The sequence below is a fragment of the Zonotrichia leucophrys genome, chromosome Z, assembly GCF_028769735.1.
Source record: "Zonotrichia leucophrys gambelii isolate GWCS_2022_RI chromosome Z, RI_Zleu_2.0, whole genome shotgun sequence".
NCBI lineage: Eukaryota > Metazoa > Chordata > Aves > Passeriformes > Passerellidae > Zonotrichia > Zonotrichia leucophrys.
This window is the reverse complement of record NC_088200.1, coordinates 4,512,431-4,656,609: the sequence shown is the minus strand read 5'-3', so window position 1 is coordinate 4,656,609 and position 144,179 is coordinate 4,512,431. Positions and strand designations below refer to the sequence as shown.

The 144,179-nt window shown below is 39.7% G+C and overlaps 1 protein-coding gene across 3 annotated transcripts; it reads left to right on the top strand.

Moving 5' to 3' along the window:
• Positions 1–43,765: 43,765 nt before the first annotated feature.
• Positions 43,766–110,225, top strand: PIK3C3 (phosphatidylinositol 3-kinase catalytic subunit type 3). Of its 3 annotated transcripts, XM_064735544.1 has the most exons (25): positions 43,766–43,905; positions 45,957–46,145; positions 46,654–46,797; positions 49,098–49,227; positions 53,072–53,158; positions 55,127–55,222; positions 61,030–61,101; positions 62,198–62,302; positions 62,767–62,859; positions 63,044–63,229; positions 64,512–64,666; positions 65,871–65,958; positions 67,169–67,236; positions 70,261–70,366; positions 71,265–71,381; positions 72,916–73,047; positions 74,961–75,089; positions 75,406–75,475; positions 76,073–76,137; positions 78,316–78,400; positions 79,471–79,545; positions 87,290–87,458; positions 92,954–93,044; positions 105,529–105,654; positions 109,501–110,225. In XM_064735544.1, the coding sequence occupies exons 1-25, from the start codon at positions 43,838–43,840 to the stop codon at positions 109,513–109,515; spliced, it is 2,661 nt and encodes an 886-aa protein (XP_064591614.1). In that variant the 5' UTR covers positions 43,766–43,837; the 3' UTR covers positions 109,516–110,225. The 3 variants fall into 3 exon arrangements, with proteins under 3 accessions (XP_064591614.1, XP_064591615.1, XP_064591616.1); XM_064735545.1 differs by lacking the exons at positions 87,290–87,458; positions 92,954–93,044; positions 105,529–105,654; positions 109,501–110,225 and adding an exon at positions 79,956–80,104; XM_064735546.1 differs by lacking the exons at positions 79,471–79,545; positions 87,290–87,458; positions 92,954–93,044; positions 105,529–105,654; positions 109,501–110,225 and having other exon boundaries at positions 78,262–78,398.
• The last annotated feature ends 33,954 nt before the right edge of the window (positions 110,226–144,179 follow it).

Sequence of the window (144,179 nt, the reverse complement as noted above, 5' to 3'; positions counted from 1 at the left end):
TAAATTGAAACGGATCTTATTGCTCCCAAACACTCTCCTGGAAACAATGGCATCTTGACATTTTATCAGTCACTCATGCGGTCATTCTCAGCGGTATCAGCCAGAGCTTGAAGGATAGAGCCGTAAAGAAAGGATTGTCAGCCATAAACATTCCTCAAAACCATGAAAGCCACAAATGAAAGCTTAAGTAATGGAGGACGGAATACCCTTGATATTTCAACAATTACCTGCAACAACAGGCTTTGTTCAGAGCCCAGGCCATTTTTTTAAAAGCCTTTAGTTGTCATGGCCAGAATAGGATAAGGAGGGGGGGAAAGGAAAAAAAGGAAAAAAAAAAAAAGGAAAAAAAAGAAAAATGGAAAAAAGAAAAAGAAATAATAAGAAGGAGAGAAAGAGAAGGATTAAAAGCTCTGCTGTGAGAAGATAAACTTGAGTGGCTGCAAATATGAAGAAGTTTATGGAAATTTTTCATTTTTTAAAAAATCAAGATTTATTGCTAGATATTAGAATTATTAGGTCAGTAGCTAGATACTTCTTTTTTTATTTTTTTTTCTCTGAGAGATCATTAGAAAAATATTCATGCTGCTGAGCTGTTACCTCTCTGGTCATTTCTGATGTCAAATTACAGAAGAAAAAAAATTACACTTGCAAGCACATGGCAATTTGAAGGAGCTTCAGTAACAACCAGAAGCAAGCAAGTGGAAAAACAAAAGTGAATTCAACTTCATTACACTTCAAGAAAAATACCATATTTATGTGCAGGATTAAAACAAAAAAAAAAAAAAAAAAAAGAAGAAAACCCAGTTTTAAATAGTCTTTGTGCCAACATTTTAGCAATTTAGGGCTCATAGAAACAAAGCAAAATGTAGTGTTTGGTATCTAAGTCAACCCAAACTCTGGAGGCAGTAAACATGAAAGGTTAAATGCTCTAGAAATTGCATTTGTAGAGTTTCTCAACTTAGGAGATTAATAGTTACTCAAAGCAATGGATAAATATTAGTAAAGGACCATTAGCAGGGAAAAACACATCAGTGAATCAGAGCTCCCCAGCCTATCAGATCAATTTTAAACAGGTTTATCTTGGACTTTTCCAGCACCTTAATGAGGAACAAATTGGTTTTTTACCTCTTTTTGTTTCCTGAGATTTTGTTGATTTTTTGTTGTTTGGTATATCCAACCATTAATACAACTGGGTCAGTGGCATAAGAGTGTTAATTCTCTCTCCTTGCAGGTTCCTGAACGTCATAATTTACAAAAGTTCCCTTTTATTACTCTGCTTATGGTCACCAAAAATTTAAGAACAAATTATTTACTATTGTTTAATATTTCCTACAAAGGAAGAAGAGATAAAGTAACAAATGTAAACAAACCCAGAAACAGGAAACTTGTTATTTTTTCCCTTTATGCATACACATATATATCCATAGACAACAATAGGAACAGCTAAGCTGAAACTTGTAAACTAGCATGACTAAGCCTGTGTCCAGAAAAAAAAAAAAAAGAATCATACCCTGTATTTACAAGCAAATATTGAACCAGGCAATTGAATAGGAAAGCTCTGTTTTACCTTTTAGATCTCTGTGAGGTTTCAAAAAGCAAACAAACAAAAGAGAAATAAACCAAGCCAGCCTAACAAAAACCACAAAAACAAATTTAAAAAAAAAGGAGAGTGATGAAGAGTGATATTTAAAATACAGTCCTTGCTAAAGCAACAGAATGCACTCATTATACTTTATTAATGGCAGAGCAGAGAGCACAGCAGACAGTCTCTGTTTACCTGCTCACTTGCTCATGTAGAAACCTGAGTTCATTCAAAATGCTCCAGGACATGCCTGTGGCCCCTCACTGTCATTCAAAAAAAAAACCCAAAATGCAGGTCCCCATAAATCCTAGACCATTTCTGACATGGTGATGTGGATCTCTTAAACATCCAAGATTGTCTCAGATGATTCAAAACACCCAGAGGAAAGAAAGTAGAATTAACTTAGAGAGCTAAACCATCTAAGACACAGAGACATCTGCCTCTGGGCCAAGCATCTCGTTGACTATTGACTTCTGTGGGCTTCAAATGACATTTGGCACCTAAGTGCTTCTGCAGAGCTGACTACAGGATCTTTTTCCCTGGGGTACCTCTGTCTGGAGTTCATAACATTGCTCTGCAACCTGAGGGCTGGGTTTTGCTCCTGACCAGTTGAGTAAATCTTGATGATCCAATACCCACCTCTGCTTTCATTTGGCATTGTATGAGTTTGGGGTATTTAAATTGCTGCCTTCAAGGCTGAATTTCTCTGCGCCTCTGTAAATGGAGCCCAGACTCCTTTGGACACTGTCAAAGGCTAACAGATTGGTTTCCACAGCCTTTGAACAGAGTGTGTCATTTTGGAAGGGTGCTGGAAATCTCTTTATGCCCTGAAGTGTCTGTGAGATGGAAAGTAGTTACCTTGTGGACCTGTAAAATCCCATGGAGAAACTGGCCCTCACTTCCACCTGGGACATTTGTATGTCTCCTGGAGGAGGAACATCATGCAATCCACTTCTGCCCATGGACTTCACAGACCAGGAACAGCTGCTCATTCTCCTCCTTGGCCATAGAAATCGGTCAGGATCCTGCAAAAGTCTTAGTTTACATAAAGCATAACTTTTCACCAAAAAATCCTAACAGGTTTTTGCATCAGTAGTTTCTTTTATACATAATTTTGACGTAGAATGTCTAACAGGATAATTCAGAAATATGTTTATACCAATTGCAGCTGACAAACAGATGTCCTTATACATTTTTTTTTTATAATCTGCATTGTCTAAGTTCTGCAAAGAACGATGTTAGGAAGTTTAGAAGTTTTCTAAACAGAATTTCTTTCAGATTCATATATTCATCCCATTTTCATGACAAAAACTGCTTTTTTGTGTGTGAATACTTCATGTTTTTATAGGGGAAAAAGCAGAGTTATCATGAGGTTAAATGTTGCAGTAGAGGTCTGAGCAAGTTGAAATACAAAGCAACACTTCTACTTCCTCCAATGAAATATGCATTTCATCTTCCATGAAGACTTGTTTCTTGCTAGTCTCTGTCAGCAGGAGCCATCAACATAACAGTGTTTTGCTGACCTGTGAAAGAGCTTCTGGTAACCACTACTCAAGAGCTCCATTAGGATGGAATCATTTAAGCTGATTCTGTAACAATGCGAAACTTTTGTAAAATGAGGTTAGGAGGTTGATGCATTTTATATAACCAAATGCAACCATTTTGGGCCTGAACTTGTGAGCTGCTGAACAGTCTCAGCTTCCATTAACGCTCACAGACATGCTCAGCATTTTATGAGATCAATATCAATGAAATCTAAAATCTTAAGATAATGTTTTAGTTACAGTAATAGCAGTGAAAGTGCATAGGAATTTGAAGGCATTTCCAAACTAAAAGAAACAAAACCCATAGCATGTTTACTTGTTACTGATGACAGTTTCTAGTTAAATCTTTGTTTTGTTTTGCATCTCCCTGCTTTACCTTCCTTCCTCTTTAATGTGGACTATCTCCTAGAATACATAGTAAAGCTAACCTAATTCATGACTTAATATATTTTTGCCAGAGTTCCTCAACCAATCACCAAGTACATTAATTTATTAATAATTACTTGGGCAGTTCTAGTTTTTAATGAGTACAACATAACACAATCAGCCCATTAAATGTAAATGAAAGGGCCAATAACCAGTGTAGATGAATCAGATTATAAGTCTAACCTGAAAAGAATCAAGTCCAGTTCTCTGGGGTTTTTCTCAGGAAAGTTTATAATTTAGTCACACATATAAATGTACTAAACATTGTTGCAAATCTCGTTTGAGTTCAGTTGCCTCTAACTGGAGGCAAGTTCTGCAGCCATATTCCTCTAATAGATACAAATTTTATCACATTTTTCAGGTAAATATATTAAGTTCTAGTTTATCCCTATAAAAAAAAAGATCATGGTGATACCGTTAATGCTTATCGCATCTGAACCCATAAAGGTTTTAAGTTTTTTCTGGAAGACGTTTAAGATTGCTCATTCCTATTGACTGCAGTGGGCCTGAACAGAGTTCACCAGGAAGATCAGAGCTAGGATACTTCCAAAAATTTCATCAGTGCAAGTGGAAACAGCACGGCTAAGAAGCAAGTAAAATTATAGTTTGTGGGAAGTTATAAACCATTTCCCAAAAATATCCTTTCATCTTGAAACTTCTAGTACTTGAACACAGAGATCCCTCCTTTTTCTCAAGCTATTTATCATTTTTAGAGGCTATAAATTATACACACGGAGCACCAATTTTATACACCAACAACCATAACAATGCAGTTGCAAAACAGAACACTCTGAAGGGTATGTTCCCCTTTCAGAAAGGATAAGGAAAAATAATAATGCAATGCCTAGGTCTGCAGTTATGTTTTCTGTTCAAGGATCTCAAACTGTTATAAGGGAGCCATTAACCTCATTAAACACCTGTGAGACAGGAATCTAGTCATTATCTTCACTCCTTTCCATGAAGAGGAAGAGTGGGGAGGGTATCCTAACATTTGTGCACCTTAAGGGTAAGTTTTGCAAATGTTTCTACTTTTGCTGTGACTGGTTCAACTCCATCAGTTTTAAGCAAATTCAGGAGCAATATATTGATTGTTCTGAGCCAAGACAGATTACATGATATATAACATGCTGACAACAATGCTGGATAGATCAGGCTCCTAACACCAACTGACTGGCTGTTGTTAGTATTGACATTAAGTTAATTCATTGGGAGGAAAAGTTGTACTACAGAAATCAAAAGTGCACATCACCACCTTCTCTCAAGCCAGGGATTAACTGATGGAGTTTGGGCTCTCCCATCACCTGGAAAAGAGCATGTTTGTCTCTTAGGAGAGCTTGCCACAGATGGGAAGTGGGGAGTTGCCTCACCTCCCTGCCAAGAGGGACATCCTGAGAGAGGAGGGCTGAGTGGCAAAGCCAGGGCTGGCAGGATGCTGTGCACCTCTTTTCCTCCTGGGTAGCTCTTAGCAATCACCATTCAGCTGAGTTCTGGATCACAGAGCTAACCTCCCTCTAGTCACTGAAGAGTGACTGTGAAAGATCAGGCTTTCACTCTTGTCTATCTGGAGAAGCCTAGAGCTGAGCTTGGCAGCCTGAGCTTTTATTATATTCAGCAGCAATTCAGCAGCATATGGAGCACTATTCGACCCACCCAGAAATGGGTACTGCAGCCTGAATGTAGAGCTGAATCCCACCCTGTTTTACATTGCTGCTGTCAGGCATCCTATTTCTCAGATACTGAGATGCCAGAGCTGGCTGTCTCAGTCTTTTCCCTGTGTGTTTATGGTCTGTGTGACATTTTGACTCCTGCTTTTGCTTTATTAACAGTATTTTTTACAAAGTTTCCAGGAAAAACAGGCCCAGAGAGGCTCAGCTGCTTACCTGGGGTCATCAGCACAGAAACAGAATCCATATAATCTGTATCTTCTGCCCCCAGATCACCAGGCATCAACTCCACACATGGAAGAGCAGTTTTCCACCAACAGTTAGCTTATTTTCCAGATAAAGTCCTGTCTGAAATGTCCCCATGGCTGTCACCAGAGTCACATTGTCTCAATTTGAAAATCACTCAGCTCCATTCTGACACAGCCACTGGCACAGGGAGGTCCTGCTATATTGCTGTATTGCTTATCTTCCAACTTTCCTGCCTTTTCTCTTCTTAATATTACATCTAGATTCTTAGGACATTACAGATGTTATATATTCACACAGAATTTCTTAGATACCTGAACAATTAAGAAATTTCAGACAGTACTCAGCAGGAAATTTCCAATTTTTGCTTTGCTTCTTAACCATTATGAGTGTCAAGCTTTGTTCACCCTTGTTACCAAGTATATTTCATGAAAAATGCCCACATTGCAGCTTACACAAAATGTCTTTTACTTTATTTTTTCACCAGCTTTTAGTGAGGACCTTTAGGGAGTCTGAGGTTGACATCAGTTCCCCAAACTCCAGCACAGCCATTGTGGTGAGAGCTGAACATGCCATGAGTCAGAGCATCCCTGAAGCGTGGAACAGCCAAGTGAGACAGAAGATGAGTAAGGAAATGTCCACAGAGGTGCCTGGCCAAAGTTATAGGAGAGGTCAAGGGGAGAATGAAACATGGATCACAAAACTCTTGTCTTCTACCAAGTGCTCTTCCCACAAGGTGAAAAGGACTTGTTAATTTAGCCTTTCTATTTCAGTACCTGTCACCACACAAGACTGTCCTACCTGTTTTCCAGACTAATTAAATAGTTTTTTAATTCTTGAGGTTTCATCTGGACTCTCAGAAGTCAGATGTAATACAAAATGAGTCATGAGAAGAAAAACACAATTGCTATACCCTTTCTGCAATGATGTTCCCAGGAAACACATCATCTGATTATTTTCTGGTGAAGGCTAAATCATAGTTTTGCACCATGCTTTTAGACAAAAATCCTTCTCTCCTTCCCACCCTCCAAGTGCATATACAACTCAGAAGTGTGTAGTCTTTGCTCTTTGTAAATATGCCTACCTGGAATATGAATTCAAGTTTGAGCATGTGCTTTGCTTGATCTGGAACTCACTTTGCCAAGAGGATGCAAACAAGAACATATAAGTGCTGACAGTTCTCCAATGCCATTTCCACAAATCCTCCCCCAGGGACAGATAAATAATGAAAAGACTGAATGGGAAAAAACACTAAAGCATCTCAGCCTACAGAACCACAGGATATGCACCAGACACACATGGATGAATGCTGAAATGCTGAGAACATTTAGTAACACAGATAGGACTTTGGGAATCCTCATGCTTGTCTAGGCTAACTGAAGCATAAATCTGGAGTAAATGGAGCAACAGTGATGTAAACTGTCATAACAGATTGAGAAACAGACTCAGAGTTCCTACCACCTACCTATAAGATAGGAAAAATCTTCATCATCTCAATATCAAGGCAAATTTCTTGAAATTCCTCTTTTGAATGGCTACTCTGCTGTTATAGCAGTGTTAAAACACAAAATATTCATCTTACATTTTCCACAGCTGACTCCCATTCTGTTAATTCAGTTACGCAAGGCTTGACCCAAATGATCCCTCTCTTGTTTGTTTGTGTTTTTTTATTACTTTTCTGATATTGGTAGGCAGTCTTTATGTCCAAGGCTGTCGGTGAACTGAGTTTGATCAGGCAAATCTTTACTCCCAAGACCGTGCTGCTGAACTAGAACGGTGGAGTGTACTCTCCATTAAGTGCATTAAGCAAAACAGCATAACAGCATGCAGCATTTTAGACTTGCAGCCTACAATTTCCCCTCCTGCCCATATCAGGGAGATCTATTATCCTGCAAGCACAGGATTTTTCCATTCAGTGATCACTTCCTTTCCTATTCATTGCTAACATGCTATTAACCATTTCAGCCACTGCTAAGAATTGAGCAGATGTTTGCAGAGGAATATCTAAAATGATTTGAAGACTGTCTTCCTGATACTGTGTCATGGTTTAGTCAAACCACCACATACTGTTAAACATTTCCTAAATTTCTTTATGGAGTAGGATGTTTTTTCCCTTATTTAGCAGGTAGATTTAGATTCCTCTAACTGTAAGGAGATCATATACCACCAGAAATCCATATATGAACTCTGGGCCTTCTCAGATACATCAGGGTCTCCAATTCTGAGAAATTAATGCTTGTTATTGAAAAGATTTACTTCAGCTTTCTCTAAGCAAAATCAGCTGAAGGACCTGCAGTCTTGTGCTGCAGTCATTAAGCTGTGTCATCCTCCTCTCCCCACTTAAAAGCTGCTTGGTGTCTCTTCTAAGCCAAGAAAATTACACCAGTGGCCCAGTTTTCTACTGTGGGCTTTAGACACAACACATCTCTTTTAGTAAGCCAAAACCTTCTTTTTGCTATCAAGCAATCCAAAAGTTTCTTTCTAATATGATACGTGTTGTTCCATGAGAATTTTTCTGATTTTTATAAGAGACTGCCCACTTGGACCCGCCTTTAACAACAAGAGGCAGGAAAGGGTCTTAAGCCCCTTAAAACCAGCTTAATTTTCAAACAGCAGCTCTTCAGTTTTCAAATGATTCTTGTTCATTGTGCTTTGATTCTATTGACACTGAATGCTCTCTTGCTATACCTCAGTGTGATATAATGGAAGGAACACCATGTGGTAGTCTGCAGAAAAGTCGATTAAACCAGCAGACATAAAACTGCAAACAGCTTTTACGCGTCACTAATGGACTGGGACCGCTTGGCTTTCATGATAGCTCAGAAAACCTTACACACCTGAGGTGCTGTAAAAATGAGTAACAGTTAAAAACAGGAAGAAATGCAAAGGACAAGGTGCAAAGATAGACGGCTTTTGGCATGAGCTGCTCAACAGTGTCAGACCATGGTCTGTTTACAGGTACAAACAAAATAAGCTCTTCTTCTCACAGGAGAGCTGCCTTTATCCCAAATGTATTCTGGAAACTTGGTGATCAAAATTTTGACTATTAGCAGAGTCCCTTTCCATCTGTTAAAAAGAGGCAATGGCTTTGGTCAACAGGGACATTTAAATTGCAGGTTCAATATTTGGCTAACTAAGGATGAGACTTGGGACTTCTCTCAGACTTCACAGAACAATGGTCATTAAGTATGTCCCCACATCATGTGTAGCTCTGGCCAGTGCTGCCTGTCTTTCACTTTCAGACCCTCAAGGTTTTTTGCCTTGTCACTCTCTTGCCTGCCACATGTAATGGTATTGTTTCTCCTTTTACATCTCAGGACTCAGAAGGACAAAAGTTTTGCATATCCTATTCTCCTTTCCTCATTTGGTAGACACATGGGCTAATTCTTCAAGACAAACTTAACAAAGCAGTATCAGAGAAATGACAAATTTCTATAAATAATGCTGAATTCTGCAAATGATATGCCTGAAAAATCACTTGATCATTAAACAAGAGAAGATGCCTTCTGTAAAATAAATAAACCATGAAAAGAGAAGGCAAACTTGCAATTTAATATTCATAAGGTCTGAACTGCTCAGGAAGATCTTGGCCAAATGTGAAGACACTCTGTGTGTCATGCACTTTTGACAGATGCTGTCCCCAAAGAAAAGCTGAAGCCAAGTCTGACACCTGACTCATACCAACAGGGAAGACAGAGAAATCTCCAATGCTGGCTCAACTAGGCAGGAGACAGCAGGGTTTTTTATGGCAAAATCCTTTGACTGTCATAAATTTTCATGCTCTGTACCTCGATAACATGATGAAAGGCGATGGATTAGATCCATTTGTCATTATTAAGAATCTTGCTCATAGTTGGAGGAAAAAAGTTAACTTGCAGACAGTATAGCTCAATTAAGTGGAAACCACACATCCTAAAGAAAACCAACCCTAATTGCAGAGCTTTGACCTAAAATGAATCAGGTTTGGTCTTAACTGACTGAGCACCAAAATGTATATTCTATTATTTTTTATCTTGCCATAGTAATTAATGTAAGAAATGTTTCATGCCAAGTTAACTTCGCATGTAATGTCCTCAGATTAAAGAAATTGGAAATAGCATCTCTTTCAGAGTGGTTGCACAGCGTTCTCATCCCCTGAAGGAAACCCAAGCTCTGCTGATTAAGAAGACTTCAGCTTTTGATCATGAGTTATTGGATATCGACCCATCATTCAGTCAGGGCTGCAGACTGACTGTCCTGAACTGAAAGGCTTGGAATCAGATCACATCCAGGGGGAACAGCTCTCCAAGCAAAACTTCCTTCTCATCTAAATCAAGTCTACAAATAGCAACTCACGTTTGTCAGACATTCATCAAATGTGACATGCTTCATGCAGCCAGGCCACAAAAACACAGGAACCTGTCATAATAACCTCATGCAAGACAGTAGATGGGCCTGATGCTGGATGACATGCCAGGGAGCAGATATCGTGCTTCCCGACCAGGTGAATGTAAAACTCAATCCTGTAGAAAGAGAAATTGTCACTCATAAATGGGGGGTGTGGGGTGGGGAGGGGAGGGGAGGGAGGGAAGGAGGCTATGTGATCCAATTAAAGTGTACATTGATTGCTGTCAGGTTGCAGAAATGCCGACACATAAGGATTGATCCTGCTTGAGGATGGTGCATGAAGCAGCAAGCCCCAAAACTGGGGGCTATTGGACTTTCCAAACCCACAAAAAGTAGCCATGAAACCCAGGCACAAAAGTTCTCCAGAGTTAGATATCTCAGCCTATCTCTTACAGCCACTTCTGGTTTGGGCAACAATTATCACTGGTTTTGTTACTGTTCAGTACAGAATGCTGCAATTTACTGCTCATCCTGCAGCAAAAAGCTGCATGCAAGTTTCCAGGCTGTGCAAGGACCAGGTCCACAAAAACACAGCAAAAAAGATATGATGAGAAAGACCAGTCAGCATCTATCCAAGTCCAGCTGACTTCAACAGGGCAGCAGGACTGCATCAGGAGGTAGCACAGAGGGTATGTTTTGAAAAACAGCTGAAATCAACAGTGAAAGAAAGTAAAGTAAAACAAAAATCTTAAAAAAAAAAAAAAAGAGAACCTTTTTAGCAAAACTGCATCCTTTTCAAAATGAGGGAGTGAGAGAAAGCAGGTTTAGATTGAATGAAGTTCCTGGCTGTGAGGGTGGTGAGGCCCTGGCACAGGTTGCCCAGAGAAGCTGTGGCTGCTCCATCCCTGGAAGCATCCAAGGCCAGGTTGGACAGGACTTGGAGCAGCCTGGGATAGTGGAACCCCCATGGCAGGGAGCTGGAACAAGATGAGCTTTAACATTCATCCAACCCAAGGCATTTTGTGAAAAATTCCATTCTATGAAACTCTTTTAACCTCTAATGATTTGTTCCTTATGAAATTTTTCCCTTTTTTAAGAGGACATTTCCTCCCTTTACCATTCTTCCTTTATATCCCTTCCTTTCTATTTTCAACCTCCTACTATCACATTTTTCTATAATGAAATCAGAGATAAAATTAGGAAAATAAAATTAGAGATTAGAGATTGCAACAAATTTTTTTCACAACAAAAATCCCAAATAAGCAAATATTAATCTGTTTTGGAAAGACAAATTAAAACAAAACAAAACAAAACAAAACTTAAATAGATTTACTGGAAAAAAATCCTTTAACCAGTAATAAATTCATGTATTTTCTTGTCCTAAAAGAAAAGAAAGGTGGATGGGTTTGGTTCACCCAGTGAGTGGTTCAAGGGCCCGTTGTGTCCAGTTGTGTCACATCCAGACACATCTACAACACTCACATGTGGAAATTTCTGTGCCGTAGACAGTATATTATGATATCTACATTTATACTACTAAAAGTGTATCCTCTTAGGTTAAATTACATCAATTTTGCTTGCGTCAGTTCATACACCTTCAAAAAGGAAACTAATATGTCTTGTGAATGCTTCAAAAATTCTATTTAATCCATTGATGGAATTATAGACAGAAAATATTAAAATATGTGGACTTATCTATCTAATGTATTGATACATTTTCGATCAGTAGATGAAGTGATGCTATCACCAGAGAAATATTTCTATTGAGTGGTCAGAAGGAATGTAAAATTCAGCTTTCTCATGGAAGAAACCATAACTGCTCAACTTTGAATTATGTCCTTTAGCAAAATAGGTAATTGCTGAAGTAGATAATAGCTTATTGCTGACTTTTTCATGTAAAACAATAGATGTCTGTAGTTTGCGATAGAAAGTTTGTAGATAGAAATTCTTTCCCTTTTGATGGTCAAGTTTTAAATGAACATGACAGACATTTCATTTACAGCCTCTGATGGTCAGAGCTGGGTAACAGTGCCCATCCTGTTCATGTACTGGATGTTGCTGTCTGTGAGTTTGAGCTAACAAAAACCTCCAAAAGCACAAGACAGCTTGGAAAAATCTGCACATAGAACTTCATATAGGCACATGTCTCTTCCTAACACAAGACATAAGAGATCTTTTATACCATGACAAAAAAGTGATAATAACGCCCCCTTGGATGGTTGAGAATTTGCAGCTGGAATGAGGTGCTTCATGATTAATGCCCTGTGAGGATGATGCTGTAAACAAAACATTATTTCGTATTGCAAATAAATGGGTCTGCTAAGTGCTGTCTAAATTCCCTCAGGTACCAGTGGCCCACAGCTCTGAGAAAAATGCATTTGCAAAGCACTAAGTGTCAAGAAAGCCCATCTCTTGCTGCCAAAGGGTTAAGAGTCTCTCCAAATCAGAGGATAACTCATTAAAAGGGGTGATTACTGGAGAAAGAAGAAGCCCCAAGACTCCTTCCCCATTTCTGTGCCAGGTTAGCAGGAGGAGCCAAGGGGCATAATACAGGTTTGAGTGCACAAAAAACAATAGTAAGCTCCATAAGGAGTGAGGATTCCAAAGTATATAGAATAGTGAAAGTCAGCAGAGGCAAAAGTTAACTTAATATAAAATACTTGACTCTCAGGTAAGGCATTAAGAGGCTGTTTTGGCAGCCAGAACTAATAGCAGGCTTGCTGAAAGGGTATTGGCTTCAGAAAGAAGACAAATACAATCCTAATCCCTTTTTCCTGCCACACACTGGAGATGAGTGAAACCCAAGGGGGAAATTCTTATTACAGCAAATAGGTGCAAGTCCACAGGAAAAGTTAAGTCAACTTGACAATTTACAAATTTCCTTTCAAGCATGAAAGGTGGATGAAAGGTTATTTTTAAAACCAAACAACAGTAGGTTATTTTTAAAACCAAACAACAGTATTTTGTATCTGTTAATATCATTGCTGAAGAATAAGGGACATAGGAAAAGAGTCTATAATAAACCCAAGCTCCATTTCACTGGCACAAAGCCAGGGCAAAATAACTTTTGTTAGACAAGCAGTATTAGAAAATCTAATACCAGGAAGAAATATTTTTCCTTCTTCCCGTCAGGGGCAGTGAGACCTGGCAGTTTATCCACCGCTTTCTGGGTGAAGATGCAAACCAAGGTAAAATCTGCTTATCCCTGACTTTGCTGGCTAAGGAATATACAGCACAATGCTCCTCAGTTTAAAAAAAAAAAAAAAAAAAAATTCCTTTACTGTGTGCTTCACGTTCCTTCTGATTTATTCCCCTGCAGACAAAAGAGGATTAGGGATAATCAAAGTTTGCCATCAGCATACCTGTACCATTCCACAAATGAAAGACCTTGAGCTTTGTGGAAAATACCCACACTGTTAGGTGGGCATCTGCTTAACTCTTATGGACCTTTAACACGTGTTTTGAAATGCTCACGCATGCCAGGACCTAGCAGTATTAAATCTTGCTTTTGTAGGTGGAAAAAATTGCAATCCATGCTCTGTTACAGTGAATTGACCGTACAGATCAAATTATATCCTACCCACTACATGGAGACAGATACACTGCAGAATCTTGGGCTCAAATGCTCCCAACTCCCTTCCGACATCCAGCAAGCTGCACTTCCACTGTTCATTTTGGGGATGGAAAATAAATACCTCCCTCTCCAAATGCATTGTGGTTTGGGTGTACAGCAACACAAGCATGAGAGAGCCAGTGAAGATTGCACCTGGGGCAAAAATAGCTAGTTTGGGGGTGAAATGCTAAAATCACATCTTTCTTTGATGTTCCAAAAAGTGGTGGCTTGGGTTTTTTTCCCTCCTCTGTAGATCCAGATGTCTCTTCCTGTTGAGTGAGGAAATAAAAGCAGACCACTCTGTCCAAGTTGCTGTATGAGCTCTAAACACATGTGGCTGCTATGAAAGCATGCTGGGCAAGGAGAAAGGATCTGATGCTGAGGAGCAGACAGATGCTGGGGGAAAAAAAAGCTGCATCTCAGATAGTGGAAGAAAGAATTTTACAGTCATAGACCATCTTACAGTTATAGAGAAATCAAAGGGATGTGGTAGATGAGATGAGAGAATAGCTTTGGAATTTTGCTCTGCTGCTTCTCACAGAGGTCACATGGGTGGAGAAACATGTCCAGTCCTAGGGGCAGTCTGTGAACTTAAGGCAGAAGCTGTGCAGAGATAATTCCCTGGAGGGAAGAACATAATTAAAACTCTGAAATGGAAAACATCAGAGAAGTTCATAAAGAGACAACATTTAAATGTCTCTGTCAGCAGATACTCTGTATTATCATGAGCTACCTCAGACAGCAAAAAAATTTCCAGCCAATAAACACAACAAAAATGCTCAATCACAACAAAATGCTACAGGAAATTTCCACAACAAGAGAAGAGTCTAAAAGTATTATTTTATTATTTTGCTCTTATGACTTTTAATATAATATATATGTACCTTAGCTAGCATGACTGGGTCTAGTGTGATATAGAATAAGTTAATTACATAATTGCTACCATGAATTGCACTGTAATGCTATTAATATACAAAAAGTGTTTGCAGGATTGGGATCTAAGCTGCTACCCTATGAAACTTACCCCAAATCTCTAGTTAATTCTTTTTGTAATACTGACCTTCTGTGACAACACCTAATTAGAGGATTGTTTGGTGAGAGATCTATATGATTATGTGTACGCATATATAAATATTCAGATAAACACATGAGTATCTATAGATGAATATATAAATATTTTTAGATGGAGGCATTTGAGCAACATAAAAATATATCATTTTCCAGCAATGTCAACAAAGAAGATGGGGACTTCTGAAAATTTCAGTTGGTTTGGGTTTCAAGATTCTTAAGAGTCTTCAGATTCTCCCTCACTGATTTTATCTATTGAAATATTAGGTAATTTAGGTCTTGGTCACCCTTGTGTTTCTCTATAGTTGAAAGAGAGAAGGAGATTAAGATGTTCTTTGAGAAGGTGACCCTGCTCTTTTTTGGGTTGAATCACCCTCTGAAGGTGCCCATTTCATCCCTGCCTAAGCAGCCAATATAGGATTACTTCTTACTTAGCATGCTGAGTAAAAAATCGAAGTTGAATTTGGTGCCTAGTTCCAAATTCCTTGATCAGCCAATTAAAACAATGTTTCCCCTTATTAGGGGCAGATCAGTAGAAAGGTGTTTGAAGGCAGTGAATTAATCCTGGTTGGTTCAGTGGTTGACCTCATCTTGGAACAGGCATCTGGAACCAATGGCATCAATTCTAGAGGTGTCAGCCCAACATGACTGACCTCACACGGTTATGTTACAACTTTTTGACAGCTGAAGTCATATGAGGTGCTCGTCTCGCTCCTCTTTTTATAAATATAAGCATGATTCCTCTCATCAGGTTGAATCTCAGATCTCTTAAAATTCAAGGACAGCAAGGATGAAACATTGTGGTTTGGGTTTTTTTTTTTCTTTTTCAATCTCTTACAAGACTGTACCTATCATTTAGGACAGAAAATTATTAAAGTCTGAGCTACATACCAGGCTCCATCACAGATAATAGAAAGAGGCAAACATGTTCAGAGGACAATTAATGCCAGGGCCGGTCTTGATTTTGGTAAAGTGAAAGTCATTTTGGGGTGAGTATGAAATGTAGGAATGTCCTTCAACAGTGATAAATAGGATAGGTGTTATGAGACAAGAATGAAGGCAACAGTACAGCTGCTAAATGTCTGAGCTAGAGGTGTACATACTGGAATCCATCTCATCCAACTTCATCCACTTAAAAGATCATTGTCAGGTTCAAAGTTAATCTAGGCTCTTTTCTAGCTGATGGAGAGAGCATGACCAGAGGGCCACCTGGTATCTCCACTCCTGGTAGCCAAAACACTCATGGCATGTGCCAGCACTTGTCAACAACTTCAGCAAAACCTTGATAACTAGTTGCTGGGTGGCTTGCTTTTAGTCAACTTAAATGAGGTGAGATGGATTCCCTACCAGGTATTTCCTGTGGAAGAAACCTCTTTATTTAAATGTTGACTTGAGAACAGGACGCAGTCCTCCAAAAATTCTTCAGTGCTAATGACTCAGGAAGTGTAAAGCCTGGAAAAAGAATATCAGCTCACCTAGATATCACTTGGATATCATCAGCTATTTACTGCCACACAACCATAACTGCACTAAACCCAGTCAATTCTTTTGCTTAAATTTAATCTGTACTTGGCTACATTTACATTTCAGTGTTGGACTGAAGTCCATCAAAAGCAAGAGAATTTCCCTCATCTCTGTAGTTTGTTCTGAGAGTTAATTCCCTTCTCCACTATAAATGTGCACCTTTTTTCCCCATTTGAATTTGCCTGGCTTCCAGCCACTGACTCTTGTTAAGACTTTATCTTGAAGATTCAAGATCCTTTTACAACCCAGCATATTTCCCTTAGGAGGCAACTTACACATGGTCACAGAGGAAATATATAACAGAGCAAGGAACCAAACCTTACACTCTGAAATCTCAGGATAATGCCGAGGTCATCATCTCATCCATGCTGCTGACAGCACTTTGGAGAATGGGGATGGATAATGGTTATTAAAGCAGCATGCAGAAAGGGTTTTTACAGGTGAGACTGTGAGAAAGAAGAGTGTTACCTCTGTCTTGTCCAGTGATACACACTGCATGTGGCAGCTGGGACATCACAGAAGAGACCTGGTTATGCAGGACACAAAGGTCTCAGGAAGTCAGCAATGTATGGCTCCGGCCTCTCATGAGACAGACTGTTTCCCACATTTCTGCTTCAACCTGTTTCTAACCTAATAAAAAATGTCTGCCTTGACTGTTCTCTGACTTTCACGAACCAGGCAATGCTCTCTGCAACACCGGAAGTAGCAGGTGCCCCTGAGCCTGACATCCCTCATCCTCTTCCTCCAGCTTCCCCTCCTGGCAACCTGAGGTTATTGTGGCCAAGACACATGAAAGGGCACACAAGTTTTATGGGAATTGGCAAAATTCATATATGAGAAAGCACCTTCTCCCTCCCTGGAGCTTCACCTTGACGTTGTGAACTGAAGCTTTGCTGTCTGTCTGCTGCAGCCCCATATAAAAAGAAAATTGTTTCTCATAAATTACTTCAGAAATGCACATTGCATGTTAATTGTAAAATAAACAGTTTAAATTCATTTCATTGAGCACAACATCAGAAAGAAAATGAGCCAACTGCAGTAGATTATTTTTGTTGGATAGGTTTCAATCATTTTTACTGATGCCCTTCATTCTTCTCCTGATTACCATCACTAAAAACCCCCATAGCAAATTTCATCTGAGTATCTAAAAATAGAGATATTTATAACTTAGCTGTTTTTGTGTCACAGTTCTCCTCCCCCTTTCCTCCTTGCATTTCTGATCAGACTTATTTCAGAAATATGTAAAACATCCAGGCAACAACTATGTGCGGAGAGGAATCTGGGAACATCAGCACCTTCTTATTTATCCGTACCATAGCTGGCCAAAGGAGTAGGTTCTGTTTATTCCCATTTGTTCTGCCTGGTGTTGTCCCTTGAGACTTTTTTCTTTCAGCTGCTTATATGAACAGTGCCTACTGGCAGTTAGATCCAGCCAGGTTAGCAAAGAGTTCCTAATTAGACTGTTAAACAAACCCATACACATGCACACACACCCCCCCCCCCCCCCCAAAAAAAAAAAAAAAGGTGAAACAGAAACAGACAACACAAACAGTCCACTCCTCAGGCCAGCAGGAGCAAAGAGAATAGATGGGGCAAGACAGAAAGCAATATCTTCCTCAGTGAGTTGCAGTACATCCAGTAGATGAGTGATCAAGGCAATAGTGCAAATTCTCATTCGGAATGAGAGAGCCATAGCTCTACTTAGATCACACCAAGGAGAAGTCAGCTGATAAGCTGGATGCAAAACCAGCAAGTTCCACAAGTCTCAGAGATGGGTGTATGCCACCCCTCTGTGTTTGATCTTTTGTTTGACATCTCAAAAATTAAGAAATTCATATTGAAGTCAGAAGTCTACATGCTGAGCCTACATGATCACTCTGTAGGTTGCAAGTCATACCTTAAGGCACAAGATAACTTGAAACTTAGCCCAGGCTTGTTTAAAATTCATCTCAGGTTCACAGAACTACAAACCTCAGTTAACCCTGTGAACTTGGCTCAGTTTTAGGGTTTGAACAGTCTAGGTCTAAACACATTTAAAATAGTTTTTCTTTTTTTCAAAAGCAGCCTGGGCAACAACTGAAAGCCTTGGGAAAAGTTCCTGTGCATAGGAAAATAGCTAATGCATCAAGTTATGGTTTCTTAATGGCATTCAATTAACACATCACCGTTGTTAGTTGATTAAAAATTAACTGTGAATACACATTTAACATTTAGTACTTACAAATGTTCCTTGATTTATTAAAATTGTCAGGAGTTAAGGAGTCTTGGGATAAGCAGAGAATATTTTCTTTGCCTATTTTGGTAACTCTGTAATGAAGCAAGCAGCTTTTAATAGAGAATTCAGACTTGTTGAAAACTTTTCTGTAAAGCACCTTATAAATCATTCTTCAGATATTAAACACTCACTTTGCTCAATTCATGCTGTTTGTGAAAGTGTGTATTGACTAGCTGCCATTGCACTGGAAGAAACCCCCTACTTCAGAACTGCAAAAGAAGGGACTGGTTTTGGGAAAAGCGCAGATGAGTTTCCTCTCATCTTGTGTTTGCCAATAAAAAATCTCCATGCTCACTTTTTGGGGTGCAACATGGGAACAAATGCCCCCATGGGCTTTTGGCACAAGGCATCCCAGTGCCACTGCAACATCAACAGGGCAAGAGGTGACATTCCCAGTCAAGAATGGTGGTTAGGAGCAAGCAGATGGAAAGCCATGCTCAGGACATGATCTCCATCCTCCACACAGAGGGTTTCCAGCGACTGCCAATCCCACCCCACCTCTGATGTGACCTACAGGACCACTTCTGGCAGACCCATCGATGCAGCCAGCCTGTGTTGCCTGCCATCTCACACCGGTGTAGCTCCTCCCATGTGGGATCTCCCTAAATTTGGACATGTCAGCCACTCAAAAATTTCCCTGCTCACTTTTTGGGGTGCAGCATGGGAACAAATGCCCCCATGGGCCTTTTGGCACAAGGCACCCCAGTGCCACTGCAACATCAACAGGGCAAGAGGTGACATTCCCAGTCAAGAATGGTGGTTAGGAGCAAGCAGATGGAAAGCCATGCTCAGGACATGATCTCCATCCTCCACACAGAGGGTTTCCAGCGACTGCCAATCCCACCCCACCTCTGATGTGACCTACAGGACCACTTCTGGCAGACCCATCGATGCAGCCAGCCTGTGTTCCCTGCCATCTCACACCGGTGTAGCTCCTCCCATGTGGGATCTCCCTAAATTTGGACATGTCAATACTGACAATGTGTACTGGGCTGGCTCTGACTGCACGTGCAGTTGCTGCAATCACATGTTCAAACAGACATTTAAGCCTCTGAAGAAATATTTGTACTCTCAGATGTGGCTAATGTGTTTATTGAACCAGGTCCAGGCAATGACAGGCATGAGGACACTGCGGAAATAGAAACAGTCCAACCAAGAAGCAGCAACAGTAGTGCAAAGAGCTCAACATTTCAGCTAAAAAATTCAGGGAAAAGAGGGCTTTCCTCTCACCTGAGCACTGACATTTCAGGTCTGCCTGCTTTAGTCCATGATCATGCCTCTCTGATAAAGTGACATATGGATGCAGATCACAAAAACAAGACCCCTACAATGTGAGCATTTGGTCACCCTGTTCATGAGATGCTGACAAAAATCTCTGAAACACAGAAGCTTACTACAAACCCTAATTTTCTGTTTTCGCTCTTCCACATCGATCTACTCCCAGTATAAAACAAATGAGGACAAAAAAAAAAAGAAAAGAAAGAAATTTAAAAAAATTTAAAAAGCAAGCTTGGGAGCACTTTTTATCACATTCCCCTCTGACTTGCTCCCGGGGAACACAGCAGTGCTTTTCCCTAGTTCTGAACCTAATGAAACTCTTGTCATGATGCAGGGATTAATCTGATTATTTATTATTTGCATTAGGATGATACCATCTGCCCTTCCTTCCCCTCTCTTCTCTTCCTCCCAGAATGATTAGGGATCTGTGGCGTTGAGCACGATGGGCTTCACTGTGTGAAGAAAAGGCAGTTAAGCCTGTTTCGAGGAAGGTAAGTGCGGTGGGGAGAATTTAGTGATTTAACTGGGGTTTGCTGAAGCACAATCAAAAGCATCCTATCCATTTCTGTGAGCTGTGTATCAGGCCCTAAGCACAAGCCTGCTCTGCACAGAACATCACTGTGAAACAGAGATTTAAATTGGCTCCAAAATAGTCGAATGTCTGCACTGCAGCATCACCACCTGAGGAGAGGCTGGTTCTGGCTGCTCAAGCAGACTGGTCATCCCAGCTTGGTGCTGGTAAACTGAGGTCCTGTAGCCTCCTCACTCAGAGCTGGCTCAATGTACAGCACTCCAGGCTGTATCAAACACAACACTAGCACAGGAACCAGTAAAGTGAGAAAATAATGTTTACAGTCATAATAAGTACTTTACCACCATCCTGTATCAAAGTGTATCTGCCATGCTGACAAAACAGGGTTCAGGATGAATGATAAATAAGAACATTGTTTTCATATTTTTCTGCTCTCAAGTATTTTGCTATTTTAGTCTTTTACCAGGTCTGATATTCTAGTTTATGAGAGACACCTGAGACGGGACCTCATCAATGTCATTCAGCGAATGGAGGGAGGTGTCAGAGGATGGACCAGGCTTTGCTCAGTGATGTTCAGCAACAGGACAAGGAACAATGGGCACAAACTGATGCACAGGAAATTTCACTTGAACAAAAGGAGATCTTTAATATAAGCATACTTGAAAATCTGCGTTTTGTGTCCACTTAAAAATGAAGGGTCTGTGCGTATCTGACACCCTTAACTGTTGAAGTTACTTCTCAGGGTATTACTTATAGACAGTGATGCCCCAAGAAAAATCTAGCACTAATAACAACCCTTTTTGCCAAGTGGGGATGCTTTCACATGGTTAGAAATCCATGAGCTGAGACTAGTCTCCACTGAGACTAGTCTCCACATCCTCCTCTACTTAGTAGACTGGTCTTGTTATGCACTTGCTCACATGAACCACATGCTGCTGTTACCAGCATTTACTGCTTAAGTCTGAGCCTGACATTCTTCAAGGAAATGAAGGGAAAGGGCTTACTCACCCCAATGCTCTTCGTGTAACAAGTATGACAGAGCTTATATGCCTCAGAGACAAAGAAGGATCTACCCAGGCAACAAGAAAATTCTGTCAGAAAGCAGGTATTTGTCAGCCTGTGAAATAAAAGGCTAATCTCCACACACACAGAGAAGCCTAGAGCATAATAATGGTGAAGGAGAGGCACCCAAATAACTTCAGGGAGGAAATGAGCCCCTGTCATGTCTATAGGGGACATGCAAGAATAGGGGACATAGCAAGAAATTCAGCTATCACCCCACCCTGGTGAATCACAGGAGCTGCTCTCTGGAGCACCTCGGGGACAGAGAAGGGTTGGTACCCAAGGGCACATTATGAGGTGCACCAAAAGAGGGTTTTGGAATAGGATGAAACTATTGAAAATCTGGGAGAAGTAAGAAAACTAAAACCATGGGAAATGGAGGATCGAAGTGGTTTGGGACGGCCAAATATGGGGAAACTGAAGGAAAAGGGAATAAACCAGTCAGCTACGTGTAAATAGTTACGTAGCATAACTATGGCCAGTACTCTTGTCTGGATCCTCTGGGGATGGGGGGGGGGGTGTTTGTGATGGTTTTTGCAAGCCCCCTGTACCACCCTGGGCTGCAGCCTCCTATGTCCAGGTGCCAGTAACATGAGGGAGACTGGGATTAACAGGTAGCTACTGGTCAGACTGAGTGCCTGAGCCCAGCTGCTGCTAGACCCACATTTTATCCATGTGGGTATATTTTGCACAGACTTTCACCCTGACCAGCCAGAGGAGGGACATGACAGGGTTTGGGTGCTGACTGTGTGTGTGCAGAGGCTCTTTGAGGCGTGTGGATCTGGATGCATCTCTATATAAATACATGCCTTGCATGCCTGTGTGCCTGCAGGGAATACACACTCCATCTCTGTACTCATGGGATCTATGGTGTGGATCTGTAGCAGTCTCAGCTCTCCCAGGCTGCTCAGTTTGGTGTTTCCCTAGCAATATTTTCAAGCCACAAGAAATGTAGGTGTGCCCTATGGAAGAAATTCAACTATCTCAGTATTCAGAGTCAGATTTTGGAGGCTTGGAGAGGCTACTATATCGTAATGCTCTGTGTGATAAGCTTTGCCAGCCAGATCTGAGGAAAGGAAGGAGAAAAGGAGGTACCTTTGGACAGTCCTGCCAGGCAGATGGACAGGGGAGCTGTTCTTTTCAGTTGAATGATCCCAAGCACAATTGCAGGGAACAGTTTATGGTGCAAAAGGAAAGATAACAAGAATATAATGTGGAGGAATTTTCAGATTAACAACTGGCTTCTCACTCTCTCCACAGGCTGATATTGCTTGGTGCTTTCATTTTCTGTTACGCTTTACATCCAAGCCGACTGTGATCTCTCTTGATGAAGGCACTGAGACAAAGAGCAGTTGGGTGCCTAAATATCTCTGAATATCTCTATGGACATAGCTCTGAAGACCCTGAGCATTCAAAATTCAAAATGGGGTTAGATTCCTCCAGCTGCAGAACAATAACTTTTATAGTCCTTTTCCCCAGACAGTCTCAAAGCCTAGAGTTTGAGACTATAATGAGAAGTTTAGAGCAATTGAAGTCTCTTATTTCATATTCATCTGAATGAGGACAGCCTGGAACCTGGGATATCTCACTTTTTCGTTTAAATAGGTAGACCTTTTTTATCTATGAAAGGGGCCTTGAGTAAAGTAAGGCCTTGTGCTGAACTTGAAGACATCAGGGATGGCTCAAGTTGTACCTATCAGATTCAGAGCCTTAACTTTGCCTAATTCCTGGATCTCACTGGGATTTTGGCAGGAGTCAGCCAACCCACTGTTCAAATTTAGGGGTGCCTAGGGTATGTTTCCAGGGTAAAAGCACAGAGACCAATAGATTTATTATTCCTGTGGATTAAACAGCTGAAAGGTGGTATGGTTTAGATTACAATTTGAGAGCATCTTTGACACCAAATTCCTCGTTTAAGAGTATTCCTGAAATGAATTTATGAACAATGGAGCAATGGGCTTTGCAGGCAATGTTTGCAATTGGAAAATGTTTCATCTCACCTAGTTTTTCCCATTCCATCAGGTAGTACTGAACCTGGGATCTTTCCAGTGGCAGAGGTAAGCAGAAGGGACTCCTTCTTCTGCAAGCTATGCAACATGAATTACCTTATTCTCTGTCTGTCTCTCCCTTTCTCCTATAATAAGGAAATTGGATATTCATCTTAAAATAAGAACAGGAAAGAAAAGATAGACCTTTCCTGGCACAACACTCTTTCTTCTCAAAGCTCTGTCCCAACTGTCACTGAGTTTAAACTATAGGAAACTCTGGGAAATGACCACTCATTCCAAAATCTTATTCAATAATTGGAAGATGTTCACTAGCATGATGCAGCTTGTTAATTATGAAGCATTAAACATACCAGGCCAGATTTTGACATCTTGACAATGATGGCAATCTTGTATACAAATAGTCCTGCTGTAATAAATTGGACCATTTGTGTAATGGGACCTACCCAAGGCTACAAGTGACTCTATGAATCCAAACCTGACACCTAATATTTATAACAGGGGCTTGGATGACTCAGGGCTTCGCAACAAAACACAGAGTTTTTTCAGCCTCCGGCTACCTGCTTTAATCTCACCGCTGTCAACCGTGACAAAAAGTCAGCACCACATGACAGCTGTTCAGAGACATCCTAATGAGCGGGTGATGTTGGAGGTCCCGGCGGGCATCACCCTGGGAAGCAGAGCAGCCCAGGAGCGCCGGCCGCTGGGTCGGGGTCGGAGCATGTCGGGGGGCACAAAGGAACCATCCTGCGGCATCTGCTCCAGGAGAAAGGCATGTCCCGGAACTCCAGGCATGGCACCCCATCAGCATGCACGACCAAAAATAATCCCTCCTCCCCCCGACAGCTTTGGCTCACCAGTGAGGCCTAAACCGTGTATTCTTCAGGGAGTGCAGCAAACCCGGAGACCATAATTAAAATATGTTAATCTACACTGGGCACTTACCCATGGATAAACACTTCCATTTGGCACAGTTTCCTGCAATCTTCTGAGATTTGTGACTGATCTCAGAGCCCCACTCCTTTCCTTTTTGGCATTTTTGGTCTTACTTTTGAGCCAAAATTAAAGAAATAAATAAAAATAAATAAAATTTGAAGTGAAAGAGAGAGAGGGGGGAAAATGACACTTTTTTCCTCATAAGCTTTGTAATTCCAGCTCGTTTTTACTGGGGGTGGGGGAATGCTGTCGCTAAGCTATGTGTTCATTACAGCCAGGGGGAAAAAATGAGGTTGGCTCCCAGTTTTGCTTATGTTGTTAAAAAGAGCCTCTGAAGCTGCAGTTCTGGAACAGGTCTCCTCTTTCTTTGAAAGCATGCTGTTTGATAGACTGTCATTTGTCCCCTCCTTTCAGAAGAGCCAGCTGGCAGCTAAGTGCTAAAGCCAGTGACTTGCATGTGTTTTTCTGACATTTAACAAATGGGAACAGCTTGCAAATCTGCATTAACTCACTCTGTCTCACAAATAATCATCGGCTACGCGGTGTAGACATTCGAACATTAGCGCAAACACAAAAGGGAGCAGGAGTCTGTGGGAAAAACAAGTTGGCAAATAAAAGATGTTGCACTAAGGGACAGATAAAGCTTTTTGGTTCAGATGGAGGGTTTGAGTATAGTTCCTGAAGATGGGGAGTGGGTGGAGGTATGAGAAGAGCGTGGTGAAGGGAAGTAATCCTCTCCCTAGATCCACAGGGTAAGTTATCGGATTTGTACCTGGAATTATAGTGTCTTTCCCCACCATTCATAAGTGTTTATCACTGGAGCATTTTCATTCTGCAGCCTCCACCTGGTACAGTCTGAGGAAAATACAGAAAGCGTACCCAATGCCAAGCTGTTTCCTCATCAGTGTTTCTGTGTGGGAGCTTATGGATGCCCCCAGTTGTTTCTCTTTGTAAATTAACATAAGAGTGCTACTAGCATAAGAAATGCTATTGGATTGTTCATGTAGCACAGGAACAGGATTGTTCATGTAACACAGGATAAATTCAAAACATGATCAGTTCTGAGGCTAAAACATAACAAGCAAAACATTTACTTTCTAGGCTTATGTCAGAGATTTGGACTTTTCACTTGAAAAAGAAGTACCTATGGGTAATTCCTTTAGCCTCTCTGAAAACTATAGCCTCAGCTTTCAGGGAGTGAAAGACAAATCCAACTGTTACTTCATCTTAACCTCTCTCCTTATTTCCCCCTCCTGGAGGCTCAATAGGCTTCATGCCCAAGTGACAACGGGGACATTTTCCTCTGGTGTAAGAATACCCTTTTTTCTTTGTTGGTAAACACTCTTACAGAGCAATGGGGACAAATGAAGCTCATGTGCAATTATGGGAGAACCTCACATACAGACCACATACAACCATATGAGTTTGTGGTGATCATCTTCCTTAGAAATAACACTCCTGCCAGGACTCCAGCATTTATAGCAAAATCCCTCTCTTGCTTAAACCTAAGTCCTGTTCCTGGGAGTCATCACAGACTCGTGGCACCTGCAGGTGCATCTCTTAAGGCTGGGAGTAGCTGCTCTGCAGAACTGATCCCCTTCTTTGGTAAAAGAAAACCCCCGCAGCAATGGCTCAGTTACAATTCCCAGAAAGCACCTGTTATTTTTGAGCAAAATTTTAAATTGTTTTCCCAGGGAGTCAAAATAATTTACATTACTGGTAGCTGGAAAGGAAACGTGCTTTGGCTGCTTCATCTAGCACACCAACATTTCAGAAAATGTTGGTGCTCAGAAAAAGGGTGACTGCACCTGTATTTATGATATAATTTAACCAAGATGGTATAAACTATATACTGTACTACTTTGTCCCTGAATTCTCCTACCTCACATTGGTTGCAATTTACAATATAGTTTATATACAAATCTTTTACTAACCTTACTTAAGCCAAGAAAAAGAAGCCCAGGATCAAATCTTGTGCCAGCTTTTCCAATAGGCAATAGTCAGGCCTGTAAGACCCTGTGAGGACACAGCCCTTCTGGAACCTGCCTTGTCTACAGGTAAAGCCTTAGTGTATTCAGGACATTGTGGACAACTGAACCCTTCTCCCACTGGGAGCAAAAGCAGCTCCATACTTTCCTAGGTGTGCAAAGCCTCTCCCAGAAAGAGCAGCAGAGTCAAAGGTTCTAGATGGCTGTATCTCCCTCACCTGAGCATCTGCAGGCAAGTTTTCTTGTGAGGTAAAGATTCAGGTTTCATTAAATCAGCAACCAGATCTAGTGGGTAGCATCCTTGCTTATGGCAGGGAATTGAGACTAGATACTCTCTGAGGTCCTTTCCAACCCAAACCATTCAATGAGTCTAGGGAAATAAAGAATTATTATTTGTGCTTAACTATGTTCCTCCTTTTCCCCCATCATCCCCAAATATATGATCTACTAGTAAAAAATCATCTGGTCATTCCAATCAGCTACAGGAAGTCAAGACTGTGACTGATATATTATGAACACCATCTCTAATTATTCTGTCATCTGTTTTCTCTCAAGTACTGGGCAATTTCAATGAATTTGCCTTAAGTAGGGAAATAAGTCATACTTCCTTGTCACAGATGCACTGTGTATTTTGTTTGCCTCTCTGAAATATAACCACTGCTATTTTTCCTGTAGCATCCATATTTCTTTTCACTACTTCCCTCTGCATCCTTCTCTCTCTCGTTCATTCTCTCTCTCACAACACTTGGAAAGTTTATTCCTGAAAAAATGTCCATCTGTAAAAAATAAGCAGAACAATAACACCTTGTAGGCATGATGTAAGTGTTGCTTGGGTTTTATTTTTGTACTGATACTTACATATTTAATTAAAGACAGTCCTGGCAGCTTTGTAATTGCTTAAGAGTGTTCTAACAAAAGCTTAACTGCTGAAGTGAGCAGAATTGCATATTCCTTCATTTTTCTTGCTCTCCTTTAGTGCCTTCTGTGCAGTGCAGCAGTGAGTGTATGATTTACTATTGTCCTAGAACAATCTCTGCAAAACCTTCCTTCTGATTCCCCTCCCAGCCTCTGCCTGTTCATACACACATCTACACATTTTCTCTCTGGAGTGGTCCCAAGGGAAGATCTGATTCACCTTGTACAACTACATGAAGTCAGTGAAGTTTCACCATCACGGATGAGGTTGGCCCCTTCAAGCAAAGCTCTGTAGTGGTTGCAAAATATATATGAAATAACCCAAAAGGTATTCTCTTCCAGATTATGAAGCAGCAGATCAGGCAGACAGATGGAGCAGCAAGCAGACAGGAACAGATAGTATTTTCTGTCAGAAAAAGAAACAGCAAATACTTCCATAGCTGAGCTCAGCGCAGTGTAGCTTTGGAACAAATATTTGAAAGGAATTTCAGGGGCTTGGAGGCAAGTTGCAACTACCAAAACAGATGTTGCCAACTGCAAGAAAGAGGAAAGTGTTCTTAGGTATTCTTGCGCCAGGTTCAGCTCCTTGACCCTTTTGATGCTATGGGGCACAACTAGCCATGAGATACAACCACTGTGTGACTTCTAAAGATGCTGGGGTGAATTTATGAAAAACACCATGGAACAAAATAAAAACTAACCAGACATTTACCTCTGAGCAACCTTCATCCTAGAAAATAATAGGATGGACAAAATCAGGAACTGTAGATTAAAGCTCACGTTCAAAAGTTTTACACATGGTCTCATTACCAAAGTCAAACCTTTCGGTACAAAGCTATTATGAAGGAGCAAATCTCAGTGACGAGACCAATTCTAGAGTTACTTCTGAAACTTTGTTTTTGTGAAAAATGTTCCTGCTCACAGCAGCTGCCATGAAACTAATGAATGGACTTCGTCCTCCAGGAGAACTTGTACGTGCTCAAGGAGTTTTAGATCAGGCCCAAAGCTGCTGGTTTTCTGTGATGAAGCCTGCCATGGAAAAGCAAAGAAATATGAAGCAGCAGAGACTGACCTTTCCTAAGGAAAATTTAGACCTAGGTAACAAAGTAATTTCCTACTAACTCTCTGGATCATTTAACACTTTATAACATTTTTAGATGCACATTTCCAACCTTAATGTCATTTGCAGTTGTTTGCAAAAAGATATCACAGATGTGTTTGGGTTTGCTTTTGTTGTTGTTGGGATGGGGTTTTTTTTTTGTTTGTTTGGTATGGTTTTTGTTTTTGTTGTTGGATAATCAGAGACACCAAACAAATATTTGGAGGATTTAGAGCTCAAAGACACAGGATACCTTAGAAACAAATCAAGTTCCTTTCTTTTAGAAGAAACCTAGTGGCTTTTTTTTTTTTTTTTTTTAGAGAATAAGAATCAGCCTAACCTTTTCATGTACATTGAGCAACAGTATTGATCCACAAACCTCCAGGGACAGCTTATAGGCAGAAGAGGTCAGGAAGAAACGCTCCCCATTGCACAGCAGGGTGTTCATCGGGAGGAACCACCGAGAGACATTTGTTATTCACGATTTCCTGGAAAATCTCACTGACCTCTCCTGTGCTACTCTTTGCTGTAAAAAATTTATGTGGGGAATGAAGCCAAACCAAAGCACCAGATTAAACTACTGAGCCTGGTTCCAAATGGGAGAGGCTACCCAGAACAAATAGAACAACGGGTTTGAGTTCATGCTAAAAAGTCAGACTGAAAGTTGAAAATCTGCAGCCAAGTACACCCTTGAATATCCAGTAGCCCCTGCAATATCATTCTTATAACTGGAAATTCCTCTACTAGTTACTTTTGGAAATAGACTGTTGTTTCTGGGAACTAGAATGGGGAAAAAGAAGCTGCTGCAATTGAGCTATCGCTTCTTTAGCCCTGCTCCCTACCTCTTCCAGCCTTTCCTCCAGAAAACATAAAATTGCAAAAAAAAAAAAAAAAAAAAAAAAAAAAAAAAAAAAAAAAATCAAAAAGTAACATGCAGACATTTATGGCGGTGCAGGCATATGTTTGCATGTATGTGAAAGAGGTGAAAAAGACAGATGGGAAGAGGATTCCTGACCCAGAAGTGTGATTAAATCCAAAGCAGGTTGATAAAGGATCTACTGTAGTAGGGTGTATTAAAAAAGAGAGTTATTGTATTTTCTGAACTGATCAAGGTGATAAAGTAACTGATCACAGAGAAGAACTGCTGGAACTGCACCCAATTCTACTCTATGAGTAAACAGAGTCCTGTGGCTCATTCAAGAGGCTATAAATTTAAGCTTAGTATTTCAGGTCTATATCTAAAGAGTGACAGAACCTCATATCTCCTGATTCATCCAGAAAGAATGCATCATCTTTTTGTACCAATCTAATCAGAAACACTTTTGCCATGTCCATTTTTCTTTTTTAAGTCAAAAAAAGGCACAGAAGAGATTTAGTTTTGGGTTTTCTTCCCCCCCCCCTTCCTCCTGGATATGGAAAAAATAAAACCAACCTCGACTTTGCTGAGCCTCTGATACAGATACTCTCACTACACATCTCGCAACAGAGCAACTCATTCCAATCCTGTGCTTTAAGTACCATCTAGTGGTTATAAAGATATTTGCATTTCTGTTGTTGGAGGGTCTTTGGATTCAGATTTCCGCATCTTTTAAGGGATTAACTAGCCTTATCATTTTCTGAAATAAAATAAAAAGAAACACTCTTCTATTTATTATTTCCCTTTTTTGACAGAAAATCTTCATGTCTTTTTACTTACATCATCTCAGTTCCATTGCAAGATTTAGCAACTTTGAAGAAAAGAGGGCTCAAGAAAAATGTAAATATAGGGGTTTTTTCCTTTTATAGAGAGAAAATAAATGTCAACACATGATCCTACATTATCTTTTATTTTTTTAACAATTTTTCCATTAAGAGTTCAGCACATATGTCTCTGAATATGCATTTGAGAACTGGCCTTCAATTTGAGCCATTTATTATTTTTGAAAGTATTGCTCCATCTATCTGCCTATCTTATATTAATATCTCTCTTTGTGTGCTCTCCTTTCCATATTGCCTGCCATCTGTTACATGATCACTGAGAGATAAGCCTGGTTCGCTTGTTTGATTAGTTATCTTGCTTTCTGTGTCAGTGGACATTGGTTAAATGCACCCATTGTGTTGCTCTCCTGATATCAGCAAAGTTACACTGTAAACAGGGAGAGGTGACCTCCTCTTTTTCACCAAATCTATGTGATTCTCTTCCAGCACAAGGCTCCAAATGCCAGTGAAGTAATCACATTCAGTCCCCTAAAAAATGGTTTGGAAGAAATTAGATTTTGTCTCATTCCAAAATAGACATTTATGACAGATTAAATAAAAATGTTTAAGACGCCTGTCTTGCTCCTGATTACAAAGGCTGCTTGTCGATACAGATCAGGTTCCTTCCTGTTGACCTCTAGTGATAGTCAAGCTCCTCAAAACAGATCCTTTAGGAGATTCCTCTGCCAACTGGCAGTCCAGGGCAGGAGGGTGCCACAGCAGCTCAAAGGGCCTGAAACCAGGAAGGATGAGCTGAGTCCACACAAGCTTCATCTCTGCTGATGTGCTGTGAGAGCCATCAGTCAGTGCAGCTTGTGGAGTGAGGGGATGATGCTGTTCCATGCTCCAGAACTGCCCCAATAGCTTCCCAGGAGCCACAGGCAGCACGGTAAGGACAGCCTAAATACCAACATAAACATCTATAGGTGTCTAAATTCAGGTGTTTTATTTACAGACAATATCCCACTCAATACTTCAGTCAGCTAAAATTTGGCGAGACAAACTCCACCACAGAATGTTACTAATTTCACCTTGTAAGTCTAACTGGCAAGTGATGTGAGAAAAATAAAGACGATAAAACATTTATCATTCTCACACTGCCTCAGCACGGGTTATTACCCTCTCTGAGTTTGTCCCCACAAACATTCAATTTGGTGTTTGTCACAAGTGATGGAGCAGGATCCCATAAAGAAGGTCCTGCTGCTGATGGAAAATGTTTCTGTCCCTGGTTCTCTGTCCCAGCTGCTTATGCCCTCTCCCCCACAATGTAGATTTCCAGCCATATTTGCATATAGCCACAGTCTAACTGGAGCTACCAAGAATATGTGCACAGGGGGAATTCTTATGTGATAGTTTAAAAAGTCAGTTAAGTTCCTAACTGAGAAAAGCACCATTTAACTACTTTCCATTTGACAAAATTTAGAGATTCCCCCCTTTTCCTGATAGAATACTGCTCATGCTGCTTGTATCATACATCATAAATTGCTGCCTAATGTTGAGCTGTGAATTTTCATCCTAGAAGTTCTGCTGGAGACATTTTGACATGAGCACAAGATTTATTCCTGGGCAGCCAGTAGATCTGACATCTGTGATGACAGATATTCTTTTTTCAAATGAGTATAATGACACCAGAAAGAACAGGATCAAACTTAATGTCCCTGAAGTATTTTTCTGTGAGTTGCAGACGTACCTGCATGCAGATTTCTGAGGAATCCCCATCAGAAAGAGGCATCACGTAGGGCTATGGGAGCAAAATAATGAGCACGTTTGTTTTATCAGACAAATGCATTTTGCCTGCAGGGGTGGGGAGAGCAGGAGGGTGGAATGTGGAGACCTGGACTGCAGCTAGTGGAGAAATCCTGCTTTTACAGGGGAAGATATGGCACATCTGTGGGCTACAGCACATTTCTGTTGCGTTATCCAGAGCGAATAGTTTATTACGTATCATTACCTCCGAACAACAGATAATCAATTTGGATGTGTCCTTATTTACCTGGACAAACACTGAAAGGCTTTGCAATTTAATGGCCTAACTGTTTGTTAGAACAAATAGACCTATTCAATTCTGAGATCACAGTCAATCTGACGGTTTATAGCTGGTTGGTTTCTGCTTTTGAACTGTGAAACCCTGATTTGTTTTCAAGGTGTAAAATTAGCAGTAACATTTTCACATGCTAACGGATAAGTCCCTTATTGAAACATACTACTGCACTTGCTCGCCGCAGAGTGAAAATAACCTTGCTCAAACACCCAGCACAAAGCCCGTGGCCTGCCTGAATTTCACACAAGCCCTGAAGTGATACCAGGTGTGAACCAGCCCAGACATCAGCTGTCTGCTCGAGAGTAAATTTCAACTATTAATTTACAGGTTGGAGCAAGAGGTTTCCCACTCATTATTAAATTATATTATTTGTATATGGTGTTGCAGAGTAGCAGTGGAGTGCTTGAAGCAAGCATGGGCATTTAAAACAGTGATTCTCTGAAATTATTAGCCTTGGTAAACACCCTGAAAAGGGGTGTTAAATCATCTTCCATTGGCTTAGTAAGACATTCCACCTTGTAATCACACTAGTGTAAATAATTACAAGGTTAAAAAATGAAGGAATACCTGAACTAACATCTGCCTGCAGATCCTTGAAGCCAAAGGAGTGAGAACAGCATACAAGGAAAGGAAAAGCAGCAAGAGGCAAAAATGCATTTTACCATCTTAAAGCATCAGTTATTTTCTTCTGTTTAGTTGGGTAGGCCAAACTAAATTCTCCAAATCAGAGAGCCAATATAAATTTTGATAAACCAAACCAGACTTCAGTGAGAGAGTTGAAGATGGAGAAAGAAAAAGTCTGGCAAATTAAGCATCCTGTAAATCTGGCAAGTGTGGAATGAGTTGCTGTTTCCAGTACAAACACCATGTTATCCAGCAATATCTCAGCATTAATCTACTTGAGAGATCTGCTGGAATTCAGACTTATAAGAGAGACATCTATTAGGATGCACTGAAAAATATACATGGAGTGTTTGTGATAAAGGAGACACTGTAAATACACAGTGATGCTCAAAGAGGATGCTTCAAAGTGACAAGTGGGTGCTTCCAGCACTCTCTGTCCAGAGGACAGCTGCACACAGATATACAACTTCTCTGCATCTATCTGCATTTTCCATTGTTTTTCTTCAACTGGAACATCATTTGGTCCCATTAGGAAAGGTAATAATACAGTATTAATATTACTCCCCTGCCTTGTTCTTGCCTCTTTTATTTTGAAGTCCAATCTCTTTTTAATGTCTCCATATAAAATAGGTTCTATATTCCCCTGTTAATTTTAATACTTCTTCTCTGTAGCCTTTTCATCTTGGATTTGTCCTTTTGTAGCCATTAGTGCCTATAACTTCCTGTTGTATTTTTCTTTTACTTGCCTTTCCTCTAGTTGCATCACTGAAATGACTCACAGACATCCCACAACTTCTATGAATAATAACTGATTATCTCTCTTTTTAAATCAGAAATGGCTAAGTTACAATTCCCCCTAAGCTCACAAATGATAGCACTGGTATCAACTGGTTCAAAAGGAATCCTACCAGCAACCTGAAGGAAAGTCCACATCTGACACAGTTTTATTAAGTCCATTTACATTTTGACTATCTCACCCTTGGCCATGCTGAGACGGATTATTTTTTATTTAATAAATATTCCCTTAAATCCCACTTAAATCTTAATAATTGCATATAACAATCTTATGAATTGTGTGTTACTTAATCACCAACCTACAAGGAGCAGATGTCTTACTGGATGTATCAGAAGCACCTCAAGGAGGTGAGGTGTGAAAAGTTAAACAACACACAAAGCACAGAACACAGCTGCCCCAGCAGCTCTAACTCATAGGGAGTATCCATGGACACAGGGTGCTTCATTGCCATATTCAATTCTCAGTGATACCACTAACATCTTTTAAAGACTAGATCACCTAATAGTAAGGCTAACACAACAATCACTTAGGTTTTCCCATCAAAGAGGTTCTAACATTTTTTTATTTTCAATTCTTCACATAAGTGGCATTTTTCCATATTTTACTAAATTTACAACTGAAGGTTCTCATAAAATGGAAGGAAAAAAAGACACTGTGAATCCTTTTCCTTATTACCATTAGCTCTAATACTATCATTGTCATTATCTTATACAAAAGTAAGTTCTTTAGCTTTTTACCAAGGCTTCTTGCCTCTGTATGTCTGTGAATGACATAGGACAGGCTTTTACTGGAGGTCCTGAATAAACTTAGAGAAACATTTTTTGACCAGGGCGCTAGGAGCAAGTATTCAGTGATTTCTAGAATCCATCTTTAAAGAATTAATGAATCCATCTTTAAATTAACCATGCATTTATAGTACTAAAATTCTGCTTTTTCGTTACTGACATTGCTTAATTGCTTTACAATCAGGGGGAAAAATTAGAAATAAGAAGAAAGAAAAAGGAAAAGCAGAAAATACCTGCCTGACTTAACCACATTAAGCAGCATGGTGCAGAATATAACTTAACAGTCCAGTGAACTGTCAGTGGCAGAAGTAATTGGAAATTGGTGGGATAGTTCTCTATGTGATGAGGATAGGAGTTTTTCATGCCTGTTTTTAATGGGCAAATAGCTCTCAGGGCAGCTTCATATTCTGTCATTAATTTGTAAAGATCCTTTATAACGTAGAAAAGTTAAGATAGCAAAAAAAAAAAAAATCCAATTACATGTTTAATGACTTGGCATTTGTGGTAATGCTATCTAGCACTAATTCACCTGTTAGAAAACAGTCTGTCTTTTAGTCCCTGGGGTTAATAGAGTGCAAAAGCCTAGTCTTATCTGAGGGCGGGAGAAAAGTGAGTAATTTTTTCCTACCAATAAGAAAGAAAGGTAATGACAAAATTGATTATGAATTTTCAACTTGCTTTTTTGAGCTTAGCACTTCTATTTTTTATTAAATACTTTTTAAAAGAAAATAACAGGTTTCTAATTGCTGGTGTCTGTCTGGCTGTTCCCCAGGATTTTTCAGAGGCATATTGGACTTTTTTTCCCTTTGTAGCCAACATGAGCATCCACTGGAGTGAGGCTTATACCCATATCATGTCACAGGCTGCAGAGGCGGTGCTGCAGAGCCTGCCCTTGAGATCAAGGCCTGTTTCACTTCCACATTGAAATGGGATCCATAATAAATATGGTTTGATCATTCAATAGATGGACGGCAGGATTTATCCTGGCCTCAGCTGCATGCTCATAACTACACTGAAATCAGCAGCGGAAGCTTAAATGGGACTAAGAGCAGAATTTGTTCCACAGCAGCAGAGAAATACAGCTTATGCAAACATACATATTCATTTTCATGTCTCCCTTTATCAGTCACTGCTTTATTTGCATCTCACCCTGAATAAAAGGTTAGAGAAGGCATTTGTAATGAATGTTCCCATTTTAAAACATTTAAATAGTCTGCAGTATAAATTGAATATTCTAACTGACTGCTCTGGTGTGAATTTCTGAGTCCACTGAAAGGAAGAGAGGCAGCATTTTCTGTGTTTATGCAACAACTTCTTTGCTTAATACCAGATTTGTCTGTGTCACAGCTAAACCAGGATTAGCAGCAGAAATGCTAAATTATGTTAGAATTCATACACTTCGTCTAGCCCATGTAAAACAGGAAAACACTGTAATGTCAAACAAACAAACCAACCAACCAACAAACAAAAACCCCAACTGTCATCAGTCCAGTGTCTTTAAAACTAGTTTAAAGACAATTTCTGTATAATGCTGGAACACAAACCCTGAAATCAAAACTTATCACCCCTGTTCCTAGCTCAGCTTGTGGCTCATCTGGCTGGATATCACTAATGAAGGCTGAATACTGAGCATCCAGACAAATGAAATCCAGTGAATTCTGTAAACAGGGTTTTCTGAGCAGGGATCCCCACAACTTGTTCCTGAACACTTTAGGGTCAATTACAGTTTTGTCCTTTATGTTGGTTGGAGAAGAAAGAAAACATTGAGCTTCATATTCCCAGTTCCTGAGCACCTTTCCTCTGCGGCACAGAAGATACAAAATCCAACCCACCCTGAAAAATTTGCACAATGTCTGGTGCTTGGAGAATTAACACTTCCAGTGCGCCCTTTAGTGATGTGGAAGTTACAGAGAAAATACATAAACCTCAGCTAAAGGAGGGGATTCAACCTGTTTAATATTAGCTTATAAACACGGGGCTCAATACAAGTAGGTCATCTAGAATCTCTTTAAAAGCTCTCTGAGAAAAAAAGGACTGCAAATAGTGGAACATCCTGACCTCACACAATTACTGAAGGTGAGCATGACTGCACTGCTCTTGAATATTATTGCCTCCTTCCTTGACTCTAATCCAAGGGGAGACTAGCCCAGACTAGGGAAAGTTAGGTATCCCAACACAACAATTTAATTTTAAAGAAATAATAATCTTTCATTTATGGCCTGAATCGTTATTTGGATTTTAATGCCGTGAAAATGGGAGTCTTCTGCAACTGGATGGATGGACTTAATTTTTCTTCACTGTATGGTCAAAACCTATATTTGTGGGATTCTATGTTTGTTATTCTTTTTAAGTTGTTATTATTGTTGCTTCTTATTTGGAACAACCTAAAAGAGATGTTCAGCTACTTTGGGGAAGCATGGGGTGCAGAGTCAAACTTGCTTTCCCTAAGTTAGTTGAAAGTGATGTGCTCTCATTCCCATGGCAAAGAACATTTCCTTTAGCAGCTGACAAGTTTTTCAAGGTGTTTCTGCACATCCTGTAGGGAAAGCAAATTGTCATCAAAATTGAAAATTCAGAATATGTTTTTTTTTTTTTCCCTGAAGGTCCTTAGGGCTCTTGAAATGCTAAGTAGAAAACTGAGCGCAATGCATATGGAGGAGATTTTCATATTTTAAAAGTCAGACAGAGTGTCAGCCGGCAGATGCAGCAACTCCAGGAATCTTCAAAAAGGCAGAAGCAGAAAAGTTTACTGCTTGTTCGACGGACACATTATTTCAGCCTGTGTTCTGCAGATTGAGAGGCAGATTGCCTAGGGTCAGAGGGTGACCCTGCCCTGCAGCATGAGTATTATTCCTTTTTTTTTTTTTTTTTTTAGTGCAGATTTACATTTGGCTGCAACCTGCCTCCTTAATGATGGATCAGCCTTTTGTGCAGGTATAAGCTCTGATTGATGGGGCATGGGGATAGGAGAGGAGAATGGAGAAAACAAGTTTATAAATTTGACATAAGATTTGAATCACAGCAGGAACTCTGCCAGCCTTCTTAGGCATAAAATTGGACTGGCTGGAGATAGGTACTGCATGTGTGATGTTTCAGCACTTATTGCTTTCATTATATCTTTACTTACTCATTTAACAGACTACTGAACTTGCAAAATCTAGCAGACTGGGGAATTTTTTTTTAATAAATTTTATGATGGGGGCAGAGGAAGAAGAACTGAAAACCCCAAAATTACGTAACTACATGACAGGACTTGCTCTGAGGTAACTGAATACAATTTACTTGATTTCACTTACACTGATTTTCTCTAACTGATGACCTGACACAGTATTCTGGTTTGGGTTTAGCTTATTTTTTTTTCCCCCTTCTGAATTGGCAGTGTTGACATTTCATGTTTCCCATTATTATTATTCCTTCCCCTTCCTTGTTTTGGGAATTAAATGGCTTATTGACTAAACAGCATTAGAAAACTAAAGTTCATGGGCCAAACTCTTCCCTAGTGCAACTTAATATATTGAGTTCAAGTTATATAGTGATGAATGAGTTCAGGGACTCCTCCAAAGAGAGTTATTTCTGAGGCTTATTCTGAAAGTCCAGAGCTTTGTTGTCATTTCAACGGAAATTAAATGTTTAAAGAAGCCCAGTGCTTCATATTCAGCTGATAATATGAAACCTGAGAGTACTGACAACAAAAAGGTAAAATCATACCTTTTTTAATGGATTAGAACAAATATTTCATTATTATCAAAAATTCATTTAATGATACTCTAGTTTATGTCTACCTATTCCCTGGAGAACTCCAATTTTAACTGTAACTCACGTGCCCATCTTCTCCATCATTTCATTATTTCATCATTTGTGGCGAGATTTTAAAAGATGTGGAGATGTAGTACACAGGGACATAGGTTAGGAGAAAGCTTGGCAGTGTTCATGGCTGGACTTGATGATCTCAAAGGTCTTTTCCAACCTGAATGATTCTATGATTTTTTAATCCCATCAATGGCAACTGAGGACAGGGATGACTTACTGATATGACAAATGTCTTAGGAGCAAGGTAAGATTGGGAGGAATGGGCTCCTAAAAATTACCTAAAATGCACTGATCTGGATTGGGCTGAGAGAAAACAGACCCGTATGGCTGTGTCAAAATTAAAAAGGTTGTTTCTCACCAGGAGCTAGCACACCCATCTTGTGGTCTTTGTGGAGCTTGTGAAGTGGAGCTTGCTGAGACAGACTGAATGGCTGGTGCTGGTAACAGCAAAGGGTGGGACTGAGTGGGTGAAGAGGTAAGAGATGCTGGCCAGTCCTGGGTTCATTTGGGCACAAGGAATGATGCTGGACAGAAGGCTGGGGAAACAAGAGAGTTTGTTCACTCATAGGGTCACTTAATGAGAACAGGCTGGGCATATACTAGATAGTACTACTTAGCCATGGAATAATAGAAACATATAAAATCAGATGGAAAGTGAAACTTACTAGGTAAAACTCCACAAATCAATAGAAGGCAAGGTGTGCTCTTTTCTAAAACTCCATTCTTATCCATTTTTAAAGGAAATACAATGTGTTAACCACCCCTCCACTGTGGTTCTGAAAACCTGATCACCGCTGTGGTATTTGAATAGCAGAAACTCTCTCTGCTGCACACCCAGCGTGTAAAGTCTTTCTCAGGATATTCCTAGAGGGAAAAAGGCAGTTGCCAAGTCAGTTTTGTTCCAGTTCATTAGTGAGCGAAAGTGATTATCGTCTGACAGATGCACTAAGGGTTATGTATAGTTCCTAGATGTCTCAGTCCAGTTTTTAGCAGACAGATGCCCACATTCAGGAAAGATAAAACAAGTCTGACAACATAGCTACTTCCAACAACTTTGCTGAAAATCTTTACGAGCAATGTGGGGCATGGCTGGACATCTGATCAGTCCTCTTCCGTATCGTAGTAGTCCCACCAGCAGAAAATAGATGGTGTACAAGGAATCAGTGCTGTCCTCTGGAAGATGGCATATATTTCTTGGTGGGATGGAAAGGTTACGTATTTCTCTGTGGCTATCAGTCGAATGTGAACTGCAAGTGACACTTCTGCTTCAAAACAAGAAAAATAGCTCCATTCCCTCCAAAGAGAATTGTGTCAGCAGCAGACCTCTCTATTGCTCCCACTGTTTTCTCAATGCTTCACCTCATCAGACTTCTGGGAGCTGACAAACTATCGGACTGAAAAACAGAACAGGGGTAGGGGAGATTCTAATGCATGAGCAGAGCAATGAAGAGTGTCAATTGCATGCTTGCTATATTTTTTCCAATGACAAGAGTGGCATAATATCAGCAAGTAACTAAATCTAGGCATAGCTAGCGAGTTACTTACAGTTTTCATAAGAAAAAAATAGATTCCTCTTGGTGTACTTTTTTCCAAAGAAATTTTAAACACTCAAATATGCCGAGTTAAATTGGTGCTTCAAGACCAAACATTGAGGTAAATGTTAGAGAACTACAAGAACATGTTTCTGGGCTGTCCTGGGAAAGAAAGCCAGGGGCTCTCCCACTGCATCCACTAGAAAGAAGAGAAGACTTCCAGTGCTGCCAGAGCAGGTCCAGACCAGGGCATCGGGCATCTCTGCAGGGATGGGACCTTAGTCTAAGAGTGGGAATTGGCTCAGTGAAGTCCACAGCTGGGTCAAGCAGGGCTGTGGTGGAGCATGAGATTGATTTCTATGGCATTGCTTGGACATAGAACTCCCTGAAATGGGGTTGTGGGCCATAAGCAAGAGGCACTGGCCACCAGTAACTCCTAATAGTCCCTCATGTCATTCTTAGCTTCATCCCAAGCCAGAAGGGACATGTTGCTCTAGGACATGAAATAAAACTACACGGACACTGGAATCTCCAAGGTAAAAAGAGAGAAAGTTTAATTCTGACTCCAATATTTATAGATTTCCAAAAGTGGCAGTGGATTAGAGGATGACAGTGCCACCTCTCCAATGACACTGGAAAAACCAACAGTCCATCAAATTTCTCCTCCTCCAGAAAAGAATACAAAACAATAAGCATTTACAGGAAGGTGTGAGAAAAAGTTCGTTACGAGAATGTAAACATCAGAAGGCTTAGAAGAACTTAAAAAACAGGGCGACAAGACAGATGCTCCTTTTTCTGTTGGCACAGTGAAGGTCAGAATTTCATGCACTTGGAGCATCAGGAATTTTGACACTGGTTTGCTTCCAGAACGTGTTCCTGCTATCAACATATATGTAGCTGCACACTAGTTCACTCCTGGGCTCTGTTGTGGCATATATTTGTTAGTCTCCTTAAGGAAGAAACCCAAGCAGAGTTGCCAGGAGAGTTTGCTTATGGGTGTGCTGCATATCAGCAACAGGAGAAAAGATGTGCTTCATTTGAAATGCAACACTTGAAATAATCCTAATCCTGCCCTACTTCAGGAGGCCAAAACCAGAAACACAACCACCACAAAAGTGCTCTCATGATGTGCCCTAGGTGTCACACCACAAAACATTCCCACAGGCAGTAAAACAATCCGGATGATCATAGAACCACAGAATGGTTTGGATTGGAGGGGGATCTTAAGGATCCTCTAGTTCCAACCTCCTCCTCTGCCATGGCCAGGGACACCTTCCACTACACCAGGTTGCTTCAAGCTCCATCCAACCTGGCCTTGAACATTTCCAGATATAGGGAAACCAAGACTCCTCTGAGCCAGCACAGTCTGCTACTAAATCCAGCACTTAGAGCTGGAAAACACACACATAAATAATCATATCTTTTGGCCACAGAGTGGTCACTGAAGCTCAGAAGTCGGAAGAATTGACCAGTTGGGATATGGATGGACCACTCTGCAGGGGCCAGATCAAGAGAGGGTAGCTGTGAGTTATATGAACTACCTGACTCAGGAGCAACAGCCCATGGTGCATGCTTTTATCATTTAGTACAGATTGCCACAAATGGCAAGTGAAGGACACACAGAAGTGGCAGCAGAGAATAAAACAGGAAAATGTCCTTATCCAGCTCAGCATCTGCTCCACAGGGAAAGGCCCCATTCAGCTTCACTGGCTGCAGGTGTGTGGCAGTGCAGATGCCCATCACCTCCAGCCAGAACAGCGTCAGAGCACAAGCAATGGCCCTGGATGTTCATCACTGCTTCTTCCAAGTGCTTCGGGACCCTTCAAGGTGAAAAATACTCTTCCTATCTGCCTCTGTGGCAGTATATGAGAACCTAGAAATGTAAGGTTATTAATATCAGAAAGTGGTATAAAGTGACATTTCTGATTGAAATAGCATCTTTCTTCAATTTTATTGTCAAAAATGTCTCTCCTAAACATTTTTCTCTTCTTTTGTCTCACCTAATTTAGTTATCTAGTTAGACATAGTGGAATCTGAAAAAATCTTTTTTAATGCCTTTTTCAGAGGCCTTCTGTAATTTTTTCCTTAGCTCTTTCCTTTTTTTTTCTCTTTAAACAAATCTTTAATAATTATCTGAAAATGCCTATAGTGGTGCAATAGAGTGTGAGATTATTAACTGATACCACTAATTTAATTAATTGAAAAATAATCTAATTTTTCCTGACCAAAAAAATCATACCAAAACTGGTACACACATGTGAATGCACTTATTGCTTGTGCACAGAGACATACATTGCTTAGCTTTAAAACAGTGAGTTTTATTTCTCTTTTAATTTTTTGCAGGTTTATGTTTTACTTTTTCTTCACACCCAAGGAGAAAAATATGTTTGCTTATTCCTGTAACAGAAAGCAGAGATTTTATGTAAAAAAACCCAGAGATGGAACCAAAGTAACAAACAGAAGTCATCAAAAATTATGAGGCAGGCAAACACATTTATGGTTTCAGCAGGCTGCCAGGACTGCTGAAACCAAAAATGTGACCAGAAAGTGAAGAATTAAGATAGAAAAGATAGATTAAAAAGTCATGTTTACTGTGCAGAGGAATTTGTTAATTTAATTATACTTAAATTATGTTCTGCACTCATGATACATGTCAGTGGGGTAGTGCTGGAAACCAAAGACTTCATTTTAGCGATACAGTTCTCAGTTATGGACTTCTCTAGTTTCCTATTTATTTTAGAAAAACAGAAAGGAAAGACCTTTTGGTCACAGTACCTGAGGGAGGAAAAAAAGTGTTGCGGTGAAAAAGTCCTTCACTTAAAAGAAGCATTGCTCCTCTGCTTTGGCCTATTCCCTCATAGGTGCTGACTTGCAGAAGAAGACTGGCCAAGACATCCTTCTACATCCACCTGTAAACCCTGTCCTGCTCTGAAAATGGAAAATACTGCTTCCAGGTGACAATTATTCCAGGTGACTTTATTTATTTATTTATTTACTTACTTACTTACTTATTTGTCTGAGCTGTGCTGTGAGAGAACACCTGTTTGGATGCTTCCACAGGACCAAGAGTGTTTTAAGTACAGTGAGCTAGAGCAAAATAGCACTTTTTATACTTTTGTTCAGCAGTCCTGAGAAGTTCAGCAGTTGTGGTGCATCATAAAACACAAAAACTTCTGTTTGTCAGTGCTGGCTGCTTTGCCTACATAGAGAGAATAAGTGTAGGATAATAATGATTATATGCCTAGTTTCTGCATTTGTCACTTAAAGGTGCTCACAGTCTGTATTAATTCTCAAAACACTAAACTTTTTTTTTTTTATTATACATTAATTTATAATATTTTAGTTGTAGTTTCTGCAGTTTTTGTAGGTAGTTTCTGGCTGGCTGTGCCAGATGTAGAACCCTTGTGTGACCCCAGCCCTGGTGAAGACGCTTTCCTTAAGCTGAGATTAAACTTGTATGAAAACTACTTAATTAATCGTAATGGAGGGCTTTGCTGGAAAAGTTATTAACTCTGAACTTTTATATATAAATAATGGCATAGTGGGATGGAGCTCTGAGGGGAGCCCTGGTCTAGAGGAAGGTGTCCCTGCCCATGGCAGGAGGTTGGAAATAAAGAAGCTTTAAGTTCCCCTCCAAGCCAAACTATTCTATGAGGGTCCAAAGGAAGCCACGAGGATGGAGAATCGTCTGGGAGTGAAGCCTTAAGAGCTCACTTGGTTTGCTAGACCTGGGGGAGAATGAGGGGACACCTCATTGCGGTCGTCGAGATTCTCATGAGGGGAAGAGGAAGGGCCGGTACTGATCTCTTCATTCTTGCCACAGCAATAGGATCTGAAGGAACGGCTTGAGGCTGAGTCAGGGAAGGTTTAGGTTGGATTTCAGGAAAAAGTTTTTCTCCCAGAGGGTGGCTGGGCACTGGAACAGACAGCCCAGGGATGTGGTCACAACACCAAGCCTGTCTGAGTTTAAGAAGCATTTGGGAAATGCTCTCAGACACACGGCTCCTACCAAGTAGTTAGGGCATTCTGTGCAGGGCCAGGAGCTAGACTCGATGATCCTTCTGGGTCCCTTCAAACTCAGGACACTCTGTGGTGCTGTTGCGAGGCTCCATCCCTCTCTGCCCTTAGGTGGCACAGGAGCCATCCGGCCCGCAGCCGACCCCGCAGCTACCTCGCTGCGGCGCGCTGCCGCCGCCATGTCGCGCTCCGCGCACCCAGGCGCTGGGGGGGGGGGGGGGGGGGGGGGGGGGGGGGGGGGGGGGAGGCCCGCGGGCCGGCGGCCATTTTGGTCAAGGGCCGGCACCTCTCCTTCCTCCCTTACTCAAGATGGCGGCGGCGGCGCATGCTCGGAGCGCGGCCAGGGAGGCCGGCGCTGCTGCCCACGGGCGCTGAGGGGGCGGGCGGGGAGCTGCTGCGGCGGCGGCGGCCATGGGCGAGACGGAGAGGCTTTATTATGTGTACAGCTGCGACCTGGACATCAACGTGCAGCTGAAGATGTGAGTGAGCAGCGTCGGGGCTCAGAGGGGAACGGTCGTTGCCGCCCTGGGAGGGGGTAGCGGGCCGTCCGCCCCTCGGCGGGGTGCCGTAGTGCCGCAGCCCCGCCGTGTCCGGGGACAGGCGGTGCTGGCTCAGCTCCGGTGCCGCGTTCCGGTCCGCGGGGAGGCGGCGGGCGAGGGGCAGGGTTGGAGCTGTGCTGCGAACGCGTGTCAGGTGTGCCGTGTCCTCAGGTGCTCCAAGGCAGCGATTGTCAGTGCTGGCTCCCAGAGCCTCTCACCTGTCAGAGAATCACAGATTGGTTTGCGTTACAAAGACCTTTAAAGCCCATCCTGTTACACCCCCTACTATGGACAGGGACATGTTCCACTATGCCAGGCTGGTCCCAGCCCCGTCCCGCCTGGCCTTTAACGCTCCCAGGGATGGGACAGCCACAGCTTCTCTGAGCAAACTGTACCCGGGCATCACCACCCTCACAGTAAAGAATTCTTTCCTAATTAATCTAAATCTACTCTGTCTGAAGCTATCCCCCTCTGCCCTGTCACTACATGGTTCTGTAAATAATCTTGCCTGTTCTTTCCTCTAAGTTCCCTTCAGGAATTGGAGGGCCACCGCTGTGTCACCGCTCAATCCTGAGTGTTAAGGGAAGGAGATAAACTGGTGACACTCTTGCTGCTTGTTTACAAGCTCCTGTGAAAGCATGGTGTTCTTACTGGGGTGTTTTACTGTAGCAAGATCCAGGTGCTGCAGCATGTAAATATATTCCTAACTGAGTGTATGGAAGCACTTTTGTTGAAGCTGGATTTACCTTACAGTGTTTTAATTTTTCGCTTGTTTTTTTAAGTTACTTCATCACAGCAGTGAGAAGTTTGAGAAGTAGGAGGGATGTGGCTGACTCTCAAATGTAGTGTCCCCAATGGTGGTGCATTAAAGTATCTTGCACTTTTCTGGCAAGCTAACTTGGAGAAGCTTGTTAAGGGTTGTTTAATTTCTGAAAAAGTGATGGTAGTGGATGGTGGCCCTGCTCATGACAAGGGTTGTAACTGGATGATTTTTAAGGTCCCTGCCAGCCCACACTGTTCTGTGCCATCAGGAATCAGATTAATGTGACCTCTTTGATAGTTCATTCCACCAAACAAAATTAAAACTAGCAGGTTTTTTTTTGTTGTTGTTTTAACACATAGAAGTGTATGTCATCCTTAGAATGTACTGTGTCAGTTCTGTGCAAGTAACTAGTTAATTTACTCTGGAATGGTTTTGTGAAAACAAATAGATTTTTGTTTGGTGGAGGATTGATCTTACATGTTTTCCCATCACCTCAATTATTTTTTTTTTGTTTGTTAGTTTTTGTTTTTGTTTTAACTAGCGCATCCACAGACAGATATCTAATGTGCGTGTCTGTTTTCATTGTAGTATAGCTGAAGCCTCATAAGCTCAATTCCTCATAATAGTACCTGTGCAAAGTGCTGCAGGGCTTTGACCAAATTTTATTTGAACAATCTGCTTAAGTGAACTTTATTTTGTTGTGGATTTAAGAGATGACTGACTTCCAAAACCGGTCATACATTTCATAGATCTTAAAAATTTACTTACTCAACTTATTTATAGTTGTTTTGGGTTTTATTTTTCCAAATAGTGTTTGAAGCACACATAATCTGATGTTTGTTTTTGTCTATTTTAATAATAGCAGCATATGTCTTCTTATTTATTGTTGCCCTACTTAAGCTCTGTCTGAGAATCCACAGGTTGTACTAGAAAAAGTTGCCTCCATTTAAAAGACAAACAAGTAATTCTTGCCTTCCCTGCTTTTCCCTTCACCCCCGCCTAAATCAGTACAGCAATACATTCTATGTTTGCCGAGCATTTCACATCCTGAGTTCCTCTCTGGTGTTTGGATTTCACTACAAGTGGTAGTGCAAAGTAAGAATAGGCTCAGTTCTGGGTAATCTAAGTGTAAGCTGTGGAAATGCAATAGGATTTCTACTGTGGATAGAATAAATTCTGGTCAATTATGTTTTCTTCTTTTCCTCCTCCCCTGCCCTCTCCCCCATAGAGGAAGTCTGGAAGGGAAAAGAGAACAGAAAAGCTACAAAGCTCTCTTAGAAGATCCGATGCTGAAGTTCTCGGGACTGTACCAAGAGACTTGCTCTGACTTGTATGTAACCTGTCAGGTGTTTGCAGAGGGGAAGCCGCTTGCTCTTCCGGTTAGAACTTCCTACAAGGCTTTTAGCACTAGATGGAAGTAAGTGGCTTGCCTTTTATTTCATGTTCTTCATAATTAGTGAGGCACCAAGTATTTGTTTCTGTCAGAAAGATTTGATTCTCTTGTCTTCTATAAAATGGCTTATGCTTTTTCAAGTGTCTGGATAGTTAGTGTTATCCAGCCAGCACAAAAACAACCTTTTTGTGTAAAGGGTAAGTGATAAAATTGCTACTTGTGTTCTTGGGTATGTCCTGCTGCTTCAAGTAACTTCTGGGGCCTGGAGTGATATATTTTCATGCTGTTCACTGACAGCCTGATCCTTGCTACTCAGTCATCAAGCCAGAATATTTTTCTTTTGGTGTGTAGCCTTTAGTCATGGTGTTTGAATAGTTAAAGCCCACTGGAAAATAGTCCATTTGCCCTGAGAAATTTTATTTAAGCTATTAGAGAGTAACTTGAATTGTAAAGCTTTTATTTATTATTTAAACTTATCAAGAGTAACCTGAAGTGTAAAGCTTTATAACTAATAAATGGTGTTTCTCTGCAGCTGGAACGAATGGCTGAAACTGCCTGTGAAGTATCCAGATTTGCCTCGGAATGCTCAGGTGGCTCTGACCATCTGGGATGTATATGGACCTGGTAAAGCCGTTCCTGTGGGAGGAACAACGGTCTCACTCTTTGGAAAATATGGGTATACTGCTTTTTCTTCTCATTTAAAGCACATTTAAAGCTCACCTGTGAATAGTAATGTGACATGGGTTATGAGAGATAAGTTTTTAAATATTTTCTAACTAGGTTAACAGTTCCATGTTTGAAAAATCAGATACATAGGTGATTTGCTCTTGATTATTCCTGAGTGTGATTTCACACTTGCTGCAGTGTTGCATAAAAGAAGTGTTCTGTATAGCACCTTTTTTCTTTTCCTTTTTTTTTTTTTTGACGATCTGCAAGCTTGGATTTTAAAGGCAAGTGCTGAAATCACTTCACATCTACACCCTTGTACTGCATGGATGCCAGTACTGATTACTTTTTAAAAATTGTTTAATTGGCTTGCAATGAGGTTGTGAATGCGCTGTTATTTATAGGGGATAAAATGTCACTCAGTAAATCAGCAATTTTCAGTGTTAATATGCTGTGATCCAGTAGAGAGTGTGTTCAGTAAATTTGTGGATGGTAAAGACTAAGGTGGGAAGGATTACAGTAATAATCTGTGAGGTCAACAATACCTTGAAAGAATCTTACCTAAGTGCAAAGGAGACAGAAAACAGGTTGTGGTCTAAGGAAAATTAAGAGGCACAGGTACTTTTTTGCAATTGATTGTTATCACATACAGACTAGGGAGCAGGTGCCCAGGAAAAGAGAGGAGCAGACTTGTAGTTTAGAGTGAACCTTAAATTTTGTGTGGCTCCGCATCACAGTGCTCTTGTAAAATGTGTGAACAACTTTGACTTCATAAACGGTTTACAAGTATGTGCATCAGAGACACTTCTGTACCCTTTTCTTTTCCTATCCTTTCCTTCTACACTGAGCTGGGGTGTATTCTGTTCTTTCTAACCGACTTCAGTCAAATTTCTGACTACTGGGAGTCTGTATCATTGAATGTCTAGAAAGTAGGTGGGATGGAGGAAGTGTTATGCCTAGTCAGGCTGAAAAAAAAATGTAGGAACATTTTTCTAGTGTGTATATAGTGCTGGAAATTGGGGAGAAATAGCCTGTTTTGTCTTGCTAGTGGATGAGGAGAAAGACTTCACTTAGACTGAAGTGCAGGAAAAGTTTAATCATTAGGAAAGCTGCTCTAATGATGTTTGAATGCAGAAAGTGACTGTAGAGAAAGGTTGTATCTTTCTCATTGAGAATGCTGCTTGAACACAAAAGGAAAGGTTGTATCTTTCTCATTGAGGATGCTGCTTGAACAAAAAAGGATGAGATTGCCTTAAGGCAAAAAATTGAACCTGATCAATTGGACTGTGCCCCAAAGACTGCTGGCAGCTGTTAAAGCATTGAAGCACAGTACCTGGAAAAAGACAAAAATAAATTTCAATTATAAGTCTTACTTCCAGCATGTGGAACTCAGATGAAGTTGATGGAGAGAAACCAACAAAAAATTTTTGTATTTTGTTGTTTTTAAAAGAAAACCCTTGTAGTAATGCTCCATGAAATGGTGTGTAAATTTGAGGTCAGATGGTCTTTCTAATTGTTATTTCCCATTTTTAATGGTCCACTTTTTAAAATATTCCTGTCAATTGTATTTACCTGAAGTTATTAGAGCAAAGCGATGAGCTCCTATTGGCAAAGGTAATGAATGCACTTGATTTCTTGGGGCATCTTTTATGGGTGGATCAGCACAAATGTGCAAGGTAAGCAGGGTTTTGCAGAGAAAAGATGTGGTCAGTTACCCTGCAAAGTTCTGTTCACTGCGCACTTTCAATTATCAATTCAATTTCAAGCATTGGTGGAGAAAGTGGTGTGTGTAGAGTTTTTGGCATTTTTTTTCTTGGTATGTTTTTATTATTATTATTATTATTTGGCAGCTCAGAAGGCTGCTTTATGGCTATTGACCTTTGGATGCAACTTTGGTAGCTTTTTAGTTCATTTTTTTCATACTGGCAGAGCTAGGGTTACTGTTACAATTTGCAAGTCAAGAGGAATACTTTCTGCTTAATTACAAATAATAAAACTATGAAGGTTGAGCTTGCTCCTTAGTTTGTGTTTGTACCACCCCACTGGCTTTGGGAATGACCCATTTTTCTTCTACTTGCCGAATAAGCTATCTCTGACTTCACAATTTTCTTCTAAATTCCATGTGCCAGTAAAATAAAGGTTGTAGAGAGCACAAGGTGCAAGGCACTTGTGCAGTAGAGTTCAATTATGCAATTTTGTAGTTTTGACAAAGGAATCAGCTTCATTTTCTTGCAGCTGCTGCTCAACTTTGATTCCTGACAGCTGTATTATATTGAGTTTCCTGAAGTGATTCTGCATTTTTCCCTGCAGTATGTTTCGACAAGGAATGCATGACTTGAAAGTCTGGCCCAATGTAGAAGCTGATGGCTCTGAGCCCACCAGAACTCCTGGGAGAACCAGCAGTACAGTCTCTGAAGATCAAATGAGCCGCTTGGCAAAGGTAATGGAATAGCAAGTAACCTGCTTTTATTCTCCCATGATAGCTCTCTTTCTTTGGTTATTTAGGTGTTTCACAGGATTTATACAAAGGAGTAAAGCAGATAATATTTAATTGCTTCTGAAGTGTTTTTTTAAAAAACCTTCTATTACACATAGCAGTTTGTTGGAACAACTTAAGATCTGAATTCTGTGTAAAGAATTAAAACATGAAAATGTCTTGAAGATGCTTAAAAGACAAAATTCCATCAGGTTTAATAAGAGCCTCTCCTAGCAGTGACATGTGAGGACACTTGGGTTTCTTTCAGAGACCATCCCTTATCTTTGAGGCTGTGTGGAGGAGTGTTCAGAAGTGGTGTCATACCTGTACATTAGAAAGAACTTGAGTAGAACTGCAGAAATTAACCCAAGTTTCATTCATTTAAGCTCATGAATATGTACATTAGTGTTTTTGCCTCCAAGCTTTTGTGGGCAGAGTGTATTCTTGCCCTCAAAACTACTGAAATTGGTCTGAGTGTGTTAGTTACTGGGCTGTTTTACTAGAAGATCTCTGATTATTCAGGTAAGCTTACCCCAAGCTTTCCAAACTGCTCAGTCCACCTATTCAGTGAACTTTTTTTCTTAATCTTGGTCTCCCAGACTTTATGCAGCCCTTTGTGGGACTCCCAATGAAAGAGAGAACCATTTTCTCATCTAGAGATTTATGACAGTGATTAACTTTCATTTAAGGGTCTCTGTTTTATTAGTGTAGTTTGCACTGAATTTATAATGGAAAGCTCATTAAAGCCAGTGATGCCCCATTTCTTGATCATAGAAGAATAAATGCCCTCTGGCCTAAGGAGTCTTTGTAAAAAGACACTAAATATCAACTCTTATTTCCAGTTTGTCATGTGGTTATATGATGGATGCTCCAGGTTTCTGGGAAAGACTTTGAAAGTGTAGGCCATGCCTTTCATGTTAGTTCTGTTATGCAGACATTATCACTCACTCTCTCTAGCTCAAAAAGCATAAATAAAATAGAGTACTTCAGTCTTAAAATAGATCATTCTGTTTTGGCATTTGGAAGATGATGGCCTAAGGCTTCTGAGGAGTAGGAGGGAATTCTTTCAGATCCTATTTGAGAGTTGTAGTTAATGGCTAACAGAAAGCTAATAACATAACTGCCCCCATTCTTTTCTTCTGAAAGCTGTTTTGGGAGATGCTAATTTCTGAAAGAGGAGTGTTTTCACTGATATTTTGTTGAGGTCCTTTTTATAAAACCATTTTACCATCAAATGCTAGGGAAATTAGTGTTTCTGGGTCGTGTATCTATGGGAGGTTTCATTTGCACAGCTGTTTACATAGCAGAGGAGGTTCTTGTGATGTGTCACTCCTAAATAGCCATTGCTCAAACACAATCAGCTTCAGTTCTTCTGTGACTTATTGACCAGTTTCTGAATGCCTTCTCATACTACTCTGTGTGAAGGTATATTTAAATATAGGTAAAAAAGGTAGCGCTTAGGTACGTACATGGTAAGTTTGTGTGGGCTTTGTTGTTCTTGTTTGGTGTTTTTTTTCTGTTTATTGAACAGACTTGTCCAGTGTTGTGCTATTGATTGATATTGGTACCAGAGCCCAAGCTAGAATCTTGCAGATAAGAGGTAACTTTGGAGAAGAGCTTGGGAAGAGTCTTTTCTCGGTCTGAAAGACAACTCATTTCTTGACATGCTTCTGAGTTTATTGTCTGTATGTGTTTCTTATTGATACATAGAATTTGTATAAAACCAGTGAGTAGGTGGTCAAAGTGTTTTACCTTACCTTAAATAATTGATACTGTGGCAAGTCTCCCCTTGGATGTTGAGGTGCCATGTGGTTGTGCTCTCACAAAACACGTGAATGTTGTGAGTAAAACTGCTACTGATGGAAACACCACAGCTTTACATTCTGGAGGCATTGTGAATGCAGATTTTTTGAGTACTAAGGAATATTAATGGGAAGAGTATTTTAGCATTCTCATACATGAATGACATTAAGAGGTTTCTCCCATGAGTGGTGTGTTAATTTATTCTACTTAAAGTATTCTTAAGTTCTTTTTGATCCATTCATTTCCATCATACCTTCTGCTGGCTGAATGAAATTAGGTAATAATGATGTTGAGATACTGTCTAAAGGGATGCATCTTACTTAGTAGCAAATGATAAATGCTTCTTTCCCTGAAGGGGATACTAGCTCCTCTCTTATTTTAAACTGTAATTATTAGATCAAAACAGCAAATTCTTCATGTATATCTATATCCTCACAGATCTTCCAGGTCTTGTGTGCAGACCTAATTAATTGCTGTATTACAACTTTTTTCCTCTATAAGGGAGGTTTAAAGCTTTAAAATATTAATTATTTGCTTCTGAAATACACAAAATAACTTTCATTTTCTTTATTCTCTAGTGCAGTGAACAAGAAAATGAACTAAGAATTTGTGACCAAGTTTTTTTCTCCAAGACTTTGATTACACAAACTTTAGCCCAATATAGCTGTGCCTGTACTGTTAAACCATCAGTTTAGTGAGGATTTTAGAGCAAATAATGAAACAGTAAAATCGGTGCAAACTTTTCAATTCTCTGTCTTCATAATGACTTTTATTTTTAGTGTACCTCTAGTGTTGAGCTATGGAAGGTCTAGTGCACATATCTGACAGATTGTGCAACCTGGACATCTCCCAGTGTATCCCAGTCTTAAATCTTCTGTGTTGTTTATTTTGTACTAATACCATCTCCAGTTCTGTGTGGAAGCAGCAGGCTGGTGTTGTGTTTTCCTGCATCCAGTACCTTCATTCCTGCTGTCCTAGGTCTCTTTATTGCCTGTCCTTAGCTGGGCAAGAAGTGACAGTGTCACTGTATGGCCTGTTCACATTCAGATGCTCATGGGTGGGCAGGCTGAGCACAGAACAAAGTTAATGAAATAATAACCTTTCCTCTAATAAGAATAATTTTGAGGGGTCTCTTTGCTTGCCATTTTCTAGACAGATACTAATTTCTTTGAGAGATGAAGGAACTTCATGTCTTCTGGTCCCTCTACGTCTATTGCGTTCTGCAATAACTACTGATTTTTGTTCAAAATACCTGTCATTTCTTAGCAGTCAAAAAAGCAGTCTTCATATTTGTGTGGTCTTCTGCTGGATAAAAAATTATCATAAAAAATTTTTTTAAAATAGTGTTAGTGTATCATACTATACAAGTAGTATGCTCTCATCTTGTCTTCCATTCTTAATGAGTCCTTTAAACAACTTTCTTGTTATTGCTACAGCAGTTTGTAAACATAGGAATAAAACTGGAGCTACTAATCAGATGACTAAAGGAGAAAGTGAGCTGTCTGTGCCTTTCTTTAAGATCTTCAGTTGACCCAGTTATAGTTCAGTCTGGAAACAGCCTTTTCTGTTTAGGAAAGGCTGACACAGGCAGAAATATTGAGTACAGATAGTTCATCAAATACAATATTTTTGTTAAGCTTGCTGAGTTTTACTATATGAAACATAGTAACACAAAAATGGGATGTCTTTTTTATGTGACTTTAGTTAAGAAAAAGGTTCCTGTTTTTGTTATGTTTAAAATGCAAAGGTGATGTGCATGGATAATTATTATGGTCTTTGCTGGGACTGGTATTTTAGATTGTAGACTTATTTTTATGGCATGGTTTGGCTGTTGACGAGGTGTGTACAATGTCACTATGTGTCTGCTATACAAGGTGAATACAGTTTTTTCAGTTCCTTTATTTTTTTTGTCTGATTTCATATTAGTATCTCTGTCATAACTTTGGTGTTCTTTTTCTTGCTCTGAGCAATTTAAATGTTATCATTGTGGGTTTTTTTCATACAGCTCACCAAGTCTCATCGGCAAGGTCACATGGTGAAAGTGGATTGGCTGGACAGACTCACCTTTAGAGAAATAGAAATGATCAATGAGGTAAGTCATTGTAGGGTCAGGTTTGGAATTCTGGGGGTTTTGTCATGCTAATAGGAACCTTCACTTCTTTAGGAGACTTAACTGCTTGGTTTTATTTCCTTCAATTGCCAGTGCAAATGGTGAAGAAAAAAGTAATTCTTTGGAAGCTTAAAGTTGACTTTGGAAGCTTTAAGTTTACTTTAGCCATAATGAGAATCACAGAACAGATTGGTTTGGGAGGGACCTTTAAAAGCCATCTAGTCCAACCCCTCTGCAGTGAGCAGGGACATCTTCAATTGGATCAGGATACTCTGGGCCCTGTCCAGGCTGACCTTGAATGTTTTTGGGGAAGAGGTTTCTACCATCTCTCTGGACAGCCTGTGCCAGGGCCTCAGCACTCTCACAGTAAAGTCCTCTCACTCTGCCCATGTCTGAAGTCTCTCTCCAGCTCTTCTGCAAGTCCCCTTCAGGCCCTGGAGCCTCCTCTTCTCCAGGCTGAACAGTCCCAGTTCTCCCAGCCTGTCTCAAAAGCAAAGGTACTCCAGCCCTTGGGGCATCTTAGTGTCCTCCTGGACTCCTTCCATCAGGGCCACATCTTTTTCATGTTGAGGCCCCAGAGGTGGATGCAGCTCTGCAGGTGGAGTCTCACAGTGCAGAGGGGCAGAGACCCCTCCCTTGACCTGCTGAGGAGCAGCTCAGCTCAGAGCTGGTTTTGGGGCAGCCAGAGCACATGGCCAGCTTATGTCCAGCCTTTCATCACCATGTACACAGCTGTCTTAGCTGTTCTCAGCTTCAAGTGAACTTGATCACGGAACATAGACATTATTAATAATTTGGAACAGCTTGAAACAAACACTGTTAGGCATGACTAACTTATCTCTAGTATTTTAGGTTGTGATGGGGAGCTTTTTAAACATTTGACCTGTTTCTTGGCTTCAGAGCTGTTCAACTCTATTTTTTTAACTTTGAGTGTGAAGAAAAGACATTTGTAGTTTTGAATGAATATTTTTTAGAAATAAGATAATCTGATAGTTTAATTCCTAAATGAGGTTTTAACCCTCATTGATCAAAATCAGCTCAAACTGTTTAATTTCTTAGACTCATCTTGCATGAAAGAACTCTGTTTTTTCCTGTGCCCTGAGATCTTTGTTGTCTTATTGGTAACTGGAGATTTGGAAGTCAGATTTTTTTGTTTTAGCTAAAATCTTGGTTTTATAAGCCTCTATAAATATTTTGATGTTTTTTAGAAATTAGCCTATCATTTTTTTTTATCCTATTTTTTCCCTTTAGCTTTTTCTTTATCACTGACAGTAAAAATACAGTGAAATAAATTTTTTTAGCCACTTTGTCTATGTTGGAAAGTCAAGCCATTATGAATGCATTAAATGAACTGAAATTACATTATGCATTGTTAAACTTCTTGCTTGTTTCTCACCCAGATTTTAAAGTTCCAGGCACTTTTTCTTGGTAGAGCATTTAAAAAATGCATACATGAGCAAATCTTCCTCTGAAGAGGAATCAGCTGCAAATCTAATCTTGTAGTCCAAGTTTATTCTGTCTCTTTTATGGAGGTGGTTTAAAAAAATTATTTGTTTTTCCTATATCTTCTGTTTTTTACTTTGATGTGCATAATTATAGGTAATGATTTAGACAAAAAAGCAAACACCAATTACCCACTGGTCATTTGATTATTCCTGCATTGCATTTTTTTATACCTTTAGCCCGCAGCTAAAGGTATAAAAAGGTTTTCATCTTTTAAGTATGAATATGTGTCGCAAAGTGGGAACGTGAGGTAGTAAGAATGTCAGAAAGGAGGTGATATGGTCTCAAGTATTTCTATGAAATGATTAACTAAATAATTGCTGCAACAGCTGATAACCTAATTAATCAGTTACAGCACAAAGGAAGTAGGGTAATTGCTGTACTGAGAATGCTGAAGATTGATGCCCTGCAAAAAATGATACACATCTGTGGTGGCTCTTTCCTCAGAGGGAGAAACGAAGCTCCAATTTTATGTACCTGATGATTGAATTCCGTTGCGTCAAGTGCGATGATAAAGAATATGGAATAGTTTACTACGAAAAGGTATGTGCCCTGCAGGCTTTATGGTTGTCTTTAAAAAGCAGCATATGCACCTAAAATGAATGGGTTTTTCTGCTGAGATGAAATATTCTGCTGCAGTAGAGCAGCAGACAGCTGTCAGTGGCAACTGTTTATGTACATACAAATCAGATACTATAGATGCAACATGATTGCAGATGTCAGTCATTTGTGTAATAGAGTTCAAGATTACAGAATTTAACAAGTGTGAGTGATTAAAAACTTTCTGATTTATAGTTCCTTCAGTCATCCAGCAGTACTTTCCAAGTAGCTGTATGTAAAATTATGACTTAGATCCGGAGCATATGTACCTGTATTGAGTGTTAACTTTATAGAAGATGAGTTATTAAAACTTGACACAGGAGCTCTGCTGGTGAACATTTTCTGTAAAATGAACAAATATAGAAGTTTAGTCTTTCATACTGAAAATGCTGTGGAGCAATTAAGTAAAAGACTTCTAGGTTGGTATGTCTCTCATCTTTCCTTGCTGTTTATGCAACAGATTTGCAAAGCACCATCTTCAGTACTTTTCTAAAGTTAAAATTTAATGGGATGGAAGATTGACAGTGAGCTTTACAGACACCGGTGTGGTATTGGAAGACATTGTCACTCTATGTATTGTGGAAAGACCCACTGAGATGGAAAAAGCAATTTATCTATAATCTGTTTTCAAATAAAATTGTTTCTTAGATATTTCATCATGTTTAGATTCATAAGAAGTCAGAAAGTTACTGAATAATGCAGCTTTATTGGAAAGACATAGATGTTAGGAAAAGAAGCTGGTGTGCTCGTGAGACCAGACGCACTAACTTTAAGCAGCATTTATTCTGAGAATTTTAAAAGCTTAATTCATTACACAGAATGTTAACATAATGCAAAATGGATTGTATTTCTGTGTATATGACTATTACTGATTGGCCTGGCCTGAAAGAGCTGTGATCTGACTTACAATTTTTGAAGAAGGTAGTGAAAAATACAGCAATAAATAGCAAAAAGCAGGATTAAAGAAATAAAAGAGAAAACAGGTCAGAATCTGCTTCAGCTATTTGATGTATTGGAAGACTTGGAGTTTTTTGGCTTTCAGGAGTGTTTTCTGAGATCAGTGTTTGGTTGGAGCTTTTTATTTGGTTTTGTGGGGGGACAGTTGATTTTGTGACTTTGTTTTTCTTTTAATTTAGTTTCTTGGTGAATTTTGGTAATATGGATGAAAGTGGGTCTTATGCAGCTGTCTAGCAGTTCTTTTTTGGGGGCTGTAGTTGACAGTGAGACCTCTCCACCTGTTCTAAATTTTTTTTGCCTCTAGAATAGCTTTTTTTACAGTACATCTGTACGCTTATCCTAAAACTAGCAATTATAGAGGACTGTACTGTTGCAAAACTTTCTTGTGTTACAAATCACAACAAAATCTACAATGTGTCAGATTTCCCCATGAACAAATAATGTTATTTACTTCTGTGGAAATAAAGGAAATACTTGTCTGGAGAGCATTAACAGGATATGATGAAAATATCGAAACTTTTTACTAACAGCTAGCTCTTTACATGAGAACATGCTTCACAGGTGCAAACATATGTGGCTCTGTGTCCTCTTGGCTCTTTTCTTCTTATAAATGAGCATGGCATTCCTAAAAATGACTTCTCTCTGTTACCTCCTGCAACCTGCCATTATGGATGAATTATTCCTGATTTACACACGTGACTTCTTTTTTTTCCATCATTGTGGTTTTTTAGATGTGCACAATACAGGAAAGAAGATTCAGACTCTGAGCATGCATCTTTCTTTTAACAGATGTTTCTGAAGCATATTAAAAGTGCATGGAGCAGAATAACTATGAATTGACCGCTCTTGCAGAAATAAAGTAATTGAATGTGTAATAGTACATGTTAGAGCTGTAACTAACTGTATTTTGAAGGATTTGTTGTTACAAAGTAGCTTTCCAACAAGTTCTTGACCCTTTTCTGACAGCAGTGGGAAATGGTACATAAATTAGTGCCTGTTTTCTCAGTTTTGTCATGCTTCCAATTACCGTCTGCAGGATGTGTGTCGGCCATCGCCAATCCGCCGCACCGAGCATAATGAAAGAAGGTTCTGTTGTCACCTGCTTGTGACCGATAGTCAAAGTGGAGATTACTTGTCACAGTTTTGTTGATATATTTGTTTTCAAGTGTTTAGGAAGAACTAGCCTGTTAAACAGCGACTGATAGGATTTGGGGTCCTTTGACTCGACATTCAATTACAATGAAGTGAGGTGGCAGTGTCTCCTTCCATGTTCTGTGTTAACTTCATTTAAATACAGTGTTCAAGACATGAGGGATAGGGTCTGCTAGTAATGACAGCATCACTTTTGATTCTCCATTTAGGCAGAAATTCTGAGTGACTTACCAAGTACAAATAACACCAGCATTTATCACTAATGTATTTTTGTGCAGGTTTCAAGTGAAACATGTCTTTGGGTAAATGATTGCACTGCTGCATCCAGTTCATTAAAAAAGATAAATAAATTTGATTATCAGAGATCTTTCATGAATTTAAAGGAAGAAGTACTGTCTATACCAGTGGTTGTCTATCCTTTTGTTTTTGTGGGGGAGATGTTGGTTCACATTGGTGTTACTTTAAATGGTTAAAAAATAAGATAAATAGAATCTCCTTATTTATTTGTGCTCTGAAACTGGTTTTCAGGCAGGTACAGAGGAATGTTGCTGGTTTGGAAAATTCTGCAAATTTTGTGAACTGTCTTAAATGAACTCTAATATTTGTATAAAGTCACCCACACTGACCTTAGTGTAGTGAAATATCTGCAGAGCTCTGTAACACAGCAGTTTAAAAAGCCAGTTAGTGCTGTTTAGTATTGATGTTGCTTTTGTTTCATGGCGGCATAGTAGCAGGTCATCTCAGGTTCTGCCTGTGCCGGTACGTGTTGCAGCCAAGAGGAGCAGATTCACTGAGGGAGGAGGCTGCTGAAGGCCCAGTGTCTGCCCTTGTTCTTGTGCTCTGGTCTGTCTTTCATCACATCCCACGTGGTTGTTGGCAGTTAGAGGATGTCAGGGATTTCTGAGATTTCCATGACGTGGACTAAAGCCGTCTATACGGGCATGATCAGGAAAGACACTTCAAAAGTATGCGCTTGGCCAAATTCAAGTGCTAATTTGGGCGCTGGTTTGGTTTAGTAAGTTTGTATGGTCAGGGTTGTGGTGCTGCATGTGTTGCTCTCAAGGTGTAATGGAGAATTACAGAAGGGTAGTTAAACAGCTGACATCCTTCACGGGACAGCTAATGTCATTCTGCCTTCTTGAGTATTTCCTTAAGCAGTCTGTTTCAAAATGTTTGCTCCTGACACTGTTACTTGTCCCATGAATGCTTGGAAAAACTTGATTTCATGGCAAGTTTTGGTTGGGCTTAAGGCTTTGTTCCGTCATGCAGTGAAACAGTGGGAATGGTTTTCCTGGTAGTTGAACTGAATAGCTAGAACTTGTCAGCTTCACTCTACAGCATGATCTGACTACATTCAAAGAGTTTTAAATAAACAGTCATTATCATGCTTCTTTTGAAAGGTTCCAAAAGGGGTTGCCAGCAATGAGTGTATAAATCCTTCTTTTAACATTAGTCTTGGGGGAAAAAACACCATCACTTCATTTATAAACATTTTGACATGACACACTGGAAGGCTTTTTTGTTGTTGTTTTGTAAGTAAGCAAAATTTAGACAATAGTGCTTTTGTCATTCTCATCCTGGGGAGTTTTGAATTTTTAATATCTCTCAGAGACTTCTAATTGTGGGGTAAATGCTCCACTTCACCAGGCTGAAACCTTTCCTTTTTCAGTTAATGTATGTGATTTTATATTTTTTTCACTGAGGAAAAAACAGCAATTTTTTAGGGTGTTCCTACTGCTTATCCCTAGAGAATCCTCATGGGACCTGGATACTCTGAAGAGTTTGAGTGCTTGTTAGTAGCAAGTTAGTAGCTTGTTGCTACTGAATCCCCTCCAGTGTCAAGTTTTTCATACAGGGTTTTTGTGTGAAGATTCTAAACAGAATGGAGACTTGCCACTGAGAGATTGGAATCTTGTGTTTCTATAAAGGCAAAGTCAGATTGCAGCCTTAGAGTTTAGAATTGGAAGATAAGAAATATCTTACAGGTTTATAGAAGTCAGTCTGTCATCAGATGTGTTTATGAGAAGGATTCCACCAACCTGCAACAATTTCATTGTTTTTTATATCATTTGACTTTATGACATGATCAGACCATTCTGCCTGGTGAGATGGCAGAGGCTTAGTTCAGCGTGAATGCTGATCTGTCACTGTCGCTCCAGCCCAGTTCAGTCTGCTGTTAGTGATGCAGCATATTTTATTATTATGGAAATACTTTGATGTTGTTATTTCTGTGCAGTGAGGTCAGAGCTAAGTTCATTGTTTAGGCAATATGCTTTTAGAGCAGAGATACTGTAAGCAAATGTCATCTTTGCCTCTTCAGTGCTTGTGTGCATGCTTTTGTTTTTCAAAGACTAATGAGAAAAGCAACTTGCTCACATTCTTGGACCATCATCAGCCGCAGGCAGACTGTGTGTTTATTTCCCTTAACTAGGAAGGATATGTGTATTCTTACTGCTTTTACTTTGAATTTTGTCAAAATTGTTACTTCAGAAATGCATAGGACGCTAGTAAATGCAATTAAAAATGTCTTTTTAAAGAAGCATTTTAATAATAAGAGATATTTTACTGTAGCCAGCAACACAAAATGTATGTAGTAGGAAAAAAAAAGAAGTTTCTCCTGTGTGGTTAATGGCAATTTTAAACTCATGTATCTTGTTAGTGACAAATGATTCTCCCCCTTGAAATAACCTCTCCTTTGAAAGTTACCTCTTAAAAGTATTAAAAAATAGCTACCCCAAAGGGCATACGTGACTGGAAAAGTAGGGAAAAAAAAGGATGGGGGCAGAAAGAAACCTGAGCAAGTTACCTCAAAACTTAGTTACTGTGGGAAATGTTGCTATGTCAAAAAGTTTTATTCTGATCTCAAATTTACAGCAAAATAAATGAAAACAGACTCAATATAAATATGGCAGAGCACATGTCATGCTGAGTTTGTTTTGTTCCGAGTTTGACTGTTTTATTCTGTATTTTAAATGAAATGTCGTTTCATAGCTTTTATTAATATTAGTTACTTTCAGGAACTCCATGTATTATGAAGTACAAAACCAGTACATTGCTGTGTGTCTCGAAGACTGAGTTGCTACTTTTGTAATTCGGTGGCAGGCTTTTAATTTTTTTTATGTCTGGTTCAAACAGGAATCTTGTAGCTTTTCCCTTCCTTATTTAAACAGCATATATTAGACTCTAAGCATGTAGAACCTCTGAGAGATAAGGTTACATACATCTTTCTGTTGAACTTTTAAAGTGTTGAACTTTTAGGAGGTGGTTTCAGCAACGTGGTGTTTTTTTTCTGGAAAACTGTGTGGGTTTGGTGGAAATACAGAGCCTGGTTTTGTTTCTCTTCATGCTTCCAGAGGACACATGACAATAGTGGCAAATTTCTCCCCTCACCTGTGTGGCATCGCAGTAGTGAGCTGTCAAGCTGTGTCTCCTCTTGTTAACTTACACCTGTCTTGCCAAATCGCTTGTCATGTGGGAAAAAGACAAGAAAAATAATCTGTTTATTGTTTTATTTTTCCCCTTAAAACTGTCAGCAGTTGAATCATTCTTCTACTGTAGTAGAGTTCATAATGCATTAATGTGATACATTTTCTCCCTAAAACTTGAAATGTTTAATATGCCTTCAACTTTTTGTCATTCAGGATGGTGATGAGTCATCTCCAATTTTAACAAGTCCTGAAATTGTTAAGATTCCTGATCCCCAGATGTCTATGGTAAGCATGCTACATGTGGTGCCATCTGTATTACAGAGTTACTGTTGAACTTTTCATAAATGTAGATGAAAGCTTGCCATCTTAAATATTTTAAAATTCCAGTGGCAAGATATATTTAACCAGTTGAGAAGTATCAGTGGGTTTGAATTTTGTATTTTTTTTTCTATTTCAGCTGCTGCTAGATTAAAATACAAGGATTGATTTAATGCTTATGTTCACCTCCTTCTTTCCATGCATAATGTGCTTGCTTCTGAGATGTAAGAAAGCAGAGAAGGGGGATTGTTGGCAAAAGAGGTTAGAGGGTGGGAAGATAAGAGGGAGCTGAAGAAGAGGAATGTAGAATTTAGGGACTGGTGCAATAACTCTTGGTCGCTTCCTCTGTTAAAACATTTTCTCCCTACACTCTCTTGTATGTTGTCTTTCATGTAGACAGTGCCTAAGTACAGTTCTAGAAAAGATTTCCATTATTGTGGATGCCAATTCAGTGGGACTGGTATTGGCAGCTTTGGGAACCTTAATGTAAGTGGGCTTGTACTGGCAACACTGTTTGAGCACCGTGTAATCTAACACTGCAATAGCAAGTCTGACAATGCTGGAAACTGCCTTGGCTGCTGAAAACTCGTTGGCACTGTGGCTCCTATTGTGGCTCCTACTGTTGCTAACATGGTATTAACAGTGGGACAAGTTTTTGAGATGTTTTTTCTTGCATACAAAGCTTTATGCTGCAAACATCATCCTAAAGAAAATGTTTATGAAGTGTTTAGCACGTTTGAGTGCTGTCAATCATGGATGTGTTGACTGAAATGCTTACGTTTCGCAGCAATTCAACAAAAGGCAAGGTAGGGTTTGTTAATGCTAAGTCAGAAACTGAAACAGACTCTCAAAACTCCCAACAATCCTCCAGGTATTATTAAAGGAGTTTTTTTGTAAAATAAACAAATAAAAAATGCCAGAAGATGCTGTACTTTCAGGTTTGAATTTTCATTTTCATATATTTTTCAAGAGGCTGGTGAGTCTTCTCTAGATGGTTTTGCTTCAATAGTAATATTCTCTGAAATTTAGTATTTATAAATATTGACTTACCCTCTGCGTTTAGGAGAACTTAGTAGAAAGCAAACATCACAAACTTGCTCGAAGTTTAAGAAGTGGACCTTCTGATCATGACCTGAAGCCTAATGCAACTACACGAGACCAGCTTAATGTAAGTCAGTCATATGATGGCTAAGTTCAGTTTTATTAGGTAGGTTGGTAATAATATATGGTGACAGTTTAAGGAAAGTACAGTTAATTTCAGTTTATAGAAAATCATGAGTTAAATGTTTCAGAGTGCTTAGATAGAAGAGTCCAACTCAGAAAGGAACATAAGGTGCTTGTTCTTTTTTTTTTTTTTAACCATTTAGGGGGGTTAAGAATGTGTATTTTGTGCATGTCATGTAGGTGTGAGTGGTACACATAAAGCAACTGTGTTTGCCTGCACTGTCAGTTCAATCAACCATGTAACTGAAGAAGCATCACCATGATACCATAGCTTTGTGTTGTTGGAAAGTTTTTCTTTTTTTTCCCTAGCTATTCTTGTGTTGTCAGTGTTGTGCTTTCTCACAGTATACTTTCTTAACTTATTGATTTTGCCTGTTTTTAAACTTGCTTTCTGACTGTATCAAATAGATCATAGTGAGTTATCCACCAACAAAGCAACTAACGTATGAGGAACAGGATTTGGTGTGGAAGTTCAGATATTACCTTACTCATCAGGAGAAGGTAAGTTGAGTTGTTACATGGTTTGGGCTGGAAGGGACTTTGTCCCTTGTCAGTAAGCTTTTCCAAGTCCATGCTTACGTAAGTATAATCTGAATCTATTTCTACCTTTGCGTGAGACATTAGTTTCTGAAATAATTTCCTTTGGCTAGCTTTCTACTGATGAATTGTCCACTCTCCTGTTTAGGCCTTGACAAAGTTCCTGAAGTGTGTCAACTGGGATCTACCACAAGAGGCAAAGCAAGCCCTGGAGCTGCTGGGCAAGTGGAAGCCCATGGATGTGGAAGACTCTCTGGAGCTTCTGTCTTCTCACTTCAGCAACCCAACGGTGCGGCGCTACGCTGTCGCCAGGCTTCAGCAGGCTGATGATGAGGTATTCACTGCTCTGTTGGTACATGGAAAAGTCAGCTGGTCCCAGGATTTTTGATCTCATTGAGTCCTTGGAATGTTTGCTATTTTTCAAGACATTTTCCTGAATATTGGTAAAGGAAAACAAAAGATGATTCTCTGTGTTGCTATTTATTGTAAGGTTTTTGGGGAGCAGTTGTTACATAATTAAGTGTCACACATTAGTAGTTGTCTTAGCATGAACTGCCAATAGTAGCTGGTTTTGTTAAACAAGGTAAAACAGCTCTCACCAAAAAACAAGTGATAAATTTGGAGTCTTAACCTGCGGAAGTGCTCTGAACTTAAATAGTAAATGGAAGGATTTTCAGCAGATCCATCTGGTGAATTCAGTATATCATCATACTCTTTTGCTTAAGAAAATGAATAGATTATCTGTGGAAATGATTTCTAATTGTGTACTGATTAGAATGTGATGAGCTGTGATTATAAATAGAGCCCACTTAATAGAATCTAATATGTTAAATGTCAATGATTTATATATTTTATTTTGACAGTTAAAAAAAAAGCAAACCCAGGTTTGAATGTATTACCATAACTCTTGATTCTTTGGAAATCAATGGAATTTAAAATAGGGAGCATTAATAAATTGTATTTTTTCAAGCCTACTTCAATAGCCTAGGTCATACTGCTGTGACATTAAAAATGTACCTTTTACAAAGTATTGGAAGGTAAGTAAACAGAAGAAGTTGAACAGTAAAGGCAATGAGCTGATTTTAGACAGTAAGTGGTTAAAAACCTGTTCTTTAATCTAAAACAGATTAGATATGTGGTTTTTTCCTCTTAGATCCCCAGCTACACAAAGGATGAAAAAAATAGTCCATAAGAGAAGAGAGAATTTCCATTCTTGATACCATAGTACAATTTATGTTTGAATTTTCAGTTTTCTTCTTTTGAGACACAAATTGGAAGCTTTATTCTGTGAATACTGGAAGCAATTAGGGCAGCTTAACGAAAGAGAATTTTAACATAGCAATTGCACCTGAATATTCACTAAATTAGTACTTACTGTCTTTGAGTAGCAAAGAATAGTAGAATGATAATGCACTATCTTTTGGGAGTCAAACTGCATCCAGCACCAGTGTTGCTATGGTACATTGCTTGTTTAGGGAGACTTCCACTTCTGTGTTATTAGAGGTCACTAAATCTTGACTAAGTTTATCTGTAAATTACAATTTTGTAAACAGAAGGAGTTCTAGTTTTCTTTGACTGACACCCTTCTTTCACTTGGATTTTTTTTTCCCCCTAAGGATTTGCTGATGTACCTGCTACAGTTAGTCCAAGCATTGAAATATGAAAACTTTGATGACATAAAGAATGGCCTGGAGCCTAGCAAGAGGGACAGTCAAGGTTCCATGTCAGAAGCTATGACAACATCTGGATCTAATGCTTCAGAAATTGACAGGTAAGAAGCTTAGACTTCCAGCAGAAAGGCAGAAACATGTAATATTCTAAGACATTAAATTGTTTCTTCTTTTTAGGGGAGCTTTGCATATTCATAATGTTATTTTGTAATCTGAACATTAAAAAAAACCCCCAATAATAAAATCAAACCTAGCAAATCTGGATCATTAATGAAATGTGCTTCCTGATTATACATAGTTTACAGAGCAAACAATGTTAAAGTTGTGGCCTTTGCTGTTAGTACACAAAAGGAAGAAAACTTCTGTAGAGCAGGAAAATCACTGCTCTTGCTTCCTTCTGTATTTGCAAAAGTTAAGATGTCTTCACTGAAGTTATATGAGGTTCCACTCCCTGCTTTCCTCACAGAATGTGGATCTAAAAGTCCAGTCAATTTGAAGTGAAAAGAAATTGCATTCTGCTTCTGCAAAAGAAGGTGTAGACTTGTGGAAACAAGTCTTACAGGAATCCAAAAGAAAGACTGAGGTAGCTAATAAAGTGTTAAGCAAAGTGCAAATGAACTTGGTAACCAAAGTCTTCTGTGAATATTTGTTACAGACTTTCAGAGTTTTCAGTCATAAGCTTCTAATGACTTGTAACACAAGGGTGTATTTTTTGATCATTCTGCAAAGCCGTAAAAGTAGGTGTTGTGGGAAGGGTGGTGTATTTTGAGGCTCAAATGATTCTTAGATCTTAGGAGAGCTCTTTAATTACTTCTTTTCAGGTAAATTTACCATCTGAAAACTTTGCCTTACAAATAAGCATTTGTCTGCTCTGTGTAGTTTCATTCCAAAGACTAGTGCTTGCAGGTGTTGTGCATCAGCAGTTTCATCCTAGAACATTTGAGAAAGCTCCTGAAAATGCAGACTTGTTGAATTCATATCTATGTCTGCTTATTTTGAATGGAAGATTTAATAAAATGTGAAGTTTGTTTGAGTGAATGTCCTTCACAGGCATAAACTGTATAGCTCTCCAGGCACAGATTTTTGCTGTTTTCAGGAACTGCAGCTGTCAAAGTTGCTGTTCATGCAGTTTGTTCTGAAACAAGGTTGGGATGCTACCTTCAAAGAAAGGTAGCGAAGAAACTCTTCCAGTTTTCTGAATTTATTATGCTGTGGAAGTGAAATTCATTGTGATTTCCATGGATGCTCCCTGGCCCCTAAGCAAGAGCCTTGAATCCTACCAGTTACGTGCTTTCCTTTGTGTAGTTCCCAGATTATGAGTCCTATTCCACCTGTTTCCTCTCCACCTCTTACTTCTAAGACGAAAGAGCTTGCAGAAAATGAAAACCTTGATGTAAGTCACATGATTTACTTTCTATTTATTGTACGTTTCTAGTGACCTGGTACTGTTTCTTGCTTTTGTGTTCAAATATTTGAATCCTTTGGGTAAATCTCACTGAATATTTAAAGTGCCCAAAGAATATAGATTTAAAGTAAATGCTAAGAAAATAGCAATGGCTTAACTGAATTTCATTACAGAGTGTCTCTTTATGTCCATGATCACAGTATGCAAAGCTGGGGGCCTGGAATTCGAAATCAAAGTATTCTTCTGTAAAGGAGAAAATTATTATGTGATAGCAAAGGCTATCACATACTGATTAGACACTGAAAACTGCATGTGTTCAGGGTGTTCTAAAACAGTCTTGTAATAGAAAACAGTTATCCAGATATTTCAGTCTCTGCAGTCTCTTCTTTCGTATTCTTTGACATGTCATCTTTTTTGAACCTGAGTGAGACACTGTCTTGGTTTACTTCTGCCAAGGACTATATTCAGTTTATGCCAAAGGTAGACAAATAATAGGAATGGGACTGAAAGGGAAAGATAGAAGGTAAAGACATTTTGAAGGAATCTGATTTTAGTCTGATATGCGGATTAATTGGTCTTTGAACTAATGATCCATTCCCTGTTGCAAATTGTCCTATTTGAGTCTCAATACTGCATAGAAAATAAACCTCAAATTGAGCATATCAGTAAAGATACACAGATTTCTTGCTATCTGGACTATTGAACCTGAAGGAAGCAGGTAAATATTGTGTATCCTATACAAATTTGTTTTCTTGAAATCTAGAATATCTTCAAGATTGTTAGATGCTCTGGATACAAAACCGAGTGGGAAATCTCTTTGTGAGTTGAATGTTATGGCATTTACAGCAAGATGCAATTGCATAGAAGAAAAGAGTAACATATTATAAGTAGAAATTACATTGAAGTTTTCTTTTTGGAGAACATAAAGTGCTTTTTATATATTTGTAACTACATTACTGGAGTAGCAGACCTTCTACTTTTAGTAGTGTTGCTGGATTTAAAGAAATATGTAAATTTAAAGGAATATGTAAATTATTGTGATTTAAATATTAGGTAGGATTGGATTCAGATTTTAGAAGGAAATATATCTCTCACAACTCTTACATTTACTTGGTGTTTTTCCTTAACTTTGTCTCTCTCTCAGATGCTTAGATTTCTTTGTAACCTAAATTTTTTTTTGCTCTTAAATCCCTTCCAGCAAGACCTTTGCACTTTCTTGATATCACGGGCATGCAAAAATTCCACGTTGGCAAACTACTTGTACTGGTATGTTAGAAACTGTATATTTATAATGTATCAAGATGTTATTGAAATCAAAGCTATAATGCCCAGAAGGATGCTCATGAAAAGATGACCTGTCTTGAGAGCTTCAGAATCTCAGTTTTTCTCCGAGTAAAGTAGTAGATTTAAAACAATAGGCATTTAAACATAGTAATTTATAAATGGAGGCTAATGAAATGTAGAAATACGCTTTACTGTTAGACTAAGGAAGGTAATGTCTAGAACATTACATACAATGTCACAAAAAGCAGCCAGTGTTAAAAGTTGTCATTCAAGTTATTTATGGTTTTGGGGGGAGATTAAGTTCACCTTTGCTCAGCTTTGCTGTTTGTGCGTATAATCTTTGACAGTGTTGGCTAGAATACTGAACTTATGCACTTAAATATTAATCAAAGGTGTATGTTAAGAAGATTCATAAAGGAGTTTTTTTTAATTGTAACCTAATTTTAGTTTTATTCCATTTATGGTTATGCGCACAAACAAAAAGTCATTGCAGATATGTGCAATCTTAAGGGGGAAATTTGGTTGTAAATATTAGTTCATCTATACTCTAGAGAGGTAGGATTGCTTAGTTCAGGATCTTGTCTCAGCTCAGTGCATTAGGAGTAAAATTAGATGTCTGAAGTAGTAATCTGCAAGCCTTCTGAGCAAGTATGTGCATGTGGGAATTTTCTCATTTGAAGCAAGCTGAGATGATAGAGCTGTACTGTGTGAAAGTGTGAGTCTGTGTGCGTATTATTGTACAAACATCTGCATATGCACAACACTCACAGCTATTTACTTGCATGTACTTATGTATTTTAAAAGGAAGACCTTAGGTGCCTTTTATGTTTCTAAACCCAAGTCATATGATTCTCATTTGTAACCTTTGTAGCTGCATCAAATAACCAAAAGTACTAATCATATGATCATATTTTAGTGTGCTAAGAGCATTAACCACAGATAAGTTTTGAATTGGGAACTAAATGTGATATGTGATGTAAAATATAATCAACAGTTTTTATAAAATTTTTGCAAGAAACCTGTAAACTATGCTGAGAGAGTCCATTTATAGCTTTCTAAGTTTTATTGTGTAATTATTCTTATTAGGTTGAATTTTAAGATACTTAACTGAATTACTTATGTACATTTGCAAGCAATAATTACTTCTGTTGTGGTGGCCAAAGGTAATGTTCAGCTTCATTAAAAATTACTATTAAATATAACTTATTAAAATAGTTGTAGTCTGAATTGGTGGGAGAAGAAACCAAGCACTTGATCTAGTCAAATATTCTTAATTAAGATGTTGTTATCTTAACTTTCTTCTATCACCTTGATAGAAACTGTTCTCTTACATTTCAGCAACATCTCAGACACTCCATCTACAGAAAGTTTAAATGTCCGTAACTCTGTGGAGTTTTTTGACTTATGACTTAAAAAAAATAAATTCAACAAAACGAATAAGAAAAGTCCACCAGACCAAAAACCCTAGTCAATTTATTCTTTGTTTTCTTTCCAGACATCTCAATTTCTCAGTGACAAAATACAAATGTTGCAGCCACTGTATGAGGTGACGTAGCCATAAATCCTCATGCCTGCTGATCAATTGTATGTTTCAACTATCCAGACACAGCATGCAACTAAAATAATCAATGGAAAAAGTACAATAACCCTTGAAAATGGAACCTTCTGCACAGTCACTTGTCATTGTAAAGCTATCCTGTCCTTTAACAGTGGCTCAGAAGTCAGTGCTACTGCTTTTTCTGTCTCCTCTTTGGACGTACGAGACACCTACCCAAGTATGAAGCATTACTCTTACTCCTTGCTTCAGAATAACTTTGAGAAACTGTCCAGTGCTTTTTAACAAATGAAGATGAAAATGGCACGTTTCAATTCATTACTTCTCCTTTTCCTTCAAGTTTATGTGCAGACTTCGGACTTATTTTATAAACACATTTGTGCGAGAACAGTCTATAACATGCATTAGCAAGGCCCTAGGAAGAATCTTTAGTTACAGATTTCATTGGGGTTGTACGCCTGGAATAAGTTACATATGCCTTATTCTAGTGGATGTAATATGCTGTGTATTTATAAATAAGACTACTCAAATTTGGTCAGCTGCAAATGACAGACCTCTAGTCTTGTCTCACAATTATTCTGTCATGAAGAGATTCTGTACAAGTACATAAGGAAGGTGTAATTCTTGCTGATGTGTAATGTCCAAGAGACTGTCTTGAAGTAGTCACTTTTGAATCCAAATGCAGTGTTTGAAAATTTACTGAGATGCTAATTTCTTTTTTTTTTAATACTATTTATTATGCTTTTACTTCGTTATATTTTTATTGAATGTTTTTGCTGGGTAGCACTAGGAGATACATTGACCAACAGAAAGCAGATATGTACATAGCTTTCAGTTAATAGCTACTCTTTGCTTGTCAGTGCTGCAAGTAGAAATTTAGATAAAAGCACTCCAAATGACTGCTTAACAGGAAAATAAATTTTCAGTGTAGGTGTTCCAGATTGTACTATTAAGTTTTGTATCCAGTTAATAATTTAAAAATGGAAACTCTGACATGCACACTCTGCGCAGCTGCTTTAGGACGAATACTTTTCCTTGTACCATTTCTAATGGTAAAACAGGGAGCAGGTAGAGTGAGATTCTCCTTGTTGTAGGTGCTCTTGAATAACAAGTTTGCAGCCACTAAATTATGTAGCAGGTAGAATTATGGTTCACAGTGGAAAACATGCTCAGTTGTACTTCTTGCCTGGAGAGTTCATGTGATTTGGACTTCAGGTGTGTCCTCTTTGAATCATGACACTTCACTGTAAGTGAAAAACCACAGACACTTTGATAGACTCTCCTGATCAAAATGGAATTGGGGACTATGCAATTTTAAGAGTTCAACTGTTGGTTGAGCTAAAGATGATCTTCGTTTTTAGTTCCAGGTCTGTAATACAGGGTTACTGTGTTTCACTCAAATTGTGTAGCTCCAAGAGGAAGGTGTAAATCCGGTTATTTTTATGCTGCAGGTATGTAATAGTGGAGTGTGAAGACCAAGATACGCAGCAGAGGGACCCAAAGACTCACGAAATGTACTTAAACGTGATGAGAAGATTCAGTCAGGCTTTGCTGAAGGTAATGGCTCTGTATCAGGAAGTCTGTAATGATTTGGGATAGTTCTTCCTTAAAAAGGTTCAGGTGTCTAAGAGGATGTGTAGGGGTTTTTTGTGTATGTGTGTCACATGCATTGAAATTTTATAAAAGCTTCCACTCCTGCTCAAATTTTGAATTTGTAAGCTGAAGAAACTGCCAAAAATGAAAAGAGCAAATATTGAGAACTCTTTCTTCTCTTTTGTTGCTTGCTCCTGTTAGTAACATACTGATTCTAAAATACCCTGCCTTACACTGGGTCTAAAACACTTTAAAAGCCTTGTGTAACCACTGTTATTTATTTACTGTTTATTTAGTTATTTATTGTAAACTCCTGTCCTTGAAGCACAAGTGGAGAGACGCATGTGTAACTCGGAAATAGCCCTTGCTGTTCTGTGTGTCGGCAGCAGAGGGTGCTGGAGCAGCAGGGAAAAAAAAAAAACCTAAAACAGCCGAAAAAAATTTGTGAATTGGAAGTCTTACTGTATAGCAAGTCTGCAGTCTTTACATATTTCCATGTATCTCACCTTTATATTATTTCCAGTTTTAGGGGGTTACTTGAATCTGATTCTTGTGCTTCATAAGAATATTTTGCAGTTACCCATACTAACTTACTTTGGCTGTGTGAATTGGTTTGTCACACATGGCTGTTCACCACTGAAATTGTTGAAGCAAATTGAAGTGCACTGTTAGGTCAGATAATTGATTGCCAGCTACAGTGACTGTGATTGTGTTTTACAGAAAATACCTTTTGAGTTGACGGGAAATTGATCTTTATTCACTTAACCTCTTAAAAGCCCAAAGGTCTAAGAATAAAGGAATGATTTCTAGATAAAATAATTACAGAATGAGGAATTAATTCTGTTACTTTTCATTCTCTTAGGGTGATAAGTCTGTCAGAGTTATGCGCTCGCTTCTGGCAGCCCAGCAGACATTTGTAGATCGGCTGGTTCATGTAATGAAGGCAGTGCAGCGTGAAAGTGGGAATCGTAAGAAAAAGGTAACTAAAGGATTGGAAAGCCTGTCTGTGGCCTAAATTTGACAATGGGTAGGAATGTTAGCCTTTCATTAAAGTTCCTTAGCACTGAGATCTGTAACAGATGTTCATTCTTCTGCAATAATTTTGGTTAACTGTGAACAAACTTGAGAAAGGTTCTGATAGTTCAAAGCTCCAAAGTGTGTTTGAAGTTTGTAGATAGAAAACAGAAGAGGCCCTTATAAGCACTCATGGGGTGCTTTGGCCAAAGAAATATGTGAGAATTGTTAAACAGTTGATGATATAACTGAACATTTTGTGGGGATGTGGGAGAGTATCAGGTTATTGTCATGTGAGTGATATGGCAGGACAGATAGTGAAAATCAGTTACTAGCAAGGTTTCATTTGTCCAAAAGCAACAAAACTGTTCTTCTGTAATGTATGTGTTTATCAGAACTCTGCTTTCTGTTGGGTCTTGAGGAAAAGGCTTTCTGTTATATGTTTCAGGAAGCTTTGTCCTTCTTAGCTAAAGTGTTTTAAGTGCACCTGGCAAGTGGGTCTGAGAAAGAAAGTGGAAATGCAGAGAGATTTCTGTTTGTGTATAATGTTTTCCTTTGACACACATCAGTATTTTTAAACATGAATTTTTCAGTGTGATGGTTTCTTTAAATGTATGGGGTATATTTATGCAGAAAAATAAAGCTCTTATTAACAAAAAGTGAGGCAATTTGTTCTGTGTATCAATAACAAAGGCTAAAAAAAGAGGAGAATTTTGCAATTTCTAGGATTCTCTTTCCTGCTTGTACATTGGTAGTGTTCAGTTGTATATTCTTTTAAGAGATCGCTGTAAAACTAAGAAATACACGGCTTTTACTTTTGGGTTTCAATCTAGCTAGCAGCAATTAAGCACTAGAACTACTCCTAACAGTTGTGGTCCTCCTTAGTATCTGTTTGTGTCTTTCATATTCAGCAAGGGAAAAGACTAGAGATTTTAATGTGTTCGACCTTTACTATGTAGGACACCAAGTGTAAAATACTCAAAAGTTGAGCAGTTTTGTGTTTCTGATAACTACAGATGGAGGAATGTCAAGTAAGCCTGGAAGTGAGATCAGTGAAAGCTATTGGCCATTTGGTTCCTTGGTAGTAGGAAATTCCTTGGTGGAATTGAGGGATATAAAGTTTTTGAGTTGGATTTTAATCAGTTTCTGAAATACAACTAACATTTAATTTTTGGTATGAAAAACAAATAATCCTGTGCTTTGTGCAGGCAGTTTAGAAGTAAGTTGTTTTAAGACTGTCACATCTGGAACTTAGAAAATTGCTTGTTGCAGGGGCTAACACTAAATGGACTATCTCCTTTGTTATTCAAATTACTGCAGATAGAAAGTTTTATTCTCCTGGATTATATGAGTAAGACCTTGATTCTTTGTACAGATAAAGAATTGAAGAAATTGAATATTCGTTAGTAATGCATCCTTCATTTGTGGACTTCATATATACCTAGTGTGTGGTTTATGTTTTGTGGTTTTTTTTCTTAAACAAATTTTCATTCTTTTAGAATGAGAGGCTTCAGGCATTGTTAGCTGATAATGAAAAGATGAATTTAGCAGACATGGAACTTATTCCACTTCCTCTGGAGCCTCAGGTGAAAATTAAAGGAATAATCCCTGAAAAAGCCACACTCTTCAAGGTAAGTGAGAGCTTCTGAGTAGCTGAAATACAAACAAGTCTTGTGAATCCTGAACTTAGAAACATCAGTTGAAACATGTAAAGGGACAGACACAGTCAAGGCAAAATGCAATTATAGCGTGCTCTTTAAGTGGTTAAACAACTCCGTATAGATCAAAATCATGTAAATAAAAGCAGGTGTGCTGTGTCTCATTTAATCTGTGGGTCTGTCCCATTGCTTAATAAAGTTTAAGTTCATAGAGAGTGGAAAGCACTGTGGTGGTCCATTTCATGTAGTTGCAGTAAATCCTATATCCCTGTGTTTGGTAATTCCTTAAACCAAACTGTAGCTTCTGCGTGTGGCCATAAAACAGCAAATGTAATGTAGAAAGGGCTGGGGTTATTTTGTTTATTTTACTGCTTGAAATGTAAGTTAATTCTTGCAGTGTAAGTTGTTACCTGTGCTCAGTGGGGTTGCACCATTTTTTAAATTTTTGTTCAACTCCTATACATGACTGCAGTCTAATTTTAGGATGACCAAAATTTTCTTTAAAAGTCAGGCCTATGTCCCGGAGGCCTTTGTTTGCCAGTTAAAGAATTCATATAGGCTGCTATGACAGCCAGTGTTAAATCTCTCATCTCGGATAGGTTCTAGATTTATTATACACAGTAGTTTCATCAGAGTCCTTGTTGACTGTGTTGTCATTTAAGTTTGCTTAAAATCAGATACTTTGTGCATAGTTTTCTACCCGTTCTAGCTTGCTTCTCTCTATATCAAGTTAATTCCTTTGGAGCTGAGGCTTCTGCAGTTGCATGCTCTTGCACCTTTGGTTGGAAGCAACATTGAAAAGATTTTGTTAGGAAAGCAAACTTTTGCAAATCATCATTTTGTGTGAGTATGATTTAAGAGTTAGGGAAAGAATGTGGGAAAACAGATTGCTGGAACAGCACCCAAATGTTTCCTATCAGTGATAATAACTGAAATTCTTCAGGACAAACTCAAGGCAATCTTTTACATATTGATCCTCTGTAGCTGTGCAAAAAAAGTAGGACCAAAAATGTGAGATGTAACTTGTTTCAAAATCAGAGGTTTTTTTTCTTCTCCTAATTCTGACAGTTGACATTTTTCCATTTAATATCTCATCCCGGGCTATGGGATAAAAAAACCTAATGGAATTAGAAAGGAAGGAGTTACTGATTTTTGGTGCCCTTGGACATCACATAACTTTTGTAGGACTACATAAAGAATAATTTTGCCTTTACTTGTGGAACTTAATAATTTTGTGGTATTAATTTAAAAATATAATCTTACTGCTCAAGATTAAACTCTATACCTCAATTATTTTTGGTTTGCTGTGGAGGGAAGTGACTTGGTCAGTTGCAATAGATTGTAACATTCATGTACATAATTGATCCTCTTTGACCCATTTTATGTGGAAAAATTGCAAACAATTAAATGGGTTTTCTCAAACAATAATGTAAAAAGGCACTTTTGCTTTTGCTAAATAGATTAAGGAAGCAATTAATTGTTTAAGATGACTTGCCCCTAGGAATTCTTTCTTGCTTATCCTATAATTGTGCTGCTTTTTGATCTGATCACTTAAAATTTGTTTTGATGTGACCTTTTGCATAGTGCTTCCTTGTTGATTGGAATTACATGCACATGGAAAAAAACTGAATACTTCTGTCCTTTCCTCTTCTGCTGCTGTGGGGTGCAGGGAGGGAGAATGTATCCTTGATTAAAAAGGAAGGAAAGCATTAAGGTATTTTTCTTATTAAAATACAGTTGCACTTTTGGTAATTGTAAGTGGTACACTCTAAACTATTGAGACAATGCAAATACAATGCAAAGATTTTATTTCTGAGCTCCATTGTATCAATGTGTCAATATGAACACTGCTGTGAACCAGCTTATTAGTATATTTCCTTTTGCAGAGTGCCTTAATGCCTGCTCAGTTATTCTTCAAGATAGAAGATGGAGGCAAATATCCTGTGATTTTTAAGCATGGTGATGATTTACGTCAAGATCAACTTATTCTTCAGATTATTTCACTCATGGATAAGGTGAAAATTATTAATCGATATCCTCTTTCTGTTTCTTGATTTTCCTTGTCAAAAGCAAGACTGTTTAATACTGTTAATGCAGCTTATATTGCTGATAATTCTAGAGTTCTCAGATCTCTAGGTGGCCTTTTTTTCTTTTCTATATAGATGTGCAATTACCCTGTGTAGATTAAGAAAAAAACATACATAATTGCCAAACAGGCTCTCACTCATTATCAGTTTCAGTGGAGATCAATGTCCAGTACACATCCTTTTAGTAATAAAATCTGACTTTCTGTTGCATTCATCTTTGCTTTTGTATATTGTTTTTTTCCAGCTGTTAAGAAAAGAGAATCTGGATTTGAAGCTGACACCCTATAAAGTGCTGGCAACTAGTACAAAACATGGTATGAATACACTTATTTCCTAAAAATACAGTATGGAGAAGAATCTCCTCCCTGTGTTCTTAGTGTGTAAGAAAGTCTTGTTAGAGTTTAAGCCATGGAAGTAAACAATCTGAGTCACCACAGTGTTCCATAGGTGACTCAAATATCTCTATAAAAGGAGCCTTGTCTTGATTTAGGAGTAAATGACAATCAGCAGTTACCAATCTTTGCTGCTGGCTTTCAGTGTGATCATAAATAAATAACCTAACATTTTTATTTAGAGATCTTTTCATGAAATGGAGGAGAAAAAAAAATCAAACTTGGCTGCCTTTAAATAGATTCTGGATAAATATTTAGAAAGCCATCAACATACTTTCTCTCATCTTGAAAACTTGAGAAAACACACCTTTTGCAAGTTAATTTGGTGTTAATGACAAGTTGTTTTAAAAGTATTGAAGGCAGGAAATTGAAAAATGGGATCAAAAAAGTGTTTTTTTTCCTATTAGAACCAGTGGAATTACTGTGTATTAGTTCTGTCCATTCATAAACATGTATTAGAGAGTAGTTTGAAAGTTCTGTGCATTGGAGATTTTCTCTTTTGGTTGTTTTCTGTCATAGGCTTCATGCAGTTTATTCCATCAGTACCAGTTGCAGAAGTTCTTGCTACTGAGGAAACTATACAGGTACGTGATGGGGGAGTTGTAGATTGTCTTCTGATCAAACAGTGTAAGCTGAAGGCGTAGATCTTATGCAAAATTCTTAGTCTCTCAGCTGATTATTTGATCTGTTAGAAGACAAATTACAGCTGGGAACATTTGGGGTTTGTTTGAAAAGGTATACATAAATGACCACTTGAGTATCCTGTGTTCTAAAAGTAACACTATTTAAATAAATTAGAGTAGAGTTTAGTTATGATATTGAAATCTCAGCTTTGCTGTAATGACAGATGGCAGATACCTGACACTTTTTGCTGCATGTTTGTATTTCATTTATTTGACCTTGTCAAAATATGCTTTGATTAGTTCTTTTCTTTTTTCAATGAAACAACTAAATAATTCATTCATACAATTTCTGAAGCCTGTTTCCCCTCAATAGTGGATGTATAGGTACTGTAACTTGGTTTTGTTAGCAGATTTTCTTAATTCTCATGGATTTGAGTGGAGACACACAACTGAATAGCAGCACACAAAACTCATACTGGTTTCAATCCCAGCACACAAGCTAGATAGCAGAGCTCAGCTGTTTGAGATAAATATAGCTGGATAAAAACATACCAAATTGCTGTATGAGGTGAGCAGCTAATAGATTTTTTAATGAAAATAGAGCATATTTATTTGGATTTGATTTTTCATGGTGCTTTTTTCCTGTTCTGTAGACAATACGGAAGCTTGCATTTTTTTTGTAGTTCAGTAACTGTGAAGCAAACTATCTCTCAGCTCCTATAAACTACCTATGTTAAAAATATGAAGATCTGAATTACTTATCATTTTTCATTATCATTTGCTATAAGCTTACCAAGTATTTATCACATATAAAATATACTTTTACCAGCATCAAGTTACATAAGTTGGAGTTTTTTTAGCTTTCCATTCCATTCCATAGATTCCATTTCATCTGCACAGTCAATAATTTTACAGACTATAAAGTGCTTTCTTGACAATCCTTTGTAATCTTGGAGGTGTGGTATTCATGAATCATTCCATTACATGTTTTTATAAAATACTATGTTCAGAAATGCCTATGAAACTGTTAATTTTCAATTCCTTGCAACATCATGTGACTGGAAATAGGTGCCCTATTGTTTCAGTTGCTATGCAGACATAAGGAGCAATTATTCCTGTGAAGAATTTTTAATCTAAATAGACAGTGCACCAAAAGGATGAGATTTCCTGTGCTGAAACATGTAGCTGGGCATCATAGGCCAAGGAAATGAAAAGCAGTTGAACACTTTCAGGAATTGTGGAAGTTTAGTTTACTCTTTTTGGAAATGCTCATTTTGGATTTCACAGCAGTTCTAGTAAATATGAGCACTCTGTATAACTACTGTGTTAACTACTGAAAAGATGTAAAGCCAGAAAACCAGTGCTGCCTGGTGAAATGCAGATCTCCAGGAGAGAAAAGGTGTTTTGGTGTTTCAGTGTTACTTACCTTCTATCAACAACCTTAAAATTGCAGTTCATGTTTTAGAAGCTCATTTACGTAAGAGTCTTTGTTTTTCATTATGGTTTTAGTAACTTACTTACTGTCCAGGGAACTACTACACTCTTCTTACAGTGTTTCCTTAGATTGTGCTTACTGGAAGAAACTTTGCTTAGGCTTAGATATAGCTGAATTTTCTCTTACTCAAGAAGGTTAAGAGAATTGTTTGGCCCTGTCCACATTTCACAGGAAATTCAGATTTTCCATTTCATGACTTAGGCTTATTTTCTTTTTAAACTTAATAGCAGCAGTTGGTTTTATTGAGGAGTAGGGAGACATATAAGGATGCTAAACTATGTAAGAGCATTCTCCCCTGGTGTAGTTCTAAAGCAGGACTGTTGGTATGACCTAAACAGTTTGCCTTGGAAGTATTGTCACTCATTGTTACTGATCAGTAACTTTTGAGTGCATTGTTAATCTTCTGTAACATTTAATAGAGGAAACTGCTTTTCAGTTTCTGTGCTAAGAATATGATGATTGAGACAGGATATAAATAAAGTGATATTAAACTAGATCTTAGGAGGTGTTTTTGAGGTGGTTGTTAGTTCAACAAGTTGTAATAATGGCCATGTGTGGTCTTGATTTAAATTTTTTTTTTTTCCCTGAAGACCCAGTTTCATATTATGTGGAATAACTAAATATCTTCATGGCATTCTCTCCAGAACTTCTTCAGAAAACATGCCCCTAGTGAGACTGGCCCTTATGGAATCAGCGCAGAGGTGATGGACACGTATGTTAAGAGCTGTGGTGAGTTAGTCTAACAGCTGGCAACTTCTTAGGTGAAGTCTGAAGGGCATGGTGGATGAGATATTAAGTTATTTCAGTTTAGGCGGCTGCAAACAGGGCACTGTGCATGTACTCGCTGTCAGAAATGCAGGGAAAGGAATAATTTTAAGCCTGGCACGTCAGACACAAGTCCGCTGTTGGCGGGTCTTAAAGGAGAGTATGAGATAAATACTCTTTGCTTTCCAGCAGCAATCTTATCTCTGCCCTCTCTGTATTGCGAGCTGGGGTCTTCATAGTGCAGGGACACATAAAGCATTTATGTAATGATAAATCATCTTTATCAAAATTCTAATTGGTTTTGAAAACATTAGGCATTTTGGGGTTCTCTCTTCTCATACAAATGGTTACATTTGTTGAGAAGAAAAAATGGTAGTGTATTTTTTGTTCAGTAAACTGATGACCGTGTTAAAATACCTCATTTGCTATCCATAAAATTTAAAAAACCTCCATTTTAACAAAAGTTTAAAAAAAAAGAGCATTCCGGTGTGACTCCACAGTACCTTCTCCTTTTCCCTTCTCTTTCTGATGGTGCAGTCTTTAGAACTGCTTCAAATTGTTCTGGTTAGTGGATAAAAGCAACAATTAAAACTGTTTGCTTTTTACCACTGCTGATCTGACATGGATGTCCAGGCTCATATCCATGCCTTATATTTGTTTACAGTGGCCTTAAAATAGCTTCAGTTCAAAACATGTGTATTCACTTAGTTCAAAATACTTCACCTCCTTTTGAAGAATGTTTTTCCCAGTACTGAACTAATTAAGTCTTTAAGGGTTAGACATGTAATTGTATCATAAGAAATTAAAATCCTGACAGTACTGAATAAGTTCTAGAGTTTTAGTACTTCAAACGTTCTTCATAGTGCTGGCATTGATTATTCCTCACCAGCACCACTCCTGCCCAAGTCTCTGTGGTATATTTATTGTTAGTGAACTAGAGCTAAAATAATGTAATACGCTGTTGTTAATTGTGTGGAACTTGTTTCTCTCCAGGAAAGGTACTCATACTGATGTTTACAATTTACTTTTTACAGCTGGTTATTGTGTGATTACTTACATCCTTGGTGTTGGAGATAGACATCTGGATAATCTGTTGCTAACAAAAACAGGTAATTCTTTTTAGCAGTATAATTTTATAGCAACAGTTGTTTAATTTCTAATGTGTTGGTACTTTTCTCTGCGTTTTCCTTGTGAATATAACCCACTGAGTATTGCAGACTAGATTATATTTTAAAATGTAAGTTGTATTGTCTCATTTAAGGTAATATTTGCTCCAGTGTGTAATAAGAAGATGATTTCTTAACTAGAGGAAATGAAGGATTTGAAAATGAAACTACTTCAACTATTACAATCACTGCTGGGAGATAGAGGGAATTTCAGTTGTTTTCATTGAAAATGAGTTCATGTGTAGCTGCATGTGCTTCACAAAGTTTTGACAAATAATATTTCTTATAGGGGGACGTATTTTTGAATTGTTGTTTGGCTTATTTTTACTTGCTTGCTTACTTTTGAACTACAGCTTCCCTAGGAGTTCTGATTGCTTGAATACCTTCATTACATAGTGGTGGAGAATTAAGAGTTGTGGTTAAGTGTTTATTATGAAGTGAAACGTTTATTGAATGAGAAACGTTTAAATAAAAATGTTATTTGGAAAAAGAGACCCATCCACGTGGAAGGCTTGTTAGTTACAGGTAAGGCTGAAGCACATACTGCTTTTAACCATGATAAGTCTGAAAGAGTAGAAAATTTACAGTTGATCTTGATTAAAAGGTCTTGCTCTAAGCTCATGGGGGAACAACTAAAGCAAGTGTATTTTACCTTGTCTGTTTGAAAATATACAGTCATTTAAAGATCTGTCTTGAGAGGTTTCTCATTTATCTGTTGTGGTGGGTATAAATCTTTCCATTTCAGGCTCTGCTTGCATGCTGAGAGTAGTAACAGTTCAGTGTCTTGATTTGGGATAAAGTGCATCTTACCTGTCTGTGTTAAGTACAGCACAGTGGCTTTACTGGAAGAATTTGGGGAGTACAGCAGAGGGCAGTGCACATCCATCGTACATTCCAAATCTGAAAACCCACAGTCTGCCACAAACTGAGGGCTTTTGTGAGCTGTCAAGAGAAATCCTTATGTTCCATATGGTCCAGATAGAACAAAAACCTTCTACCAAGGCTTGTTTCTTGCTGCTGAGAATCCCTTAGCCTTAAGCCAGAAGAAGATAATTTCATTCTCCTCCTGAAGAATGCATGGTCCAAGTACTTCCTTCGAAATCTTACTACTCTATATGCATCCTTTCTTGATGATATTCATGTAATGGATTGAAGTTTTCCAGTAAAGAATACTGGGTATTAGCTGTGGGTTCTTCTTCATACATACTTCTTACATATCATTATCTTTTTTTTGGCTCAACCTTTCTGTTTGGTGAATGTAGCCACATCTTTTAGACTCCTTCCAATGGAATTGGTGCATCATCTTGTAACATAAGATGTCCATACTTATAGATACAGTATAATTTAAATATTAAGCACTAGATACAGAAGTTCATAAAAACATAATGTTTTCTACACATTAGAAATGTGTCTTTTTGCATGAGATGTCAGTTACCTAATGAAATAATTTCTGTTGTCTTTCGTGACTCTTTTATGCCTATAGTTCTAGAAATGGTGTGACTTTTTTGTAGTAGTTGTCTTGAAAAAGGCATCTGTATTTTCACATTTTTAGTACTGTATCATTATACTTCAAGGACAACTCTAGAAGTGTGTTTGGAAGAAGATGTGGGAATGTTCAGTCAAAACATCCTTATCTGTCAGTAATGTTAAAAATTACAAAAAGACTTGCACCAATTTCATAAATATGTCTTGACTGGTAACCTAAAGGCCATTAAACACTCAGCATTCCATGGCAGGGATATTTATTTTCTCTGAAAACTTTGAACTTCTTACTTCTTATGGAGACAAAATGCATTTTCAATTGGTCTGTGTTTTAAAATGTTGTTTCTAAATCTGTAGCAGATATTACTGTGGTTTGTGGATAACAAGACACTTTTTCAGCTTATGGTCAGGATTAGGCAACATCGGTGCCTCCTTTTAGGATTACAGACTGATTTATATATTGAAGTTGGCATCCGATTTAACAGCTAACATTCCTTTTGTTGCCTTGGAAGGAAGATCTGGGTGGTTGTGAAGCTGGATTGTGATATACAAGGTGTAGCATGTTCAGTTAACTTCCATGGAAAATGCACTGGGCTATTACGTTGTAATTACGCCAAGACTTCCCCTGAGAACATTTGGTTCTGCTGCTTTTACACTCACTGATTTGATTGTAGAGTCAGGATCTAGGTACTAATAAAATATCCTGGTATAGATGTCTTCATATTTGCAAGGCAGTCAGTACATTCATAAGGAGAGTTAGAAAGTATTTCAGCTTTCATAGACAAGTGAAGTCTCCTGTCACTTTAGAGGTATCTTAGTAATTTCAACTTGCTTTATAGTTATGCAGAGTTTTCACAAAGGTGCAGGCTATGTGTGGATATTGTAGGATATCCTAGACATTGAAGTAGTTTCTTGATAGCACTGCTTATGTGTGTTTCTGACCAACTTATCTTTCAGTAACCTCTGGTCACCTGCATGAAAATGCAAGTTCCCAGTATGAGTTCCCAAAGTGCTGGGGCTTTGAACTGAGCCATACGCTTGTCATTGCTCTGTAGCAGGAGGGAAAATTGCTATGTGGATAAAATTATGTTATTAATATCTAAGAATAGGTCAAAGACTCGGTGCTCAGAACTTGAAAACCACATTTGCTTTTGGCATCACGAGTAAATAAATGAAAGCACTGGGCTGTCTTTTCATTTAATGCTAAGAGGAAGAACTGTGGTCACCAAATGACACCACATTTATTCTTCAGTCTCTGTTAGAAAGGGTTGCCAGGAAAGACAGCAAGGACCTGGACAGATTCATGTATGAAATGACACCATGTGTTTGTACTTCCTGTGGTTTTTAGTCAAAAAATCTGTCCCAGAGCAGGTCTGAGATGGTAGAAATGGAAAACCTTCAAGATTCAAACATTTAGTCTCAGTCAGTGCTTAGACAAGTGCATTGTTAAGTAACATTTATTAATGTTGCAAAATACTGTAGTATGTAAAATACAGTTTTTAAAGATGTTTTTAAATATTACTGATCTTGATAGAGGGACATCCTTATTTTTTGTAAAAAATAAAAACTAATGCATACTTTTGTCCTTTAGATTTCTCTCTGGAAGTCCACTTTCTGTGGTGCTTATTATTAAAAAGAGCATAACCTTTTAGCTTTTGATCTGTTGAAACACTTTTTCTTCTAGGTACCTTGAACAGCATTTGTCATCTAGTTATAAATATCAGACCTGTTTTGTTTTTTTTTTATAACATGCCTGAATAGAATGTATTTTGAGAATGGACAGCTTGGGGGAGGGAGGTGAGTTACAATACAGCTTAAGACAAGCTGGGCTCTTAACAGTTACATGGGTGACAGTGTTAAACTTTACCTCCATCTGTTGCTGCATACTGACTTAAAAACCTGTATCCTGAATAAGTTCTTAAAAATACACATTACTTTCATTGTTGTGGAGTCTTAGAAAAGTTGTAAGATGATGCTTATGAAAGTAAATTAGACATTCCGATTTTTTCATCATGCCACAGGTCTGTTAGCAAAAGAGAAATTTTGATAGTAACATTAGAATTTGCTGGGAAAGCCAGAAAAACACCCCATCCATCCAGTCAGTTTCATCAAGGACTTTTCATTCTATTGCTTCAAACTTAAAATAAGAATTTAGTTAAAATAATAACTAAATTGTGTATTTTTTTAATATGGGCCAAGTTAAAATAATAGTGGTGCTTGAGGGTTGCAAAGAAGTAATGAAATTTTTGTTTTGGTTTAGTGGTTTTTTTGTTCTTCCCCAGCAATGTACACAGAGTAGTTTGAGATCATTTGCTTTTTTTATTGTTAAGAGACAATTGCCATCAGACTTACTTTATTTCAGTAATTGCATCTAATTTTCTCTGTCCTCTGCATTTTAAGGTTTTCAGAGTTCTGTCTGGTTTTCAGTGTTTTTTCCTAGCAAAATGAAACAATCTTCTGTGCTGCTCTATAGACATTTTCTTCTGTATTAAAATCTAGATATTAGCAATGAAAGTAATGGACAGATCACCCTCTCCAGCTGCAGTCACGTGTTACTGGCTATTGCAAGGACCAGGTATGAATTTTTGTTCTCTGCAGGTCCATGCTTCACTTAATCAAAAATTGCTGAAAGAAAGTCAGATGGACTTTGAAATCCCTGACACCCTGACTGGTAGTTGGGATAACTTCCATGTTTTGTGCCATGTCCTTGAAGTCTTCAGTGGCCTTTCCTCTTTATTCCATATGTTAAAAAAACAGGTGTTGAGTGGAAAAAGGTAGTCAAACTCATATAATAAAATATTTTTAAAAAACAAAAGCTCAAAAGTACCCAATAGTATCAACTTTTAGATTTTGAAGTAAATAATTTTATATATGCATATTGCTTATTCCTGGAAGCTTCTCTTCTTCTTCCAGTCAGTAAATGCCTTCCAGTCAGTAAAGTGTCTTTCTTTTTCTACAGTAAAATAAACGGGAAGAGCAGGGTGTTTTCTAGTGCACTACTTTTAAAGATGAGATCTGTTTCACGTGTTGTCTTAAGTAATTCCTGGTTATAGTTTAAATCATGACTGAAACAAACAAAAAACCCCTCACCTTTGTGGTTTAGCACTCATTTGGGAACAGTAGTAAACCAAAGCAGAGGTCCAGTTTTGTCTGTAATTTACAAGCATATATAAAGATTAGAAGCTGTTTAAATTAAGACGTAATAAATCGGAAGAAGTTGGATCATGGTAAAACATGATGGTCTAAAAGGTGGAAGGGTATGTGTTATGACATTCACCCTGTATATTGAAGAAAGGATGTGTAATTGTTTGTAAAGCCATGTTTTACGAACAATTAAATACTTAATAAAAAGTAGTGTTGCACAAAGTTCGCATGAAGGCTGGATTACTGGGAGTATAGGTAACTACTGTATATAGATACCATGATATTAGTATGAGCTGTTACAGGGAAGTGACTGATACAAGTTGTAGAGAGACCATCCATCCCTGGGGATGCTCAGAAACTGTCTGGACATGGCCCTGGCTAAGGCACCTGGCTCTGGGTGTCTCTGCTCATCCAGGGGGTTTGACCTGCTCTCCTCCAGAGGTCCTCTTATTCTTGCAATTGGAGTAATGTTGAGTGAAAACTGTCACATTCATTAATACAATGAGAGTGGAATAGTCAGTGTAACACCCTGATAAAAGTGGTATTTGGGATGATCACGTGAGAGACTTGCAACCTTTTTGTCTTGGTCTTGAAGATTTGAAATCATTGAGTTTATTAACTTCATAAATTTATTACATATTAACGTAAATAAGAATATAAGTATTGCCTATTTTCAGTATTAAATCCATAGCAAATTTAATTTGTCCAAAGCAGGCTTGTTCTTCACTTTTTCTGTTGTTAAGTCCTGGGGGGTAACATGAGTCAGGTTCCTCTGTAGAAATCTGTAGACCTTCCGTGCTCTCTCAGGCTGCTCCTGGTGTAGAAGCTTTGTGCTAGCACCAGGGAGAGCCTTTTGTCCATGTTCTGTAGCATGGTGTGCTGGTTTAATTGACCTTGCAGGAGCTGAATTAAAATTAATCAAATCTGTATTTAGTAAACAGGTTTGAAAGGTTTTAAATATATTTATTTAAATGTGAGCTTGTACGTACATTTTAAGTCAACCTAAAAAACAGCTGAATTTTGAAGTACATCTAGGAAATGTTAATGCAGGATGGCCTCATCTCACTTTCAAAGTGTCTATCACTCAATTATTGAAATATTTTTGAATGTTTTAGATGTCTTTGTTACCAGTGTAAATTATTAATTATCATCTTTTATTCCTTATCTCCAGAGCAAACTGAAAAAAATATTTCTGCTACAAGGGTTACTGTTTTATTCAAAATGTTGTCTCTTGACTCTTCAAGGTGACAGATTTAAATAAATGAACAGAAAGCAAATCCCCAAAACTTTGCAGTTAAACATTTTTTCTAGCTAATGATGAAAGGGTTCTGTATGTGGTTGGTTCAAAAATTTGGTGTACAAAAAGAAGCTCTAAAAGAATCTCCTTTATCAGACCGGTTAGAATATATCGAAGGAATGTTTATTTTTAATAGCACAATTAGTTATGCAGGATGTAATGGTTATGGCATTTATCAGTCAGCAAATACTTTGCCTCTGTCTTTGAAATTGGATTGTCATGGAATTAGTTTCTTGGATTGAAGAAGAATGCTTATGACAGATCTCAAAAAGCCTTTTCTATTGATACTACATTATTATTCAATGAAACAGTCAAAGACAGGTGATTAACTGAAAAATATGACTGCTACATTTTTTTTTCCAAAAGCACTGAGAACCTAATCTTATGAAATCTTAAAATGAATACACAAAATACCCAAAGGCAAATACACCCCTGTCTTTAATGCTGCTCAGTTCATAATTCTGAGGCAAGACTCTATCTTCTGTGCTGTGTTTATCTAGATAACAATCATGCTAATAATTTTCTGCCTTCTTGTTTAAAAGATCTTCTATCTTGTATCTGCATGCATATCTGCAGTCTCACCATCTTTTTGTAATATAGCTGTGGTATGGCTCAAGTCATTGCTTAAATTACACATTCCAAACTGAAAATACATTTGCAGCACACATTGAGAAATGTTTTTCTGCTTAACACAGACAGTATTTAACTGAGTCAAGATTATTCCTAAAAAAATGGCTACCTAGGAATTATGAGTTATTTTACTTTTATTTCTATTAGCACATTTTTTGTGCATTTATAATATATTTATTCTTCAGTTAATCTAAATATTTTAGGTTTTTTGAAGTTGCTGGTAAACTGAGGTTTACCAAGGGAAGTTCAGTTGTTCATTCTGCCACCAATAACATCTCATGTGTAGTTCAGTGATTTTGGAAGGGAGCACTCTGCATTCTCCCCAGTCAGTGTGTGAGCTTTATGGCGAGCAGCATGGCAGGCTGTTGATAGGAAGGGCAGTTGCCTTGAGCATTTCAAGAGAGGAGGCATATACAAGATTTTGTTATTGCTGCAAGGTGTTTTAAATGCAGTCACTTGAACTGACAATGGAAACATAGTGATAAAGTGAGGCAATTCATTTTAGTACTGAAAAAGGGTATGACAAACTTTTTGGTGGATTTGAAATCCAGTTTCAAATTTGAAGTTGTAGTGATGTTTCTTCAGTGTATTTCAAAACCACTGATAATTTCTGTCTCTATTGGAACAACTCCAAAGACTTTTGAAGCAGCATTGAACTCATCTTTGGTGTTCAGTGACTTTGAAAGGTTGTTTATAGGATTGTGAGTCTTACTTTTTCTTTGTTATATTAGTTGTATGTTAAATTTACCATATTTCATGCCAATGCGAAATACACATGGCACTGCTTTAAGTATTAATGTTTAAATTTGCTGAAAAATTATAAAGGAGTTAAGAATTAGTAGTATCCATTGTGTAAACTGTGCATTTAATATCTACTAACCAGTTTCAGTATTGGTACAGTCTTTGTGAATATACTCCACTTGTTTAAAAATCAAAAAAGCTTGAATTTTAAATCCGCTTTTTCCTTTAAAACCATAATTTCCAGTTAACAGCTGAAGATAAAAAATATACTGTTATAAACCTTACAGAAAACTTTCTGGGAGCTGCGTGCTATCTTCTTAATAATTCTATTTTTTTAAGATTTGCACCAAGAACTTTTATTATGCACAGTGTTTGTCTTTCCTTCTTCTACAGGTAAACTGTTTCACATTGACTTTGGTTATATTTTGGGCCGGGACCCCAAGCCCCTTCCTCCCCCGATGAAGCTGAACAAGGAGATGGTGGAAGGCATGGGAGGCACCCAGAGTGAGCAGTACCAGGAGTTCCGCAAGCAGTGCTACACAGCCTTTCTCCACCTCCGCAGGTAACAGCACTGGGCTCATGGCACAGCCCTTGAGAGCCACCCTAAAGCAGGAGAGGACACCAGTGAATGAATTGCTGAAATGTTTCTGTTGAAAATTCAAAGCTTGTTTAAATGAGAGCAAAAGAATTTGTGTGAAACAAAGGAATGAAAACATCACAGTGTTGGTGTAATTGTGGAGGGTGAATGTAATTGTTCCAGTTAAAGCCCTCAATTTTGCTTGTTTAATAACTTAAATAGCTTCATTTCATAACTCAAGTGGGTTATTAAATTATATTTCTTTTGGGGTATGTTTTTGCCCTTAAGCTTCTTTTCCTCTGATTATTGATGATCAAGGAACTGTCATTTTAATTTAAGTCATTACTCATTTGCTGCTTGATTCTCCTCCAGTTTAAATTAGTGATGATCAAATTCTTTGGCTTGAAGATGACACACACATATGCTTAGTTCAGTTCAGCTCCTGTGGGACAAAAATTAGCAACTTGTAGTGACAATCAAGCACGTTAGAAATTTCTTTAAATACCCAGAATTGTGGCAGCTAAAAACTCTTTATAGACTCTGGTGTCTATGATCCAACAGACCTTTCTTTTACATTTAGAATCAGCTTCATTTCTTTGCAGTGACTATATTATTTACCTGTTAATTTTCTGAGCCAAGTAGCTGAATTTTGTTCTGTTTGAAGAGAGGACAGGTAAGCACTCCTGCTCTGTCTAGGGATTTAGCACATCTTCAATGAAGAGGAAAGATTTTCATTTTAATATCAAAGATTACCTAATGGAAACTTTCAAGTATGTGTAAGAAATTGTTAATATGGTAAGCTTATGTGAAAAGTACCTGGACTATGGAAAGCAGCCGGTGTTACAAAATAAAATGCTGCAGGTAGTTCTTCAGTTGATAAAAGGAGGAAGATTAAGGAGTTGGTCTAGGAACTGAATTTATTAATGTGTTAAAAAGCCATTCAACAATTTGAAAAAATAGTGCGTGTTGTCAGCAAGCAATATTTGTGGCTTCAGAGAACAGTCCAACTTCTGAACTTTGCTTAAAGCTGTTTTGTAATGCTGTGTTTATTTGTCATATACTTGAGTTGTTTTTGTTTAAACCTAGCTGTTTCAGTGGAAAGGTCTGTTGTGTCAATGAAGGATTATTCATTGAATTAATTTATGTAATGATTTGCTACAAGGATCATCATTAAATGTGTGTAGTATAATGGTAATTTGGGTATAGAACTAAACTGTAAATCAAGATGGTTTTATTTTTAATGTCTGGAATTGTAGTTGTAATTATAGTATTGCCAATATTTGCTCATTTTATTGGAAAATATTTTTACATGGTTCTAGATAAATACCCTTAAGGCTTTCAACAACAATACTGTATGATAATATTAAAATTACTGCAACAATTATTTTAAGCAGCTAGAACTAAAAATAATTAAGATTACTTGTTAAAAAAGAATAATTGGTTGTGGAACACTTTAGTTCTAGCAGTTCTGCATATTGACAGAAACCCATTCACAGACAGATTTTCTGGCCAAGTAGTATGAAATCATAACCTCTGATAGCTAAGACAAAATGCAAACTGTCATCTCCATCAGATTATGCTTTATTTTAGTTCTTTATTTCCCTGAGGAATAACTAATTCTTTATATATTTCAAGTACTGTATCTTGGCGTATCAGGATTCCTAGTGGAATGGATGTTGCATAATGAAAAAAAAAAAATACAAGGAATTTTAAAGTTACAAGTGAAGGAATAGTTATGTCCATTGTTTCTGGTTGTAAACAGTTTGGCATATGATCCTTACTGTATGTTCTTTAGTTTGGGGCTTTTCTTAGGGAGTAGGAATAAGGAGATGCTTTCTGCTTTCTTAGTAATAGTGTAATCAGTCAAGTGTCTTTGTCAGCAGTGCTGTAGTGAAGGAGCAGCTGCTGCACTGTGAATGTGTTGCAGGGCAAATTGTGGCTGTCAGCAGGACTTGGGCTGTAGCAGCCTCTTTTGCTTTCGTTATACATGTTGAGCCTGTTTAAAGATGTTTAAATCCTGCTACATGTCAGCATTTCCTTTCCATCAAGAATTTCCTGCTTACACATCTTCAGCAGGTTCCATAGTATGACAAAATGGTTCATGAGTCCCACCTCCCTCCTCCTGGGGGGTCATCCCAGAGCACATGGCACAGGCTTATGTTCTAAATGTTCTGGAATATCTCCACTGGGGCAGACTCTGCACCCTCTCTGGGCAATTTATGACAGCAGGGTATCAGTCAGAGCATTTCAGATTTTTTTCCAGAGTGAAAATGGCTCTACATTGTTTTGTTCCTTCCAGGTAAGGGTTTCCCCTGCATTAATCCTGTGAGAAGGTGTTCAGTTTGAGTTACTGGGCATAGGAAAGGGCAGAGGAGTAGTAGGTAAGTTGGAGTAGGGACAGAAGCTGTAGTTTGGGCTAAGATTTTTTTCTCTGCGTGGGTGAGGTAGTTTAATTGGCTGGAGTAGTTTTTTCCCCAGTCTGTTCTTTGTTTAGTGACTGAGGCTGCAGTCCAGATCTGAATGGAAACACTGTGCAATAAAAGGAAAGCTGTGATGGCCCTTGGGAAGTGCTGCTCCTTTGGAAAGATTGTAGTGCAGTGTCTGGATAGTGTTCTAAAAGCTGGGATTTGATGGTGAAGAGAGAAGAGCAGAAGTGAACCTGGGTAGGATCAGGTCCATATTCACTGAGTTTGGACTGCAAAGAAATACTTTGGGAAGAATAAATGCCATAATTTATTACAGCTGACTATGACATGACAATGATTAGGGAATATTCATGCTCTTGAGAAGATAATTTTGTCATGGGGGGTCCCATGTTCCACTGAAAGAAAGGTAGCATCCTTAAAGCATTTTAAACTTAGGAATTTTGACTTATTGACTAAGATCAGCAGGGCCTTGATTTGGGACTGCAGATAACTGTATACCTTCCTGTCCTTGTCTTTATAGTGGGTGTCTGTAGCTTCATATTTGGTAGAGTATTGTAAAGCCAACACCCTAAATATTTGATTGGTTTAGGACATCTGTATGCAAAGGGTCTGGTAAATATTGAAAAAATAAATAAAGGAATGCTTAGGATCAAGCAGATGTTTGAGGTATTAACTAATTGAAAACAAAAGTTACTGGTCTCAGAAAACACAGTAATGAGAATTTGACCTTTTGTCTGATGTGGATTTGTTTCTTGATATATGAGACCTTTTTTATGTAGAAGTAGAATTTTCATGTTGAATTTCTTTAACAGTACTTCATGTTCAAAACAGAAGTTAATCACCCTTCAGTGCAGCTGAATCCTCATTGATTTTATAAGTTAATTTGTACTGAGTTTGAAGAAAGCAAAGAGTAATGTGAGAAGGATTTAGATTTTAGTTTAGGTATTTCCTTAAACCTCCTTAAGAACAGGAAAACCTGGCTCAGATTTTGTTCTGGCTGTGGATGGATGTCAGCCATCCCAGGGGCCTTTGTAATGTAGATGTCAAAGATGAGTGATATACCTTGCTTGATAACAGTGTTTGTTTTTTTACAAGTCAGGCTTCTAACTCAGGTGATTCAGCAAAATCTCTCCTCTCAGATGAGTTTGGGCTGTCAATTCCCCCGCTGTAATCCTTGTGGATTACAAAGATGTTGCCTGTAAGAAGGTTTGCAGTTGATTACTGAGTTATCAAAATGTTGGGGTGAGGGGCAGAGGACAGATCTGCAAATACTATAGTGAGCAATTCTTCCTTAATTTTTAGTGTTTTTTCCACTCCATAGTCCCCCTGCAGATTACTTTTTCTTGATGTTTTTTTCCCCCCAAATGAGTATCTTTGGGTGATCTTACTCCTCAAGAATCACAAGACTTCATTGTATGGAACAGAACTGTCTCTTAACTGGCATCTAACAATGATCCCTAGACCTTTAAAATCTTTTTTTACAAGCCTCCATCACATAAATAGCTCCAATAACCTGTAGTGCTTATAAGCTGTTATCCTCTACGTGGTTGAAGAGCAAAAGGGACTCTGAGACTGTGGATTCTCTGTCAGTTTGAAGGGAAAACTACTGACAGAAGGTACTAGTAATCTAGGAGGAGACTTCAGAGCATGTGCCTGTAACATTTAAGTATGTGTTAAAGGAAATCTAGTTTCAGGCAAGTGGAAGAAAAATTGATTAAAATCTGTAGTATCTGTTCCTAGGAGCAGACCAACCTGACTGCCATATTTCTTAGCCAGACCTGAAACAGAATGGTAGAGTTAACTTTGCATCTTTTCTTTTAATTTGCCATAAAAGTCATTTTCCTAACTCCAGCTCTCTGCCCTTGGGGAAGTGAAGTAAAACTTCTGAAAGAAATAAGACACTGAAGATTTCTAGCCAAACAGTTGATTTTAGTGCTTTTCTTATAATGTTTTAAAACTTATATTGGAATGTATTAGGTAGTGTTAGTTCCAGATAATAATAAAGTGTCAAGTGGTTTTGTTGGAACTAAGTTTATCTAGAGAGATGTCTTTTTTGAGCAGTATTTACTTTGTAAAATACAGCTGTGAAGACGTTTTGTTTAGCTGAAATACTTTGCACTCCTTGCAATTGTAAGCCGATATATATTCAGCAGGTTCCTAATAAACAAGTTTTGCTGCTAAGAATTCGTTTGCTCTCAACTGTGAAGCTCCTGATTCTCTTAGCAAAGCAATATTTCAAATGGTGAAGTCAGTAACATGTTTTGTATCCTAAAGGGAATTAGATCTTTTTGCAGAGGAAGGGGAGTTCCAGTTTTTGCTGAACAGCTTGAAAGTTATCCTCTAAAAAAGAAACTGAGAGCTAATTTTCTGCAAGGGCAAAATGGTGTTCTTTAAAACAAATACTCATGAATGTTTCCAAAACTATTTTAAAGCCGAAAACTGTTCTCTGATTTGTCTTTTAATGGCTATAGATGACTTTTGTATTTGTACTTCCTAAGTGTACTGTGCTACCACTGTTACTGGAGCTTAATTGAGGAACTGAAGACTTGGATCTGGTTAAATATTTAACTCATTATGTCAAAAGCCCTTGCAGTGATTGGAAAAATAATTTTTTGTACTTATGAAGACTTCACCTGTTTAAATAAATATCATACTGCTGTATCACTTAATAATAAAAAATAACCTTTGCATCAGTATTCTAGCGTATGTTTATCATAAAAGAGGTAGAAAATGGCATTATAACTTAAAATACATTAAATCATAGTTTATATTTCATGTGTCTCTGAGTAAATGTTCTGATGATTTTAGAAAACTGTAACAAAATCAGAGCATTTTATTCCATTTTGACAGTTTAAGAGATTTTGAAGTTTAAACTTTGATAGTGTATGTCAGTATCTCGTGTTCTTTAACATAAATACTTCCAAATTAGTACTAAAAATGGATCTCTGAAGCATTGACAGTTCTTTGTAAGATGATGATGAGTTCTTAAATTGTTTACAAAATGACTTTTGTACAGTTTACAAGATGTTTTACCTAATTTGCTCTTCTGCTTAGGTATTCCAACTTGATCTTGAATTTATTTTCCCTCATGGTGGATGCCAACATTCCAGATATTGCTCTTGAACCTGACAAGACTGTAAAAAAGGTAATTGTGAAGCTTTCATTGTCTTTCAGTGACCCAGGACATCTCATTACAAAATTTTCTGTCACTTGTGATGATGACTTATTTGTGTCTCACCTGAAAATACTTGCTCCTGTTTTATAAGCTTTTAGCAATTCCTTTCTTCACTGAAGTTGGAGAACACTTAGCACATGTGCCTGTGAATACAGAATGCCTTTTCATCATCCCTGTAATGCTGCACACTCTGCTCCAGCACTCTGTTCCAATGGGAACTTTAGCTAAAAAGAGTGTTTTTTCCACCTTATCAAACTTAGAAGTGAAGCAGTCAACACTGACTGTATCATGAAAGATTGTCCCAGCTAGTCTAGAAACCTTTAAGACATGGATGGTTTTATAAAAACAGTCTTCTTCTAGTTAAAAAACCAGTATACTGAAGGTCTAATACCAGTAGGCTGGTATATCTTCATGAATGAGAAATTTTTGTTTCTTGGGAAGGCAGACTTTTGTCCTGTAATTCTAACTTTGTCCTTTATACCAGCTCAAGTTATTCTTCTCCATTTGGTGTTGGAGCAGTAGTTGACATGAAAAATACAGGATACATCTCCATCTGGATTTCATTACACTTACATTTTAGACAAATGCTGGGTTTTTTATAATCTGATTTATAGTGAAGGGCTATCTGTTTTAATTCTCCAAAAGACTTTGTGGAGCCTGTGTGTCCAATGGAAATTAGCTGTGGATTGTCTCTCAGATAGGCTGTTCTTCACTGTTTTCAAGAAGTTATTTTAGAAGAGATTCAGAATCTTCAAATAAATATTTCATGTTCTAATATAATTTCCTTAAAGAAAACTAAATTGTGACTTGCACAGATTTTTCCTTTTCTCTTCAAGGATCCAGGCATTTCTATTTAGAGTTTCTTGGTTTCAAATCAATACAAAGAGTTCTTGCAGCTGTTCAGTTTCATATCCAGGAAGCTGAGCTAGTCACAAGTGCTATGTTTTGTGGTAAAGGTGACAGTGTTCCCTCCACTCAACTGTGTTCCTGAGAAAATGACAGCAAATTATTTCTGCTTATTAATACTTGATACTTGAACCTCACCTCTGTCCCTAAATGCCCTACAGATTGGGTAGGCTACTTACATAGAACTTGGGAGATCAAAGCCTAAAGTAAGCAACTGAAATGGTTCAATACCTTCCAAGCTCTGGAAGTAACTACACTTTTGTACAGACACCTTCTTTGCAAGGAAGAGACCTTCCCAACAGAATGCTAGTTCTGTCTTAAGAATTTAATCTTTATAAAGAAGATATATTTGGCTCTGTCTACCCTTTGGAAACATGAGTGATACAGTAAGGAGGGGGAAGATCTTTTAGATTGCAAAGTCTACTGATAAATGCACCATAAATCTAGTAAAATCTGAAGGTAGAATGGGGCTTATTTCGGGTAAGTTTGTGCTTTACTGAAACGGTCATCAGGAGCTCAAACCAGTGGTTTCACTGAACTTCAGAAGTGCTGTTTTCTTTGATGTTTGCACCAGTAAGTTTGAGACTTATGATGCATTTTAATCTTACTTATTACTGGTCGAGAATTCCCTGTCCTTTGATCACAGAATCCCAGAATGGCTTGGGCTGGAAGAGATTTTAAAGATGATCTTATTCCATCCCCCTGCCATGGGCTACTTCCACTAGGACACTGCTTGTGTGACAATGTTGTTCATCCTTGCCTTGAATCAGTTCTTGTGAGCTCTGATATTTTTTACTAAGAGTCTTCTTATGCTTGCTTCTTATCAACATGCAATATCCTTGTTTCTTAATAGCATCTTGGTGTTGCATTTTTGGCAGAAAACTCTCCATTAATGCTGTCCAAGGGTATATGCTTTCAGTAATTAATGATAATATAATGTTGAGTTCTGTGAAATACTTGTAAAGAATTATTTTAATATAGCAATAGTTAGTATTTCAGACTCTTTCAAAACTCTTCTACTCACTGTAAATTCCCAATATAATTTTATTGACTTAACAAATCAAGGTACAGAATTGAAAGCCAGAAGGTCTGTTGTACAGCTGAGAAGTATGTTACAGTTCACTTATGTACAATAATTAAAAATCAAGATTATGTGAAGCATAACAGTATTGCATACATCTGTAGATCATGCAAGACAGCAAAATCTAAAAGGAAGTTCAGAATCACAGAGTATTCTGGGTTGGAAAGGACCCACAGGGATTATGAAGTCCAGCTGTTAAGTGAATGGTCCTTGTGGGATCAAAGCCACAACTGTGGCATTACTGGAGCACACTTTGACCACCTGAGCTCTGAATTAGATCCATGTGGTTGCTTCTAAATTCCATTACAAAGTAGAAATAACAGTGCTTTCATTGCATGAAAAGAACACGAGCTTAGTTGTTATGTGACAGATCACAGTTAGATTAAATGCAGCAATTAGTTGTTAGGATCCTGCGCTCTGACACTGGTGCAGCTCAGTGAACTGTGATTTTTACCCTCATGGGAGACGGCAGGCTGTCCATTCACAGAGGCTTTAAAATGTGAAAGCAGACAGAACTGAAGCAGTAAGGCAAATGTTTCTGATAAGGAATGCAAATCACTTTGAGAAGGAAAGATTCTACTTCCCTGGGTTCTTTTAAGTTATTTTAGAGTGTTCTGGTTCCTTAAAAAAAAAACAAAAACAAAAACAAAAACAAAAACAAAACACGCACAGTAAGGTATTGTCAGGAAGATAGCTAAATTGTTCAGCTCTCTCAAGTTTTGTTATCTTATATAAACTTTTGGGTTTTTCTGACAGCTCAGCTGTTTCTGAATCCTGTTGACAGTTTGCTCTGTTTGGTTCAAAGTTATCCTTTAAATGCACTCCTTAAATTTGTGCAAAAATAATACAACATCCCAGGATCCCTAAAGAGTAGGTAAGCAGAGGAGCCTCCCATTAAGCAGTTGTTTGTTATTATGATCTGCTGGATGCTTATGACAATGTTCAAAGCTCCTGTGAAAGTAATTTTTTTCTTTAGTTCTCAATTTTTCATTTTTCTATTTTAAAAAGATAAACCAGAAAATAGCTTTAAATAGACTAGGATCAGTATCATCTTAACCTGTTGTATAACAGTAAGTAGGTCATTGTCGTTTGGCTTTTTTTTTTTTAATAATGTGCTAGAAAACTTGTTCGGAGTATTAAATACCCATTAGCCCACCTGAAATCAGGTAGAAGCTTTGTTAGAACTAATAGAAAAAGGAACAATGTGCCTTGCTTCTCTTGGGTTGAGTGGCAAGTTGATTCAGTCATTTAACAAGGTAATACTGTACCTTGTTGTAGAAAAATTGAATAAATGCTTTCAGCATCTCCATTGATTTTTATTTTTTTCCTTAAAGCTTTAACAAAAAATCTATATATATTTCAACAGACTCAAATTAGGTAAAGATCCATTTTGGACTGACCTGCAAAATTAAATTACCTTTGATGTGTGAGACAAGTCAATAGCCATTTCAACCAGGGTATCACTTTCACAGAAGACAAAGTTGGAGATTTACAAATGTTTCTGTTTTTAAGAAGGTGCCCTGGTGAAGAGTAGAGGTGAAGTTCATAGCCAGCATTTCCTTGCAGCACTTGTGCTCACTTTTCTGTAGAGCCCTTCTTTTGCTTTAGGGGCCTGGAGCCAGTCAGGCTCTGGGCTTACAGGCAACAAGGTAGCTTACCTGTATTTCAGTTTGGATTAGTCTGAATACTAGTTTGATGATTAAACTGCAAGGAGAGTAACTTCCTTTTTTGTAACACAGAGGAATGCTTACTGAAGTAGTATATATATTGTATATTTTATAATGCCTGTTGAAATACTACACTGCAATTATTTTGTCAAACAATTTGTTTGGCATAAAGATCTTTGATACTGGAACTTTTCGGTAGGTGTAGCTATACTGCTGTTATGGAGTAGGCATGAATCATTCTAAAGGTTATTGCTAAAGAAGGACTTTTCTTTAATGGCCACAATTTTGCTTCCTCAAAGTGAAAGCATTGCCATGTTAGATGGTAGCTGAACTCCCAGTCTAATCTTTGTCTCTCACAAAGGGATATCCTGTCCCACCAGTAGGCAGGAAGGTGCTTTGCAGGAAGTGTCTGCCTGCTGGTTACAGAAGAGTGTCATATCTGCATTCAGAAATAGTTTTTGTGTTCCCCTTTTCTAAACTTTCAGCAGATAATCTGTATGGCCTTAGAGCCAGAATGAAGGTTTGATGTTAGTAATCATGCACATATTCTAAATAAAACTAAAATTTGCACCTGCCATATGGTAGTGATGGCTGGAATAAAATAAGTTGAAATAAAATGAAGAACACTACTTTTATTTTCCATGTCTTTATTTGTTGTATTGTCTCTTGTCATTTCTTGTAGTGTATTGGTGCTTGATAATGGGATGCTTATTAGTGAGCATAGTTAAGAGATGTTGGAAGGAGTTTCTTAGTTTTAATCATAGAAGGAAACCAAGTAAGATCATAAGGAAACTTTGGTGAAACATGTCCTCTTCTGTGAGATTTGATTGCTTTTTCTTTTAAGAATTTCATATTGATATGTTGAATGAGACTTTCTAGAAAAATCTGAGTGTGGAAAATATTCCTAAAAACTATAACTACTAATCTGAATAACAAAGGCAGACTGTTTTGGGGTTTTTTTCCCCAAATTATCCTCTACCATCTAATAACGGTGGGACATCCCAGGGAGCTCACTGACAGAATGCAATTGTATAATCAAGCTTAAAATCTAACAGAAGGTATATTGTCCAAGCATTGTTTCTGTCCAAAAGTTATGAAATGTCTTGGGAGAAACACTGATTGAGGGAAGGCGAAATTGGAACAGTAGCTTTTGTCATATACAACATTCTGTAAAATTTACGCGATTTATTGGCGCAGGATGGTGTAAGCACATCTGGGTGCTCTGTTCCTGTCCTCCCTGAAGGAGCTTTAACAATCTTCTTGTACCAAAAGAGAGCAGACTACTCATGTACTTAACAGAGAAAGATGGCAATGACGATAATTTTTTCCTACTAGCATGAAAAGAAACAGAAACTAATTATGGTTTCACCTGAATGTACAAATTTAGAGCACATCAGAATTTGGCAGTATGTTCTGACTTGCTTTGCATAGCATTTTTTTTCAGACATTAAATCAGTGCTGACCTTAATCATGCATTCTCACAGTTCAAATTGGACTGAAAATAAGTGAGTCAGCATTGACCTGAAAACAAACAAAGCTCTGTTTGAAGTTTCACAACTGTTCTTGAAGATCATATGGAAAACTGGTTTATGAACCAGCTGTCTGCTTGCAGTGGGTATACACAGTCTCACTCAGTGAGTTTACCAGGCATTTATAGAAAAATAGGTTAGGACTTCCCAGTTGGAAGAACAGCTTGTGGTACTGATTCACTTCCCTCACTCCGGTATTGATCACTGCTTTCCCCATAGGAAAACCTGGAAAACAGGGATTACCAACTGCACGAAATTTGTCTCCACCCTCAAACCTGGAGAAACCCTTTTCAGATTCTTGGTGTTTAGTTTTATGGTAAAAAGCTTGTCAGTTTTGACCAAAAAAAAGTAACTACAAAGCTTAAAATTAGTTGTCTGTTTGATCCTTTCATCTTCTTTTGTCTTCTTCATACTGTTTATAATGAAAGCTGTCAGTATAGTGTGCTTCATCTCATGGTTCATCTCCTACTGCCAATCTCTGATTTAGGCTTTTCTGAAAACCTGGCTCAAAAATGTCACAAAATGGAATTAAATTGAAAAGTAGCAGAGTATTATCTTCAGTTTGTGTCTCCCTTTCTTTGGCCTCTGAGATAATTGCCTTTAAATTTTGCACTCTTCACATATGCTTTTCCATTTCTCAGATTTCAGGAAAAAGACTGGGCTGAAATCATTATATTGACTTGTCAATGTATAACTAATAATACAATGAAGATATCGCTACACTCACTTTTTTCCCTGCCATTGCTCCTTGCTTTTCCATTTCCAGCACAGCTGCAGTGCTAATTGCTAATTGTTGGGCATTGTAAAATTAGCTACTGCTATAAATTCTAAGTAGTAATGACTAAAATCTGGAGTCAATTATGTAGCCAGTTTTGCGTAAGGAAGAGGTGCACCATCACTCTTCAGATGTGGCTAATGGATTCAGCATTGTCACCTCCTAACAAAAAAAGCTTTTTATTTTTCTACTGGAAAGCCAGATGGTTTCTATCTGTCCTTCATAGCAGATTTGACCTTTAAATGAGAAATCATCAGGGACCAATGATTCATTGGCAGACAAAGGACTCAGCAGGCTTTAAAGGACAGTGTCTAATTGACTGAGCTCTGTTTCAGATGTCCATTGATTAAAGAAGGTGCTGCAAAGATGCTGCGTTATAGGCGAGGTTATTGTGAACACAGAAAGCAGAAATACCTGGTTCCCATAAGCAGGAGCTTAACTGCTGTTTGTGAAAGAACCCCCATTCATTTTGGTACTACCTTTGGATAGACACAAAAAAGGATAAAATCATAAGAGAGGAAAGTTGTTTCTCTGTGGGCTGTAGTACTGAGAGCACCCTACACTGATGGGGGCTCACCCCCCTTGATAAGAAAATGGTCAGTCTAATTTTTTTGGAAACTAGCAAAAAGAGCAGATATGTTTTTTTCTTTAACATTAAATATGTCCGAGTAAATTATTTTTATTCTACAGGTATAAAAACTGAAGAAGAGATGTGACTGGAGGTACAGATATTTTCTGAGCTACCTTGTTTCTAAACCTGAGCTAATTGTTCAGTTTTTTTCCATCTGGCTTGTAGTAAAACTTACACTGCTTTTCCCCTCCCCTGTGCTCTCCAGTCATCCAAAGGATAATTGAGACTTAGTTCACAAGTTCCTGAGATGGAAAGGACTTTCTAAGCTGGAGCTTGATAAGCCTTTTTAGGCAGTGGATATCAAAACCAGCAGTATTTGTTAAAAGGTGGTACTAGGAAATCTTCCTAGAGGTTTTTTAATGCCAGTAGGAAATTTACAGAAGTAAAGTCACTTCTGCTTGATAAGAGGCTCTTTGTTTCAGCAGTATTTTCTTACTGCTCCAGGGAGGTTTATGCTTTGTAAAAGTGTCACATTGCCACTGAGCTGATTGTGCTTCGGCAAACGTTCCTCTCTCTGTCCATTTGGGTAATGACACTGCAGCTGCACACCCAGGTTTTTTGTTTCTAGGCTGTTGATTTTTCATGCATATTAATTAATTTCAAAATATTGAAAAAATACAGAAGTTGGAGTAAACACCAAAACATGAACCAAGTGTGAGAATACTCTTGTGCTCTTGTTTCTTTTTATCAGTCTCTAGTTGATTGTAAGTTTTTGGCCAGTATGATGAAATTCTGAGCTGGAACAGAGTACCATAGTGGCTAAAACCCCAATTCTCGCAGAAGTTCAGTTTAGAGATATTCACTAACATCTTTCTTGTCTTCTATTAAAAAAAAAAATTAGAGAAGCCTACATGGGCTTATTTAGAAAGCACATTTTGTTCAAATTGAACCCATGGAAACAAAGACTTTTGTCAGAATAGTCTCTCAAATGAAGTTTTTCATGCAAATAAAGCATCTGAATAGTTTGTGGTGTGCATTGTTTGGACTGTAAGCAACAGGAATAGGAGCAAAGCATTTACTGAAAAAGATGAAATGTGATAAGGATTAAGCCAAGCACCTGGTGCCAATTTCTGCCACATGAATATTGGATGCTAACTAATGTAATAATTATAAGGCAAAACAATAAAAATATTTTTTAAAAAAATACATTTTTTCCTTTTTTGTTATTTTTTTGCTGTTAATTGTTCTCTGTCTCATTTTAGTAGTGCTTACATCCAGTATATATTGTGAGGCATTGGAAAAGGACACTGAAGTTTCTCTTTAAAGCAACTGAAGTTGCAATGCGTAGTCCCATGCTAGTGTGATAAAATTGTATGAAACATAAGCAGTGTTGCCTAATGTTGCTGGAAGAACAAATACTAGAGCACCCACTAGTCTTCAGAATGCCTGATTTATAATTTGTCTGAAAACTAAACAGGATTAACAAAGAGTTCTCATACGTACATCTTATATGTCACCTTACAATACATTAATACCACCAGTAATTCTGAAAAACAGAGCTATTAGTATCCATGAAATACGGATTTGGGAGCTGCCCTGAAGATTATAAAAGTTTCCACAGAATTTCCAGTTTGTCTTAACCCTGAGTGCTAAGTACCTCATCCATTTCTGGTAATGTTTTACAAGTGAGAAGATGCTTGCTAGTGAAAAATCCCTGAGTTTAATATGGTAACTGTGGTCTATATTGTACAGTAAGTCTGATTTGAGGACATAACAAGTCCACACAAATCTCCTCTTTAGTGGAAGGGAGAGGGCAGTCTTGTGCTTCGAGAACAAAAGGTGAAGGTCAGGTGAGTCTTGGAACTCTGCAGGGAAGTGCACTTACCCACAGTAGTACTCTCCCACCTGTGTTTTCTTACAGTTTCTTAATCCTGAGCCCTTCACACTTCCAAACACAAAATAGCCAAAGGCAGAAGGTTAAACTTGGAGGTTCATTCAACTGAATGAAAACCCAGGCCTGCCCATTTTCTCAGATCTTTTACTACTGTTCTTAATAAGATGATTAGTGTTTTCTTGACTATTTCATCTCTTCTTTTTGTCATCCTTTTTTTTTTCTACTTTACACAGCTCTGTGAGGCTTACTGTGTGTTTTCTAAGTTTTCTGTGAAATTAGCTTCATAGGACATCTTTGATGCTATTTTCTAAACCGTACTCATTTTAGTTCTCCTTGAAGACAATTCAAGGAAAAGAACGGAGTTCCGAGTTTACAATCAGTTAACATTGACTGTTATTCTGATAGCTGTTGTGCTCTTCCTCTGTGTGTTAGATTTTTGGGATAATCATGATGTGAAGTAGTTTTTCTTTTTTTTTTTGTTCCTGTAAAAGGTTTTTTCCCCTTCTCTGACTTGCTGTCTTGCTAAGTTCTCTGGTGTGATTCTGCTGTAAGTGATGATTCCCTTCTTTTCTCATTATCAGCAGTTGAGGCACAAGTAAATTACACTTAAATGCTTGTGCCCACACCCTCACTCCCCCATATTTTCTTCTGAACTGTCCTTGGTATTCTTTTCCCCTTTTAACTTTTGTCAATTGAAAAACAGGCACAGTATCAGGGTAGCTGACAGAATTTCCTTACAAACTTCAATCCTCTTGTTGTAGATTTTAATACTAAACTATTCTCTGTTCAGGGAGATAGGAAGTGGACAACTTTAATTTAGTTTCAAGTTGAAAGTCAGTATCTTGGTAGACTGTTCTTACTTATTCAGCCTCTTCATCCTTGGAACATTCAAGTTGTCCTCTTGAGATTTAATATTTCAAAAGAGTATTTGTATATCAAATGGAGTTTAATGTTTCATTTTCTGGAATCAAAGCAAAAGTTCAATTAGATTCATCAAGCTTCTTTTTTCTCTGTTTTACAAATCCTGAACTATAACAATGCACTTGATTTAAGTATCAAAGTGAGAGCTCTAAGTCTTCAGGTGGGTCGTCTTTGATGCCTTCATTATGGTCATCATTCATAAGTGTGTAAAATGAGATAATGGTATAGCTCATCAGAATTTCCCCCCGAATTCAGCTCTGTTTTTAACACCATGCAAAAATCTCTTCCTGTTGACCTCATCTGTGAGAAACTGTCAAGCTTTTAGAACTCATCCCACATTGGAACTCGAGAGATTTCAGATAAGCATTACTGTTGCTTTCCTACAGTAGCTGTAAGTCAGTGTGTATTAATCTTGTTGCTGCTGTTGCAGCTCAAGAGGTAAATTGTAATTTTGCCTTATTTCTTCTCATTTAAGTTTCAGCAATCAGTTTTAATGCAGGGCTGAAAAACTTTAAGGCACAGACTCAACACTGGGCATCATTTGATCCTTCTGTTAATTGTGAACTGATTGCGAGATCTAACCATGGGTGAATTTCTTTGCACATATTCAGTGTGCCCAGTGTGTTTTGTGGGAGGTGGGTTTAATTAGTCATTCATTCTGTGGAATGAAACTGCATCTTAAATATTACTAACTGCAGAAATTCTGAGAAGGTCTTCTGTGAGCAAATTAGAGGATTGCCAAAGTATTTGATTACTAAACTTGTGGAAAAGAATGTTACGGTGGGGTTTTTTTGTTGTTTTTTTTTTTTTTTTAAAGTGGAGCTAGTGATTTTGATGAATTCTCATTAACATTACCTTTTTTGTGAGCACTAAACTAGATGTGAAAGAAATCTCTGCTGTAATTTGGGGATGCATTTAAGCTTTTGCATAATTGCAAGCATGTGAGTAGTCCATTAAATTCCGTTGGATTCTACTGTGTGCGTCATTCACTGTCTAAAACGTCTGATGTAGGAGTTAATAAACTTCCTTCTCTTGTTTGTTATGAAGATGAAAGTTCTTCATAACAAGAACTTCTTAGAATAATCTGCTGAATCTCTCACTGGTAACATGTTTAATTGAAAGTTTGAACTTTTTTGGCTTAATCCATTCTTTCATATTGATCAAACATTTTTTTGAGAGGAAGTTGAGAAAAAACTACTTTATACTTACTTCAAACATATTGGCAACAGAGTTATAATGGTTATTTTGAATGAAGAAACTTTATGTTTATAGAACTCTTTTGCAACCTAAAGGCTTCTACAATTCTATAATTTTTCCATACTGTGCTGGCTAGCTTAGGCTTTTTATTACAGTGCTGAAGGGCACTATTTTGGAATATATTACCTTTGAAAGGAACACAGAGTTATATGCAAAACTGAATTCAGTTAACACTCAACTGAAATCTTGGAGCATTTTTGCTGTCATAAAGAGGGCTGTTGATGAGTATGTGGTGTTCTTGGTGCATGGAAAGCATACAAATTAGGACATGAAGGTGGTATCACCTCACAAATTCAACCTTATTGTGAAAATGGTTGAAATAATTTGGCTCACATTTTTGTCACCAGCTAAAAATAGTGAATTCAGGGAAAATGTTTAGAAAAGACTTAACTGTGTCTTACAGTCGCAGCCATGAGAAGGTTAAGAAACAAATCATTTGATATTTGCCTACATGAGAGATTTCTCATTGGCAGCTCTTTAATATAAAAAGTTTTAATGAGCTCAACTGTTTGAGATGGAAATTGGACAAATTCAGATAGCAAATAGGTCACAGTTGTTAAACAGGACAATTAATCATTGAAACAACTTACCTAGGATGTGAAACATTCTGACTTGGCATAAAGATAGGGTAAAAGAGATTGTTTGATACCATTTTACCTAGTTCATTATGCAAGAGGCTGAAATACTCAAGCTCCACAAGAGCTTGAATTGCTTGAGATTTATCTTTATGAGAATAAAGCATATGACTACATGGCAGCAATAAATCTTCCACAACTAATGTGAATTTGCTGGCCAATTTAAATTCTGTTGCCAGCACTACTTTGCAAGGTAACTAGTACTTTAAATGATGGCCATAGTGTTGCTTAGGCAGTGGTAGGATCTAGGCTCATCAGAAGAGACTTCAGGGAGGAAAAGGATAAAACCAGGTTCAGTGGAGTTAGGGCTGGGCCTCCAGTATGTTAGGGGAATTTGGATCAGTTCTGAACTATTTTCTTTGAATTAGTTGGAAGTCACTGAAAGGCATCTACTGCCTCTTCACAGATGTTCTTGGCATTGCCAAGACAGAAATTGGAAAATACAGGTATTCCTGTATTCTTAATTATTGTGCATTCAGAGCATTCAGATTTTAACTCATGTGCAAGTCATAAGTACTAAACAGAATGTGTTACTGGTACAACGTTATTGTCAAAAGAAAAAACCATGTAAGGGGTAGCAGTGTCTCCAAGCAAGTGTTCTTGGCCTGTGGATACAGTTAAAGAAATTCTCACTTACATAGAAAGGTCAGTTTTAGCACAGTTGATTTGCTGACTTTCTTCCTATTCTGTATTCTTAACTGCTCATTTTTTACTTAACTCCACTTAGAGTTTTTTTAAGACAAATGTTAACCTGAAAGTAGGTTTAGAGTAACAAGTATTACATCCTTTCTAAAATTATTGGGATCATCCAGACTCTTCCAAATTTGTATTTAATAGGTGAAGTTCTGTGCTTTTTGTCAAGCAGCATTTCATTCTCTACAGAATATTGAATATTACCTCTTTTTCTCATAGGATTTCAATCCTGCTTAAACTTGTATTTCTAAGTGCTTCTCTGGACTTTTTGACCTTGAGCTTTGAAATTACTGGTTTGAATTAGGGGATTGTTTCTAGCTTGTTTAAATACTATTTTTTATTAGAGGACTTTAAATAGCTGTTTTAAATAACATTGTACATTTCCAAGAATCTGTAGCTTAGAAGTAAGAGAGAGATTCTTCACTAAACTGCCAAAATGACTGTGTCTGCTTCTGTATACATTGATAGAATAATGCATGTTTTTAACCACTGAGCTAATTTTAGCCATTTCTGCTCCCATTCCAGGTGCAGGACAAGTTTCGTCTGGACCTGTCTGATGAAGAAGCTGTCCATTACATGCAGAGTCTAATTGATGAGAGTGTCCATGCCCTCTTTGCAGCTGTCGTGGAGCAGATACACAAGTTTGCACAGGTGAGGTGTTTTCTTCTCTGCTGCTGGGCTCTGTGGTAGCTGAGAGGTTGTGAGTGGTAGATTCATCACTGTGAGATGTTTTAGTTCATTTTACTACAAGATGAAACTTCTAGTTGTAGGGACTGGAGAACAAGCTTGTAGAGGTCCTATAAAACATTTTGAAGCACCATAGCAATCATGCAAGGTCTGGTGTCTGGGACCAACTTCTGATGCCCATCCAGGCTGGGCATGAGCAGCCCCAGAGCAGCCGTGCCCAGAAGGGCTTGGGGCGCTGTGGGTGAGAGGCTGCACATGGCCCAGCCATGGCACTCCCAGCCCAGAGAGCCAAACGTGTCCTGGGCTGCACCCAGAGCCCCGTGGGCAGCAGGGCAGGGAGGGGATTCTGCCCCTCTGCTCTGCTCTGCTCTGCTGAGACCCACCTGGAGCTCTGCATCCAGCCCTGGGCTCCCAGCACAGGAACAACAGGGACCTGCTGGAGAAGGTCCAGAGCACTTCAAATGTTATCAGAGGGCTGGAGCACCTCTTTTAGGGAGACAGTCTGAGAGAGCTGGGATTGTTCAGACTGGAACAGAAAGGGTCCAGGAAGACCTTACAGGACCCTTCTTGGTGATAATCTGGGTGACAATAGATTCTTGGCTCTGTTATTTTTGTTTTTACAATATACCCTCTATGAAGAATGATGTGTTTACCCCAACATCTTTTATTCTGTGCTGTATTACTACAATACACACTAAGACAATAAAATACTTGATTCCCGTGTTAAATAAAACTGTGTTTACAAAAGCATTTCTGCTTTGAATTTCCAGTTCTTTTTTTTTTTCCTTAAAACCGTCTGACATTTAGTTTGTGTTTATCATGGATTTGAGACATTACACTATTTTCCTTAAGTATTAGACCATGACAAGAAATGGAATTAGGAGAAAAAATTGAACTGCTCTGAAAAGCCAGTCATTATCCTGATTTTTAACTGATTTTTTCTTCAAAAGGCCAGTCAAGTTCTGGTATGAACTGTGGAGAACTATTCTTATGGCTATCTATTTTGCTAAAAAGCATCTGTTCTTTTCTTCAAACTTAGTTTTTATTTTGAAGAATTGCACTGTAGAGCAGGATGAGAATAAATAATGTAATTTCCATTTATGTGTATATTTAATTAAGGTAATGTTTTATGAGATGTAAAAGAAGGAAGTGTAATTATATGGAAATGATGCAAAATTTGTTGTCATTCACTATGGATTACTTTGAACTTTGGATGGAGAATGGGAATTTCATAAGACAAAGTGAAAAATGCCTGGCATCTGCCTTAGGGTTCAAATAAAAAAAGTAAAAGCTATTAGAAATATTCAAGGTTGAAGGTTTAAGTTTGTCCAGTATGTGTGTAGACTTCTCTTTTCATTACATACTGACAGTCACTTTTTTTTTAAGACGTGCCTTTTTACTTCATTGGCCTGAGGTGACTGCCACACTCTCCCAGATAATTGTTACTGCATTTGTGAAAGTGTATTACAGGTTGGATTCAGGTGACCTTTTCCTTTTCCATTCAGGCTTGTTTTGCTTGATCTTTCGTCCCTGGTTTTAAAATAACAGAACAGATTTGTTCAGAATATTTAAAAGTACCCAAGAATGTTATTCCAGGTTTCTGTGGGATTGGGCTCTGAGCAACCTGGTCTAGTGGAGGGTCTCCCTGCCTATGGAATAGGGTCTAGGATTAGTTGGTCTTTAAGATCCCTTCCAACCAACCCATTCTGTGATTCTGCCTCCCAGGAATGATGTTCTAAGCAAAATGCTGACACACATTCCAGCAGGCACTGATTGCATCTTCCATTCATATTTTTGGGGGTTAATGTGCAAGCCCACTGGTGTATTACACTTTGGACACCAAATTAGCAGATGTGACAGCCACTAATGTAGGCCTGATACAGTTATCTCATTTTGTGGTTTTTACCCCTTCAGCTGGCCCATGCTGAATTTCATCACAGAGGTATTTTCCTGAGGCTCTGTGCAATCTTTGTGCACTGCTGCAGAGTGTGCAACCTGTATGCTTTTAGCTTTCCTTTCTGCTTCGGGCATCTGGTGCCTAGAATGAAAAACAAGTGTCTTGATTTGCAAGTGCTACAGGCATCTCATGACTCCATGTGATGCTAGTTTTGGAGTTCTAGTTACTGCCTTTATTTGCACTCTAAAAAACTTAGGCTTGCAGGCTTTCTCCTGCAAAGATACTGGATTGCAAGTGTGAGGAGGATGCAAAAACAATGGACAAAGATTAATCAGCAGTTGACAAGTCTTAAGAATCTGTGGTTTATTAATGTATTTTTTTTAATACTTAAAAAGAATCCAATGAAAAGTAAGTGTAATTAATGTCAATTCTGTATATTATGGGTGAAATGGGAGGCTTCTTAGCAATATTTATTACTTCATCAGTCAAAATCATTATCTTTTTGTTCGAGGCAGTCTTAAGAATTTGCTGCTGTAGTCTTCATGGAGTCTGCAAATCGTTAAACAAATGAACAGTTAATGGGTTGTGAATTTGCTGTAAAGGGATCATCTTACTCAATGGCCAATTGAAGCTTTCCCTTCCTTCATCTGTAATTCTGCATGGAATTGCCCGTGGCCTTGTTCTTCATAGTATTATAAGTTTTCTGGAAAAAACCCCAACGCCACGCAGGTGTTATGACACAAGTCACAAGTGTAAACAGCAGATTTGGCCTAATGCCACACAGTATTTAATTTCAAATGCTGTTCAACACATTTTTTGTTTATCAGTAGATATTTATTCTTTTACTGCCTTCAGAATAGGCCTGTGAGGAATCTGCGCAATCTACTGCAGCAGTTAAGAGCTTTTTAACAAGGCTGGTTATTATAGTAACCATGGTGTTTTCAGTGTTCTGTATGTCACTCTGCATTAAGTAAAGTTCTTGGATAAAGCAGTCTGGATGTTTTGGAATCAGCTCAGTATTCTTCTTTTACAACAATATTCTAAATTGTGTTTAGTTTACAGCTGTGTTATGAAGCCTTAAGTTTAATTTCTAATGTGTCTCTAATCTGTTATTTTATCAGACCTTTTCCTGCATTGCCTGTCTCCTTAATGGTTATAAAAAAAAGTTGTCTCAAAAGTAAATAAATTCAGCATTTAGAATAAGCTAATGGTGTTGTACCATAGTTCTCAAGAGGAGGAAAAGGCGCATGCTAATTTTAGTTGACACTAATGAAGACTGGATAGCCATTTCTCCCTGGAGAGTCATTTTCATTTTAGCAGCATTATTTATTTCTGTAGAGAAGGAAACAATCTACAGTTGAAGTGTCTAGTTTCACATTTTATTTCCCTTGTAAATTTACAAATCAAGTCAGTTGTATTCAGGGCTGAAATGGTAAGCAGTGATTAGAAAAGTGAAAGCTTGTGGGATACAGGGTGTCTCACCTAAACTGTAACTGTACAGTTTTGGGGGTTTATTAATGCTTGGCTGATATCTGCTTAGGAGCAAACTCAGTTTCAGCTGTACAAGTTCCATGGATTTAGAGTATCTCCTGGCAGTAACCCCAGTGCTTCTGCATCAGAGAATGCAGCACCTCAGCACAGGGCTTCTGTTTTTCTTCCTACTGGATGTCAAAATAAGATAGGGAATGTCTACCAGCAGGACTGTATATATTGGATAAAATAATTTGTCAAAGGTGTATATAGAGTTAGCTTCTGCTTTTTCCCTTAAAAGGTTGTGAAAGTCATCTACCCTTACACATTTCACCATGTTTTTAAACAGAGAGTTCAATTTGTGCATAGCATTTGTTCTTTGAGAGTAAAGCAGATTGAGTAATCTCTGTGCTGTTGTGTTTTTTTCTTTTCTTTTCCTTCAGTACTGGAGAAAATAAGCTTTTTGCCTGCTCATGGTGGAAACAAGCAAAATCACAAAACAGAGACTTTTCTCAAGCCCTTGTGGACTTAACCAAAAGTTTTGGAAGGCAAAAGCTGCAGATTTAATAGTGTGAAGAACTGAGAACTCAGAAGGTAGAGAAGCTTTTTGAATCTCTGTTCATTAAAGGTTTAAAACCAACCATTTTTTTAAAGGAATATCATTGTTTGTACCATCCTTGGGAGCCTCAAAGATTGAAGTAAGCAACTTCCTCTCAAGCCAAAGACAACTGGAAGAGGTTGGATTTAATGATGAATTCTTGTACGTGTTAATATATTTTCTTATTTAAAAACAGAAGTAGATACAAAGCTAAAGCAGGGAGGCTACAGTTTCTTGGTGCAGAAAAACCCCTCACAAAACTATGTTAATCCTCTCCTGTCCCTCCCCACCCACTCTGTTCCCTGAATAAGTTTTAAATGTAATTCTATGATACTTTATTTCCTGCCTTAGGCAATGTTATCATTTAGAATGGACAGTCATTTTTTGCCTGCTTACAAAGTGTTTTTAAGTACTGATAAGTTACCCCAGCTGTGGGCAGCCAATTAAATGATTACTAACAGGCTCAGCAATGGGAATGCACAGTTCAGTATTTCACGCTTGAACTCTAAATGTTTTCTGTACAGTGATTATATATTCTTCACTCTAATAAAAAAACCTTTGCAGGTTACAGTCTTGAGGTGTTCTGTTTTGTCTTTTTAATCTCACTTGCTGAGACATGGCACACTAGAGGATTATTTTTGTAACTGCTGTCTTTTTGCAAGGATTTTCACTTCTCAGTTTACTTGATGCTGGAATAACACCACTCATGAAATTACTTTTGTGCCACATGTTGAGTTCATAATGAATCTGGTTTTTATGATCAATAATGTAATTAGGTCTTCATAAATGTGTGGCTCTCTTCAAAGGGTGCTCTAATAGTCATGCGTTTTTTTAAATAACATTTTAAGTCACGAAGAAATCCTTCCCAGTTATAAAGATAAGAGGGACCTATTTGAATGTGAATCTGACTGGTATTTGTGAATCAGTTTTGCTTTGCACTGTTGTCCCTTTTTTATCCTGTATGTATGACTTAAGAACTGCATTGTCCTAGTTGCTTGGTGCTCATGTTGACTAGGAACACACACTGCCACAGAGGATCCACCATCTCTTTAGCCCCTCTTAACTTAAATCACTCTTCTTTGGAGAAGTAGTAGTGATCATTTTCTTGTGGTTTGGGTTTTTTTCTGTCAGACTTACATATTCCTCATCTGCCTCTGTTTCTCATGTGCTTTGTGGCACCTTCCAGGTATAATTCTGAGAGCCTGGACTTCTCATATGTTCAGAGAGGATTCTGCAAAAACGAAAGGTCTTTTTCATTCTTTTAATACATTTCTAATGTGCATCCTGTGTGCTCAGATAACTTCTGATCTTAATGAAGCAGCCACACTTCATTTGACTTAAATTCTTGTCTCTGACCCCAGCCCTTTCAACTGTACATATTGTAGGATTTTTCATCTATTTCTTTTGAAGAAAACTTCTTGTTCTTCCTGCTCAAGTCTAATTATGAAGGATATGGGCATGACCCAGTGTGTACTAGTTGACCAGACAGGCCAAGGTTGTCTCCTTATTAAAACCCAAAAGACAAGATCAACTCCATCCTAGAACACATTTTTACTTTGCAGAGATGTTTATAAACTGTTAAATTTATAAATGCATGGTTGTTCACTATGTCTTGTGTTTTAGAATAAGCCTGTTCTTATGCTGGACTATGCAACAGCCTATTAAAACTGTACTCTTAAGTTATAAATATTAGCATGTGAACCCAAGTGGAATGTGATTACAGTAGGAAAGGCTTAGGAAGAGCCGGACTTCACTGTCCACGTTTTAAATGGAGAGTATCAGGCACAGAAGCAGAAAAGCTTGCCTGAATCAGTGGGAAATAGTCGAACCAGTGTGTTCATCTGTGTTTATGCATGTGGAGTGACTATGCATATATTTTCAGTGTATTTTCTAAAGAATTTTGTGAAACACTGAGCACTGACAAACCAACTGGATATGTCTCTCATCCAGCTAGTGGCATTTTTTAGGCTGATATGCCTCTTCTGTCCCTAGCTCTTAGGAACCCTTATAGAACGAAGAACAGGACAGCACTGAGGCTGCTACAACATACTAGATGCAAGTACATTTATACTTTAAGCCTCGTCTTCTAAATACCAAGTATTGTTGAAAATTGAAAAACATCAATAGGTTTGTTTTTTTAATAGTCTTATATAAAGTTCTGACTCTGTTTTGTAAAATCTGATGGCTCTTAGCACCTCATGTGGAATAATTTATTTAAAATAAAACAGACAGTTGAAAAGAAGAAAACCAAACAAGCTGGTTTGCTGAGGGGAAATAAATTACTTTGTTTTAAATGAAAGATTTTTTTTGGTATGTTACTAAAATCTTTGACTTACTGGAGTATAACCGGTTATCTTTCATGGCTTAATATCACTTGTATAACACCATAAGTGTATGATGTGCCTGTTATCTCTAATAAATTCTGAATCCCTTGAATAACTACATAAAATTCTGTCTTGAGGAGTACGATTCTTAAAGGTGAAATCCTTTGTATATTTCACAAAGGTAGAAGCCCAGTCAGGTGAAGGTACCAATGTGAATGTCAGACAGGAGTTTTACCCTGCACTTGTATTTGTGTGAGTGCACAAATGGGGTAGACACACACACAGCACACAGCTCTGCATGGAGTGAGGCAGTGAGCTCCATCCTGTGTACTGGAGCAGGGAAACCAGGCTGTACCAGGTGTGCCACAGAGTAACTTGTCAAAAGTCGCCTCCAGGAAGCATTACAGGCCAAAAGAAATAAAACAGTCATTAATTTAGCCATGGACTTATTGACCAGCAGTTGTTTTTTATATAACTTGAGATAAAAGGTGCAATAAAATTACACTTGTGGATGCTTTATTTGCCTTTCAGCATTCATCTTGGTCTCATACTGATCTTTTTTCTCACAGAATCTATCGGGATTCTTTGGGATTGAGGGTGGGAGAAGCAAATAAAATAATTTCATTTTTCCTTCCCTACTGTAGACTGTCCTTAGTTGTTTTCATCTGCCAGTGCATCAGGAGCAGAAAGTGCCACAGTTGGCTTTTCTTTTGAGGGTAAAGAAGCAATAATTTCCAAAGTAGGATTTTTGGGGAAGGCAGGGTAGAGGAATGAGAAAGATGTGAATGTGCTCTGTGCTTTTAATACAAAAGACCTCTACTTTTGGCAAGAAGCATCCCTGTTCTTACAGACAGTTACCTGGTATTGTTGTTCTTGTGCAATTTAAAATAATAGCTTTTGCAAGGCTTTATAGGAATAATGACTTTGGAAGAGGGAAGAAAGAACAGCGAATGAGAATTAAAACACCCCCTTGCAGAGTGGGGATAGCAGAAAGAGACGGAGTCTAAATGGCCTGCCGTTTGTAGTCAGGAGAGGTTTAACTCACAAGACCTGGTATCATCAGCAGATGGTGAAATACTGTGGTTATTATGAAGTATCTGAAGCGCCTACATTTTAGGAGTCTTAAGGGAGTCATCGAAAACAGATTGCAGGTAGATTGTGTTAAAATAGATTTTTGTAACCTCTTCAGCTGATGTGATGATTCTTTGTAATAGTGAGGCTACTCAAAGTGTGATATTGGTGCCCTCCTGCCCTTCTGTCATTTAGATTGGACCCTTCAAGGGTGAAAGAAATTTCATTTTGGAGGATAAAATGCCCAACCCCTGTTTCTTCCTGAGTATTAACAGTGAAGTGGTTCACCTGCCTGAAACAGCGAGAACACTGCTTGGGGAAGAATCCATAGCTCATCTACACACAGGCATTAATCACTTCAGCTGTGTGTGAGACAGTCCTTTCCAAAGGGAATTAAGCTATACCCTGGGGAGGAAACTAAATTCCAGATAAAACACCTCTGCAATTAGAAGCTGTGCAAAACTTAACCATTTGGAATTCCTTCCCTTGACAGAAGAGTGTCCTCTTCAGTGGTGAGGGCTCAGAAGGTGGCAATTTACAAAGCTCAGTGTTCATAACCTGCAGTGTAGAAAAAGTGATGTGAAGGTGTGGCTGAACCACTGTGGGTAGCTCTAGAATCCTTTCTTCCATGGTCAGGCAATTCACTTTGGTCCAGCTTGTTTTCCTCACAGTTACATTCAGATAATTCTACTTTCTTTCTCTTGCTCTGTGTTTAGGTATTGATTGGATTATGTAACAGGTAAATCATAAAGATACACATCCCAAAGTGACAAATTGCTTTGTCTCTACTTGATCTATTAAGTGGGAAGATAATTTGCCTTTTTTTGGTGTGTCCTCTTTCACTGGGCATCAGAATATAAAGGTAATTGTAACCAAAGGGTTTTCTCTCTCATATCTAATTTAACATCTCTCACTGATTACAGACTGAAAAACTCGTTATTTAAAAAAAAAAAATTTTGGGTTTTACTTTTGTTTATTTTTTAAGTTTAGTTTCTTGTACAGACATGTATAAACAGTTTTCTAGCTGAGAAGATAGGAAGTAATTTGGTGGAATCTGCTTTTAACAAAGCATCTGCAAACTTCTTCTCTTTGAACTTTGGGAGTAACCTAAGTTCCATATCTGGTGCATGTATAGAGAGATGGCTGTGCATCTTCCTGATGGTGTAGCATCTTCTCCTGTGTCCTCAGGGCAGGGACAAACCTCTTTTGCTTTTCCAGTAAATACTGGATTAGTTTTTGGGGTTTTTTTTTCCCTTATCTGATGATGTCAGTTGTACTTAGTGCATTCAGCTGTCCTGACATTTTTCTAATGCTGTATTTTCATTAATTGACATACAAGTGAGAGATTTCTGATGAAAGCACAGCTGGTCTAGTGGCAGTGTCTATTCCCTGAAGTGGGCACTTCCATTTCAGCTTAAACTTGGAATTTTTCTCTCTTTGTCTGTCTCTGCTGGGAGCCATTCTTATGTAGATAACATCCCTGATCCTGCAGGGACAGACTCAGATGCTGAGATTGCTAACCCCAGGGCAGTGAAGGGGAGACAGTGGTGCATACATGGTTGTTCAAGTCATTCGCCAACCTCAAGAATAAGGATATCCACTGGCATGGCAAGAAGCTCTTTCTTTAAAGGAATTATTCAGGTGAGGTCTGTGGTCAGGTTCTCTTTTTCAAAGGGAAAACACAGCTGCAAACCTTGGGACAGTGAATGAGGTTGTCTTAAAAGCAAACTACATGGCAGAGACCTGGCTGTGGAGACCTGTAAGACCTGTGCTTGTAGAAATCCCAAATGTGGGACAAAAAAATGTGTTTGTATTGTTTAGAGATGTTTTGCATAGTTAATCCACAAAATTTACTAAAACCTGCAGTGGTACATTTTCAAGGATATTGGGCCATATTGCATTTATCTTTTCCAAGTTGCAGCATGCCAAGTAACAAGGTGCTCTGTGACATCTTACTCCAAACGAGGAGATGACAGGTCTCAGCTCCCGTTCTGCTTCTAACTTGACAAATGCTACTTTTGAAATGAGAACTGAGAGACTCTGTGCCACAATCATGGCATGTTGTTCATTGGCCTTGAAGATTTTTCGCTTCTTGAACTTGCATTTCCCTCCCAGCTCTGTAAACTCAGTGGTGCAGAACCAATTCCTAACTTGTCTCACACAAACAGTACCACAGCTTGGGGCTTTAATTTGAGGTGGACCTGAGAAGTGCCATTAGAACTTGCCAAATAGCTGTGTGTTTTGATTGCACTTTGTGTTCAGACTTGGGTCATTGGCTTTTGTTTGTTCCATACCTTAAAGCTCAAAGGTCCTGAAGAAATGTATTTGCTAGAGCCCCTGTTCCTGTCAAACAGTGTTCTGGCAGTTCCCTCCACCCTTCTGTCTTGGAAAGCTCTAGTAAAAATATGGAAAATTAATGTTTCTGTGCTTTCATTAATTAATTAATCCTACAGTTCCGTACATACACAGGTAAAACTGACTGAAATACATCAGTTTTTCAGCTTAAGCAAGCAATAACCTCAAGACACATTGTGTCAGGCACACATTTTTATCGGTGTCCATGTTTCCTGCATCCATGTTGTCCAGCTCAGTGTACACCTGATCCTGATTTAATATGTTGTAACGGATAAATTATTTCATTCAGTGAAGAGATACAGCCAGAAGGATAGCTAATAGCTGTACGATTTTTTTTCTCATTTATCAGCACATGGAATGCAAATGGGGCTGTACAAGAACAACTGAGAATTACGAGTCCCGAGGATTATTTTCTTGTTTATAGTTTCAGACGTATAAATGAGCAAGAACAACTAATTTAAAACTTGGAAATCAGCAGAAATCAGGATGCCTACAGCTCAGTCTTACATCTCTATTATGTGTGTATACAAAAGGTTTGCTTACCATAGGTTTTTCCACTATTTCATTATTTGGTTGTCCATGTTTATGTCCCTGGTCATGTACCTACTAATGTTCCTCAAGAGTTTTAGTGCTGAGCCTTCTGCTCAGTCATAAAGGTTGTTGGTTTTGTTGCTCATACTGAGTTCTCTTGTATCCATTACCATTTTTCAGCGCTGGGGTGGGTACTGGGGCAAAGGCTGGCACAGCTGTGGGGGTCAGGTTACCAGCTCTCCTGAGTTTTGTGACTGCCGTGTCAGTCTTCAATTTAGGCTCTGTCTGAAGATGCAGTCACTGAATGCTTGAATTCAGTTGCACAAAATACTGCAATGCAGGAGCATTAAGAGGAATCTGGGGCTGTTGCAGTTGCTACCATACTGAGAAAGATTTGGGGCAGTTACCCCTATTTTAATTATACTAGATTAAAGCTACCAGCTGCATGCATGTTGTGATCCTGTATATTTCAGTATCTACAGGATCCTGTTCAATTCTTCACTACCCTTGGATAGCTGCACAAAAATCTCTTCTTCCCAATTGCCTTGCCGGACTAGCAGGTAAGGATCACAATCCTTAGCTTTTTATTTGGATCATGGATTAGGATTTCTAAAGGAGATTTGTTCAAGATAGGTCCTGCATTTAAGCACTATCCTTCCTCAACTCTAGGTATTGCTCTATGGGGAGTATGGATATACTAGTGTTTTCCATGTTGTCTTTGTCACCCTGCCATGGCAGTCTTGGCTACCTCAGGCCATTTCAAATGGCACTGTGTGCTTAATTTTAGCCAAACTGGATCATGCCCATATGCCTGCTTTAGTATGGGCTGATTCTGAAATTACTAAGTTCTTCTGACAATGCTGAATAGATTTCTATGGATCATGCTGGGCACTTGATGGAGGTATTTGTATGAAACCGAAATACATGTTGTGGCAGTGTTTTTTGATTGTAATGCATTTCTAGCAGTCAGTTTTATAATCTTTCCTATTTTTTACTGTTATAGCATATGTTATTATTATTAATGGATTGTTCCTTTCCCCTCTTTGTTGTTGCTTTGCCCTAGCTGTCCATCTCCTCAAAGATCTGCCCTTCTGTTCCCTGTTCCTCCTCCTATTGGATGTCAATCCCTCCCCAAGCATGCCCCTTTCTCTAGAAACTTCCCTATCAATTTTGTATCCTTCAAAACCCCACTGGTTTGTTTAAGTTATTCTCTTCCCCTGCAGTCCCCTATTGGTTTAAACATTGTGTTCCCCGCCTTGTGTTCCACCCCCCGTTTCTCTCAATTGGTCAAAGGTTGTATCCTCTCCTGGGACCTCCTCCCCCTTATAAGCTGATGTGTGCTCTTGAGTTTGCCCTTTCTGTCACTGTACCTCCGGGAATAAATTTCTTTGGAAACCACACAGAAGGCCTCTCCCTGATCCTTGTCCCTACCCTAAGCGCAGTCTGCAGTCCACCTGTGCCATAGAGCTGCTGTACCCTGCAGCTGCTCCCCAGATTGGACAGCTTTCTGGGGGCAGCCCACATGTGCTGTTGGTGCCAGGAGCTGGTTGGGCAGAAAATAACGGCACTGCAGCATTTGGCGCCCGTCCGTGGGGCGGCAAAGACTCCGGCTTCAGGAACTGCGGTGGACTGTGTCAGCTGAGGCACCAATGAGGGGCCTCTTTGGTCTGAGACCCCTCAAAGACGCTGGAACCGGCGCTGGATGACCCAAGTCGGAAGCATGAAGCCCTGGTGCATCAGTGCACCTAGGAGATTACTCCACCTTTTGGTTGGTAGTACTCCAAGGGGGGAAGCGGCAAGCCTCTTGCACCCTAGAGGATCAATTCCTGGGTAGGGGACCTTTCCTGCAGGTTTTTGTTCCTGAGGCTGATGGTCAGGTGAGTTCCCCTGGGGGCTTTGGGATGGACCCAGCTAGGGGAATCCCCCATAGGCAGCCGTGCTCCCAGGGGAGGGGATGCACTGTGCACAAGCGGCTTGCTGCCGTCAGCTCTTGAGACCCTTTTTTATCTTTGTTTTTCGCTTTACTGCAGGGGAGGGTGGATTGTTGCTGTTTCTGGCAGGCTGAGTGCTGACCTGTCAGTGCAGCAGAGGGCGATTCTTTTCCCAGTTGTGGGTACCCTTGGTGGGGAGGGAAAAGTTAAAGTTTTTAAGGGGATGTTACAGAAATTTATCAAGTGGCAGCTTCTCCATTTTCTTCAAGAAATCCCTTATTTACTTGTAGATTTGTGTTGCCCATCTGTAGATTTCTGTTTGGGTAGGGGCACATTTGGGATTTTAGTTCACTTATTTAAGGAAGGGTTTAAGTTAAATTAGAAAGCTTCGGTTAAAGTTATCCATATTTAGCTGACCCAAGCATGAGGGAGGGTGGAGAAATAGCCACATTGGTTTCCCCAGTTACACCCAGACCCCTCTTTCCCGATCCCACAACCCTAAATCCTTTTCTCCTACACTGGGTGGGTTGGGGAGATCAGCCCCTCCACAGCAGATGCAGGGCTGCTACCGTCTCCCTGGCTTCCCCCAGTCCCCTCAGTACCTTTGCTCTGATGGTGATGGCCACACTGTCAGGGATCCTTCCCTTATCCCTCGACCCACTCTCTCATTCCCAATTAATAACTCCCAAAATAACTTCCAAAGCAGTTTGTCCCCCCATTCCCTGAAATGGTCCCAAGGAGCACAAGATGGCGGTAGCCACATGGCTTGGCCCTTCCCTTGGGCTCCTCCTTCCCAGAACCTTTCTCTCCCTGCATTTCCCAATCCCTTCCTTCCAGTTCCATCTCTCCCCCCAAAGGCTCCACCCCCAGGGGTCACAACCATTCCACCTTATGTTATGTCTCTACTGAGAGGGATGGAAGTGGAGACTTCTTGTCAGAGACTATAATTTTGTGTGCTCCCCTGTCCTGTCTTCGTCTACTTCCCTGCTGGGGACTCAGATAATTTTTCATCATCACCAAACATGTGAAAGCTGCTGGCAAGAAGACATCCTGGGAAACAGACTTCTTAGTTACTGTCAGCTCTTTTGGCAAGTTCAGCAGTCACCATCGCCACCATACAAGAGGAACTAAAAGTGACTGTAAAGTTACCTGAGTTGCTCAAAACCTTTTTCAAATTTCTTCATTGTTGTCCAGATTATTTTAGGTTTAAATGAGTTTCATATCAATAATGTGTTTATTTAATTATCTTAGGCCCTTTAAAGCTACTGGGTTTTAATTGTAAGTTGTCTTGATACCTTTGTGTATTATTTTTGGATAGATTTGTCGAGTGTTAACTGTTTAATTTCAATTGTATTGATATGGATGTATGTGGGCATTGGTGTTCGGTGAGGACCACTTCAGTTAAAGTTATACTAGTGCATCGAATCTTGTTTCTTTACCACTATCTTAGTTCCTATGTAAATGTTGAGTTAAATCTGTAATGTATTCCAAATTATTTTGTGTCAGTTGTTTGTTTAATTTTAGTAACCTAAAATACTTTGAAAAGATTTCTTTTGCAGGTAAAAGGGTTTGTTCTGTATCTTTTCAATATTGTTAATTCTATAATTGCTGTTAACCCTAAAAACTTGCTTGCATCCTCAAACATCTCTCTCTTTTTTAAACGAAGAAAGGGGAGATGTGGCAGTGTGTTTTTTGATCGTAATGCGTTTCTAGCAGTTTTATAATCTTTCCTATTTTGTACTGTTACAGCATATTTTATTATGGATGTATTGTTCCTTTCCCCCCTATATTATTGGTTTTGCCCTAGCTGTCCATCTCCTCAAAGATCTGCCCCTCTGTTCCCTGTTCCTCCTCCTATTGGATGTCAATCCCTCCCCAAGCCTGCCCCTTTCTCTAGAAACTTCCCTATCAATTTTGTATCCTTCAAAACCCCACTGGTTTGTTTACGTTATTCTCTTCCCCTGCAGTCCCCTATTGGTTTAAACATTGTGTTCCCTGTCTGCAGTCCACCTGTGCCATAAAGCTGCTGTGCCCTGCAGCTGCACCCCAGATTGGACAGCTTTCTGGGGCAGCCCACGTGTGCTGTTGGTGGAGGGAGCTGGTCAGGCAGAACAAACCCGGCACCATGGCACATGTGACAGTTCTGCTTTCCTGCCCGTACTGGCATGTTCATTGCCAGAACCATACAGAGGGCATTCCTAACTGGATGTCTCAGCTATGAGACGTTTTGAGAATTTTAAGAATCAGATCCTTCTAGTTGTCAGCAGAGAGGCGCATTGGGCCATTTCCATGTCCGAAGGAGGTCACAGCGTGGGTGTGCAGACTCTGAGCAGTGGAATTCACTGTGAGTGTGGATTAGGTGTGCATCCAGGCTTTAATTTGTTTGACTCTATAGTCACACACTGTTGTATTGTGTTTTTATTACCTTTGCTCCATTTCTGTAATGGTTTGATCTATGTAATCCAGTTCTCCCCATATGGTTTGCCCCGAGTTGCTTCCCTCCTCCCCCATGTCAGTCCTCTAATTCTGCTGATTCATTCCCCAATCTCCTCCCTTGACCCCTGTAAATCTCTCAACCTCCCATCCCCTCTTTCTAGAACCTTCCAGTGGGGGCATCAAGTTATTGGTCCGAGGTCAGGGCCTCCCTCAAAGTATTCCCCAATTTGTTGCCCTTCCATGTCTATCTCCCCAGTTTCCACACCCCCAGTTCTTCCCTTTGGTTGTTCTGTGAATCCCTCCCTTGTTTCCACCCCTCTTTATAACCTGTTGCAATAACTCAGTCTGGGCTCTTCGCAGCTGGTTTCTCTGGGGCATGGAGCTCTCTTTGGACTCCCAATAAACCTTGGACTTAACCCCTATGAAGAGTCAGCTCCTAACTCCTCCACCATCATCAGCCAGCTCCTCCTCTGCATTAGGGTTCAAAACCCTAGCTGCCCTCCTGGGCACGAGAGGGTGTTGTTATGAACAAGTTCATAAGTTAATACAATTAGAGCTGTTAATGTTAATCTGAAACTATAGTAGGTTAATTGTGTTAACTAAATAGTTGTTAAATGTTAAACCTTTAAGTTGCCCCCACTGTTAATCCTCTTACCTTACTGGAACTCTCGTTGCATCTGTCTGGTACTGCCTCCGCTTCTCTCCAAAATGGCACCAGGTAACATCCTTGGGAATTATGCAAATCAGGAGACCTTCAAGAAAATCCAATGAAAGACCCTAAAAATGATGAGCTGACTGAAGATTCACTGTCGAAACCTCGAATGACTGCCCTCCTTGAACTGATTACCCAGGAGCTACAGAAAAACCACATCGAGCCCTCCACAAGCCCATGGAATACTCCAATTTTTGTCATATCCAAATGATCCGGAGAAGGCATTCGCCTCCTACATGACCTGCGAGAGGTGAATAAAAAGATCCAGCCGATGGGCCCTGTGCAAACTTCGCTACCAATGAATTCTATGGTGCCAAAAGGACAACCCTCTGCAGTGCTCGATATTAAAGACTGCTTCTTCTCCATCCCCCTACATGATGAGGACAAAGAGCGGTTCACCTTCTTAGTCACTTTCCTAAACAGCCAGTGACCCAACCTGTGCTTCCAGTGGCGGGTGCTTCCACAGGGAATGGTTAACTCCCCAGCCATCTGCCAAATCACCGTGGACTGAGCACTAGCACCAGTCTGGCAGAGCGATCCGACCGCAACTATCATTCAGTACATGGGTGACATCTTGATCATTGCGCCATCAACAAGCCAGGTAGACCAGCTAGTACCTGTGGCCTCAGAGGTCCTAAAAGTAAATGGGTTTGAAACCGCCAGCGCAAAGATAAAAAGGGGACCATGTGCGACCTTCTTAGGAGTGGGAATTTCAAGCTTCTATGTCACCCCTCCCCAAATAATAATTCATTGGGACATCAGAACACTTCACGACATGCAGCAGCTGGTGGGATCATTTACAGTAGCTTCGCAACATCATTCTGATCCTTCCTGAGATCATGGATCCCCTAAACTACCTCTTAAAATGGAAGAACCCATGGGAAAATAAAGTACTAACACCAGAGGCAGTGAGCTTGCTTCACTTCATTGACTGTCAGATGTCAGCAACCATGCTCGTCAGGTGGGACTCAAACGTGCCGGTCGATCTGTATGTTCATCTCACGAGGAGAGGGGGAGTAGGAGCACTAGCCCAGGGACCCCCCGATAAAGCCCGGCCAATACAATGGGTGGTGCTGAGAAAGCCATTGCGCGCCTTCTCCCCAGGAGTTGAGTGCCTTGGTAGCCACATCATGAAAGGGAGGAAGCTCGCTCTGAGACACCTGGCCGCTGAACCCGCCAGAATATACCTATCCTTCCGCAAACAGGTTCCGACGCAGTCACCAATGATATCAAAATGCTTGGCCATGGCCCTCACTGGATTTGGGGAAGAGATTTGGTATGCGGCAAAACCCCCATGGACACAGTTGCTGCCGATCATCGACATCGACCTACCACCTAAGGTAATCGACTGGCCACGCGAGGAACCCACAGTTTTCACCGATGCATCTTCATTAACCTCCACTACAGCGGTGGTGTGGCAGGCAGGAGAGCAGTGGCACTGCATTAAAACAACAGATCCTGCCCTGTCAGTCCAACAACTCGAGGCAGCCGCTGTGGCACTGGCATGTGGACTGTTCCCAGAGGAACACCTCAGTATTGCAACAGACTCCATATTTGTGGGCTGACTCTGTCTAGCCATGGCCGGACCCAGCATAGCAATGTCCGCAGTGGCGACAATGCTGAAAGAAGTGCTTTACTCGTGAAAGGGCACCGTGTCCATCATCCATGTCAACAGCCACAGTCCGATCAAAGGATTCTTTCAGGTGGGTAACAACAAAGCAGCCGCTGCTGCGAGAGGGCTGTGGACCCTGAGAGAAGCCTGCCATCTGCATGAATCCCTGCATGTCGGGGCCAAAGTGCTCACGAGAAAATGCGGGATCACCATCACAGATGCAAGGCACATCATCACCTCATGCCCCTACTGTCAGAGGTTGCCATTGTGGTCCACTGGAGTCAACCCCAGGGCCGCCGATATATGGCAGACAGATTTTATGTTGTACCAGCTACTGAGACCCCAGGCATGGTTAGCAGTAACAGTAGACACCTATAGCAGAATAATCGTGGCCACGCAGCACCAAAGAGCTGATTCCAGGGCAACAGTCCATCACTGGTTAAGAGCCATGGCATGGCTAGGCATCCCGAGGCAAATTAAAACAGACAATGGTCCAAGCTTCACCTCAAAATCAATACAAGCATTCGCATCAAGATGGGATATAACGTTAGTCCATGGTATCCCCTATAACAGCACTGGACAGGCCATAGTCAAACAGGCCAACCAAATCCTAAAAAATAAACTGGAGGTGCTAGCAAAGGCGGAAGTTTTCACCAATTCCATCCCGCTGAGAGATCAAGTATTCTAGCAACCACCTTACTAGCTTTAAATCAGTTCCCAAGGGGACACAAATTCAAAAGTCCTGCCCAGAGGCACTGGGCCACCCGGGCGCTAGAGGAAGGCCCACAAGTAATAATCAAAAATGAATTAGGAGAGTGGGAAGCAGGTTGAAGGTTGGTACTCACGGGGCGAGGGTATGCAGCCGTAAAGAAAAATAACGAAATTAAATGGTGCCCGCACAAATCAATAAAACCAGACCTTCAGGGCAACAACTAACGAAATCTGAAAAGTTTGTTTTGCAGGACTGGACCCTCAGACATCCCCACGGCCCATATACCCGCTCCCAGAAGGCTGTGTCGGGTCATCAGGCAGCCCGATGGAAGACTACATCGGGGTCGTGAAAAAACCCAGTGAGAGCCTGGCGCAAAGAAGAACTGAGGGAAGAGAAAAAGAGCTCAGCACTTGTCCTAGGTGGTATCTGTTAGGTAGGGTTGGAACTCTGGCCAAGTTCTGACTCTACTTGGAACAGAATATCAGTCAACCCAGAACCTTTCCTGCGCCAAGGGGTCCAAAGGGTGTTTTGGGGAGAACATGAGTCTGGACATCAGCTCTCCAAAACGCCCTGGATTTAAAGTCAAACAGATCGCAGATTCTGAGAGAACAATTTGGTGCTGTCAACAGATAAGCAGAGGAAGTCATGCAAGAATGCGCGAAGTCATGGTTCAGTCAACCCCACAGTTGCCTGATCAAACTGTATTTTAAATAAGTTTGTGTTGTTTTTTTTTTTTAGAAAACCAGTTAGAGATAGTTAGCCTTTTGTTTGCGTTACATTGTTTAACTTTTCATTTGTTAAATATTTAGAGTCAAAAGTTTGTTACAAGTTTGCTACAGTTGTTTGTTTTGTTACAGTTACAAGTTCGCTACTGTCCCACTAAGCCATTTTAACCTTAGCATTTTCTATGTTTTTAATAGGTCATGAAAGGGGGGGGAAATGTGGGCTCAAGATATCGCATTATCTTGGATTACGCCTAACCCCTCTCCCTTTACCGTTGCCCTGCCGTTACCCCCTGTTATAAATTACCCTGCTCAACCGTTAATAAACGCCATTTCACCGCCCACCACATCGGTGTCAGCGTGTGCTTTGGTCCTGTGGCAGGGTGCTGCCACAGAGTCGCCCTCAACCCGGGACACCACGCCCTGGCGGCGGCAACAAGTGGTGCCAAAACCCGGGAAGGCAGGATTGAACCCCAAAGCGGGGGTCTCCTGGGCAGAGGAACTGCAACCGGAGTAGCGGGCTGTCTCCGGCGGGGAGGACGCTCCCGGGGAACCAAAGGAGGAGGAAGTCTCACGTCGGGGCGACGGGAGAGGAAGGCTCGCGTTGTGATTTGCGAAGCAGGAGGGGTCGCGCCGAGGGACCAGTGAGGGAGAGGATGGAGTCCCTTCCTAATGTCGCCTTTGAATTATGGGGCAGGGTTATGCGGATTTTTTGGCAGGAGCGGGGAGAGTGGGGGGCTTACCAGGATTGCTTGTGGGAGGGCCCCAGCAGGTCACGGACAATTGTGAGTCTGCTGAGGGAGAGGACTTGCAGCCGCGGGAACACCCCCCTGCAGGGAAAAAGGAATCATTTTGGGAAGGGCTGTTGGAAGAAGTGCAAGCGCCAGCCGTTAATTCAGAGGTGGTGCAGGGCTGTTAAGTCAAGAAGGAGAAGGGCTACAAGGTAGCGCAGGCACGCGCGGATGTAGCAGCGGAAAAGGGCACGGAGGGCAGGCTGGTTCCGCTCGGAGCGGATCGTATTACAGGGCACTGGCCTTCCCTGGCCGGAGGCGGGGCGAGCCTAGAGGAAGAGGGCAGCCCGGGGCTGAGCCAAAGGATCAGAGTCAGAGCCGGGCAAAAAGGTCTTGGAACCCGGAAGTCTCCAGGCAGTCAAGTTCCGGGACCGAGTCGGACTCGAGGTAGGATGAGTGGTTTCGCAAGTGGTCCATCACTGATCCCAACTCATATTCTGATCACTCTGATTCAGAAGAAGAGGGAGTGAGGGTGCGTAAGGGTAGCCACCGCAATCCTCCTGCTTGGATCAGGGGAAAACAAAGAAAGAGGCAAGCTCCACTTATAGACTGGAGGAGAATTAAAATAGCGTGTGCTGAGTGGACTCCTCCAGCCAAGCAAGCGTATCCCGTCCAGGTAGAGGGGCCAGGTGGAAATCAAAGAACTTATACACCTGTGAACCCCAAAGATGTCCAGGCAATTGTGAAGGCAATTGCAGACAGAGGAATTAATTCGGTGATGGTCTCCACTCTTGTTGACAGTGTTTTTGGGGGAGTTAACATGCTCCTGTGTTTGATATCAAGCAGACATGTAGGTTAATTTTTGATGGGGCACGAATGATTGTGTTCAAACAAGAGTGGGAGGATAACTGCAAGGCATCTGGCCTTGGTGACTGGGGCAGACCATCCACTGCACGGCTCCAGCTTGCAGCACTTAATGGGCACAGACCCAACTATGATCACCCCCCAGGCACAGGCTGAGGGCCTTCAGGCCCCCCGAGGTAGTGGCAACAACCCGAGCTGCCAGAGAGGCTATTCGCTCTGCGTCTAAGGTCATTAGCAGACCATCGCCATGGTCCACTATAAAGCAGAATGAAAGCGAGGGTTTCATGCAGTTTGTGGACCGCCTCCAGGCAGCAATTGATTCCTCTGCTCTACTGTCAGAGGCAAAGGGCCCTGTGCTAACGGAGTGCCTGCGCCAGCAAGTGTAACACTGCCACAAAGGACATATTGCGGTCGCTACCACGGGCGGCTACTATAGCAGATATGATAAGGCATGTTGTCAAAGAGGAACACCTAGCCCCAATTCAGGCAGCTGTCCACGCTGCTATGTCCAGCGTAATGGCATGCTTTAAGCGTAGCCAAGCAGGGGCATATCGCAGCAAACTCGGTCAGGATACCCACCAACAGCTGTTCCCCCACGCCAGACGGGACCCAGAGGGCCCTGCAGGACAGGTGGAAGGAGGGGGCATTTTACTAGGGAGTGCAAGCCCAAGGATCAGGAAAACGGGAGGGGGAGGGGGCGCCCGGGCAACACACAGCCCTCTCCCACTCGGAGCGGCCCGCTGTGCCAATTGTCAGTGGGGCACAAAACTCACGCACCCCCTGCCCCCTCCTGCGGTCAACTTCACAGCCCAGCCAATGGCTCAGACAGGCCCATCCACACTCCAGGAATGCCGAGAACAGCTCCCTGGGGACGTTGTAGTGTGTTGTTAAGTTTCTTGTATTATTCCCCCATTTTTGTGTATTGTGTCCCCTGTTCAATGTAAATGGTTCTGCCCTCCCCAGTTTTCCCGCCATTAGCTCTACTGTCAGTTATGTTACCATGGTTACCCCTGCCCTTGGTTGTGTCAGTTACCTAAGTTATAAAATTTCTCCTCCCCCTTACCTCCTTATAAGTAAACTTTTCCTCCTCCCTGGGCCCAGTCAATCACCCCCCCTCCTCCCAGTTTTCCAGAACCTACTTCTCTCTGGGCGTTGTGGTTGGCTGAGGTCCCGGGGCCCCTCCTTTACCTTGTATTTATTGGTTACCCCCGTATGTCAGTTATGTTAAGTTCATCCCTTCACCCTTCCCCATTGGCTCACTGTAAATCCCTCCCTTATACACTCCCTCTCTTTAAAACCTTACTTCTCCTGCCCCTCGGGGCCACTCCCCCGGTTGGTTGCTCCTCTGTTGGTTCGTCTGGAACACCAATAAACCGACATTAACCCCCGGTGAAGTGTCCTGCTTCTTCCTCGTCTATTCAGCAGCGAGAGCCTGTCCGCAGCCAGCACTGCCCTAGGCCATTCGACGCCAACAGGTGCTGGCAGGGAATTGCAGCTGGGCGTTGGCCCTGCCCTCAGCTAGCTGGACACTGACCCTTTGGGCCACGTACGCCTCGCCGCAGGTGGCCCTGGCCATGAAGGCGTGGGAGAGAGATCCGTGGGTGGCATTCGCTGCGAAGGTTGGCAGGCACCCACTAATAGTGTGGGCTATCTGCTGTCTCCATAACAGCTCTGATGGCTCTGCTATTTGTATCCCTTTCTGGATCGATACAGAATCAGATATCACCGTGATCCCCGACATACACTGGCCTGCATAATGGAAGTTGGAAGAGGTCCCCATGATAGGTGGGGTTGGAGGGCTGTCCCGTGCCCAAAGAAGCACCCAGCTCATGGTCCTAACACTCTACACGGAGAGGGGACCGGGCAGAACCATCACCTTATCCCCATATGTGATCTCCGGATGCCCACCCTTGCTAGGGAGGGATGCCCTAACCTTGTTAGATGTCCAAATGACAAATTTATTCTGAGGGCCACTGCTACACACCCACAACTGCCCATCCAATTAACATAGAAATCACTAGACCCAGTGTGGGTTGAACTAAGAAACAGGTAACGATAAGCCAAAAAAGGTGTCTTCCTAGGCACACCCGTGAGGATAGGAGCCCCAGTTCTGCTGTGGAGCAAAGCTGTCTGCCTCCTCCTCTGTGTCACCAAAGTGAGCAGCGGCAGTGTGTGCGACTCCTCGGGCCCCACCCAGAGCTGATCACTCAATAAAGGAACAGAAGAAGCTGGTCTCCTTGCTCTTGCTTTTCAGAGTGTCACCTGCAGTCTGCCGTGTTGGGGCTGGTCAGGCAGTGACCGGATGGTCACAAAGAGGACATGGCGACAACACATACACTTTCCAAGAGGAGGGTAAAGGAATATTCAGGGAACGGGTTAATCCTATCACATTTTCATCCAGCTTCTTCCCTTCGTTTCCATAAGCCTGAAAGGTCTTTGCTTCCATGGGCCCATCTTCACCAGAAATTGAGACCTTCACATACAATAAAGTATAAGGAGTACAAGCCCCATCACTAAGCCCTGTGATACTTTTTCCATACTTAAATGCCCATGGATGGGGCTTGGAGTAACCTGGGCTAGTGAAAGGTGTCCCTGCCCATGGCAGGGGGTGGAAAAGAGATGGTCTTTAAGGTTTCTTCCAACCCAAACCATTCTGTGATTCTCTGAGAGCTTTAATGAACAGTCACCCCCCAGAACCACAGGAGATGGTGGTGTCCCAACAAGACGGACTGCTTTTCCCTAAATTTATTAATGGATGATGTTGCAGCAGAGAACACCACGTTCTAGAAATGCCAACTTCTCAGAAACTGTCACAGAGTCAAGTGGACTTCACAAAACTGGGCACATCAACCAAGCCCATATCAAAGAGGAGATAATTACATGGCCCCAGAAAATCAAGTAGCTCTTCCGTTATGCCCAGCTAGGGCTCTGAATCTTCCCATAGCATCTAGTTGCCACCATAAGTAGGCTTCAGATGTGCTTTCTCTGATCTCTCTTATTTAACTGTTTTCAGGTTTTTTGTGAAGCTTAAAATAGCAAATGTGTTCAGTTCCTGGTAGCGGAAAGATGCCAGACGAGGTCTAAATTATTAACTTTTTTAAGGTAGAGATTTGCATGAATTATGTCAATTTAAACATGAATTTCTGCTCATACTGCAGTTTTCAAATGTCTCTGGAGGATTTTATTGGTTATTCCCTTCATATTTTCTTTAATTCTATAAAATCCAGCATGACTGAGGATGAGAAGGAGGATTTTTTTTCTTATTAATATTTATTTGAATAATTGAAGAAATGAGATTTACTTGAATTTGAAATAATTGTGGTGAATTCCTACTGGCACAAGAAAGGACAGACTTCATCCCAGTGCTCCATGGCTATCACACCAGCTGTTTTCCATTTCACATATATGAAGAGTTTTGCCAGTCTCCTTTAAATCCAATATATCTAGCATCAGGTATCAAGTATCCATGTGGTTCTTCTTTCATCTGTTGCATCCGTCTGTGGTGTCTTCTCTTTACCTTTTAAATCTGCAAGCTCTTCTGAGCAAGGATCATATCAGTATGTTTACATAGTGATTATTGCCAAAGGTCTGGAATCAATGAGGGTTCCTATAATATAAATAGTTATGGAAGAAACTATCAATCCAAGCCCAAATGACAAGGCATTTGTAAATAACATAGCTAGATCTTGATTGTTAAATTAAGTGTAAAATCAGAAGGAACACTGGATAGCTGCACAAAAGCCTGTTAAGAAAATACATACTTGCACATTTTTATTTTGATCCTCCTAAAAATACCAGAAAACAGAAATTAAAAACTTAAAATATTTAAAAACAAAGAAATTTGTTTTCTAATTCACAGTGAGAAGAGTTTTCAACTATTGGTTTTAAACTAAACTGTGTAAACACACAGAAAAATCTTTTTAGCTAGGTTTCTACACTGCGCCAAATGACTTCTGGTGGAGAACAAAACAGGTAATATATTCAGAGACCTTAGCATTACACAATATAGAGCTGGAAAGTGACATCCAAAAGTTAAGCCTGAAAAATGTTGTTGTTAAGAGGGCAGTAATGCCTTCCTGTGACTGACTCCTCACCATGAAGGCACATGCTGGATTGCAAAAACAATTATCCAAGGTTTATTTGTAACAAAATGATGGAATTATAGAATGATTTGGGTTTAAATGGATGTTTACAGAGCATCCAGTTCCACATCCCCTGCCATGGGCAGGGACACCTTCCACCAGATCAGGTTGCTCAGAGCCCCATCCAACCTGGCCTGGGACACTCCCAGGGATGGAGCAGCCACAGCTGCTCAGGTTGACCTGTGCCAGGGCCTCACCACTCTCATTTCTTCCTAATATCTAGTCTAAATTTACCTTCTTTTAGCTTAAAAGCACTATCTCTTTACCTAATGCTAGAGGTCTAAAAAAGGTCTGTCCCCATCTTTCTTATAAGCACTCTGTAAGTTTTGAAAGTCTGCTCAGTGGAGCACCACCATCACCATATGGAAAAACTGCTTTTTGCAGGCCCAGCTGTTGAAATGCTTATTCTGGTAAGAGATTTCAGAGTTCTAATACCCATAATATTTTAAAGAAAAATCTTTTCATGCTCAGTAGCAGTCACAGAGCAGTTGATCATTAGGATTTAGAATTAAGAGAATGTACAGAGAACATCCTCATGCTGCTGCACGTGTGCATGTACACACACTGAATGCAAGGAAAGAAAAATGGGTGTCCCATTCCAAAATCGATTCCAAAATGGAATAGGAAGATGAGTAAAAAGCATAAGCAAGGGAAAAACAATGCCTCCCAACACAGCACCAACAGCTGGACCAGAAAGCTTCAGTCTAGAAAGGAGACGAATGAAGAAGGATGTGAAAGAATTCTTTAAAATCTGCAGTGCCAGTGTCCAATTCTGGGCTACCCAGTACAAGAAAGATAAAAACTTGCTGAGGAAGGGATTTTACTGAGAGAGCTGGGGCTGCTTAGCCTGGAGAAGAGAAGGCACTGGGGTATCTTATCCACCTGTATAAACAGCCAGTGGCAAAGAATGAAGAGGAGGGTCAGACTGTCCTCCCAGTGACCAGTGGCATGACAAGAGGTGTGGAGGTGGTCAGATCTGGGGACAGGCTGCCCAGAGAAGCATTGAAATCTCCATCAGTGGATGTGCACAAAACCCAGCTGGACATCTGCTCCAAGTGGCTCTGCTTCAGCAAAAGAGTTGGACCAGGTGGTCTCAACAGGGTCTCTCTACCAAAAGCTATTCTGAAAATCTGAGTTGCAAGGAAAAAAAAACAGTAAAGAAAAAATTACTGTACTTTTCTTAGTGAACAGATGGTATCAAAAGGAAATTAACAAGACAAAGGTTGGAAACAAATAAAAGAGCTTTTTACACAGTACATAATTGAACAATGGAGCTCTTTATCATAGTGTTTGTGGATGCTGAATAGCAATTAGATAAATGCATGGAAGAAACATTCATCAAGGTCAGTTAAATACAGTATTACCCAGAATTCATGGATTTCCTTAATCTACAAGTCATTGCAAACTCAGGGAACAGACAGAAAAATATATTTATTTTTATATTTTATATTCATATAATCTTAACAATGTGGTCTCACTCTTCTTTTGACTTTTGTTACTTGTCACAGTTGAGGACATGACATGACAGCTGACCTTGCATAGCTGGTCCTATGTTCAGAAGTACAATGCATGTGCATTTTGTAATCCATTTCACTGCAAATGCTCTGAGGAAAAAAAAAAATATAAACTAGAGTTTGTCTCAGAATAAGAAAATGTGCCTTGAGAAAAGAAATTATTTGGATGGAGATCAGGTTTGTTCAGCAAGGAAGTTCCGTTCTCATATCTGCTTTTGATGACTGCCAAGGCTATTTAAAATTTTGATATTTCATATGTAATACAGGAAATTCCATAATGAAAACTATTCAAGCATAAGTGAATATTTAATATGCTTTTCAGAGGCTTGGTCTATTATAAAGTATAGAAGTTTAAATAAAATTACTTAAATGACTTAATGTCAGATGGGAATTAGGAAGTCTGTAATTTTTGCAAAACACAAGAGTCTATTAGGAGACTGACGCTTTTCCTGCTTAAAGAAGCAAATCTTACAGTTTTAAGAAAATCTGAAGCATATGCTGAAGACATGTTTTATCATCATTAATATTTAGGCAAAATAGGGAAGAATTTGATTTGCATGAGCCAGAAGACTGGCTATCTCTGTAATGGACTACAATTGAGGAGACTGAACCTTAGGGTTTATCTTTAGCTTTGATTATGTCAAAAAACCAAGCTAATAAGCAGCTACACCACTGGCTTGCAGTGCAGGGAAGAAAAAGTTTGGGTAAGAGTAAGTAAAAGTTTTCATATTTCCTTTCTGGCTGAAGACCTGTGTGCTCAAACAGAGAAGAATAAGTGGATGTGACAGGATTTTGTGCAAAGATTCTGAACAAGGTTGAAAACGTTGAGAAATTGGACAGTGTGGGGATTAATTGAAGTCTGGGCAAGCAAGATTTCTCTTGAAGATGAGAGCAGCTGAAGCTGCCTTTGAACAGATGTCAGTGGGACACTGTGATTAAACACATCTTGTTTTTAAAGCTCTGCTGGTCCCTGTGGAGCAGTGATTATGAACCAGATCAATTATGCTTCAGTATTCGTATTAAGGTTGCATGTTTTTCCTGCTGTTACCTTCACTCCAAGTTTTTGGAATGAGATGGCAGAAAAGGTAGAACTCCAGATTACCAACTCAGGAAGGCTGATAGTTTTCTTTGGGTACAAAGAATCCCATGGAATACCCTATCTCTTTCTTCCTCTAAATTCGTTTTAAATATTCCAGCTTAAAGTTTTGGAGTTTTGGTTTTGTTTTCTTTCTTTATTTCTTCTGCCCCCCAATATGTGCCTTAGGTCAGTACTGATTTCTGTGGCCAGCACCTGAGCCTGATCCATGCTGTGTTGTGAAGCTATTGTGAGCTTCATCTGAAGAGCTGAACACAGCTGTAACTGTTCCCAAGTCCCTTTGTCTGCACTTTGATTGCTTTGATAATGTTCTTCAATTATATGTGATGATAATTAAAGAACATTTAAAGCATCGTATACAAAAGAAACATGTAACTGTGCTGGAAGTGGGATAAAAATTGTCTTTAAATGCTGAGATAGTAGGAAAAGAAAAAGGAGGAGCTTAAGTGCTTAAAACAGCTTTTAAGCAGAATTTGAGTGTCTATGGTGCTACTTCATCAGCTGAGCCAGATCACTCTGACAAATCTCTCAGTCACTTTCTTTGACCTTAAAGTTTGTGCCTCACGTTGAACATGGTATTATGCCTGTTTTGCTGGGTTTAAACACCACCAGCACTTAAATCAGGGCTCTGGGAGCAGGTGAGCCTCTCAGCTTGTGGCAGCCTCAATCTGATGGGTTTGATCTGAAGAAATATGAAACAAAGTCGAGAATCAGACATCACACAGACTTTCACCAGCCATGTTACAACAGTTGTCAGCTACTGATGAGAGTTTTCCAGAAGAAGGAGTGCCAAAGCTTCTGTCCTTCCTGGACTCCAGGCTGACATCATTTCCCTGAGTACTGCTTTTTCCCACAGGCTGTGATTTCCCTGAGAAATCTCTGTACTGAGTGAAAGCTCCACCACACTCCAGGGACTAGAGCAAGGACATGGCCAGAACTTCTCTGTGCAGCATAATCCCCAAAGCTGTTGGACTCCTCATTCATTAGAGCTCATAAAAACAGCTAGTTTTGATGACTGATTGACACTAATTACCTCTAGGATATAATCCCTCCTGTCTCTGACAATTTAAGTACTCTTCTGAAAAGTTAAGTGAGAAAAAAAGAAAAAAATCCCTCTTGGAAACTGCTTCCACATCCACTATTCTTAACCCATTGGCTGTTAATTATTCACTGTGTGTGAGCTCACATTGTAGCTTGCAGAAAAGGCACCATGAAAGATGTTATAGACGGCATTTATGAACACAAAGAGCTTTGTAAAACTACTTTTAGTTCATAGTACTCAAGACAAGCCTACACTACAGTGAGTCAGTTGCCTCTCACTTGATTTGTACAGACTTTTATAAAATTCAGCACACAGTGATTTTGTTCTCTTTAATCAATTTTCCACAGAGGGACCCACTGTGAATGCAAACCCTGGCACTGCTGACAAACAGAACTGAGGGTATTGAGATTTTCTCCCTTTCCCAAAAGAAGTCAAAACCACACATATACATTTTACATGCATATTTTGTTAAGGTTTGTTTTCAGCACAGTGTCTTCAATTGGTGGAGCTGTTTGATTAGCTGAAATTAATGGTAGTATATGGAAATTATATCTGCCACAAGAAAAGACCCAGAGTGACACAGCAGGACATGACAGGCTGCTCTGGAAGAAACAGTTTTCCCCTGAAGGCAGTAGAGCTCATTTTGGGATTCCACTTTAATCATGTGCTGTGGTCTCTCAGTATGTAAAAAAAGACCCCAATCAAAAGGGAATTACTGCCTGCAGATCACAGGGTCCGAGAGACATGAAAAACGATGTGCTGCTTCCATGGGGAATGATTTACTGGCTCAGCACAGGCCCCTTAGAAAAAAGGTTTCTATAATTTTGTTTCTTTTTAAAGGATGAGGAGAGGACACCTGTGCTGTGGCTCAGAATACTACATATTTCAGATCTTTCTCATAGTGAGTTTCCACAGGAGATTCAGGACATCTTTTTCTTTCTATTGTCCCACAGCTCATTCTTGCCTCTGTGTAGCACTGTGAGATTGTGTGCCATGAAATCATACAAATTAACATGAAACACAGTGAAAAATACAGGGTTCTCCTGAATGAAGAAATTGGATGAAAGAAGTTTAATTGAGAGAAGTGATGGATGTAGTTAAAGTACTTCCAGTTCAAAGGAAGATACGCCTTGTTAACACTTAAATGAAGATAAATCAGTTCCTGTGCACTGCTTTGAGCCCCCAAAAACTGTGCTGTGAGTGAAAAAACTTCCCTACATGTTGAGGAATGCAAGTACCTGCTGGGCAGTACTATGGAAGGAAATAGAGACCACAGAGCTCCGTCCTTCCCAGCCCTTGGGGAATATCTCTATATTTTGGAAAGACAGCTGAGCTTCCAGAATAAGTCCAGTTCTGTCTCCATGATCTCACTGCCTTCTAAGGGCCTCCTGTGAAGGGCTGAAATGCTTTGGAAAAATTTCGTTGTGGTCTGAGGCTGAGGGTAGTTTAGAAGTGTGGTGCCCATTCATCCTGATGTCTAGTTTTTTAATAGTCAAATAATCTAGTGGGATAAATGAATGGCAGAGAAACATTTAATGAGATGAATTAAAACTCTTGGAAACAAGGGGTTTAATAGCCATTGAAAGTCATCAAGCTTTTTTGTTTGCTTCAGGCAGATCAGCAAAGTTGTTGGAAACTGCTGTGGAGTCTGAATTAGGTGAACTGAAGCTGTCTGCCAGGAGACATGCACATGTGAGGGGAAATAAGCAAAATCAGAATCAGTGACAAAAGGAGGAAAAAAAGACAGTGTTGGCTTTCCTTCCTTTTAGGTACAGATCAAGTCCTAGGGGGCAAATTACTGCATTGGAACAACTGGTTCTTTGAACACTGGAAGTTTGAAGAATGGAAGAGGCTGGTCTGCTGCAGGGTGGTCATTCAGCTGAATTTTCAAATGGTGACAGTATTTCTTGTTTTAGTTTTAGGTTTTTGTCTCCTAAAGCCAAGAAGATTATAAAAATTTCTGGTACACCTCTTTTTAATGATTCTTGCTGCAGACCTCAGCTGTTCTAATCAGCAGATAATTTAATACAGTCTCCTTTCTTGATTAAAGATTCATTTCCATGAAACATACATTCATAAAAGTTTTTTGTGACCTCCCCAGTCCAGCAGATACAGTTGAAACCAGCAGCTTCAGCAGTTATACTGTGAGGAAGCTCAGATGGATGAGAAGTGGTAACATATACCTTGCAGCACTAAAAATGTTCTCCTTAGCTTTGATGTCCATCAAATAAAATTATGCTAGCCAATCTCTCCTCTACCAATTCCCAGAATACTGTTAAGAGCTTGAATTTTATATGAAAAAAAAAAATCTGAACCCAACTTGGTGTCTTATTGAAAAATGCTGTTTTATCACCTTAGATCCAGGGGCAAAACCATCACCTTTGATAGAAAGCATTAGCTCTCACTTCTCATTGCCTCTATTGAATAAACTACTTTTTTAGACACTTTATTGCTACTATTATATTTAAAACAATCCACATTTTCTGTACTTCTATCTTCTGAGTATGCCCTTCCCACTGTCCTTCAGTCTCCTGTTGAAGACCATGGGGCAAATCTGGGCAGCATTTTCATGGGTACAAATGGAAAATATCTTTGTGCAAAATAATCCTTGTCCACATTTTATTGCAAGCAGCTTAAGCAGTCTGAGCATGATTATCCTAGGGTGACGTTATGATGTCTGTATCCCCATTCATGTGTTCTGTTTATGCTGGATATTATGTTCTGTGCCTTCAAGACTGGCTCTGAAGAGTGAAAGTTTTGTTTTGGTTTTGCTATCAGCCGCTCCCCCACGGCTGGTGAGACAGAGGGACAAGGCAGTACATAGTGCTGCTTTTGCTTTTTCTTTCCATTTCACTTTGCTGTCACTTCCACTGTGCTGTCTTGCTTCTGCTTTTCACTTTAGCTTTGCCATATTCCTTCTGCTTTGCTCCTGCTTTGCTCTCGCTTTTTACTTCTGCTCATTAGTTAGTTTAGCTAAGCAGTCCAAATTTTTCCTGGACTGTTTTTCCTTTCCCTTTTTTGGACCTACTCAAACCTGCTCCAGGCTGGGGCCTGGCAAACACCGAGAGTTTGCACCCTGTGGCCTAGCGGGGCCTACTCTGGGCAGCAGCTGCCCCAGCGCCAGAGGGACTGATAACAGAGCGACCACCCCCAGGAGAGACTTTCTGATTTTGTCATGTTTTTCAGAGTACTGAGAGTGTTGTCATCTGGTATTATTCATTTTGTGTGCTGGGGGGTGCTGTGCCTGTTAAATAAACAGGTTCTTTCCACTTCTCTCTGAGGAATCCTTCCCGAACCGGCTGTGGGGAGGGGCCGTGTGGGTCTGCTTTCTGGAGGGTCCCCCTTTTGGAGGTTTTCTCCAAATTTGCCCTAAACCAGGACACTGACGAAGGTTTTACAGTCCTGCTCTGCAGCCTGAAGAGCTCCTCAGCTTTACAGACAGCTCAAACAGGGCAAAGAGCTGCACTTGGCTGGGATTACACAAAGTTCAATCAAGGCACAGCCTTGTGCAGCTCTGTGATTAAGGCTTCAACTTTTCCAATAAATTACTCGTTCTACAGCCTTGATGGTCTGTGATTTCACCTCCCTTGCAGAGAAACCATTTTTCCCAAGTTTCAACATCTGCAGAGAAGCTTGAGGGCTATAGGTGAGGCAAGGAGGCAGAGGATGATCCCTCCAGCTAAGGCAGTGATACAGTTAAGGGAACAGCAATCTTCCTCTCCTGGAAGTGATGGAAAAGCTCCATAATGGAGCAGACATTCCCTGAGCCGCACAGATGCCACATTAGTGCTACACCCAGGTGTGCAGGGAGAGCTAATTGAGGAGTTGAGTGGGATCTGGGAGCACTGCAGGAATCGCCAGCCTAGCACGCAGGACCCAGCTGGGCTTCAGGAACAAATTGGATCAGGGACCCAAGGCAAGATGAGACTTTGACAGGGGAGGCAGCAAGCTCGGGAGGGGGGAAAGACAAAAGAATAATTAAATCAAGGAGTTGGGTACAGCAAGGAGTGGGGGTAGTGCTGAAAATAAACGCACAGTGTGTGGCTCAGCACAGGGCTTTGAGGGCCCTCAGTGGGATCTGATGGAAACCCCCTGATGACGTATAGCGAGGGCAGGCCTTGCCCAGGCTGCCTGATGCTGATGCTCCTGCTGCTGCTGCTGATGATGGTGATGCTGCTTTAGCAGCTGCTCAGCTGCAGCATTTGCTTCCTTCCATGAGAGCCCAGCGTGCAGTCTGGGAGGGGAGGAACAGCCTGGGGAGCTCCAGGGATGTGTGTGCTCCACAGTCCTCATTGTTGAGTCACTGAAGTTAAAAAAGACCTCTAAAATCATCCAACCACTGACCCAGCACTGAGCTGAAACCTTCCTTGAGCACAAGGCTACGGGTCTCCTGCCCTTCCAATAGAGGTAGCTGTCTAAAGCACTCTTTTCATGCCAATTTTGAGGCATTTTAACATCTCCTCTATTTTAGAGGCAGTCTGAAGGCTGCTCTGAGCTGCTGCAGAACAGACCTGTCCTCCATCCAGGCTGATCCCACCTCCAGCTTAAAATGAGCTACAACCCACTCAGGGAAAGTATCTCTTTCTACTCAAATAAATTTAGCCACCCAAAAGCTTTGCTGGATCAGGCTCCTGTTGCTGTAGAATGCTGCAACATCTGCCTGGAGACTTTTTTTGGTCTGTGGAGTTACCAGCTATAATCTTTGAGCTGTTTTTAGACTGAGCAAATGCTCTGTGCATATTAAGCTGTTTTACTGCTTCTGTTTTCTAATGTAACTTAACAATGATGTGAAAACAGTGTCAGTTCTGAGATTCCCATGGAATTTGGATTGTTTTGCCACCATCTGTCTGCATTACTGACTTTCAAAACTGTAGGAGATAAAGACTGATAGTTTATCAAGCCACCTTTCTGATGTTCAGCTTTCTGGCAGACTGATGAAAACGTGTGTTGAATCCTAGTCTTGTCTTAGAAGCAGAGAGTAGGCTCTAAAAAGTAAAGCTGAAACAGGGAAGTTTAAATTGTGTTATTAGGGAAAAAAATCTCCAAAAAGGTGGTCAGGCATTGGAACAAGCTGCCTTGGGGCAGTGGTAGAATCACTGTCTTGGGAAATGCTCAAAAATTGTTTAGATGTGGCACCTGGGGAGGTGTTTTCACAGTGAACCTGCCAGTGGTGGGTTAATGGTTGGATTTGATGGTCTTAGAGGCCTTTCCAGCCTTAATGGGTCTGTTTTTCTTAGTAATAACTATTCTGTAATGCCCTAGAAAAAGCTAATGAAGTGGTTCAGACCTCAGTGCACTGGATTTTGTATGGCTCTTTATGTTCTTTAAAGGAGAAAGTTTAAAAGAAAATATACCCAAAAAGGCAGGGAGAGGAGGTTTTCAAGAAACAGTGGCTTCTTGGGGAAAAAAAAAAATCTGTAGAAGATATGATGGCACCGTCTTTTTAAATTGGACCTGGTACATGATTTCTAACACCTAAATATCAAGAAATACATTCAGCTTCTCACTCATCACAGACATCTATGGCGCTGGCTTGATTGCAGACATGTGAAGTGCTCTGGGCTCCGTATTTTTAGTTTACAGAAGACTCTGTAAAGGTGATTTTTGTGCTGTCTTATACAGGAGTGGACTTCAGGGGGTAGGATTTCTAGCCTGCCTTCTACTTTGTTGTTTGGGGAGGCCCAAAAGTGCTTCCAGTAATAAATTGAGCATTTATCTAATTCACAGTAATTTTCATAGCACCTTGTCTTGGGTCTTTAAGTGACTCTTCAGATTTCCACATCACCTTTATAGTTTCTCCTTATCCTCATTCAGATTCTGCAAAGTCAAAATGAGATTAGAGACTCTAGTTTTAAAAGACCATTTATGTACATTAACTCAGGGAAATAAAACCCCACCACACAACACTTCGGCACTAAGCAAGGTCCTAACTGCCATACAATCTCATTGAGCTGAATCTGTCCTAGAATTTGTTCTCCCCAGGCAGAATGGGCACAGCAAACCATTTTATCTCAATGGTTCCCCTGGGAGTAGTTAGATCCTACTTTTTTTTTTTTTTTTTTTCTTCAGCACACAATGTTCCCTGCCATCCCTTCAGTCCTGTTGATACAGCTGCAGTTTAAGCCAGGTCTGTGGAATTATTTGGGTTAAAACAAACAGCAAAACCTTATTTACTGCATCATTTTTATGTTTTTGGCATTTTCAACATCACTGTGGACTCTGCTGTGTTGGTACAGCACATGGAAGGGGAAGGTGAAGGGGAAGGGGGGGAAAAGGAAGGGGAAGGGGAAGTTTTCTTTAGAGAAGGAAACTGAAGAAGTGTCTTTGCCTCCATCCTTTTTTGCTGGGCTCTTTTCTTTCTTGATAGGCCAGGGTTTTGAGCTTGGCACATCAGTAATAGCCAGTTCCCATTCAAAGGGGAAAAAAAAGGTGGATAGTGATCCCCAAGTTAGGAAGGAAGCAGAGGAATGCTGTGTAGTGCGTGCATTTTCCTGCCTCATATGACAAATTTCTTTTCAATACCTGCAGCATTTTGTAATTTGAACTGCTGCCTGCTATTTGTTTTACTTTAATCTGTGTCACTTCTCTGTGTTTATTATCTTCCTTCCCATTGTCCCTCAAGTTCTGCATTTCTATCCAGCCTCCCACGATATTAGCAAGCCTTTTCATGAAGGGAGGACTGTGACTGTGGCGAGAGAAAACTTCAATAAATTACCCATGCAATTTGTAACTGTCAGAGTACAAAATACAAAGTACTTTAAAAAAATAAATAAAACAAATGTTTGCATTTACATTCCATACTGGGAACTTTTATTTTCCACTAAAACTAAACCCTTTATCTGAACTGTCAATGTTATAGATGGTGCCTTTATGTATTTAAAGATTTGCATAGTTTTTATCAAATTGATGCACTTAACTGATTTAACATTCCAGTCGCTTATTTAGAAAGGGAGAAAAGATAATATTTTAAAAGAATATGAAAAATGGATTGCCTTTATTCAGGTCAGTTCATTAATCTGTCTTGCATTTGTTCACTTCAGACACAGCAGCTTTTTTTGGTGTTTATTCAGGATATAATGTCTGAGAGATGCATTGTGGGATTGATCATCCATCTTGGTTTTCAAACTCTATTTATAAATTATCACTCCTCCCATGTTCTTTTGTTACCATAAGTCCACGCATGGTGCTTAAGTCCCTGACCAACACTGAAAATTAATTCACACAAAAATTAATCACTAGTTGAAGCAAGGAGATTTGAGTTGGGTTGATTTAGTTTGATTTGCTTTTTTGGAATTGGTATGTTAAAGTTCAGGACTGCATTTTCAGATCCTGAGATCAGCTTTTACCTGCTGGCTTACTGTGTGTTTTGTGACCATTCTGCACAGATGGTGCAAATCTACCACAGTTCCCCAAAACTGCGAGCTCCTCACAGCCCAACTCAGTCTGTCAGAGCTGCCTTTCCCTGTGCCAGTGTGGGTAAGGCTCATGCCTACAGAGTTCAGGCAGCAAGCCAACAAAATCCTGATCCATCACTTTTATAGTACTGGATTTCTTATGGCTGAACTCACTGAACTGATTTACTCAGAGAGCTTGGGAACACCAGGGGGGTGGTACCAGTGGGACAGGGTATTTCTCTGTGGCAGTCCCAGTCCAATTTATCCTGCCATGGAGCAGAACCTTTGAACTACCTCAGGCTGTTGGTACAGCAGATTTTTACACTCAAAGTGCCCACTTTGGTCCCTCGTGTCCGGAGTGTGGTAGTTTATTTAACATTTTTAAACAGGAAAATTATATTAAGGAGTATTCAGTCCACTGCACTAAAGCATAATAAAATTGGGTTGCAGGAAGGTTAGGCCAAATAAATTCAAATGGAAAAGAATTAATTTAGTCAAGGTGTTTAAGCACTTTGTAAGCTTTGGCAAAGAAGGCAGTAAATTCTCAATGGAACGTTTACACCAGGACTGGATGTCATGCTTAATGATAAACTATGGTTCAGCCACCAGCAAGTTATTGGGCTTGATAGTGTTCAGTTAGGGTGAAAGAAAGAATAATTCCCTCCGCCACAGCAGGTGAAATCCTGTGGCCTGTGTTAAACAGAAGGTCATGCTTGCAGAGGGCTGTGATCAATTCTTCTTCCAGATCTATGAATCTCTACTGGTAGGTGTTCTAGGTTCCCATTTACTCTGTGTTTTACGGAATACATGAAAGGAAGTCCCAGACCTCTGAAAGTGAAATCGGTTGCAGCTGTATTAATCTCTCAAAAGCTCTCTGGCCTTTGAAAACATACATCTCAATACAAATAGGGACAGACTGCAGTGTCACCTAGGCACTCCCAGGTTGCTGAAGCCCTAGAGTTTATGTTACAATATTGAAAGTTTAAATCCTGTTTCTGAGAAGGAAGTTTCGATTGGACATAGGCTCTTTCAAATTTAGAGTTTTGTGCCCCATCATCCACATAAGTTTTGGACCCTCCGTATTAGGCAGCCTGGATTCACATCTGGGAGAATCCAATGACTGAATAAATGCAGCAGAGAACTCACAGCAGGTGAGATGTGTCTGAAAGCACTGGGCATGTATGTCCATGGAAAGAAGTCCAACTCTGGAACTATTTTTTTTTCTTTTTCTTTTTCTTTTTTCTTCATGAAGTGGGTTTCTCCTCTTCTACCTGATACTCTGTGTTATGCTGCTCAGAAATAGCAGTTCAAACTGCACCTGGCTGAGCTGGTGGAGTTTATCCAGAACACTAGGCATCATAGAATCACTCAATATCCTGAGTTGGAGGAGATCCACAAGGACCATCAAGTCCAACTCCTGACCCTGCACAGGGCAGCCCTGTGGACTCCACCATGGAATCATTCCATGCCTGAGCGCATTGTCTTGAACTCCATCAGCCTTGGTGCTGTGTCCATTCCCTGGGGAGCCTGTTCCAGTGTGAGAGGCACCAATCTGATTTCCACTTATGCCTCAGCATATGTTACATTATTAGAGGAGCTGTGCTGAGCTTGCACCCCCAGGAAGACTTCTGGCAGTCACTCAAGGCTGACAAAGCCTCCATGATCAGACGGTGAGTGAACCCCGCCATTTGCTGGCGGAGCAAAATGCCCGGATGCCCGCCAAAAAATGCCCGCCAAAAATACTCGCGGGGGCGAGCTGTGGGAGGAGCCTCAGCACATATAACCGGCTGAGGGCGAGGCAAGAAGAGACATTTTGTTTGAGAATCCCGGAGGGAGCGGTGGCTGTTCTGCAGGATTCACTCGGTACTTCTTTCAGGCCCTCGCCATCCCCCGGTCTTGTTTCCCTGCTCTGTCATTCCGGAGAACCATCCCGATTCATCATCGCCACGATCGCTCCGGTGCCTCCCCGACGGGGCGGGCGGCGCTGCAGCCATCCACTGCCGCCATGTAATGCAGCTATCCATGGAGCCAGCCTCTGCAGCCATTCACTGCAGTCATCCATTGCAACCATTCAGTGCAGCCAGGCATGCAGCCGTGCTTGTCGGACCTCGCCGCCGGCCAGCACGCAGCCGAGCCCGCTCGCACCCACCCAGCCTCCATAGCAGCAGCCTGTCCCTGCCGCCTGCTGTCGATCCCCGATCCAGGGAGCTACGGCTGCTCCAGAGCAGTGCCCGTGGCCACGGCAGCCTGTTTCTGCCGATGGAAGGGACACGCAGCCTGTTCCTGCCGGTGGGAGGGGCACACAGCCTGTTCCCTGTCGATGGAAGGGGCACGCAGTCTCTGTTTCCTGTCGATGGAAGGGGCACGCAGCCTGTTCCCTGTCGATGGAAGGGGCACACAGCCTGTTCCCTGCCGATGGAAGGGACACGCAGCCTGTTCCCTGTCGATGGAAGGGGCACGCAGCCTGTTCCCTGCCGAGGGAAGGGACACGCAGTCTCTGTTCCCTGCCGACGGAAGGGACATGCAGCCTGTTCCCTGTCGATGGAAGGGGGACGCAGCCTGTTCCCTGCCGATAGAAGCCACACGCAGCCTGTTCCCTGCCGGCGGAACGGGCACGCAGCCTGTTCCTGCGGATGGAAGGGGCACACAGCATGTTCTTGCCCGGGGAAGGGACACGCAGCCCGCCGCTGTTAATGAATCTCTCAGCCGGCCGCGGCAGACCCGCCGTGGTTCAGAGCACACGCGTTGTGGTCGCTAACTCGATCAAGAATCTTTTCCTGATACCAAATTTAAACTTTCCCTGACACAGCTTCAGGCCGTTCCCAGGGGTCCTGTCCCCACAGAGCAGAGATCAGTGCCTGCCCCTCCCTTTTTGTCACAGAAGTTGTAACTGTGCTGAAGCCCCCCCTCAAACTTCTCCAGCTGAACAAACCCAGTGTTCTCAGCCCCTCATCACATGGCTTCCCTTCACGGACCTTCACCACCCTCCTGTCCCTCTGTTTGCACTGTCTAATGGTTTAATGTTCTCATATTCTAACACCCAAAACTGCCCCCGGGTTTGGAGGTGACGCTGCTCCAATACAGAGCAGAACAGGAAAATCCCCTCCTTGCCTTCCTGGCAATGCTGTACCCACCGCCTCCTCCCTCACCAAAGAAAATGTCCTAGATGAAAGAAAGCCAAAAATTGCCACATCATTCTCTGCCACAAACCTAACCAACCAAATCAGAAAACACATGCACAAAAAACCCCCACAAAATTATCATTCCCCCTGTCTAGTTGTCAGAGAAGTCTTTGATCTTCCTGAAGTTCCATATGAAGTCCAAGTTCAATATGA

Coding starts and splice junctions, on each gene's coding strand:
- PIK3C3 (XM_064735544.1), top strand. CDS start 43,838: ATGGGCGAGACGGAGAGGCTTTATTATGTGTACAGCTGCGACCTGGAC. Junction 73,048..74,960: donor AAAAAGCCACACTCTTCAAG/GTAAGTGAGAGC, acceptor TTCCTTTTGCAG/AGTGCCTTAATGCCTGCTCA. Junction 75,476..76,072: donor GGCAACTAGTACAAAACATG/GTATGAATACAC, acceptor TTTCTGTCATAG/GCTTCATGCAGTTTATTCCA.